Source organism: Argopecten irradians, chromosome 1 (assembly GCF_041381155.1).
Source record: "Argopecten irradians isolate NY chromosome 1, Ai_NY, whole genome shotgun sequence".
Taxonomy (NCBI): Eukaryota; Metazoa; Mollusca; class Bivalvia; order Pectinida; family Pectinidae; genus Argopecten; species Argopecten irradians.
In genome coordinates, this window is record NC_091134.1 from 14,041,739 (window position 1) to 14,185,917 (window position 144,179).

General features: G+C 35.0%; 2 protein-coding genes across 7 annotated transcripts in view; one reads left to right on the forward strand and one right to left on the reverse strand.

The window, feature by feature from the left end:
• Positions 1-524: 524 nt before the first annotated feature.
• Positions 525-120,695, forward strand: LOC138318491 (ephrin type-A receptor 4-A-like). Of its 6 annotated transcripts, none has more exons than XM_069260919.1 (19): positions 525-1,176; positions 41,424-41,506; positions 73,349-74,024; positions 89,520-89,675; positions 91,612-91,792; positions 92,834-93,170; positions 101,293-101,365; positions 102,230-102,250; positions 103,605-103,719; positions 104,504-104,571; positions 108,668-108,703; positions 110,157-110,300; positions 112,566-112,751; positions 113,158-113,219; positions 114,903-115,001; positions 115,287-115,400; positions 115,697-115,891; positions 116,220-116,362; positions 116,855-120,695. In XM_069260919.1, exons 1-19 carry the CDS (start codon positions 1,089-1,091, stop codon positions 117,141-117,143), a joined length of 3,066 nt encoding a protein of 1,021 aa, XP_069117020.1. In that variant the 5' UTR covers positions 525-1,088; the 3' UTR covers positions 117,144-120,695. The 6 variants fall into 6 exon arrangements, with proteins under 6 accessions (XP_069117020.1, XP_069117001.1, XP_069117012.1 ...); XM_069260900.1 differs by lacking the exon at positions 102,230-102,250 and adding an exon at positions 102,953-102,985; XM_069260911.1 differs by lacking the exon at positions 102,230-102,250 and adding an exon at positions 102,953-102,985 and having other exon boundaries at positions 104,504-104,565.
• Positions 120,696-134,410: 13,715 nt separating this feature from the next.
• The window catches only part of LOC138318515 (F-actin-capping protein subunit beta isoforms 1 and 2-like), a 12,840-nt gene continuing 3,071 nt past the window's right edge, over positions 134,411-144,179 (reverse strand). Inside the window, exons 2-7 of the mRNA XM_069260956.1 lie at positions 142,915-143,004; positions 142,204-142,325; positions 139,107-139,220; positions 138,364-138,505; positions 137,720-137,902; positions 134,411-135,662 (exon numbers count right to left, since the gene is read on the reverse strand). Of these exons, the coding sequence (XP_069117057.1) occupies positions 135,498-135,662; positions 137,720-137,902; positions 138,364-138,505; positions 139,107-139,220; positions 142,204-142,325; positions 142,915-143,004 (816 nt within the window). The 3' untranslated portion in view covers positions 134,411-135,497. The remainder of the gene's footprint in view (positions 135,663-137,719; positions 137,903-138,363; positions 138,506-139,106; positions 139,221-142,203; positions 142,326-142,914; positions 143,005-144,179) is intronic.

Genomic DNA, 144,179 nt, shown 5'->3' on the forward strand with positions numbered 1-144,179 from the left:
AAAGTTCTAATTAAATATATACCTTCTTAGAGACGTAATAGCTATAATAAAATTTCTAGATAAAATTTAAAATGCATTTCATTAAAATACACCTATGATAACACAATTGACAAATTTTCTGCTCCGTCTGAGAGTTCAAGGTACATATCGATTGAATGTCCTTTTCAGATATATATTTTAATTAATTTCAAATAACGTGTACACAGCAAATACAGTATTTCTTTTGAACATGGAGGCCTATATCTGGGAGGCAGAATGATATAGATTCGTATTCATCAGATTAATCAATGTCTTTTGTATGTCTTTATCGATTGATAAGTTATGTAAATAGTTTACTTTCCAAGGTAAGTCTGGAAATAAATAATTTCACCTGCAACAATATAGGTAATTATATGTACCTGTTTTTACCTGGACCAGGTAGGCGGTGTATGTCTGTCTTGGTAACTTATCAATATAGCCAGTTCGGGACAAGAGGCAGTTCCCAGACATTCTTCAGGCATGTGTATTGTTTGACTGACGGCCAGTCTCTACGCGAGGTGATGGCAAGCGAGAAAATCAATCTACACCATTGGTATCATACGTCCGCTGGTGTTTGACGCGAGCGGACGGGTTTTAGTGGAGTAGCCAGGAATTTCATGAAAACTATGGATAAAATTGGTATTTTAGGTTGACTGACAGTTCATTTACGAGCCAAGATTGCATTTATCATCTCCAGCATGGATTATATCTACGATTTTTTAAGTGAAAAGTTTTATTTTTGATTCCAGTCTTGTCGTGATACCAACTAACATACCTGTGAATATTTGGAATAAGGGGAGACAACTCGGGGTTTACTATCGCCGATGAAAACTAACGTGTCTTAGAACAGTGGCACGACATTAGCTGTGTGGGATTTATTAAAATATTTTTTAGTTCATATGTAATCAGTGGCTTAATTCTGATGTAGAAACGATAGTTATTCACCGTGAAAATACAGTAGCCTGCTTAATATCAACTGCAGCAGACTTCAAAGTGGAAAAATCTCTTTAATTATTCACTGCTGCTACAACGCATGCGCCGGGAGTTATTGTAACAGAAAGTGAAAAAACATGGCGAAAGGCTGGTGGAGCGGGATATGGGCTCCAATTATACTGTTTTCAAGCTCGTTTACAACTGTCGTAATTTGTGCAAGAGAAGGTAAGAACGTTTGTTTTCATTCTGTTTGAACGACATGTTCATTTTGATAGAAATACGTGGCTGTCGTAGAGTTTTGTGAAGTTATTTTGCCAATGTTGATATCTGAGCGCACCTGCTGTCCTGCTATCTTAGCAAGCTAACTCATTTAGTTACTGTCAACTCGAGGGACGAAAAGTTCACACAGATTGTTTGGAAGGGTTTATAAATCGTAGTTTATAGGTCAAATTAATGGCGGTGACTGTCAGTTTTGTTTTCGTCAGCCTGACTTCAATGTAACACTAAACTTTAGACATTCCCCGTATTAGTAAACTTTCTAATTTCATCTAAGCATACAGATTTGTTGTTCCTATCTCATTTTAATTAATTTTTAGATAGGTTTGATGAAAATGATAACTGATACATATGTATAAAGATTACGTAATAATAACACCACTGTAGTTGTTTAATAACTCATAAAAACTCAGGGTGACCTGTTAAAACTTTCGTCCCAGGTAGAGAAATTGACCCTCTAAGTATCTCTGTTTAATCCCCGTTTTGAGATTTAACGGAGCGAGGTAGCCCCTGAAATGTTTTGACAATGTCTGTCAGGTTTTGCTAGTATTTGTTGATTGGATTTCCACAGATTGGTTATAGTCTGTTTAGAACTCTGCTGTGTGGTTCTATTCGGTTCTTTTATTAATCTTGGTGAAAAGTTGTCGCTTTTCATTGCACCTGTCTATAGGTTAACTATGAAAAATAGATTTCTCAATAAATTTCTTTATCGTTGTGTTTCGATACAATATTTGATCTGAGACATATCAAAATTATTCATTATGAATTTTCCTTTATTGTTAGATCAACACATCTATTAGTTTTGTGTTCATACTTTCTTTATATTCGTTACATTTTCTTTGTAAAAAATATATGAAAATATTTATATACAAATTTTATAGTACTCCAATTTTTTATCTACACTTAAAATTTTTGAGTTACAAGAATTATTAGATAAAAATAAAATAATAACAGCAAAAACTCTTTGAAATTATAAGGACAGTTATGTAATTTATGTAAATGTGGCCATCACAAACATATTATATTATTTATTTGAAATATTGTCTTAATTTTTTTTAAAATATCCACTTTGAATGAGTAAGAAGGTTAGAAAATTATGTTCTATTTATTTATTTCAATGTTTGGTTTTGACCAAATAATTAACTTGTAATTTTAGATTACTGAAATTAGTATAATGTCATGTAATGTAACACCTCTTGTGTAGTGTAATACTTTTTACCTGTACATCCAGGTAATCTAGTCCACTTTCATCTCCGATTGAAAAGATATGTAACATATCCCCAGATATTGCCTTTTCCAATCTCAATTCATCATTTGAAACCAGGTGCATTTTCCTGTTCAACTTAAACTTTTAGTCGTAAACTATGATATTTGTATATAAATGGTAAAAGACCTTGTTACATTTAATGTGGTGACATTTTAAGGGTAAATGGCAAAATTTTATCAGAAATCATTCCATTGTTAAAAAAGTTTATTTTGATTTAATGTTTATTATGTTTAAATAGCATGATTTTTCATAAGCTAACAAAACCGGCCACATGTTCTGAAGTTCGGGTTCTGGAGGAGAAACTTTCTCATTGGAGCGTGGGCTCCTCAAATCAAAGATGATAAATCACGTGTCACCCTCATCTAAAGGGAAAACACAAAATTAATGAGGCAGAGCAGTGTTCTTAAAAATCCATTAAATACCTTTACATAATGACTATCAAAACCACTTAATCTAAGATTTCTAATAAAAGTCAGACTTAAAAAAAATAGTTCAAGCTGAAAAATTCCTTCACTCTCGATCATTTCAGAAGTGGAGGCTAATTTCTTTTGACATTTAAACAGTATGGCAATGTTAAAAAAAATGTGTACAGTTTTAATAAGTTAAGTGATGAAAAATTGAAAAAAAAGGTAAGATGGTTATAACGTTGAAATTTTATGGCTATTTTATATTAATGTCTTGAAGCTATAAAAAGTAAAAACATGGTGCTTATAGACATCCGTGGGGCAAAATCTTGTGAAGTGGACAAAAATATAAAATTATAGTAAGGACCGTGAAGTGGATGAAATATTTAAAAAAAAAAAAAAAAAAAAAATCTTAAATGTAAAAATAAAAGAAATCTTTTTCACAGGGATGAATGTAAAAAAAAAATGACTTACTGAAAAAAGAGGCCATGATTACTATCTTAATTTGAACAAGTATAAATGACAAACATAGCAGGATTTGTTAAAAACAATGTTTGAAGTTGATAGGGGCAGTGTTTATATGTTTGAGATATGGTCTACGATTGGTAACAGTAGTTGTAAATATTCTAAGTGGTACAATATCCGACTGAAGTGCAGAGTCGGGGCTGTATGTAAACATAGGAGATAGATCATAGGAAACTGTTTCCACCAAACTCAAATTCACACCTCCAACAGATGTGGGTGTTTGACCCACAAAACAGAAGTAATTCTCAAAGGAAATAGATAAAAAAAAAAAAAAAAAAAACTCAATGAACTTTATTTAATATGAAGAAAATAGTATTTTCTTGGATTTAGAACTACAAATTTAAACTGAATTGAATGTGATGATATCTGATCCAGAGCAAAAGAAAAAAAAAATTAAAGAATTAGACAATGTCTGAATTGTATTTGGATTCACCAATTTTATTCAAATACAAAGAAATATTCAGAATGCGTTTTCCTCCGAGTTAAACAAACAATGGACATTGTGATGTGCAAGACGTGTAAAAACCACAGACAAACATTGACAAGTATTGACAATTCTGATGTGGATTCGAATATTTGTGTGTTTTTCTTATAAAAAGACTTAAGCACTTGGGAAAACAGGAACCAATTCTCAGCCATGTGCCAAAAGGGATGTCTAACGCTATATCGTGGATAATTATCGTGACCATTGAAAAATAAGGAAGTGCCCTTGAGCCCTTTCTCACTCCGGACTGGATGGATTTGTACAGAAGTGCCTAGAGATTAATGTATGTGTTGGATTGTTATCGTAGACCTCACAATACAGGTCGGCCTAAGGACTCTAATAGGGGATACCACTTGGACATGGAGGGATGGCCTAGTTTATCTGTGTAATTACTAAATGGAACGGTCCTATAAGCCATTAGGCTTCGATTTCCATGGATATATATCTGGATGTTGCTAGGGATAACATCCCCTGCAAGATTATTTTGGAAAGTAAATGTAGAATAACTGAATTTTGAATCATATATATATTACACAGGATATTGTACACAAGTTTCCCAGTGGGAGTTTACTTCAGAAGGCTAATACGTAATGGGCCTGCGATTCAATTTATTTTTTAATCCTAAAGAAAATTAAAAGTCCCATCAAAATTGTGAAATAGATTCACTCCCGAAAGACTTTAGACATGCAGGAGAGAAATAAATCTGAAAAAATCTACAAAAATGGAGACAAAAAATAAATTGCAAAGAAATTGTTTTGATGGAATTTGAATGTATAGTAGTAAACAATGCAAAAAACGGCAGCCATCTTGTCCTTTAAAAAGAATGGACCAAAATTTACTAAATTATGAAATGTTAGTATAGATTTTTAACCTATTTTCATACAATTAACAAATGCTTTTAAAACAGTCTCGTCTGTGTCCTCTCTAAATTTCCTGTTGGAAAGGCCAATTCTTACGCTAGCTGCGATAATGTTATGATTCATTCACTGTAACCAAGGGAATATGTGTATCTGTGGTGCCTAGCACATGTAGACATATCTATGTAAATTGATTGCAAACACTGGGCAGTGATTAGCGGGCTTAATAATTAGCGGTATAGACACAGACGAGGTATGGTTTGTAATTATGGAGATTGGGATGTTAATCTAGCAGTCTGGAAAGGGTGATTGGAGTTTAGCTGTAATTATGTAGCGAGTGGTATTGGTCGTCATGTGAAAAGGGACAAAATTATTTTGTGTGACAAAGAAAAAATTAATAGTAATTGTACTTGTATGCGGTTTTGGGTGACTTCCGATAAACAAAAAAATAATGTTCATAAGCATATATATATGCACAGGGTATACATAGCCATACCAGTAATGGTACTGCACAGCCAGGCTGGAAAAACCCATGTAACTCCTGATAATTGCTCGACTCTGATAGGAATTTGGGGCACATAGGACTGACAATATTTACAGAACTAATATCCTTAGTAGTTTTTGAGATATAAAATTTGTGATATTTACGAAAATAAAGCAGCTGTAATTAGGAGAGATGGAGGATTTACAATGTTTACAAGCTATTTTGTTTATTGGAAGGGCATAGGATTAGTAATGTCAAAACGAACATGAAGCTGTTGATCTGACTTCCGGGATCTAGCTATAAAGTTAGCTTATATTCAGATGGTTTTAAAACACGATCCCCTTACTGTCCAGTGTTTGTTATTAGTGCTAACTACGGCTCCACATTTATAAATGTTGTAATTGGTTTTATGTACAGTTAACTACCGACCAAATCTCCATGATCCTACTTAAATTGGTTAGAAATTATTTTTTTAACATTCTGGATCAAGATTATATGAGAATCTTTATGTGTTATGATAAAAATCATGTTATTTGAGGAAGTTATGATAAAAATCATGTTATTTGAGGAGGATCTTCAAGTGGCCATAGTCTGTGAGTTTTACGAATTTGTTTAATTTATCCAAAAAGATCAAAGCTCAATTTTTCTGAAACAAAAAAACGTTCATGGTTAAGTATTAAAATGAACTCCAGGGTCAAACATGAAGTAGATTTTACAACAATTAACGTTTTTGCAACTTGATTTTCATGAAATTGAAGAAAAAACAAGATGAAATTTTAGTTTGAAGCGAAATAAATATCCCCTGCCCCCCCCCCCCCAAAAAAAAAAGCATCTAGTATTAATTACTTGGAAATATTTCATAAAATTGCACCTGAAATCGTCTCTCTATGGACCCTATAATTACGGTTGTTAATTTTTTCCACTGCAGTAATCATTGTAATTATGGCCGAGTGTAAATTATGCGCCTTCGACGCCATGATTCAATGGAACGTTGCATTCTCGGTTGTCATCGTCATTCCTTTATTTGTGCTCTCCATCTACATCGCAGGTGCCACTATCATGATTACTCAATTACATCATTTCCACTATCGTCGCAATTCGTATATATATCTATCGGTATCCACATAACGTAGTTAATGTAGTGATAGGGAAATATATTATGTTTTAGAAGCATTAACTGTAGAAGTTGTTGTGGATATCGCCTTCTGTTTTTAAGAGAAGAAACCATGGACGTTAGTCAATGGGAGGTAGTCGTAGGAGATATAACGTTTCCTACGACGAGTGCAGTATAGGTTTGATGGCCCCTCGTTGTGACACATAACTTGGCTGGATAAACCATCTGGAGATATGTGAAGGATTCCGATATATTCCTCTCTCGTACTCTTACACTGCGCTGTGGCGTTGCTCTTGATTTGCACGTGCATAAACCACTAGGGAGTTCAGCGTTGTCTTACATAAGCAATTTCACTGCATTCCCTAGACCGTGAAAACATCCCTCTGAAGTTTGTTTTTCTGTTGCCATTACAACGGACCATTTTTACCAGATGTAATATTATCGGAACATAAGTCAAGTATACGCTCTAATAGTCAATTCTGTTATTTACAGGGAGAATTCAGGAAGGAATTTTTCGGTAGACGTGTTCTTTTTTGAAGTACATGTATGATGAATAGCAAATCTGTTTCTAGAATTGAATTATTTGTTGGCCTCGAAAGTAATTTTCTGTTGGATAGCCTGCCTTTATGGTTTTGTGATGGATATATACCAGAATGGTTTATAAATCAGAATGTTGAAGACTTTTAGTGATTGATGGTGGCCATGTTACAGAATTAATAGTATACTACATCGGTAAATAAGTTTGGAGCCAGCTGAGACTCTGTGATAGAGCTAGCAAACAATCGTAATTATTACGTAACAATATTTGTTAGCAGAAGAATAGGTTTATTACATAAATGTACATTTTATGTTTTAAATGATATAAGACAATGAATTTACCAGATGAATTTCATTATTCTGCTTCAAATGAATTTGGCTGTAGTTCCAGCATCATTAATCGCTTGAAATATTTGTCATCATGCAACGGAAACAAATTAAGCAAAATAATTGCTTATGACATATATTTTAATGCAATAAGCATGCACGTAATAAGTGCAAACATATGCTGCTTTTAATCTTTACTTCGGCTAAAAAATGTATTAGATCACAGCTGGCATATATATTATATGTGTTATTTTACCGCCAGCTTACTACTAGCTATCTTAAGGAAAGGTTGAACATTTAAGATCTATTTTTAAAGTGAAAATAAAAAAAAGAAGTTAATGGCCTGAGTATTTCAATTACAGTACTCCCTGACCTCGAAAAGTTTACATTTTTTCTTTGGCCACATGTTTTTAAATGGGCTGTAGTCTTGATGGTTTTAGGTTACGTATTATTCAGTAGTATAACTTACATTGATCTACACTTTAATTATTGATGAAAAAGTGTGTGATTAAAAGTCACTGAAGTTTGTCCTGTGCGTAATGTTTTATGAATCAGCACCAATTTTTAGGTGCTGTTTTAGATAAAAAATGAAAGGGGACATTCTTGTCATTAAATGATATACAAAAGTAGTGAAAAGGCTTGCCTCAAAAATGAAAAGTACCAGTCGGTAGACTGTAACGGTAGCCATATGTAAAGATTTTTTTATGGTTTTTCTTAAAATGAATAGTACTAGCCGTATTTTGGGTAATAATAGTGATTATATTCTCTAACGGACCAGACAATTTGAAGCTATCATACCTTTGTGGGTGCAGAATCGGCCATCCGATACAAATCAACACGAACAAGGGGCGTATTGTACCAGTGGTGCCCCCTAACAGCAATCTTAAACACCAAGTCGTCGGTATCATCGTAGGTCTAGATCGTCAGACCTACCAAAACAACCATTGTCCCAGTTTGCAAGGCAACAACAAGAAATAGATTTCATCTGGTGAAACGGTTTTCAATAGAACAGAAATACAAGTCTATAGAATTTCGTCAATGTAAAATCGTCTTGAGCAATTTCACAGGAAATTTAATCTGGGCGATGTTAATTGAATTACTTTGGGCACTTAAATCAGGATGAAATTACAATCTATTTAGAGTATTGATATGTGTATTGTGGGACTTTGATCACGGAAAATATGTTAACAAACTTCGACCAGATTCGGAATTCAATATTACACATATTTGATGTTTTGATTACAGCATAGATTCCAAATTAAGAAATCTGATATGATTATTTTGCTATTTACTTTGGTGTCTTTATTATAGAAGTATAAGTTCCATATTCCAAATGAAATAAAAACAAGCTTAAATAAATCATTTTAAATCTTAAATCATCTAAAGACTATATTTTAAAGATATTTATTTGATTCAATCAAGACGTTGACTCCATCTGTTCTGTTTTAATTTCCTTAATGTGATTAAAACCACAGAAGTACAGATAATATTGAGCAAAGTTCTTTCAATTTTCATTTTGCAAATTCAGAGGAATAGAGGAATAGAAATTGCTTTATATGTGAAAAAGTTTTTCTATATTTTCTAATAAATTAAGCGTATGGATGTAGCTATGTAAGTTAATAAAAAAATTAAATGTGTTGATTTCAATTTTAATTCGTTAAATAAATTTGTCATTGTCCGATGGGGACAGCTACCACCTTTAGTATCAAAATCTTGTTGGTGTGCTGTAAATTTCCTTTTAAGTGGACAGATGTGTCTTTTGTTGGACCACAGACAACACAAGCATCAAGTGGTCAAATGGTTCTATAGAAAATGCTCGGACTGCCCCCCTCCCATTGTCATGGTCAGTACTACCTGGCATTCCTCGGCTGGAGTAATTAGGATATCTTTATGGTCAGTCCCCCCATTTATTGTAATGGTCACTCAATTCACTGACCAGTGTAGGGCAGGGGTAGCTAATTTCTGGACAAGAGGAAACCGAATTTAAGGTGATGATAGGCCAAGAAGCCATTGTGGCCAGAATGGTCAGTAGTGGTGATAGGAAAACCATTGTGGCCGGACTGGATGGTGATGATAGCAAAGCCATTGTGGCCATGCTGGTCAGTTTGGCCAGATTCATTGTCCGGCCAACTGACCCATATTATCAGGGGAGCTTTCTTGTGAAAATTGCCCATTAAATTGAGATGTTGTGGGTTTGTTTAACAGCTGGGTTGGTCATCACACAGTTACTCTAATGTATTGGTGGTCAAGATTGGATAATTTGTCAACCTTTTATTTATTTACAATGTTTCCTAGTCATTACCATATATCAGGGAATATAATTGTTACATTAAACATTAAGAAAAAATTGATGAAGCCACATTTAGCGAGTAGTTAAAATAACAAGTCAAGTGTAAAAAGTCTGTAAGAAAATAATGATTTCAGATCAGAAGATGTATGCAGTACCTTAATTTTGTTTTATACCAGATCATAGGATTCACGTTGCGTCCTGCATTGAGATTTAAGCATAAAGCTTGTCTCTTTTTTGTTTTCTTCTATTGATTTCATTTTAAATGTAAGCTGTTCAATAAATCAAATATGACGTGGACATTATATTTAACTATGTTTGGAATGCGGCCTTTGTTAGTGTACATAGTAGGATACATGTGTACAAATTTCTGTAATATCAAATATTTAGATACATTTAAATATCAGCTCATCAGTCAGTTACCGAAGAGTTAATCGATAGTGACCGGTGCCTAGAAACTGACCTCTGATGTTGGGTAATCGTATTGACCCGGGGATAAACTTTCTGATGATATGAGATAATTATTGAGAGTGTCGTTATTTACCTGGGGACAAAGGTGGGCTTGATTGACACAATTAAATGAGAGCAGTTTTATTATGGCCCTGTAATGGTAAATCCCAACAGGTTACGTCTCTTGTTAGTAAGTGGTCAAGCATTTAAATTGATCTGTCCAGTAGGGAACTAAAGGAAGCCTTGACCAATAGAACAGTTCTATGGAGCCTTTGTATCATATATTTACCTGTGTACAAAGGTGTGCTTGATTGACACAATTGATAGAAGACAGTTTTATTGTGTTTCTGTATTGGTAAATCCAAAAGCAAATTCTAATACCTCTTGCAAAGACGAGTCTGGTTGACACAATTAAAAGAAAGCAGTTTTATTACGCTTTTGTAATGGTGAATCCAATTAACGGTAAATCCAAATTATCATGTCTTTTTGTGGTTAGCATTCAGTGGTCAAACCTTCACATCACCCTGACCAGTCTGTACTAGCTGGGCCTTTGTATAGAATATTTACCTTTGATATAGAATCTGTTTGAATAGCCACTACTGTTCCTCGGAGAACTCTGGAATAACACCATGATTACAAGGTTGGGAATCGATTGTGACAGAACCAGGTGTACTGTCAGTAGTACCTATAGAAGTGACCACACCGTACAGGTGCAAATTTTACAGGTGTTTATCTAATTCTCGTTATCCATTAAGGTATTATTTCTAATAAGTCTGATCTAAATATATCGGCACAACACACATATTGGTGTGAAACACTCCGACTTCACTCAGAATAATTCTTGTTTGATCATCCTTTTTACCTGCCAAAATCTATTAATCCGTCTTGGAGGAAACGAAACCTTATACAGTTTGTTTAAAGATTTTCTTTCCCCTAGCCTCTCCCATCCCCTGATTTCCACCACCCACTTGAATTCAAAATCAAAATTATTATAGAAGGCTGAAACAGATAATTTAAAATAATACATAAAAGTTTTAGATTTCTCGAATGACAAATTAAACTTGCATATCAATGAGTTATTAGGAAAAACATTTTGTACTCTTAAGTTGAAATTGGAATCGTGTTTATTTCTATTTATACATCTGAATCATTCACAAGCTGTTAATGGTGTGCAATTCAAGTACAGAAAATAAAGAACAGAAGTAAAATACATAAAATTGTATATTAAAGAGAAAGATCTGAGAGACAAAGAGTAAAATGGCGTAGAAAGTTACCAAGCAAGAATACCTCCCAGCGCGAAAAGTCTTTCCAAGTCTTCATTGCTGGAGTGGTGCAGAGGCTCGGCTGTTATCTGATACATAACGTTGTGTTCATCTACGATATTAATAAAATATGTATGTAGGTTTTCTGTTATCAACGGCTATCGCTGGGTAATAAAAACAGAATTTCTTGAAAAGGAAAAATCATCATCATATTTTGACTGATTAAAGCTATCGCCTGTTTTATTATAAGATATAATTATGTTGGGCACGATTCATTATCTCATTAAGATTTCCCCCAAGGAACCATTAATGGGTGACTTAAGATGGCAGCCAGTCTGATTTTGTGTGTACTACTCTTTGATAGTGGTCTTGTACTATAGATATAAGTATGTATATATTATACCTAAAGGCAGAGTTGTCCTTAGAATGGATTATGTTATTAAGATTAGGATTTAAAATGGCGTAATACTTATAGTATTAATGTTATGACTCCAAAAGATTGTGTAATTTGTAGTAGGTATATATGTGTAATGTTTGACATCTAAAGGTTAAAAGGTAAATTTTGATTATTTCGGGATTATTTCATTACAATTAACGTTTTAGAAATGGTGTAATACTAATGGCATTAACTGTACTTGTGTGTGACTCTCGACAGATTACTGTATTATACTGAGGATCAGCGTTTCATTATACACGTAGTTTGTATAACGGATAATCTATTAAAATTTACATAGAATCAGGCGCTAGCAGCTATTTGTGGCAGATATGTAGATATTTGATAAATTATTTACGGTTTCATGGACTACTAGACTTGTGAATATGGAGGGTTTTTCCTGTGTCTCTAAGTACATTTTGTATTTTGTATCTCTGGAGACCTCTGGAGAGTTTATTAATTCTATTTACTGTGTCTTTGATGCATTCAGTCTTTTTTTACAAAGTGTTTGATAGGCATTCAGTCTTCTTTCCGACATGTCTCCTAAGAATTCCATCTTTTTTTCTCTGAAGTCTCTGTACTGTCTATGCAGACGTCATCTTGATTACTGTGATGCTAGTTTTGAAATGTATGAAGTTTCCTTAAATTCTTATATATATGAAGACCTTACAGAAATTAAGGAAACCCCACAGTGTATACCACACCCCTTGATAATACCAATTCTAGGAGTCTGCTGAGGAAAATATCATTGAAACTGGGTCATGGTAATGTGTTCATAGGGTTCACTAGAACTGTACTCTCAATATAAAAATAAATATCATTCCAGGGCCCATATTGTCATTCTCTCATTCATCGGTTGTGTTCTTGTAAATTTTAATTTGTGAATATTTGTGTGTGGCCATCACTGACGGTCCTGGTTTATGAAATACATTAAAGATTTCACAGAGATTTGGAGATATTCAGCCTTACTTTTGCTCAGCCTGTATACATAGACAGCTGACTGGTATAGATCTAGATGTCCCATCGGTGATCACAAATATAGACGTACATGTATGTTTGTAGTGTTATCTAAATTGTCCCCCTGTACAAACAATCTCAATAGCAAGCCTATAATGGGATAAAAGCAGATTAAGGACCAAGGCTGAGGAGAACTTGGCACATACACCAGTTATCTTTGACATGTTGGGAGTAGAACTGCAGCTTAACGAACCTTTAGTGGACAGGGAATAAAATTAGACCGTTCCAGGAATAGCAAAATGTGTTGAAATATTCACTTTTCTTTATCATTGTGTATGATTTGATAACACAATAATGAAACACTGGGGTATATTGACCATTCAAAATTACTAAGTATTGCTAGAAGTTTTGTTCTACTTCCAGATTCACAGCTATGGTCATAAAAATGTAGTTGTTCATTCAGGTTGACCTTGACCTCAGTGACCTTCACCTTAAAGCAGGTGCCTATACAGTGTGTGAATTCGTTGGTGTACACTTGAACACGAACATGTGTCTGCTTGATATATAGAGAGATATTCAATAATTGAACCACATTTCAAAATATTTTCTTTTTTCCCTGAATGATTTGCATGAATTAAGGTTTCACTGTTTCGGTTTGTTATATAAGTTTTTGAGTTAGGTGACTGTACACATGCAGATAGTAAAATTTCTACACTAGCTACACTAGTTCCCGGTTCTGACAAGACCCTGGCCTGGAACCTGTTTTATCACAAACCAGGGTATTATATCTGAGCCCTTGATAGGGGTCACCTCGACTGAAAACCTAGCCCAGATAATTACCTCCCTTACGTAGCACAAATGGTATCTGCAGGTTGTTGGTGGAAGATAATAACAAACATTAGCTGGTATTGTGACTGTAGCCACATGGCTTCTACACAAAAAACATAAGGAAGTGGGATTAGATAGCTATTAGGCATTGAAAGTTGTCCAAATCCTTGTTTGTCTCAAACGCCTTAATGAAATTATATGTTACTGATAATACTGGGTGTAGAAGCATTGGACTTTCTCCATCCAGGCATAGGAAAATTTTGAGAAAACTGAGAAAAATGAAAAAAAAAAAAAAAAAAGATTTCAAATTTTTCAGAACCTTATTAAAGTTGTTAAAAAAGATTTAGAGCAATTAAATAGATTTGAGAAAGATATTTCTTGACTAAGTTTATATCTGTTTTCCTATTTGGTTAAATTGGCACTGCGCTAGATGCATGGCGTCAGTTTTGTGTTGTCTGGGTAAAAGTTAACATGGAAAATTCTGTTTTCTACTTCTGCTACACATATAAAAAAACCAACTGCCAACATTCAAACCAGGTTTGTTGTTTTATGGTGATAGATAAACCATCAATATTTTTAATCTGGACTCGGCTATTTATGGTAACACAGATACCTTAAAGTTTAAAATATTTCCTGTAAACATCAGAATTATGCGTCGAGCACTGCAACACTGACATCACATAATAATCCACTGGATTTCGTTGTTTGGAATAGCAAGAATAGCGATTTTCAGAAGCTTCCAGTATTTCAGTTGTCATACAAGTCTTCTAAACAGCTTCCTTTCCATCATAAACATGAGATAATACAAAAAAAAAGCAATTGATCTTTATGAGATGTCTCTGAATTCATCTACCTATTGCTATCAGAGAATAAGCTTACGCATGCTAACAAGTCCGTAATTATAGACCGGTTGCAGTGATGCAAAAAATATTTTCTGTAAAGATTTTTTTGAAAATATTACCAAAATTACATAAAAATTGACATCGTTTAGGATAAGTTTCATCAAAACTGTTTGCTGCAGGGAACTTTTAAGTGTCGTAAAAAACGGTTAACAGTGTCTGGGAGAACATGCTGCTATCAATATCATTAGGTAAGGGCGTGTGTTGTAACGGCTATACCAATGTCACATCGTGCCTAATGAGTTACATATTTTTCAAGGTCTTCAATCTATATTGATTTCATCCAGATTATGGCCTTAAATAAACATTCATTTCAATCCCTCCAAACTACTATTCTCACAGAGTAATATTGAACGGTATTTTCACAGTCAAAGATCAAAGCTTGGGAAGGAAGAATCCCGATGATTTTGATCCCTTTGGCAGAGGGATTTCCATTTCTTTATGTTACTTCTGCGCTAGGTAGGAACTCGTCAATATTGAGAGAAGGTGTTTGATGTCCGTAATCCAGTTTGCAGGCAACTCAGCTGTATTCAAAAGGGAAAAGTTGAGCAGGTCATTCAAGCGTGGCTTGACGTACATGCTTGGCTGCAACTGAGCGAGGCAGGCTAATCTTATACCGAAGTGGTCGAAGCATATCTGATGGCTTCATGAAGGATTTTTTCTGCTTTGAATGCGACACCTGTATCGCTGTTGGAAATGTCTTAATATTGCAGCGTTTACATTGAAATCCAGTCAGGCGCGAACAAATGAATTATTATGGCTCCTAAAAAATCGTAAGGTGATAACATCTAACGTAGATTTAATGTTCACTATGCATGTTTTAATGTTGAAAACGGAGATTTTAACTCTTGGTATAAACACATTTTGCAACTTCTTGTTGAATAGAAAATTGAGATTTCAAATCTAGAGTAAAATCCTCGTAACAGCCTTTAATATGTCTGTCACATTCTAAGCATCAAAACCTGATGCAATATATAGTATTATATAGGTATAATGTATGAATTTACGACCATTCTGTATAATTGCACTTCTGTCTCCTTAAAACGCATCCTATTCACATTTCGGCAATAATAATTACAATGCTGCAAAGTTAATTGTCATTTGCTTTTAACAGGGAGTCAGTTTGCCCCAGAATCAGAGATTTTACTCCAATTTTGGGTAGATTGTATCAACTTACGGTTGTTAATATCTTGACCTTAGCACTTAACAAGAATACATTATCTGTGAAATATGTCTGCAGTGCACATATTCTTCCAAAAAACATCAGCTGTTTGATTTTATTACTGCGAAATATTCCCCGATAAGACAAACATTCATAGCAATTTACATTTTATACGTATGTCTGGTGTTATTTTTGGAGTCACAACATTACACTAGTACTAATTTTATTGCCCAAGAACCATCACATTTCTTTATATGTGAATTTTATTTTGACAGCTTTCAACTAGGAGAATTAAGTTTCAACATACTCAACCATGCATGTATAAATTTTTGTAGATTTAAAAATATTGAAGAGATACTTTGGGACAGATAAAATTCAATCTTGTTGATATTATACAAATGTATTTTATAATATAAATGAATTTAGACCTTTCTTTACTGTCATATTTGCAAACCATTTCATTTTAGGAAAAAACAGGAGCATTTTAAAAGGAATAATTTGATAAATATTTTAATAATTTTAAACACTCCAATTGTTAAAAGAGTTTCGTAAAAAATCAGTAAATAAAGCATGAATCCAGAGGTGTTTTCCTAATTTTCTTCTATTATGATTATTAAAAGGAAACGATCATTAAAACACTTCACAGTTAGGTAGTTAAGTTTGACAATAATTCATCCACTGAAGGGGTTTAATTTGTGAAGATCATCAAAAGATAGCGGTGAAAATATCTTAATTACGAGTTTATCAACACTTTATCAAGGACATATTGAAGCAGGCTTTTAGTTCAGGATATATTGTTCAACATTAAATGTTACCTCACTTCAGAATTTATGTAGAAAGATCTGGAATCTTGACATTTTCCATAAATACAAACAAAAATTGTGAGAGGTGTTTTAATTTTTTTCCTGTATTTAATGTTTTCTGTGTTTTATTGTGATTTGATATATCCCTATTTTATGACTGGTTGGTGTGGTTTTTCCAGGTGTGGGTTTTAGATAAAATTCAGGTGAACGCCTATAAAATGCATCATGCAGAATCCATCGATTAAATGAGACAGGCTAATGGTAATGTTAAGACTTGATCATCAACATCAATGTCTGATATATCATCTACATTAAAGCTGTCTCGATCTGAACTGTATGGACAAGCTATTTCATTTTAAATTTTTTTGTTTTCATTCTAGACATGTTATTTGCAAGGGACTGATCATCGAAAGTATGATAATTTCTTCACAGTATACTATTTTATATATAGACCTAAAAGGTTATGTCATACGCACATGACATTCTTAGATTAGAAATAATGTCCTCTATCGATTGATAGTCTAGAATAAATGTTGGATTAGCAAAAATCAGCAACATTTCTGGTCAAACAGATGGCTAATGGTAGCGAATAAATCTGACAGATATATGCATTAATTACCACACAGGTTCTTTAATCTCCATTTTATAGTGAAAATTTCTTATTATGGAATGAACAATTCTGGAATATTTTAAAAGAAGTATAAATAGATATATATACATTTAATAACGGAATTTGATAGCAACTACAAAAATACTATTCACATTTAAAAAGTTCTTGTGAAACATTCTGATTGACTTTTATTACATTTCATTTGGTAGTAATTGGTCATGTAAACCTCTAAAAGCATTATTATATAAAATGTATGGATTTACAATAGACTGGTTTGATCAGCTTCAGTAGATAAATGGTGATATTTAGGATGTATGTCATCTCGGGAATGGTACACACATCGTCGGTAATGGGTGTAAATACAACGCCCAGGTGTGCGAGACAGGTTAAAACTGTACATTTATACCTCTCTACCTGTTAATGACAACACAGCTACAAATTTTACCGACCTGTTGAGAAAAAAATAAAGATAAGATCTCTCATAATTAAAGTGTTCAGAAATGTCAGGCTTTTTACGATTTCATGGATTTAACTTGAAAGCTTACGTAATTAGTTAATTACTAGCGGAATTAAAGATATGTAAATAACTTAAGGTGTGTGTGTACCTGAGATTTACCTGTAGATTGTAAGTTGTGATTTTTTGTAGTGTACTACAACTGTGCTTTGTGAACTGAATTTGTTTTCTTTTTCCTTTGGAATGTCAAAGGTAATCGGAAGAAAGTTATTTTCATAATAGAAAATATTTGATGTTGATGAGGTAATCTTGTTAAAAGTGGTGTTATATATAATTTTAGTTAATAAGTCTACATGTGAAGTAGATTGAAACATATTATTTTCCATTTTATGCTTAATTTTTTGAAGTAATAATAATATGTACTTCAAGCAATGATAATCATGAAGGCAAACTGGTACAATTGGCTGCTAAAGGCACCAAGAGGAAGTGATATATCTTAAGGATTCTCATCATTATCGGCTCCCATATCACATGACAAACCTGGCATGCCCCAGGGGGAGAGTGAATCAGATAGTCTATAACAACATCCTATATATATACATGTGTCAGAACAGGACTAGAAATCTTCACTATAATGTTTAAACATGCAGGTGTATAAAATTTGTGATTGTAGATTCAAAATTCAAGAACTTATTTTCTCATACATATAGAGAAGAAATATTTTGAATTAAGTTGATCTTTGCCTATATACTAGTCATAAAAAATACATTTTGGTTATAATAAGGGTACCTTTTAAAATCATGAAGGAACCTTGATGTCTTCAAAACTGTTTTAGAAAATAACACAGTATTAAGTCTCATATCAGTTGCCATAGGATACTGAATATTTTTCCTCAGTTTACATGCCCAGTGATAATTAAGTAATAAGGTAAACAGATAGAGTGATCTGAAGGAGGGGGACCTGTCAGCTTGACATTTATAGATCTTACCTGTAGCAAAGACAGTATAGGATCAAGATAAAATAATGGTTGCTAGGATACGGAGTGGTTTCCCCAGCATGGTGTCACACACACTTACCTGTGTACAGGTATGAAGCCAGGTGTTAATTTGTGTTAATTAACAGGTGAGATCAGATTGACATTTTTACTGATCTAAGAGATTGAAGTTGGCCATTGTTTGAGGGTGTCTCTAAGGCATTTTATCAAATTTGACTGTAAACACTGAAGGCTGATATGGATCTGTTCTATCAGTAGTATATATACCAGGTGATTCTGTCAACAAAGCCCCGTCACCTGTTATATACCCCATAATCTCTTTGATCATTAAAAATTTATCATATCTCATAAATGTATTAACTGGTTTTAACACAAGCCTACTGACATTTATCTCCGAAAATTTGATCTAAATATATTTAATATTTGATAAGAATACATATACTTACATTAAACTCTTTATAGTTATCAATCTATTACTGTTATAATTTTATAATTATTATGTATAGAAAGTTTGATAAAGTTCATATACGTTATATTCTAAAGGAAAAAAAAGTACTTTGATAATTATCTTTAAAAAGCTGTTGCACATAGTACATTCTAACGATGACATGCAGAATCAGATATTAAGAATTCATACAATTATGGACTGAAATTTGAGATGATCTAAGGAATGGTGTACCTATATAATAGTGCAGTTATGTTCCAATATATCGTGACACAGGCACTAGCTGGTAGAGCTAATCAAACTTTCTTCTACACTTATAATTATCTGGACCAAGTCTTGGCAGATTAAAATCCAAAACTATTTTCATAATAAATGAACCGTAAAGGAATAATGCCATTAAATACTGACAGTATAAAGGTATATTTTTGAATTAAGTCAATGATATGTACATTTTTAAGTTATTTTTAGTCCTTCGAAAGATCATTTAAAGTTTGATAAAAATGAACCTAATTTTAGTCCGTCTTAAACATGTGTGACACCTCCATGCACCTTTCATAAATTAAAAAACAATGCAAAAGATAATATGTATCCCATTATTTTAACTGAATATTTATTTTTCATTAAATTCTGTTGTAGAAAGTTTGTTCAGATAAACTGTAACCCGAGGCAGGTGTGTCTGATTTGATGATTGCTTCTGTGCTTGACCACACAGTGACTATCAGTAACTATGTATCTGTATCTGGGTCATGAGGAACACCTGTGTATCATATCACCTGTGAATTGTAGTGGTCAGTACATGTGTTACCTGAGGTATAGACATATAGACAATGGTCATCAGTCTTCACTTGTATATTGGAGAATGGTCATCAGTACCTGTCTACCTTATTAGCTGGGGAGAGGCTGAGGGGGTGGGAGTGATGGGAGAAGCCAGGGAGGGGTTGTAAACACTATGGTCATCATTATACTACCTAGGTCATCAGTATCTATTTATCTGATATACAGGTAATGGTCATCTGTACTTGTTTATTACCTATTGAATGGTCACCTTATATAGTACCTGTATTAGCAGAGATGGAGGGGAGGGGGTGTAAACCATGGTCAGTGCTACTACCTGTATATTATATAATTACCTGTACTGGACATCATCATACCTGGTCATGGAGACATACTACACAGTGGTCAGTGGGGACTGATAACGAGGTTTAGCCTGGCTCAGATAACCTGGTCTATATAGCACAGTGATTACCTGTGTTTACCTGAATATACCTGGTGCCCTCTCACCTGGCCGACAGTCAGGTGAGATATATATGACCTTTATAGGAGATAAATAATCCCTGGAGTGGTAGCAATACACTGTCCTGGTATGATGGACGAACCTGCCCAAGTTTAGGCTTAAAGTCTGTGTGAAATATACTGATTTTATATACACAATGGTGTTGGATAAAGGCTGCTATAATCTCAGAATTTATAAACAGACTGAATATCTCCAACAACCCTTATATATCATTACTATTACATATAATGTTAACTACTAGTACAGTTCCCTCATTTCTTAGTACCAAATTGTCTACCCCCAAGTTTGAATATTAAAGTGTGTAAGCATAAAATTTTCGACCACAAAATGTTTGTGTTTTATATAAAGAATTTATAAAGATATATTTCAGACTCACAGACTTAAATCTAGTTAGTGCTCTTTATATTAAAATTGTTATAGAACTTAATTTCTTCGATTGCAGACATATAAATGGTTATTAAATGAGCTTTGAGGGGTGATATTTAAACCAGGAGTTATATTTGAGGAAATGTTAGAAATCTGGGACATTTGATAAATTACTAGTAAGAACAGTGACATTTAATGACAAATCGAGTGACGAGAATGTCACGATTTTTCTGTATTAGAAAATTACTTACCTTAGGTTTGTACAGGTAATGTAAAATCATCAGGGGAATGAAAAAAAGGACAGAATAACGTATAGAAAGTAACGAGTACAGAATTTATGAACTGTGTAGACATCTGTACCGTTATTTAGGAGATGTTGTTTTCATTTGAAGGCAAATTATCATAAATGGAAATAATAAAAGCATTAGAGGTTAAATATCTATTAATTTGGTCAAGGTCATTTCAAGGTCATTTACTCGATTGGGAGTCATGGGATTAATTCATATGATTAAATTGTCTTATAGTAATGAAAACATAAATTCTTTAACTGGCCACATATTCCTTGCTTAATTAATTTGTAAACAATTATAAATTATTTTTTTTATTTCAATACAAAATTGTTTATTAAAAAATATTCAGTTGGTATGTTGGAATTCTATTGTATTTTCTCTCTCTCAGGTTTTTCTTTACATTCCAAAACACATCCCAAAAATCATGAAATTCCTTATTTGCATACGACATGTGACACCTCTGGTCAGACAAGTGTTATATGCGATATTTATAACACTTCATCTGCATAAATATTTGTGAGGGAATTAATGTTGTAGACAGCCTGTCAGAAACAATTTATCATTAAAATTAATTATAATGCTTGCAGTCACCTCCTCTGTATACAGTTGTACAAGTAGATTTACTGTAATTGTCTGTGGACCAAAGCATTTTTCTCCAAATTACACCAAAATGATTTAACCAGACCTCAAAATAAAAGTGTGTTGACCTGAACGAACAAACAAAGTGATGACCAGAATAATGAAATGCAATTTGCAAGATTATCTAATGTTTCATACACACTTTGTTCCTATTGTTTAGAAAGTACCAAGATGAGCCTTGATTCCAAATTCTACTTAATATTCTTCTTTTTCAAATTTTTCAATATTATTTCTATTTAAAATTGATGATGTTTTTATTCGGTTTTGTGTTTAGCCAAGACTATAATTCAGAAAGTCTACCCTTTGATAAAAAATCAAAGTATTAATAGTTTGAATTGTTCGCATTTCAGTGGGACAGTTATATCTGTAAATACTTAGAAATGGTTTTGCGTGTTAATATATGGTGGATTGCACCTTATATTTTTATTATGGAGAGTGAGTGAAGGTTGTTTCCCTATTTATGTGCTAATAACACCGGCCCTAGTACATCCCCCTGATTGAAACCTGGTACAATGTTGGAGCGACATCAAATATTTATTCAGGCATCGCTATTGGAGGTATAACCAAGCATGTTTCACACCAAGTAAAACCTAGATTTATTGTTGGGTCCTCGTTGAAAACTCTTATTGTGTCGACAAACAAAGGCCAAGCAAGATGAAACAAACATAAACTATGTTTAAAATCGTAACTTGATCCTCTTTGTATGATGCATACTTCATTGTCTGTAATCAATATGTAATTAACCCTGGCCTAGTTGTAATGAAATCAGAAATAAATCTGTACTTTAGTTATAACTTTGTCATTAATTTGTCCTTGTTTTATATTCCAATTTTGGATGTTGAAGTTTTGAACCAACAACACAAGGCAAACTTATACAGGATCTTGTAGTTAATTTCAAATTTAATGATGATGTATTCATGGGGAAACGAACCTCAAAAAACCCACCTTGTATGTTTTATTGGGCTATGAAGTATGTGCACGAGGGTGTTGTGTGATTAATTGTGTCGTTCATACTGTTGTAAATGCCGTAAGTTGCCAATCACTTGCAAGGCCCGGATGTTTCACCAGATATGGCACTTTTTCAACATTAACCTTTTGGTAGAGATCAAGTGAGCCCGTATTATTGTCAGAATTGAAAGATTATGGAAAAAAATACTTAATAGAAATACCTAGTTTTTTTTTGGCAAATATTCTTTCAGTTACATTAATGTCATTTCTGTTTTCTTTCTTCTGCAGTAATTTTTCTCTTTTTTTTGTTTTTGTAAACATTTCCTGTGTAATATCCATATTTTATATCAGGTTAATTGGAGGAAAAACAGAGGAAAATTTCAAAAAAAAAAAAAAAAAAAAAGGAAAAGAGGGGGAGGCAATTTTCATACCCTCATAATCCATAGAAGGATGGATTGACTAAAAACTTTTTTTTTTTACTCAAAATTATTTTATGATTACGGTGTATTTGAATTATTTCAAAGTGTGATTAAGAATACAGTGTTCTTTCATGATGCATAATTTTTTTCTCAACATGAAGAAATTTCTGCTACACTAAATTGATGTGTGAAATTGCACGGAACTGTTTTATCTCTGTTGTAATCTATCCAGGTTTTCATATTCTTTGACAACTCCAACATGTATTTTTTACTCGATACATGATAGCCCACCATATGGTCTGTGTATTAATTTCTGGTCAACTGGGGTGGTCATACAATTTGTGTGGATGTGGACGAAATGAGTTTTACCTGAAAGCTCCAGAACATTTGTTACAGGTAATTAATTAATCATTGTTATTTGAGCTCATAGTGGACAGGGTAAATTGAGGTTATATATCAATATTTAAAAGGTGCTTTATCTGTCAAGTTAATTTCCCGTGACCCTTCAGTCCGGGAGAATTCCCACAAGGGAAGTAAATATCCACCATTTTTGCTGTCTTGAATTTATGAAAATATGGTTTAGAGAGATTAAGAGATTTAGAGTGGATGGACCCAGGTTTGTCTAAAGAATTACAAAATTACAAAATGAAATTAAACTTACGGTAATGATCTTAGTCTCTTGGGTTGGTTTTGCTTAAATTTAAATGAAGGGGAGATAATCATGTATTGCCCAAAACTATAGAGCGGTTGTATTGCATATAGCTAAACAGTGCTACATAGATATTTCAAAAACAAATGTAGAATTTAACTTCATGTGTGGAATTTAAAATGACTGGAAATACATTGCAATATAATGAATGAATATGAAAAATGGACGTAATTAACTTAATTTGTGGATAATAAAAATTAATGAAAAAAATACATTGGCAACATTATAGATGAATGAAAATATTTGATATTTACGGTAATTTAGAGAGTGACCCCATTGTGTATGTTGCTACCCTAATGCAACCTCGTTGCACCGACCTTCCATACAATGAATATTAATCACTTGTTGCCTGACATGTTTCGAGGGAAAATTCATTCCTTTTTATCAGCTGTCAAGTCGGCCAATTTTCAATTTTGTTCGCAGGTCCAACACAGAATTATTTTCGATGTTGTAAGAGGTTGGGGAGAAAATTAAATCATTCCATACTGACAGTGTCAAGTTTGAAGTGCCTCTCTTTTTTGCCAATATTTTTTATCATGGGGATATGAGGGATATTTTGCTTTATTCTACAATGAAGTCTTGATACCAAGGGATGATGTTCGTCTATAGCTAGGCTTGTGGAAAATAGCTCAGCCACTCAACATCACCTGGAAATGTTCTCAATGCTGTTGCTATACTGAAGATCCCAAGATTTCGAAACAAACAATGGATAAGACCTTAATTCTATCTTTCCACAGCAAACACTTTACACTACTAGGTAGGATGGTAGAATAATCCAGATTTCTTTATTCGCTATTCTCTTCCAATTGATACAATTTGTTTTTATTAGGGACATTTAGAAAGTGAACTTTTTTTACAAGGGATATTCAGTAAAATTGCAAAAAGTAGACAAAGAAGAATTTTTTTTGCAAGGATGTACGATAATTCAATTTTGATCCTATTAAACTCTACGAAACAGGAAATTGATTTTTTTGCCATGATTTTGAACATGGCAAGTACAACAAAATAGAGTGATATGACGTTTTATTTGACTCTTCAACTAGGGAATATTCAACTTGGCCATTTATTTCTGCCAAAAATTGATTTTGTTCTGATGAAATGTTCGTGATTATGCATTATCAGCATGTATTGACAATATTTCATTTTTTATCCCATTTTTTCTCGCATTCTATTTCTATGTGATAAAGAATGAAATATCTTGATCTTAATGTTAAGAGATTTTCCAACGATCTAGGAGTTAGATTTGTGGGTAGAGTTTTGAGTTAAACAATGGATAGAAATTTGATAAATACTGTAGCATTCTTTAACTAAAATGAGTCATTTAGCCGGCCATGTCTTCTTTCACAATATCAAATTTGACATAATCTTCCATCTTTGTGTTAAAACCAACTCTGACACTACATTTTATACAACATAGAAATTGACAATCTGATATAAAAAGATATAAGGGGTTTCATCTGCAAGCTCGGAAATAAACTGCACTGAATACACTCCACAGAGATATTCTGATGATTGCAATTGGAAAACATTTACGAGCTGTATTTTCTGTCTCTATAATAGAAGCTAGAATACTGTTTCTCCAATCTTGACTGCATCAACGCATTTGCTTATTTGCAAATATGTCCTGCCATATCAATTGCCCAAATTTGAGAAGCACTTGTGTTTTATAAGTGAAATTGAGGTCATCAGGTTTGAAAAAAAAATTAAAATCAGCTGCAAGTGCCGGATGTCTATTCCAATATTTTTTTGAAACAGAGATAAAATTCTTTGTTTATTGCTGGGTATTAGGGATGACTTGCGTGGAGAGTATTTGAGAATACTGATACTATCAAGGAGAAACTATACAGTTTTCTGGCTATAAACTTATATCTCTATATGTCAACTCCAATTTGATTCACACATTTTCGGAAGGGAAGATAAAAATGTTGTAAAGGAAAGGTTTTTTTTATGGTTGTATTCCAAGCTAATTATTTTGGTTTACTGTATTCCCAGGGTCGTTATCTGAAGGTGTTGTAGAGAAATCCGCGGTAGTAAATTATGGAAAGTTGTAAAAAGTCATAAGGGATATGTTAACGATAGCTTCTTTGGCTCGATGTTGATTTTACTGGTTTCTGTTAGGAATCAACCCTATAAGGACTAGACAGATATTGTGATGGATTTCGATCATGTATATTCTAACTTCTCCACAAGGAATCAACGATTGAGAATTTCCAAGCTCTGGAACCGCGTGATGAAAATGTTGTAGACGAGTGGAAATGTGAATTGCAAGTAGCCATTGTAGTGGATTTATATCCAGTGACAAAGTAGCGATATTTATCAATATATCACAACCATCCCACGAGGGATTTGAACATGGCCTGATGCCTATAGCTTCAAAACATTTAACACAATTAACTTTATTATTAGAACGCAGGTGCATTAGACAGAAATATGGACTATTAACTATAGTACTATCAACTGCAGTTGTTTGTAGATGTGCACATGGCTGTATAAGGTTGATGGTGATTACTTGTGGCAGCTGACTGTATGTAGGTTGGTAGTTTGTCTCCAGGAACTTTGGATGGAAATCTTCTCCATTAAAACCTGGTACATCCTTGACTGACTATAGCATTCAATATGACATAAAACACAAACAATGTTACACAACCAATAAATATTTCAAGTTGCATTTGAAATCAATTTACCATCATATTGCCTTGTATGAAATGGTATAGCAGACCTTGTGGAGAAGAACTCTGAGCTATAATGGAGCAGGCCGTGTAGTGCTTGGGAAAGGGTATCATAGCTATAAGAGTATGATTAATTTTTAACACATTTTATTGAAAACAAAGACAAGATGAATTGACAATAAATGATGTAATAAAGAAATATTTCTTCATCATCAAAACTGTTTTCATTAAGAACATTAGAAAAAAGGAAAGGGAATATTTTCAAATGGCGTTAATGAACAGTGCAGTTGAATGTGATCAGTAGCAAAACGCTGTCGAGACCGAAATGTTAGGGTGCAAGACTGACGAACCTTTATCAGCTACTAGTACAATCAACATACAAAGGGGGCAGAAAGGCTGACTCTAAATCCTCACCTATATGATACAACTTCTAAAAAACATGAGGATGTCAAAAGCACAACAAACATTGCTCGTTTATCTTTCCAACACTTTGCCTCTGATAGTGCATCTCTAGGTCACAGAGGAGCTTGGAATGTTGTGTAGCTAATCCGTAACATGAGTGATAGCGTATCCATCCAAACATGTATTTCTCAAGTCTGGTCAACTTTGTCAAACGCTAAGAAGACCGATGTATATTTAAAAAAAAATGTATACTTAGCAAATCAAATATTATTCTCTGGTTAACGAGATTCAGGTGCTGTGGTGAATCAAGATCTGCAATGTGTTTGACAGTGATGGAACCGTTTAAACAAATTTTTGGTTACAAATGGTTTTGTTGATTACGATTTAAGTTAACGAGACGGAGGAGAGGAAAACCCTGAGGCTTTGTGTTTCATTAACGACAGGAATCTTGTGAAAATTGATGTGCACGAGCAAGTCCCCATAGATGATCAGCACTTCATCAGGAATTTAGGAGGATCTGGAAATAGAACTGCTCCTGTTTTGTCTTGTTATAGACAGTGCTTACATATATCTGCCAATTAATCGCCGATTGTCGTATATCCAATGTATAATCCTGTTGCGTAATTCAGTGTATACAAATCTGTATTGTCAGCAGGTCTTTTGTCTTGACTGCAGCCGATGCACTTTTGTACTTGAGAATTCAAAACAGCAAATAAATAGACAGTAATTTGTAGATAAGATAAATTAGATAATGGGTATCACATTTTGGGATGTTTGAAGTAAAATTGAGAAGTATTAATATTAAGACAGGATAACATATTAATAGAATTAGGTGTGGTCGTGTAAACATACTGATCTAAATTAAAACATAATAATGATCTTGATCTAAAGTTTCAGAATAATTCAGATATCAGAAAATGAAAATCAGCATGAAAGAATGCTCTCTTAATTCAACAAAGTGTTTCATCTTCATGACCGTATTTTATAGATGTTAAATAGAAACAACTACCAAACTTAGCAATAGGCAGAATCATGTAGATGTTTATTTATTTCCTAGAAATTATCTTGTTCTGAAGAGAAATTGCCATTATTGCATCTGCTTAGATAATTGATCTAGAACTAATGATCGTATAAATGTATGCGTTGTAGGGTTAATATTGTCGATCTTTGGAGCATTTTATCACTCACCTGCATTGTGCCGAGGCAGAAAATGTTTGTCTCAGCAACTCAGAAATCACATTTATCAAACATGCCAGCGAATCTATTTTAAGTGGAAGGTTTAATTGATAATAATGGCATGTCGATAGTATCTCCGGTGTGGCTACCGTTGACTGTACCGTGGCACCACACACTAGCATCATTCTTATGTGTGGATATATTAATGCATGTTACATGGATGTTCAGGATTTTTTGATTGATTATTAACGATAAATGGTCTTTACGAGAATACAGGTTGTTTTGCCGTAGGGTTGTATGTTGCACAGAAAGTCGGTGGGTGGTTAATGACGTTTGGTTTAACATCTTTGTGTGCGAAAAACCTTCGGATTCAGATTAGAACAGGATAAACTTGAGTTTTTATGAGAAATAATTTTAAAATGTAAGAAAAAAATCGGCAGTAAATGTCTAGAAGTTAATCGAGCTGCCTCTGTTTCTGTGATAAGCTATTATCATGTATGAAATGTTGTAGATTCTATTAGATACTGTTCAACAAAAAATATGTAGACCCCACACAAGATAATTGATGAAGTCAACAGAGCGCTGGCGCAGATAATGGCTGGTAGGACAGCATGCTGGGTGTACAGTAGTAGTTGTCTGAGGGAGCCATCATTGTATCATTATTGTACCATCGGTCATTGGCTACAGCAGTGGGGAAGGGTTATTGCTTACAAAAAAAAAAAAAAAATAAGGTTCCTTTGGAGAAGTTGGCATGGGTGTATTTTGTATTCATTTAAAAAAAAAAAATTTGCAACATTTTAAACATATTTAGTATGATATATATATATAACAGCAAACATGAGGTTAATTTTAATCCTGGTCACCTTGACCTCTAGGCCTTCAGTTTGATCAGTATATTCGTACTTTAATCCTTGAAGAAAACCTTTAATATGTTTGTAGTTCCTACAAGCTGTTTTATACCTTGTTAGGCCCTGCCTGAAAATTACTATTGATTTGTTATTACTATGATACACCTAATTCATCACAATTATGTCTCCTACGACGACCATGTTTTTAATCTGGAAGTCAAGGTCATAGCCACATTTCCCTGTCCTAGTTCAAGGTCACCGATTTATCTCTGCCTGCAGACTTCACTTTATAATGTTGTTTTTCATTTTTCATATCTAAGCAGCAAAACGTTAAAAAATAATAATTAAAATGAACATATTTATTGAAATTTCACCAAAACCTGTCATTTTGTCTGTACTTATGTATTTCTGATTTTACTTGCTGTTCTTCATGATATCGAACGAGTGACTCACATGGATATTATTGTTTGATAAAAGTTTGAATCATACCAAGTTTTGGTATGGAAATTGCTTTTATGTTCTTCCCCTGTTTTGTGCTGTTACCCTATCTCTGCGGAGACGTTTTGTCACTTTTACTATCAATTATTTCAAAAAATTTGAATTTGACTTCTTGTAAACATTCTGTATGATAATTGCCATGAATGTTTTTGTTGCGATGTGAGGTTTTTGGGCTCTTGAGCCCAGCAAGGTGTCGTCATATTCAATAAATTTATCTACATAATTTGCCCCGTGCTATTGGAAATCTCACAAATAATGCATCCGTATTTGTGAGCACTTTGATATAAAACGTCATTAACTTTATAGGCAACTCGGCTTCCCTTATGTATAATTTCCCGACCAAACAAAACCTTCAAATCTGACGTTTTGAGTACAATGTCTCCGATTATTCCCTTGCCCCCTAGGAATTAATCACATGACTTTTTATACAACGCACTACACATGCAGCTAACAGATCCCACCACCAGAAGTTACAAACTCGTAAAATCTTGTTTTTATCGTTCATGGAGAATGACTTATTCAGCCACATAAGATTTTCAAATTAATAGAAGTCGTAGTGAGCAGTTGGAGGTGAAAGTTGTCGGAGATGAATGGCTGTTGTTCGGTCAACTGTAAGAAACTGATCATGTGGAACTAAACTCATGAATAAATGTGGAAGAGCCGTGTCACTGTAACTTGGTTGTAAATACTTGTAATCTGTGAAATCCTGATGGCCTTCTCGTCCCTGGCATTGACAACAACCACTGACAATGGCTCTTCACAGATTTTCGATGTTTGTTCCACCCGATGTGTAACAAGGGTCTCGTCTTGTTTGACGTGAGCGTATGTCCTATCACGTCAGTCAGCACGCCTAACCTCATTAGCCTCTTGACCAAGTCAGGCGTGAGCGATGTGATACAAGAATTGAAAATTTCTATAATTGAGGAGTAAAAGTTTCATTCACAAGTCAAACTTTTCTCCGCCTGGTATTCTTCTGTGAATTCTGCTTCATTAAGATGCCAGAATGAGACGTTTTATGTCACCGAATATGTATTGATAGAATGTTGCAATAGTTGATTGAGGTGGCTGGGAGTGGAGTGTAAATGATGTGCGTTCAAAGAAACAGATGTTGTGGTCATATATTCACTTCAATAACTTTATTTCACCAGTGTAGTTGTACAATTTATCGGATTTACATTACATGCAAAACGTTCATACGTACAATGTAACATCATGATCAGTAAATATTGAAGTGTTTACAGTTACAATGGAACGAGCAATTATTTCTCGTTAAATTGCATAGATTTATGTAAAAATCTGAATTGTTTAGATAATCAAAACATCTAAAATTTTGTGTGGCATCATTTAATGAATAATTTGATAAAACAATTTGTACAACTTATAATACTGACAAGTTTCTTAAATGGCAGACCATTAGTTTCAGAGCAGTTTTGAAATTTGTACTTTTATTCTTTCTTATTGGTTCTGCATGTATGAAGTTGATAATTTCTATGAATCATTAGCAACAAGAGGAAAGTACAAATTTGATTGGTTGATGAAGAGTGACGAGTTGTTCTGATTGGTTGATTAGATTTGACAATGCATCCTAATTATGATACAGGGAGGTATTAAGGCACAGAGCACTTTACTTTCCATATAATAGTAAAATATTGGCGATAACATACAAATGTTCCAAGTATAATGAAACAATTTCCACTTCCTTCATAAATTGATTGAATTCAGCGTATATATTTATATAATATGGTAAAGGTCCTCGTAAAGTTTTCAGGTTTAAGTGATTCAGGATTAAATCGCCTCTACAGTGCAATTTGCTCACGATGATTTTACTTCTAATGGTGAACGTAATATTGGTAAAGGTTGCTTTCATTTCTGAAGAGGGAGCGAAATTAGAGTAAAGTACAAATCAGCCTCATTCATGTACAGCCATGCCAATATTGCAGATATAAAAATGTCAAACTTTAAAAAATAATTAAAGCTATGAAGAACAATTGAAATTTGCATTGAATTTGGAGGGAAATGTTTGCAGTTGATTATCAAAAGATTCTTCTTTATATTGCCTATATGACTACAGCTATTGCTAGGTTTTGTGTTTGTTAACCAGTGTGTTCTTGGCATTTTAAGTGCAACAGTTATATAAAATGTTGAATTTTATTAGATGTTTTGTAATTTACGATAAGGCAATTGGAATCGACAGGTAATCTACCTGAACTGGTTTGACTGAGCTTCAGTTGAGATTCCGCTCGATTTGGGTGTTGTATATTACGAGTGTTGACGGGTTCAGATGTGAAGCACTGCGCGGGCGAGAAAATAGGAGTTCATAAAATATATTGGTGTTTTTGTCGACGCTGAAGTGACATTGGAGTCCATATCACAAGAGGCATACAAGCAGTTTACAACATTTATAAATCTTGGGTATGGTCCCTGGAAAGTGTTGGGGCCGCATAGCATGGTGTGATTCTGTAGAATAGCAGTCCGGGATCAAAACGATATCGTAAATCGTTTGGAAGAAATATTATCACTCCTGACAATAGCTTTTTGAAGAGTTCATTCATAGACAGACGATTATTGAGCCGGTTTGAAACAAAATATCAATAAATTACTCTGTTGAAAACTGTGAAAAAGTCTTTGGAGTCAGGAAGTCAGAATTAAAATGCAATAGAGTCCTACACCGGTCTTAATATTTAAACAGGTCGATCGCAAGTTAATGGAGCTCTAGAGGATCTGCACTGTCATAATGTGTTTTGATTATTTTATTGTTTTATCAGTATTGTTCTCTGGAGGAAAAAATATCAACTCATAATGCTCTTTCTCGCATAAATCTTAGAATGTTGTAACAAAATATATTCTATATCAATTTCTAAATTCAGTAGATCACCCTAATTCAAAGCTAACCTTATCAAATTAGCTGTATATATGTATGTATTGTTTAGAACGGAACCTCATAGATTCGATACACGGAAGACGTTAGCTTTCTCACAGAAAATTAAAAAGATTCTGAGGAAATAGTTATACATTCATTTTAATTCATTGTATATGTATTTACAAATACACCTAGAAAATAGTAGAATTCATTTCTGATAAAAATTTGTATTCATTAAATATAAGTGAATGGTATATCTTAAGAATTCTGATGTGATAGAAGTTTTCCATTGTCTAAGGAAATTGCTGTCTGTGTTTTAAGTGGAGAAAAAAAGGTAATGATAATGAGTTGACCAATATATAATACTGACAGAATGACTGACGTTTGGTTTACTAAGCCTCGAAATAAAACCAAAATAGGGAAATTGTATGCCAATAGAACCAGATGTAGGGAAATAGTGTGTCCATGTTTGTAAATAAAAGCATTTGCTCCAGTACCTCTGAGTGGTCTAGTGAGGGAAATGCATTGACAGTTTTAGTGGTAACAATAAAGCCATGCTGCATTGCAGTTACAGTTGTCGCTGGTTACCTTACTGTCCTCATGTGGCCTCATCACCACGGCGATGTGAGGAATCGTGGCATCACAAACATTGTTGTTGATTTCAATGCTAGCAGTGCCACCTTTATTTGACAGTGGCCAAATTGACCGCTGAGTACATAAATATTTGTTAGCGACTACACCAAGTTGCACTAACCTGATGTGAACCCATATGGTTCCGCGGCTGTCGGGGCTTAGTATGGAGAAATTAATTGTATCACAAGAGAGCAAACCTTTCAATTTCCTCAGAGACGGAAACGCCGTCCCAATATTAACTTATCTTATTGATTGAAGAAGAGCTGCTCAATCTTGCCCATCTAAAGCAAGCTTCCCTCTGACCGGGATCGCTATACAATATGTGTCATCTCAAATCTTGATATAATTTTCTCTAGTGTTCAGTAGTAATGGTATTGCCTTGATGAAATGATGGTCCTCAATAAAAAAATTCTTGTGCATGATCAATTCTTAATATTGCATTCAACATGGCGTTCCGGTGATGGCACCTCCCTGACCAGCAAATATGGCCGAGGGTCAGTACTCCATGAGGATGAATACAAATGATCACTATTTCTGTTATGCTAGAGGCTTCCTTCTGCAACATGAGATGTTTTTATCTCAAACTAGTAAAACATTTTGTGGAACAACAGTGCCTTTGTCTTATTAGTTTATCATCCAAATATTAATTCTCTGTCTTGAAGAAATGAGCAATATTTTTTATCAGATTAGCTAAATAAATTTCTTCTCAAATCTTTATTATAATACTTTAGTAGTAATTTACATAAGGCTTTGGAAATGTTTCCTTTTCATATCTGTGGACATTGTGGATTAACGATTCCAAGGGAAGTGATTTATCTCAAGCAGCAAGAGCAACAATCTCGCCTTGTTGCCGAGTAACATGTAATGTGACGAGTGATTGGCTAAGATTTTGATACCGCTGTTGTGATAGGATTGTGACAACTTCATTAAAAACATATGTCATCATGTGTCGAGAGTGGGTTTGTCGTCCCCCAACGCGGGATTGACATGCTTATATTGAGACTACGGAAACTTACATTTCAGCAGCGATAGTGTCTGTGGATAAATTGGCATTTTGTAGTTAGTTACGATAACTTGTCACTGTAGCAACTGTTGTTAATTTCCTAGTTGTCACTTTAAAAAAAAAACGAAGAAATTTATTGCCTTGATAACAATAATGTCCATGCTCCATTGTTTGTTCAAGTCTTTTGTTCGTTGCCTGTTATATAATGTAAATCATAACACAAACATGTAAAATAAATAAAGAAGTAAATTTGATATATCAACTCAAGAAAAGTTTACAAAAATATATTGAACTGTTTAATATACAACTGAAGTTTTTCATCAAAATATCTCTGCTGAATTCTAATACTGAATTATCTCCCCCTAGTTTAACTTCGGATCAGATATATCCAACAAACAAAAATCATGGATCCAAATATTTTTGACAATTTTGTAATCTGGAGACTGTAAGTAGTTTATATGTTTGTAAGTACAGAACACAAATGTTGATTAATTACTTGTTCTGCATTTTGACATTGTTTTAATGTTTTTCTTCTTTAACAATTGTAACCTCTTTGAGGCTTTGGATGCTTACACAAAGAACACAGTACAAACATGCTAGATACAACAATATAAAAGACTCCTTTGATGATTGAACACAAACACTACTGATGTGCTGGTCTTGAGTTAGATGAGAAAAGCAGGTCTATGATTTACAATGCTCTAGACACTGGCCCACATTATGTCAGAGTTGGGAACAGATTGTTTGCCCAGGGAAACTTAAAGTTTCCGTGATTATTTACTCATTATTGTTTTACAATAGTGACATAACCAAAGCCTGCATGGTGTTTACTCCATTGAGTAAACACTGCTGCTACTTCACAGAGTTCTAGGAGCTGTAAATATCTCTCTCTGTCAGACCACTTCTACTGCTAGCCAGGCACAAGGACTTTTTATTTCCCTTGGTTGTCAGGCTAAACTCCAACTGTTGCCTTGTTACATGTTTTAGACATCAAACTGCCACAAAAGTGCAGCTATAAACCAATGGTACTGTACAGTAGGTCAGAGCTCTGATTGAGGAAGTATATAGCGAAGTGTGATATAAGTATAGAAACAGTACAATATCAGCATTAAAATAGTACAAATAGCAGTAAAGAAACAATAAAATTTCAGTATAGAAACAGTACAATATCAGTATAAAAACGGTACAATTATAGTAAAGAAACAGTACAATATCAGTATAAAAACGGTACAATTATAGTAAAGAAACAGTACAATATCAGTATAGAAATAGTACAAAATCATTAAAGAAACGGTATCAGCATCAGTAGAGTTTCAGTAATGGAGATTGTTTAGAAACAGCATGGTATCAGTATAGGATCAGAATTGAATTGGTGCAAACATTTCAGTCAGAAAAATGTAAGTTTGAAATGCTAAAGTTAAAATTATCTTTATGGAATTATAATGATGCTGGAACACCAGATAATATTCAGGCATGTTTATCTGGGTACTGACAGTCGAATGATGGAGAAGGCATTTTGTGGTCTGCTCTGATAGGTGAGAACCGGCAGAAACATTTCATCAATCAACAGTTGCTGTAAAAATGGTTGAAACAATAAGTTGGTTAAGCGGAAGTTGATCGCTGTCAACAGCCTTCTCATGTTAAATAGACAGATCATAAAAAAGGTCCAGAATGAGCTGAGGTCGAAAAGTAGAGCATGAAAAAATTAGAAAGAGCTGAGGTCACTAAAGGAACAGATCACAAAAACCCAACAAATGGTTTCAGAGAGAGAAGCATAAAACGATCTGAAGTGGAAGCAATTGTTCGCAGAACGTCTTTTTGGAAACTAAGCCTGTTGACTAGATATGTATATTTAGACACATGCAGGTGTGATGATTGCAAACATTAGGCTTTAGGAAGGTTTGCCTGGAAAAGCTGTACCACAAACTACACCACAACAGTCCAATATCATTAGAAAGGCTGCAGCACCATCACCAAGACCAAATGTACAGAGAATGGACAAAACTTAATACATCATTACTTCTTGCAGGAAAAAAGTTAACAAATGGCCATGCAAAATAGCGTTGTCAGATTTTCTGTAGTCGAGGAGTCAAAGACGCTTTCTCCTGTTATATGATTGGTTTAGACTTGTCAAATTCTACACACTGACTTTTCCGAGTTTTTCTGACAGACTACCATGGTTATCTGCAAACCTAGAGGTTTCGTTACCGAGATTGTATCTCCGAAACGATTTGTCTCTTGTGTGGGGTGCGGTATACTTCAGCTGAGGCTTATAACTAGGTGATCAAGCCACAGCGTTGTGGACTTTGGGTGTTTCTAAAATAATCATACGGAGAATGGTTTAAATTGGTGTTAATTAGTTACCACTGCCGGTGATGAAGTCTTCTGTTCCTGTCCTGTCCGCGTGGCAAGGATTCGCAATTATAATACCATTTTCCCTAAAGGTACAGCACACTGGGAAGTTTTCAGGGTCGCTTTTCTTTTTTACAATTAAATCTGAATTTAGCTATGACAAGAAGGATCAGCTAGCTGCTAGATTTTGGGGATGGTATTGTCCTTTTTTGGTTCAGATTTTTGATAGGTTTGCATTTTCACAGTTAAATTTTAAGGGATTAATGACAAGAAGATTATTAATATGTTTCTGAAGTCCAGATATCATTTTTAAATTGGTTCTGTATAAATACATTACTTCTTTGGTAATGGAGTTAAAAATCTCTCTCAGAATGACTTTACTTATTCCCAAAATGGTCCAAATTAAATTTTGATTAAACCCGTAAATTCTAATTAAAAGCACACTAACAGTATAAATAGTTTGCACTGGAGATTTATTACTTTGGTATGATAAACCAGTGTTGAACATACCCTGTATTGGCCTAATTTCGACTAAAATAGATTAATCATGCGAGATTGCAGAGGTTGACATAATTAGGAATTATTGATGGAATCGGTGTGATTTATGCATCTATTTACAACATAATTAGCACACGACATTATAACCTTGTGATTAGGCTAATCATGGGAATAGCAGTGTAATGAAAATGATAATTTATTGGTGCCACAATATAACAGAGTGTTTTGATGATGTTGGTGAAATAGCTCGGTGCCAATTTTGTTGTAGCCTTGCCAGAAGAACGTGTGCCGTACAGATCTTTCAGTAACAAATATCAAGTGCTATCATGTTGGTTTAAATTTGCATGAGTACTGGTATAGTGGCAGCACATAAAAAAAAACTCAGCAAAAATGAGGCCTCTATGAAATTCTGTGGGAAATATTACATGAAGAGGATGTATTAAAGATAAGATATTTGAACAAATGGAGCATGGATATATAAGATGGCTACAATCCATAAAAAATATACAAACAAGTTTCCATACCCACCTGGTACCCCAATGACCTATGACCTATGACCTATGGTACCTATTGTATCTTCAGTACCCAATGTAGAAATCTATGCCCTGCTGTAAAAGCTAAAAACAAACTATATTCATATTGTATTTCAAAATTCTTACCCTTCTTCTTTTGTCTTACTTCGGATTATTGTATTTTGTATTTGACATTTCTCCCCTTTCTATGATTATATTTTACATAGTTACTGATGACAGTCGTTGATAACGAGATTCCATGGTCGTCTGTATCTATGTTTCAGGAAACATGATGTTATAGGTGAAATTGAGTTAATTATGCACATCAGCTGTCTGTTACAATGTTCTGCAATGCAGGTTGTGTTTCACTTTTGGGCTTTAATTGACATTATTCAGGCAAACTTGTTAATTTGACAACATGCCTGAGGGCAGTAATTAACAGTGCAGTAATCTAAAATATGTGTAATGAATTACCTGCACTGGTGATATTTATAGCGATAATATTTGGGGAGGCGGGGATCAAAATATAGCTGTTGATAAAAATTATTGGTTAATACATTCAAAATTGCTATTAATCTTGTAAATCTTATGTATTGGATCAAATACTACTACCGGTAATTAAAATTTTCATGAAATGTTTAGAATTGTTTTCCTTTTGTAAGTGTTATTTTAAAGGCATTTGAAAAAAAAATTGTATTTGAAAAAAAAAAATAAAAAAAAAAAAAAAATTGGATATATATAGGCGGATTAAAATTTTGTAATTATTAACTGTGAATTTCTACATAAAGGTGACAGGATGTTGATTATAAATTTACATGATAGATTGATAGTAGATAATGAACGTTTATATATATATCGACAGATCTATCAACTGTGACTAAGTGTGCACACGTAGGAAATAGGAGTATATCTATATAGCTACTACACATTACTGTGGTATAGGTAATGATAGGCCTAAAACCCATCTTTTATTTTAAACATTCATTGAATTGTGACGTTTATACATAGCGGAGAGAATAACATTACTAGAGTGTTGTGGAACTGCTTTGTTATAAAGGTTGACTCAGGCCTCAGGTATGTCTTAAGTTGACAGGTAGGATACAGGTGAAACTCGTTAATATCGGACGAAGGCCTAGACAACTTCATCATACCTGACCAGCCCTCTCCTCTGACAGACGCTTCAAACGTTTAATGTGACATTATAATTCCAAAAAGATTTTTAATATCCTTTAAAGCCGCCCTGGTGATCATAGTGAAGGAGAGGTTGCCCCTGACAACAGTCATCTATACCTGACACAAACATTTAAAGGATCAGACTTTCTCCACAAACATTTTTACTCGACTGTCTAAATGATTTTTAATACCCTATTTTAGTCTCGATGGGTAGGAGTGAGGTAAGAGGGTGGAGAGCAAGTTACTGTGTGTAAACATTGTAACAATTAGTTTAATGTCCTATTAACAGCCAGGGTCATTTAAGGACATGCCAGGTTTGTTGGTGGAGGAAAGCCGGAGTACCCGGAGAAAAACCACCGACCAGCGGCCAGTTCCTGGCAACTGCCCCACATGGGATTCAAACTCGCGACCCAGAGGTGGAGGGCAAGTCAAAGTAAAATGTCGGTACATCTTAACCACTCGGGTGGAGAGCAAGTTACTGTGAGTAAACATTGTAACAAAAACCACAGCCACCTATATATTATAAAGGTCATTCCTAAAAAAAAGTCTTGGTTATTATTTTTGTACATAAATAAAAATGAAACATTTAATTTTAATAATTCTAAGAATGTTTGTAGTGGATGATATTTCATTAATTTTCGTTGTTCAATATGAGAGCAAAAATTTCAAGGTCTTCACCAAGGTCATGAATTGGTGAAATTGTAAGGTCGAATGTCAAGGTAAAAATCCTTTACTGAAATATATCCTGATAAAGCCATAATTTATACCACGGTGGTAAAGAAAATGTTGGCAGATTCTTCAATGTCATGATTTGTTCAAATTTACCGTCACTTGTTCAAATTTACCGTCACAAAGTTAAAGGTTTTTATCTGTTCATTAAATACTTAGTGGAATGTCACTTTTAAAAGAAAATAATAACAGAAAGACATTGACTATCTGAATAGAAAATAACAAAATTTTTTGTCCCAGCCTTGCTGTACACACATCGTTTGGGATGTCAAACTTGCTCTCTTAAAGATTTTAAGTAGTGACCCTCAAATTTGAAGAGGGCTATTTCCGAGTCCCCATCAGTACTAATAGCTTCTTGTTATTGGGTACTTGTGTAAGAGGGGACTTGGTAATGTAATGTTCAATGGCATTATAGAAGCTACAAATGTTTCTTTAGACAGGGGAAATAACTCCAGTTTTGATTTGATTGTTTATATAAAAAATACATAATTGGTCAAATCTAGAGGTTCCAAATAGTCTATTTCAGTTGCATGTGGAGACATCCAGTTTTAATTTTGTAAAATATAGATGATTATAAGTGGATATATGGGTCTAAAGATCATGTAGCTTAGCATGAATTTTGTGACAGATTATCAATATTTAGAATTGTAAGTTTCTGGTGGGAATTCTCGATAGTTATGTAAGAGATGGGACAATATCTAAATGTCATTATAGCGGTGTTTAGTTATTGTCGAATTAAAGATGTGTTTTGGGGACAGATTCTTCCAGAAATTATGTCGGAGATGTTGAGACAGGAATGCTGTCACCAGTCGTGACCAGATGTGGACTGGCGACACTGCCTCTTTACTCCGCCACCCAGTAATTCTCCCCTACCCCATCATTTACTGTAAACAGATCCCCAATATATACAGTGATTGAGCAGTTAGGTACGGTGCACGATACCTTAGCTAGGGATCGACCAATCAGGTGAGGTCTTACAGACTCGTAGACCAATCATAGGGTCCAACAGTGTCTAGCCCTGATTTTGATGACCCAGATGTTTTGGCGTTTGAGTGTTTTATGAGAATGATAACATGTCATTAGTAAGGCAGAGTCTTCTAGTGATAACAATGGTTTGGTTTGCTAGCCTTTAGTATGGTATACTCTTTAGTCAATGACAAAGGAATGGCTTGCCTGCCATTAGCATGGAATAGTCTAAATTTGTAACAATAGCTTGGTGGTTTGAGAATTAATCCCTATAAGTCTGCTGGTCCGTCTCTAAGTCTGTTAGTCTGTCTCCTCTCTAGGGGATATTGTGTAATCAGAATCTATTAAATACAGCTGATGGAAGAAGATGACCATTTGTTAGAAAATTTTAAAAAGATTTATTTCTTTACATGATACCATACAGTCGATACATTTTTCAGTTTAACATCTAAAAGGTTTAAATAATATCTATTATGAATTATTAAGAACAGTTTCAATGACATTGAAAATTTATTGATTCTTATTCATTATAGAAGTATTTAGGAAGTCACCAACATAAATTTTAAATACTCTCTGTACCAAAAACATTTCATGGTGCAGAATGTTTTATTTCAATTTCAAAGACACAAATTCAGTTTAAAGATTTTGTAGAAAAAATTTCGGAATGATAGATGTTGCGTATTAGCCATGGCCTTGTTGGTGTGTCATGATGGATGGTAGGGATAGGTCAAAGGTCGTCCGTTTTATAAGTCCGACAATCTTATCTCGACAACACTCCGACGACATTACCTCATATTTCATCAAATGAATGGGATGTCCTTTTTATACAAGAAATGGTTGTGAATGTATTTTGTTAGGCGTCCTAAGGTATGGTGTCAGGAGCTAAACGCTGTTAAGATGATAAATTGAATAATGTAACTTTCCAACAAATCCTGTGAAATACGTTAATAAAACTGTTATACCATTCTTAAATATTTGCATCGAAATTGGAGTATATCTACCAGAAAATAGCGTAAAGCTAATATTGTGCTTTATACGACCTTACCTAATAATTACTTATAAAACACACATTAAAAATTTAAATTGAATTTTCCCATCTAAAGAAACCAATTCGACCTTGGGTACCGTCGTCCCTAGTCGCCTTTAAAAGTCAGACAGATATCGCGAATTATTGTTGTAAATCTAATATCTGTTCATTGTGTACATGTTGATTTACACAAGTTGTGTTAAAATTAGAAGTAAATTCTTAATGTGTGTATTCAGTAATTTCTGGTAATTTGGGTTACAAAAACTATATTTGCATTATGCTGTAAGTTATTAATTTTCAAGAAATTCCATATGATTTTATTGCAAATTTGATGTTGAAAATTAAAAAAAAAATCTTACATTTAATTAATATAGAATTTGAAATATTGAAATATATGCTGCTACTGTGAAATCAATATAAAGAATAAGATTTTGGAAAAAGAGGAAGAGATTTGGAAAAAGAGGAAGAGAAAAAATGTAAAACTTTAAGATTTGTACAATATGGAAATGGTATGCTAATCATTGTTTTGCTCAATTGGATGTGTATAGAAAGATTTGAAAGATTTTGGAATTTGTTTATATTTTCTGTTTTTATCTTTTCAGTGGTTTTATTGGACACAACAAAAATCAGTCCTCTAGAATGGACTACATACAAAGGGGGATCACCAGACAACTCAAATAACGGGGTAAGTCAACTTTACAAGGTTTTCTTTGTACGCTGTTGTCATTTTAATCCTTAAGACAATAGCAAAAAAGAAGAAAAAATAGATGTCACTGAATTTGGATTTCAAACTGTTAAAAGGGACACTTTACAAACATAAAACATTGCAATAGAGAAAACTAAGAAAAGTCAATGAAAAACATTAATCTTTGAATCTGTTAGCATTGTCGAATGACCAAAAATTAAGGAAGAAATATTTGAAACAAATTGCTCCAAATCTATTTTGCATCTGTGTGATGGGTTTCGGTTACCAGTCGGAGCGTGGATCAAATGTGTTTTGTAAAACATGGGAACTATTTGATTAATGTGTCGTCTGGTCAAGCTGTTTCCTGGGAATTGGCGTTGATAACAGAAGATGGCCTAATTTGCTTTGTTTGGGGTGGTGTGGATGATTTGTCGCCCGTGGATGACAAAATACCCTTACATTTTACAAGGTTGGGTGATACAGCCAGGGAAATAGGGTGTCACAGGGCTATGTATATGATATTGCAATTCTTTGGAAATGTTCATTTTGGGATTAGGCATTTGTGTAATAAATATATGGTAGATGATATGATGAATTAGATAGATTCATACATTTGTGTAATCCTGTCAGTGTGTATTTGCTAAATATAGAGAACTGCGACCAAGTCGTGTGAATATATATAGAGCGATCAGATGGTAAATTTGCTTGGGGATATCGTCCAGTAGGCCCTCCGTGACAACGCGGTATCAACGTTGTGTAATTGATGACGGCGACAGCACCTTACGTCCTTGGAGACTGACACTCAAGGACACGGATCACAAAAAAAATCTTCAACCGAAAAAAATTTCTCAAGTTTAATTTGTGTTGTCCAGTGGATATGAGACAAGAATAGATTAACATGTCTGGTTGTTAGTGTAGAGGATGCTCTGTACCTTAACGTTTATAGTCAAGGAGAATATGGTAAAGTCTGTATGGGGTTATTGGGAATATGGTAATTTATCAAATCATGCAAATAAGCTTTTGACTTACTCGACCTGAAGGGAATAAGGTTATCTTCTGTACTACATGGTCATCTGGGAATATGGTAAATCTTTGTTCTTTAAAGATGTATTGGGAATAACAATGCTATGTTACATTATATTTTGCGAACATTTATCATTTTATGATGCTTTGAGAAGAAGGTAACTAAACTTGATGTATTTGAAGTAGGGTATTTTCGTTCAGACCTTTGGGAGTAACTCTCTCTTATCTTTACATGTACTGCTGTGGGGTTATGGGATAGAAGCAATTTTATTCAAAAATATTTACTGCATTAAAGTATAACAGAAATATTGGCTTGGAAGAGATATTGTTTTATAATAAATCGAACGAAAATATCTCAGAAGTATTTTTTAAGTATCTAGCAGGTGCTTTGTTTGTATTGAATGTAAGAAGGCTCAAAATCATCATGTATTGAATAATTTCTATGTTCTAAAATTTAGAGAGAATCTTTTCTGGGTTGGTATTAAGGAGATTAGGAATCCATCTAAACTGTTGGTGCTATCTACTAGAACCCTGATCAATATTACCACAAGAATTATGATCTTGTCAGAAGACTGTTTTTGTGGCTGGGTTATTAAACACTATGAAAACACAAAAATGCTGACCATAATCTCATTTCAAGATTGCTGTGACCACCATTGCCATCGTTTCCGTGGTGATGTGGACAACACACCAATCACAGAACACGGCCTGTCGTCGGGGAGTTTATACTTTGGGGGGTCATTTTGCTCGATGAGTTTTGATTTGAAACACGATGTTGTGACATTGATTTTGGTATTTATACACTCGAGCAGCACTAGAACTTGTCTTTCATACTTCAATTGTGAAGAAAACGTTTGCAGGATGGAGTGCGGACTTATTCCCATGATAATTAATCCTCCACCAACAAATTTAATCTTAATAATCAAACATTTTAAAACCCCTGTAAAAACCGTCTTTCCAGCGCGTTTCATTCCTGCAATGCCTTCTAAGGATTCTTTGTCAATACTGTGTTTGGATTCAGTATTATTTAAAGCAGTACCTGCCACTTCAGCGCGGCATACTGCAGAAATATTTATACAGACTTTTAAATTTTGAATCTGCACATTTAAAAAAAGTAATCCCAAAATCACAAGCATACAGGAAAAATTTGTTGAGTACCATTAGACCTAGACTGTGTGTTCCTGTTTCTTTCTTGTCCTAGGAAAATTAGAAGATAATTGGTCTCGAGTATGGCATAACTTTGAGTGATTTTAGATTTTTTGGGCCTTGAGTAATTTCCACACCTTCAGTTCATTCTGTGATCTGTGTTTTTGGGGAGTAACGCCTCGGTGTAAAGAACTTGATGATGTTGACTTAGTAAAAGAGGCGGAGTCAACTATTTTTACCCAACAGAACCAAACGCTACCATCGCTATACAAACCATACCAATTATTTCCGAGCTTTAAAACGCAAAATTGATTTTCTAACAAAGCACATGTCAATAAGCAATGAAATGATTTTTCATTATTCAGTTTCAGAGTTTACATATTGACAATGAAAATTTTTTCCATTGCATAAAAGTTTATATGTTGAAATTTTATGAGTATTTTTCTGTTTGCTTAAAATTTTATTAACATCAAAATTCTGTGAAAATACATCTATTTGCGAATGAAAATTTAAATACATTGCTTTTGTAATTAATACATAATTAAAGACTTTTCATAGGAGGTGACAATTGGAATAGAATAGTTAGCTAATAATCATGAGATTTTTTTCAAGTCTTCACGATTGCTCTCGCTCTCTTTTATGCTAGTTTGCATCATAACTGCCAAAATCATGTGAAATAATTTATGTGAGAAAATGATGTCTTGAGTTCAAGTGGATGAAAGCGTTTCTTACACTGACATGTATGGAAAGCACGAAAATATCTGACATTGTATTTTGGCTTGAAGTACTATTGGCACCTTAATGAAGTGTTGGGGTTGGCATCTGTCAGGGTTACATAAAATTGTTAAATGTTTAAAACTAGGCAAGATGTTGTAGAAAAAATAGAGCTTTTTGTCATGTAATGTAACTATTTTGTATGGATTTTAACACCCTGATGTTAAACACTGAAAAAAATATTACGTCATTGAACTTCCTAATTAATCAGTATTTAAAAAGAACAATGTGCATAATTTAATATTTATACGTATTCATATCTACATTTGTATGGATGAACTAAAAAAAAACATTAAAATTGTATAAAAATATGTGAAAGTTTGTGGTTTGAAACATTTTTGCTCCATTTTAGAATCCTCTGGGTGGAGTTGTTGATTTAATTTTGTTTTATATGATGAAGCAGAAATTTAGATTTTGCTGTCATAAAATAACCTAAGTATGACTCCATGAATTTTATGAAAAAAGTGTAAATCAACCTTTCACATTTTCATGAATAGATCCCTGATGTTTTGATGACTATGCAGGGAAGTTTCCATCTGCACAAGTATCCATAATGAAACGACAGTTTGTAGGTTCAGTGACAAAGTTTTTATTTCCACAAATCTCCACCACAGTGAACATTACACACATAAAAAACCTAGTGGGATGTATTGGGGACCATTTAAGTCATTATAGGTGAAAAGCTATAAAAACCAGTGGTCCCATGGCCAGACCTTACACAGGAGCTGTGACAATAAAGGTGGGCTAGCTTAGGTACTAACCCAGTACAACATCATTATAATGTCTGTGATACAATAGTCGGAGGCTAGACTGTAGATAGGTTAATTATAGGTTACCCACAACACCCGTTTATCCAGCTTCGTCACACAATACCCTTTACCAACTTGGGACGGTTTCGGGGACAGACCGAGGTCGTCGGTGGGCTGGCCGTGTCGATTTCCGAATACTATGTTATGCCCATACTGACCACGATAACCTGCCGATTTATCATCCTTAACCTTAGCGGAGATTGTACAACAATACTGCGGATCTTTTCTAAGTTTAGCACAGATTACTACACAATAAGAAATCCATTTTCAGAGTGGAATTGAGAGATTGTTCTACAATGAAGTATGGCTTTTTGATTACATGCGGAGATATTTTTCAGCTTTATGGTGAAAATTGAAACTGAAATTGATGAGACATATTTTGATACGCTTGACAAAGGCCCCTGTCATCGGAGATATAGACTGAGTATATTTAAATCCGTCCACAGTGTGCCGTCTAAGTAGAAAGCCCAACACAGGTAGTGGTGGGGCATTGTACATTGAGTTGACGGGTGTTTGCTCAGGTCTCAGGCATTGTGTGCGACACCCGTACCCTGAATTGTCACCTAATGGAAAGAAAATATCTCCTCTTTACGCTGTAATGCTAAGAAAATAAAAATGTACTTGAGAATAAAATGGGGTGCCCCCTCCTAGAGGTAATTGGGGCCCCATGTCAATAATTGTAAGAATGTTCCGTACCTGTATGAATGTATGGAATATATATATATATATATACACACACACAGGGGGAGCTGTTATTAATTTAGTGTCATTGGAAGGGGACCAGTTATTTTATAGAAAAATCTGTTTACATTACATTACCAATGTTCCAAACATTATTTCATTTCACTATATATCTTATAATAACAAACACAGATGGAGACAGTATTAAAACCACATGTCAATCATCACGATCCGTGTTTAGTAGCGCGGCCAAGGATATATAGAACGACAGGAAGATGAATCTATGATAACCCAGAGAAAAACTCCTTTATATATTCTATTCCATGATCGTATGAAACACAATATTTTGAAACCCCCCTTCCCATCCCTTAATCCTCCCTACCTTATCTTTCTCATTTCCATTATAGTAATATCTATATTATTTCAACCAAAAAATATCATTTCATCATCTTAAGAATTTGACATCATCCATACAAGATAATTACATGTCATTCAAAATAATTTTTCAAAAAGAAATTTCAAAATTTATACAACATTTTATTGTGACCTTTTGTTGATGGATCGAGTATATAGCCCTAAACGGTCCTCAGTACCATACTACTGTACCTGTTCACATCCAGCAATGTGCCAGATATATAATGGCCTCTATACCAACTTCCCATGTAATGTGGTGTTATATCTTGTTTCAATTTAAAACTATTTCAATTGCATTCAACATGAGATCCTCTGCCACCACTAAAGACCAAGCAGTTTGCCGAGCCATTTGTCGCTCGTCGTTGAATGTTCTGAAAACAGGAACAGAGCTTGGCATTTAATTGTCACGATGGAAAATTTAACTAATTGATCTTGTATCCTTGTTGCTATCAGAAGTGATGGACTCCGATCCAAATATTGGCAGATAGAATTGTAAAAAGTTCAACCAAGCCCCAGTATGGTAATTGATCACTTTTCTCCTAATGCAAGCAACAGGTCCTAAATCATTTAACTTTACAGCTACCAAGACATGTTTTTAAAGGAAAAAAAACCAAAATGAAGACGAATAAAAGGCAAAAGGGCATGTAGAAGTAAAAAAGAAGATACTGTATTTGCTTTGTATGTTTATTCCTGTTAACAGCTATGGTAATTAAAGGATGTGGTAGGTTTTGGGGATAGAGTAAAGCCAGAGTCCTTGGAGAAAAACCATTGACATAAGCAAGTACCTGATAACTACATCATGAACTTTTGACCCTAGAGCAGTGAGTGGTTGTTGGAAGTAGAGTTTTAGAATGTCGGCCACCTTAACTTTAATGTAAGGTTTATATGAAACAACTATTAATTCGACATTATTACGTTGCCTAGTTTGAAATGGCTCTCAAATGATAAATTTGTTTTCTTAGGCTTAGAAAATCATGGCTGCATGAGATCCATTTTTCAATATCAGTGAAAAGACGTTTGTATAACTCTAATATTGCTAATTTGTAAGAGAGATCGGCCCCACTATACCCCATAGACTTCGGTAAATGACAGCAACCAACCATTTTGTGAGCCAATTTGTAAGCTATTCCTTAGTGTAAGGTCGACTGTGAACTTCACAGTACAAATATTGACACACCGAGGAGTTGTACTGTAAGGCAGGCCAATAACACATAGCAACAAAAAATGGAGCTATGATGTTTCCCTGAAGACTGGGATCGTTTGTGCTACACAATAAAATGGTGGTTTGGTCCTTTGGAAATTCTGAGGACCTTGGGAAATTGTTTAGACCGTTTAATATCGCAGTCTAGTCTATCCGAGGGGCCGCAAACGGTTTTATTCCTTGCGACTATCTGTAAGTGACATATCAAACACTTGACACACAGTATAAATACCAAAAGGAGCAGGACCTCTTCTGTTTCATTTCCCTTGATAGTTATTAGGAAATAGTCTTTTATGGCCTGGTTCGTGTTGCCTGGATTTACTCATATATTAGTCAAAAATAAAGAAAAACCATTTCGTCCCACATGATTTCAAGAGTTCTGGAACATTGTGATGAAATTCTATGCTTCATTATGATAAGTTATTTACTAAAAACACTTTTCAAAGATCTGTCAAATTGTTTACCCCTAAAGCAAAAATTAACTCATCTAATTAAAGATTACACACAGTTCATCCTTATAAACAACAAAGGTAATATGAGATAATTTGGACTATATCAAAACTATTGTCTTTTATAACTTCCATTGATAATTTTCTGTGACCAAATGTATTACTCAAGACGGATGTATCATATTCATACCTGAATGGTCAATTTGACCAATGACCAGTCCAGCTGTGCTTATTCTGACAACCACTGATCACCAAATCAACTAATCCCAGATTTAATTTCAAGCCAGTTTTCATGGTGACTTTAGTCACAGCACAGATGTTAGTAATCCTGCTCTATTCATTCTGCCAGTCATTAGTTACACTGGTGATTCTGTGTACATTTACATTGATAAACAGTTCCCTGATTTTAAGGATTAATCAAAACAATCCCCGAGTTATTGGTGAACATTGAGATTGGATTCAGGAAATGGAGGCCAAGTTTAATGATATTTGATAAATCAGGTATAAAAAAACCTTTTATCAAAGATTGACATGAGGCCAAGATGGTTTATGTGTCTGTTGCTAGGAAACAATAAAAAAACACAAGTAGTGGGCGGCCTTTTGTCCATTGTGTGGTCCGGTCATAAGAAGACACGTGTGATACATATTTCACGCCCGAAGGGGTCAGTATAAAGATGCAAACGTCACTTAAAGCTGCGACATTGCTACGGTCAGTTTCTGATTCACCGCTACTTCGGAATAAATCCGTGGATAAACGTAGGTCCATTCACGCAGAACCTTTGTACGGCGGTAACGGACCCGCGGGGAACCATAACACAGAACTGTTTGTCAGACTAACAGCTCACAATAATTTGATGTCAGTGGAGAAAAAAGTATTTGAGTAATTGATTTTAGATATACAAGAAAATATAAGTGAAATACAGCAGAAAAATTCTTTTCATGCCCTATCGTGGGGGTCAAGCCATAAATAAGATTTACACTAAATTTCGGGCTTTGTTCGGAAAAACCTTGCGGCAATGTATACATTTTATTTCCCCTTTCAGTTTCTTTGTGTTCAATTTATTCCCCATGAAACATTTAAACATTGATCGGCTCTGTTATCCCAGAGCGGCGTGAAATGCTATTTGACAGTTGTCTTTATTCTATTCTGTAAATTTTAAACATTGAAAATTGATTTTGCTATCATTTTTTCCTGCTTTGACATCTCGTAACTTAAACATTTGAAAATATTCTATTTAACTCTGTACACACAAAATAGATTTACACAATTGAATTGGTAGAAAAAGCTACACTGGAGGGGAAAATTGTTTCAAACTTACAAATGTTTACATGATCAATTTGAATTTTAGAAATAATATCCTTTGAATTTAAAGACAAGTTTTGTGTGAATTCTTTTTGCCTGCCGAAACTGAATTACTATACAAGCACCTGTTTCTATGACGAGTTAATTATATATATAAAGGGTTCAATATATTTGCTCAAACAAATTCATTTGAATCAAACAAGCTGGTTTCACATCTTTAAAATTTGATATGTACATACTATGAAGAATGTTAAAAGCATGTCACACATTTCATTTAAAACCTTGAATCATTAGCGGTCAACCGGTTGAGCGAATATTTGTGGTCATCAGTGTTATGAACAGGTTTCAGGTTCCCATATACTAGCCCCCAAGAAACAAACGCACAGATGATGATATCTGTCAGCGCCACAATGGTGTTAGCCTCCAGAAAATGGAAAATAAACACCAGTGTGTTGGTGTACCAAATATTGTACCCGTCTGTGCTACTGTGTAGCTCTCTCTCCCGCACTTAAATTCCTTTGGCTGCTATCACGCTGTTTATTTTGGTAATGTTTCAAACAAATTTGAATGAGATGATTATCCATAATAAAAACGCTGAGGGGAATAGTGATTTAAACATTTCTGGATTTTTTAGAAGGTTTTTACTCGTAATTTTGGTGAAATTGCTATATTTTGAAACTCTTTGATATTGCTCTTTGATATTGTTTGCATGATATTATTGAAATAGTGAACTTTAGAAAGTATTTGAGAAAATGATGCCTTGTAAAAAAACCAGTTATGCAATATATTTTAATATCACGTTTATTTTTAAACAAAACAAAATATAACAAAGAAGCACAAACATCGTGACAAAAAACTTAATTTGTTCAGAGTTTAAACGTCAATATAGCGATGGAATTACTATATCAACAATGTTATTCTACTTCTTCAGATCCTGCAGTAATCTTTTGAATTGAGTATTGATACAATTAATCATTCCCTTAATTAAAATTTCATTAGGAACATTTTCAGTTTTTTGAGAAAATGGCAAGTTGTTTTGTGGAAGATAAATAATTAAAGCATGGTAATGAAGAAATCGGGGCTCAACTTTGGACAGATTCACACCCAACCAGCGCCCTGGGGTTGGTGACAATCCATGAACAAGAAGGCTTTGGTCTGGTCGTGTGGCATTCTCTTCCCTCTGGTCGAGACCGGTCTGGAAACCCACCAGATGTCTTTGACAGCTCAACGCATTGTTCTTTTCAATACCACTGGTAAATCTTCTACTGTTTTGATAAATCTATAAAATGTTCCTTTTGAAATAAAAACAATTGTGTAAAGTTTTCTTGGTATTTCCATCAATATTCTGTGAGATAATTTTGTTTTTGTCGTCTCATATTTGTTCAATTTCAGTGAATCATTGTTCTAGAATTTCAAAATTGATATTTACCTTTCTGCTCCGTCGCATTAATGTCTTGAGAAATATAGCTACAGGAGTTCCTAGCCCTCGGAAGGACACTTGGGAGTCTAATATTTTTTTCCGAACACTGGTGAATTCAGTCGAGAACATGGCTAGGTATCTGTATTAATTAAATTTCTGACCTGGCTGTTGGCGTTGCATCCCGCACGATGACAGGATATTAACATGGGGTCACATCTCTGTACCATCTAATCAAAGGTCTGCAGGAATTTGTATAAAAAAGGAGCAAATTAAACGCTCATTGATAATTTAGAACTACTGGTGTATTAGGGTATAGGGGCGCGATGACATTGATCTCTTTCACACTTAACATCTCAATGTCACAGACATTGTTTCACGCTCGCTGTAGGGATGGAATTTCAATTTGTTCAAGAAAAAATGTTTAAAAAATCAATTGACAAGGCATGACATTGAGAAAGAAAACTGCATAATCATTCAGTGAACTAATGAAAATACCGCACATTATACACAGATATTGACAAAATGATGCAAATCTAGTTCAAAATGAATGTATACTTAATTAAATGTTCATTTTCAGTAATTTTCTAAAAAGTAGAAGTAAAAAAAGATTGTTATTAATTTATATTGTATTGAATTTTGATTTGGGGCTGTTAATTGATGCTGAATGGGGTTACGTAGCTCATTCAATACCCATATTTAGGGCAGTTAAGGATGGTGGTTTTTCTCAGGGTACTCCATGCTGTAACCTAGTTGACATGTCCTTATATGACCTTGGTTATCTAAGGATGCCAAACAATGCAAACCAAATGATTTTACTCTGTGGGTACCGCTATTGGTGTTATTCTATTTGAAACACTAAAATACAAACTATATTTATTTAGGCAAAATGGCTATTGATACAGTTACAACTTGTTGGTAGGGTGAGAGAGAGAGCCGGTGGGATTTAACACTTGTGGGGCTACAGAGATGTACGATGATACTGGGTATAGTGATAATGCTAAAGGCTTCTGTACTTTATTTGTCCCCAACGTATATCTGTTACCACCAATCTACAATTGGCATTTATTGAACCAGTGTATAGGAAGTTAGTTTTCATATCGAGTTACCACACAGCAAACCCTGTTCAGTTGATCTAATATTGGGCAATAGGTTACGGAGAGTTCTCAATCTCATAAAGGGAGATAATTCAATTGTTTTATCTATGTTTTATTTTATTTCTGTTTGTATTAAAAAGGCTTCTGTTCAGTTGATAGTTTCTTCATAAGGACTTCAAATTAACCTTAAAAGAATTTTTTAAAAACATCTTACAATAAGTATCATTTTATAGCGTATTTTTTATTTTCCATCACCATGATAGCCACATTGGACAGCACAGAATGAATAATAAATGAAATCAGTTGTAGATAGGATTCACATGACATTAACAAATGAATCGTTAGTATTATGATTCATTGATCTTTGACAAGATAAATCTGATGTAAATTATAAGAGCCAATCGGTCATTCTGTTGTTCTGATGATGCAACTAATGATATTCAGAATTTGGTCCAGCCACCGGGTTAATAAGACATTATCTATTGGTCACTTTGTCCTTGTTGCCATGGACATAAGTGTTTGACCCCATCACTTCTGGGTCCTTGTTCAGGAAACTGAAGTGTGTCTATAAATAGCCAGCTGATCAAACATGGCTGCCATTAAATGTATTTACCTCGGTATTGAGTGTCGGATCTGTGTAACGATCCACGCACAGTATCAGGTGTGAATTATGTGGGACAATACCATATCATTATACATTTTAAATGCTCAAATCAAATTCCGAGATATATTTGGTGTGAACATTGTTATTCAACCTTTTCGGCTAGACTTGAAATTTCCAAAGAGGTTCAATTTTCTTAAGCATATTTGTGGTTGTTTTCAATCCGAAAATACTAAGGATTTAAAAATGTGAATAGAAACATTTCAAATACTTGATTGTTCGTTTCAATCATAAACCACGACCAGATTTGAGTTCAATTGACCAATCAGTGCGATGAACACCGTTAAGTTTTTGTGTCGGACTGGTCCCTGAGGGGCGGCGGGGTTTTGTTGACAGTATGGATAAAGACCACGCACCAATATTGTTTTGTGGGGTAATGCAATGTATACATTGGAGACTTAGGCTGGACCTATGGCTTCTAGCACAGGTGATCTATTGTGAGGCCACCGACTACTAGGACTTTGGTTCTACTGGAAGCCATTTGCTTTTGTCTGCTTTTGATTGTTTTTGAGCTTATGTACCCATGCTGTTGGCATTCGATGATTCATTTATTTGGGTGAGGTCAACATTTTAGCCATCAAATGGCCATGTGTTAGAAATATTAGCAACCAAAGGAGTTTGGTAAATATGTCTTTTTCTCTTTTGAGTGTCAAATGAAAATAAATTATTGTGAACTTTTCAACTCGTCTTTCGTTCCTACAAGCGATTTTGTTGTCTATGACATTTGTGTCTGGTATTTTTGTTGGAAGCAGGATTAATGTCATTTGACATTGTATTTGTTTCATAATTCTTGTGAAATGAATGAAGGATGCATACAACATTATTCACCCCTTCCTCCTGCTTCAGTTTGGTTGTCAATAGTTTACTTCTGGCTGAATTCCTTTTGAGGCAGGCGATAAATTAATATCAAGAACAAGGCTTACTCTATTGGTCATGAAATGATGATTTATAAAATCAGTCAGTTTTCCTGAGTTTATTTGATAAGCCATGCATACTTTTGGAATCACAAGATTTTCACAAAGTTCTTTTGAGGTGAGTGCTCTTACACCTTTCACAGTGTTGACATTGCTGGCAGATCACCATCTCGCCTTCTTCACTGTCTACATAACTTGGCAGCTATGGACGATAAATACCTCCGATAGATAAAACTGATTTTTGACCGATCTGTCAATTCGAGAGAATGGTTAATTAATAACTTTGACGAGCGTAAGCCTGAACAGTCAGCACCCACCCAGGAATAAGCCCAGTTTTATTTCTTATCTGTCCTCATATGACCCGGGCTGTTGCATTGCCCTCTAACAACAGAAACAATGGCAATGTTGGTCTTTTATGATCATGCTATCATAAAGCACCAAGTTTCATGTCATTGTAAGTGTATTTGTCTATTGTCAGAAATTTAATGAATGAACATGTCATGTGTTGCTTAGACTGCCAAATGGTTGGAGGTTGATTCTAAGTCATCACTAAAATATCTGGCCAGTAATTTTGAAAATTGGAACAAAAACCCAGTTTGATGAAGACTAATTCTTGTTGCAAAGTCTTCCATTACAATAGCCATAGTATTTGATCTCTGAATTTCCTTTTTTCCAAATCTTTGATGGCCCAAATAACTGGTCATGTACCAATATAATTTGTTGCCCTAATATTAAAACAGGGACTGCTTATCACCGATTATGGTCCAATATTGGACCTAATGAGTAATGTGGATGGACTATTACATACAATTACTTCAGCTAATTTGTAATTGAACCACTGCCTGACGGTTAAATCATCCAAAATATCAAATACCAGTTATATTGGAATTTTATGTCCTTGTGGAGAAAGTATTCAAAGAATTTTTTTTATGTAGATCAGGAAGGAACCATGGCCATAAAAAACATGGAGTAATTACAGATATGTAACAGGAGGACAGCTGATCTAATTATAGAAACATTAATGTATGAGCCAAGGTCATACCTTGGTTTTATGGTCAGCAGCAGAGGTCAGAGGTCAAAAGGATCTAGTGGGAGGGATAGGAGATGGTGTTCCCAGTAGCACCGTCAGTGTCGTCTGCCTTGTTATTGACGAGAGATCGATGACTGTTCCGGGTTTTACATCTCCGTGGGGACTGGACTGCTGATCACCTTAGTAACTGACCAATACAAAATGGCGTGACAAGGTCAAGCAAGGTCAGGCAATTTCCTTCCTGGGATTTATGGTCAGCATGCATTGATCGTCATTAGGGAACAGTTTTATGGAGTTGTCCTCTTCCTGTTTAATTTCGTAGTACGAATTAGCATATGAATTACCTCGCGGTTGACGAGGCGGTGATCAGCGGCATGTTTATGTTCACAGTACACGTAAAACTGTCGCAATCGCTTGTCGCATCGCTAATTTTGTCTAGGAGATACATTCCTGCAAAACTAAGCAAGTAAATTTTCTGTATTGAACTTCCTGTAGCAGTTATCTTATATGCAATAATTGGTGCTTCGATAAAAAGTGGAGCAACACTGACTGAAAAAAAGACCTGTTAGGTTTGGAAGCTTGATAAAATTAGCAGTTACAATGAAATGTCTTTTTATACAATAATTGATGCTTGTGGAAAAAAAATAGAGCGTTTGTGAAGTTAAGAAGATTGCTGTTAGTATTGGGGTGTCACTCCAATAAAATAAGCAGTAATGCCTTGGTTAATAGCGGAATAGTATTGATTGGGGATATGTAGATCGCATATAGCTCTTAAGTCTCTAGGATCTACAGAACAGCAGTATAGCTACATTACAATGTATAATCATTTTGTCATTGTGCGAAACTAAAAGGCAAAACCTTCCTGGTCATGTTTAGGAGAGCAAATTTTCATAGGCTAAGCACGTTAGTATTGCTATTTCTCCCTAACTGAAATTGAAAAAGATTCACGAAAATATGTTATTCATCTTTGCAGCACAGTTTCAATAACAGGCACATCGGGCCTTTTATATGGATACTGGCGCTGAACGACGGTTTTTCATGGAATTGGATCAGTTCAGAGAAATCACATTTTTTGTTGCCACAAATGTAACAACTGCAACACATATCTAGTACACACATAACTGACTTGGTGCTACAGTAGTGATAATTTAGTGAATAGAACAAACAGGTAAAAACATCAAGCTGAGGGTAAAATCACGTGACAGAAACACAATCTCACTATCATTGAAATGTCGGACAGGAAACAGATTAATTGTAATTTGGTAGGACCAAGTTTATACATTGGAAAGTTAAATTGTGACCTGTGGTTTCGGCTTTCATACCAATATTTCTTTTCATCTATAGAAATTCGGGAGATCCGAAAAATCATCAAAGACCAAGTGTGACACACAAACCGCACTTGTGTACAGGGAAATTAAATTATAGAATGACTGAGCGGTTAAAGAGGACTCAAAAGATTAAATAAAGGACAGGAAAATCATTTTATAAAGAAACCGATATTTTTAACTATCATGGTTTTTTGTGTATACACATGACTAAGTGAAATTAACAACTCGACCCCCAACTGTCCTCAAGCAACTTAGCTCTTTGTTGGACGGGGATTCATTTAAAGAAAAAAAACTTTCGTTAACAATTGGAAAACAAATTATTTAACTTTTGCTGAGGGGTCCTTATGATTTAAATGCACGTGGTCAGGCTGCAGGTGTTGTCGGTAACGTCAATTGATCTGAGACTATTGCTCTTCTCGATAATAGTTAAAATTTCAATCTTATGAGACTCAACATTTTGAAATCAAATATAATGGACAAAGCCTATATATATAAATTGAGCTTTCTATTAGGTGAATAAAAGCTTAATCAAATGTTTCTCAGTTGTTAAAAGTTGGTGTCTAGCAATATTTCTTTGATTTTATGATTAGGTAGAGTTCTTCAATACATCACCAAAATTTTGATACATCCCTTGTTTTCCAAATTTGTTTGGAATGTGTAGGGCCACTGTAGTAGACTGTCAGATAGAGCCTGTGGAGTAACAGTCTCCACAAACGATGACTGGCTAAGGTTTCTCTCCCCTTGGAGACTCGCACTCCATACATGAATGTTCATTTCTTAGTCTAAGTCAGTTGAGAATCTGACATTTACGAGGCTATTTTATGACTTTTTTGTGCACAAAAGTCGATTTTGGGATTTTAGGATCAGGTTTATAGTGTAAGATGGTTAATGTTTTCCTTGCCACAATACTGTTTCAGAATCGAGTCTTCAGGTTTTGTCTTTCTTATTTCATCTGACTTAGTGATATTGACAAATGTGTGTTTCGCATGTAGCACAATTGTAATCTGTGTATAGGCTTTATCAGGCGGGATTCTCTGAGGGCCGATCCATCTAGCCATACACTATATGTAGAACGGTAATCACCAAGTTTCGGGGCGGAAACACTCAACCCTGATCAATTACCTCCCTTTGTAAAAACTTTGTACATTCTGAGATAAATAAATTAATCTTGTACTTAAGAATGCATATAGCTTTCTTCGGGTATATCTTGACCCTGATGAATTACTCCCTTTGTAAAAGCTTAGCATCAGTCTTAGAACTTAAGTATGTATGTGACATTCCACTCAGTATATCTTAACCATGATGAATTCCCCCTTTTGTAAATTATCTTAGAATTTCGGGTTTTCATTTCTCTTTCTGTCTTTTTTTCCCTAGTACATATGTAAATTTATCAAGGTTTCCTACCCATTCTTCTCGCTGCTTTTAACTTCCGTATCAACTCCCAATTCGTAGAAGATGAAACCACCAATTCAAAAGTTATGTAAATTTTTTGTCGAGGCAAACATGATGATGTCACTTTATTAGGGAGCACCCAGTAGCCTTTTGTTATCAGTCTGACCTCAAGGAACATCCTTTTCTAATCAAAAAGGAATTACAATTACAAGATTAAAGGTGAAATATATCAGCGACTTTTGACCTGTGTGGAATTTGTGTCCTTATGTGATGACATACACGATCTGCGCCCTCTCACCGCAGCAAGACACTGTCATCAGTGGGACGGTATTAAGTTTCATCATGTTTTGGTGCGGTGACGACGGGTGGCCGTGATCGGGTAGTCTGGACATTCCACAGCGGGAGTTAGCCAGGTAAACAGGTAGTACCTACACTCACCTGGGCCTTACCTGGACTTACCTGGGTTTATCACAATAGACCAATGAAGGATGATAAATGTGACAGGTGTTATCGGAGATTATCGAAGCACACATAGCAATTGTATCGACATACTGGATACCCTTACTGGGTCCCTTGGTACCCAGGAAGGCATGAGGGCAAGATGATCAGTCCAAGGTCAGAGGTCATCCATTGATGTTGATGAGCTGTAGATTATATCTCACCACCCCTGTTGGGCCTGTTTACTTGTCCCCGGAGCCACATGCGGGGCCTGTGTACCTATCCTGCAGCCAGTGCTGTCTATACACAAACATGTATCAATACACCCAGTACATACAAATATTTACATAACTTAAGACAATTTTCTGAATATTTTTTTTTTCAAAGCTGACTTAAATCCTAAAGAATTAATGGCCACTTATCACATTGTTTGTGTAAACATGTGTAATCTTTAAGATGGTTTCATAAAGTAATGAATAAGTTTAAGGTGTGGCAAAAGGAAGGAAAGAGGAAACTGTAGAAAAAAATATTACCTTGCTTAGATAATTTTCTTGAAGTTAAATTCCAAACATCTAATGGACATAAACCAATTGGTCAAGTAAACATTTGTAATCTTTAAGATGGTAAAGATCTTTTAAGGTAATTAAACTAGCATGCTGAATCTGTGATAAATAGAAAGAAAGGAAGAAAATAAAGAAGTCATATAATGGTTGTTGATTGTTCGGAATGTAGGAAGGAAAGAATACATTCACCAGATACAGGAGTAGGAGATCATGGTGTGATGCAACAGGTGAATCTGGGAGTTGATAAAAACATCAGAAGTTGTATAATGGATGTTAGCTGTTACATGGTGGTATCAGCCTTAATCATTATGGCCATTTAGTTTGTAGAGAAACCAAGCTTTATTGCTACATTTCTTGGCTGATGCAAATAGGCAACTAAATGACAAAAAAAGGTTTAAATGTCAAATGTTTTAGATTTTCTAATTTCACTTCTTTAGGGTGAGTTCTACGAGAGAAAGTTGATGACTCAATGTTTCTGATTCTAAAGGATCTACGTAGTTAAATTCTTCACTGATTTTTTTTTTTTTACAAAAACCCATGACTGTGCTCCATCTTACATCAATACATTTAAGTAACGAATATATTATCTTTCATGTAATAAAAATCCTACAAATTCTTTTAAACAATATCCTTTATAAAAATATTATCATTTATATCCTAGGAGTGGGTTTTCTCCCTTTGACTGAGTTGTCTCCCTTTAGCACAAAAAAAAATTCCTATAATTACAGATTATTTATTGTACCTAAATTTATTATTGGAAGTTATGAAATTTAAAGTGACAAAAAGGAAAGGTACATGTAATTTCTGATATTACTCCTTTGAGGGTATCGATTTCTCAACAGGTTATCAACTTGTGTAAAAACTCATGCCAAAGTACGCATTTTGCAGGAATTGCCTAATCTGTGGGTTAACTCAGAGGAAACCACGTTAAAATCTGGATATTTCAAGGATTGTTGTTGCTGCCCTAATTGTGAAACTAAAACATTTAATATTTCCCCGCAGGCTTTTCCTCTAATGCCACTACTCCTGTGGAATCTGACGCGAGATTTTCTCCAATTCTGTACGGAATATTTTGTCGACTGTTAACAACATTAGATGAATTCCAAGCCATTAGGAGTTAGGCAATATTGGAAGCAGCAATAATTGTTGGCTTACTGTGCTAATTCTCATATTGATTGAATTTAAACGAAACTGCTTTAAAATATTTGAATCTAAATCTCTTTTGAAATTTTTTGAAACATTTCCAGGTTTGACGATTTTTATGTAGATATTTTTTTTAATCAGTGAAGAAGAGGGAGCCACTTCAATGAATTACAGAGGTTTCAGGTTCTGTTCAATACTTCCTTCTGTATCTGCTCTCTATGGGAAGAACTTTTTCTCAAACCCAAGGACAAATATAAACTAATAAACATAATTGTTTCTGAATCAACAGATGTATAACATGTGTAATATGCAGGCGTAATACTGGAGTAATAAAAAGAATATAAATGTTCACAAAGGGCTCATTAGATTTGTTTGCATGTATATAACAGGCCTGCATGGCCCAGCCTATTGCAAGGTTTTGTCTGGCTGTTGTTGCGTAGACAGAATTGAGTGAGTTTTAAGACTTAAATCTAACTGTGTATCTATTTTAGTCTGATGGATATGTTTATATAGAGTATCGACATGTTTACAATGCTGTCCAATATCTCAGTATAAGGAGCGAACTACATATACCATATCATCCTGTTTACATTGCTGTTTAATCCTTCAGTGTAAACAGCGAAATTTTGATCAAAAAAAAAATTCCTTAAAATCTTTGATTTTGATTTCTAATTTTCAAACTCCAGTATAAAGTATTCTGTATTTATCTATCATATTCATTAAAAATAAAGAAATACTCTGCCAGATTAAATAAAAATACAATATAGCTGTTGGGGTAGAATGTATTACGTTCATTGATAAGGATGGTTAAGATTTGATTTACAGACAGATTATTCTAATGGGACTGAGTGAATGCTTTCAGAAGCCATGTTTCCACAAATTAGAATTTTAAGGGTCTATGGGATCAATTTTGGAATTTTATGTGGGTGATTGCCCGGGTAATCTACATACAAGTTATATATACACTTCAACAAGTGGTTTGAAATGGGAGGGGGAAAGTTTGGTAACTCTTTGTCTTAAAACGTTTGTAATATAGCCTTATATCAGGTACAATGTACTTGAAGTAAGAGTTTACATAGCAATGCAGTCTGTGTAATTCTGTTGTTTCAGTGCAAAAGGTTTGTAATATAGATAAGTAAATCACTTTTTCTTCTCAGCTGGTTGGTTATCATCCCAAAGGAGGGGTGCAAGCTTACAACACTTGCTAATAAAAATGTTCATTATAAGGTTTATGTTTAAGGTGTAAGGAGGGGTGAGGCATGTAAATTTTAATGGAACAAATCCTCATTATAGATGTAATATTTAGGAAGGGGAGGAAGGGTTGTGGGAAGTGGAGGTTCCTGCTACAGACTAATGTTCTATAGTATATATATATATAGGAGGGGGAGGGCTGTTAAATGATGGGAGGGGGAGGGCTGTTACAGGATGAGAGGGGGGAGGGAGGTGGCTGTTACAGGATGAGAGGGGGGAGGGAGGGGGCTGTTACCTCAGACATTATGTAATGGGTGCAGTGATAGTCTGCAATGATTTTGTCTACACCTGGATGAACTCCCTCGATTCTGATTAAAACTACTAGGAACTGTTCAGTTTCACTTTCCCCTAATTTCAATCTGAAGATTGCATAAAAGAAAATGGCTGGTTTAATATTAATGCTATCCTTAATGCTGATATACTTATGGCTGGTGTAATGAAATAAAGATTTCTTTTTGGGTGGCAAAAGAAACCATTTCAGAAGGAAGGTCATAAAATTAGAGAACTCTAGTAACGTTACACACTTATTATGATGTATATACTGACTGAGATCTAATATTTTTTAAATAATAATTCCTCCCCACCATGTATAAGATGATAATAACCCCTCCCCAGCACTTTGTGTTGAAAGGTATTCCAAACAAGTTACTTAAAACAAATCTAAGTCTTATATATCATTATTAATTAGCATCTTTAGATTTAAGTAGGAAAATGTAATGTATCTATACATAGAGTTGTAGTTATGACTGCAGTCCCTGGTGTTACATTTACAAGGTCTGTTATATGATGCTGTATCATTTGTTTAATGGGATGGGTTGATGGGAAAGGGAAAGTGGAATAGGAGGGATGTATAATACAGGAGTTGATGGAGTTAGTGTTAAATAAAAAGCATATGGACAATGAGGAGGGTATATATAGTGAGAATGCCACCCAGTCTTACAAACTTACTCAAGTTTCTGTAGCCATGGGCCTAATTTTATGCTAAAAATGTTTTATGATTTCATGTTTCGTAAGTGTTAAAAACATTTTATCAGATTTATCAGCGATTTGAGAGATTAACATGTTGCCAAGTTTTGGAGGAATTTAAAAAAAAAAAAATCACTCTTATACAGTCTCACTCTTCATGAACAGATGATTCGGTGCTATCATAGCCGATGGAAGATAGCAAGCATGGTATACATACTACAGTTTGTGTAAATATTACAGCAGCATTATGAAAAATTAGTTTGCAATGAAAAATGTCTATGTAAGAATCCTGAGAGCAAGAGGTTACATCTGTCTAGTTCTTCATTGATTACGATTTTAGGCCCCTGTAGATTGGATTTGAGCTGGACTGGTGAACGACTTTTTTTTTTTTTTTAGAATTTTCTGGTCATTTACAATGACCCATCCATCATAAGGCCTTGCCCTGACACGCACAATTATCTTCTTATCTGTGATCGTGTTTTACTGCATTCGGCCAGAATGGCAAGAAATTGGCTAGAATCAATCGAGTAATATTTGTATTATAGTATAAATCTTTGTCCTATCATAGACCCCTTGACAAGGCGAATTCCTTGTCGTATTATTGAGCTCTTGTCACAGCAAATTTCAAAGCAAACCGACTTTCACTGCCTATAACGGGATTGAGACCTTCGGATGGAATCGATAGCCAGCTACTTGTATCTATAAGGAGTCCCGGTAGTGTTTGTATGCATTGCCTGGACCCTACAGGAAACAAGCTTTTATATGATTATGATGCACAAATATTGTTATATTTAGGGATTATTGGTAACGTGTAAAGGGAATGAGATAGCAGGTGGAATTAACTCCATTACTGGAGATATAGGGCGTAACATAGAGGATATGGTTAATTTGTGGAGTAGGAACTTTCAAATAAAAACATTCCAGTGATAAATGTTCATCCTTGGAGCATGCAAGTACTATAAAAAATTTGGTATTCCTCAGTATCTTATTCTGATTAAAAGGTACACATTGAATATATATCCCAGTATTAATTAACAAAACAAAACATAATTTACAAAACAAAACAAAACATAATTTAAACCTTTAGTATTTTCGTGCAAGATTTTAGAAATATTTTCAAAATTTAAAGCCTTCCATTATAAATAACTCTAGATAGATTCAGAAGTTAACGTCGTATTATAAATATTTCCTTTATAAAATTTCACAGTCATCACAGTATGATGTATGGAATACATGATGGTGGATTTGATAGCCATAGTAGATTTTCCCACATTTTATTTAATGATGGCAGTTAATGTTATAGGGTTCCTTACAGCCTTGCTGAACTTGTAACTTGTAATGTTAGATGCCTGCCGAGCTATGCATGAGCTATACAGGTATCAACACATTAACAGAATCTCGGTTGTCTGGAATCTCAGTCAAAATATTCTTCATACGTCAGCAAATCAAGGATTTTTTTTATATTTTTTTTCAAAATTAGGATGCCGAAAGTGAAAGAAGTCATTAGAATTTAGTAAACAAGAGAGGGAGAAAATATAGTGCTGAGAATTGAGGGCTTAAACCCAGACCCCTAACCAATCCTAACGCTGGAAAAGGACTCAACTAGCTTATAAGAAAGCTACCCCAGAGTCTTATTTACTATTTCATATGATGGAAGGGACTTTTATGTCTATAAAAATATTTCTACTCTTGTGTTCTGCATGCCTAGTTTGGATCTGTCATTTTGATAAATCCGTTCTCTGTTCAGTAGACAGGTAAGTTTATTTAGAAGTCACTAACTGAATTATTTCACAGGTCACAGCACCTGGATACTTGATGAATGATGATGGAATCAACATTTGTTACCGACACACAAAGTTATATAGTCATAACTTTATGTACCATTACTAAGTAAGGGGCCCTTGTAGAGGGGCAATTAAACTGGCCACCAGACCCTAAGTTATTGATAGATTTTCTCAGCAGAATTCTAACACTAGATTTAGATTATCTTCCCCTAGTTTGAAACTTTGAATCAGACATATCACAGATACAAAAATTATCAATCCAAATTTTGGGTTTACATCATATGTAATATAATCGTGCAAGCGATGAGTATTTTCATTTGGTTAAAAATTTATAGTATCATGTCATAACATGAAGAATGACTTTATTGTTTATAAAGTCAGTTTTGATTGGTTGATGCAATATCATAATGATTTCAAGGGGAAAAAAAAGAGTTCCTCAAAAGTTTGTAGACAAAAATGAAACTTGAATGCTCTTTTGAAGTTGTGTTTAGATACCTGCAGATATTAAGGTAGTAATTTGGATTTTATGCAAGACTGAATTTCATAGCTTTCTCCATTATAGATGGAGTATAGAAATTCTAGTGGACCAGACCTTGAAAGCGTATCTGCCATTCTAAAAACTATTTAACAACATCAGTTAGAAATGACCCACACACATTTATCTTAAATTGAGCTCTTTAACTTTAGAGGATGTTAATATGAAAGCCTTTTCCATGCGGTGAAGCTGATTAAAGCGTATTTTCTAAAGATGACCTTGGGATTATAAGGATTAGTATCACAAATTTTTGCATATCAATTATGTTTTAATGAGTCTGACTCACATAGTTATTAACGAGTCTGCTGATTTACAATTTTAAAAGATTAAAACCTTAAAAATGGTCTTTAAGAAGGAAATTCTACTGCATTGAGTAGATTAATACCAAAATTACATGTTATGGAAGCAATGGGTAAAGAGGAAAAAATCAAAACATTAATTTTGAAGATAAAAAAATTGGGGAAAGAAAGATGTATGTTGTCTGCTTTTGTTCATCTGAAATGATGAGGTTTTTTTTTGACAGAGTTGAGTTATAAATCATAGAATTTTCTTGTCCCTTTCAGCTCATGTAGTGAAATATCACAGTTTTTTTCTATTAAAGGTGTCAAGATATTTCAAAATGCAGACATGATAAAGACATTTGAGAAATACTTGTGGTAACAGATTTAATTTTTGTCATTAATGTGGCTCATTATCCTGTAAACAGACGATTTTGGTAATTAATGTGGTCAGTAACGAAATAAGCGCATTAGGAACTTTTTAGCAACAGGGGAGGTAATTCCAAGTCTTACTTCTCTTGTGGAGATAAATTTACATGTCAGAGTCGGCTAGACGTCCTAAATCAATGTCAGTTAGCCATTTAAGATTTAAAAGCATGTGACGGGTTATTTAAGAAGTTTAATTATCCTCATTTTCAAAAGTTTGATATTCTTTTTATCACAGACAAATTACTGAAACCTTGTCAATGTATCATAGCAAATGTTTCATAGATTTGGCAAGACTCTTTGTTTGCAGTTTCTCTGTCAATATACTGATTGATATTCTAAGCATTTACACAATTCTATACATCACAATCTACTGTTATCATTAATGCTGCACAGAGTTTGCTATGATATCAAACCAACTATGACTTGAAATCTCACATGTTGGTAACAAGTGCTGGTGAATGGAAGTTTCCATATTTCTACCTAATGGACGGCACAGCATGCACATTTCTAGACTTATCAGAACTATGGAACATTGACCAGGTTTCAAATTGATGGAAAATGTGGTCTGTTTGTCTCCGGTAGGATAGATTGTTACAGACCTGGTGGTCTTCTCCTGTCAGAGATCACTGATCATGTCTGCTGCTACTAAATGCCAGAAGGCACAAAAAAAAGATGTATGCCAAAATATAATTTCCCATCATCAACTCTATGTTAGAGACTCATGGCTAGGATGCCAGAGAAGCACAGGATGTATTATAGGCTGGGAGCAGTTATAGTTTTAGGATATGTGTCACCAGACACATCAGCACCAATTCTGTAGTGCTGTATTATCTTCATCAGCCCTGGTGGTGATTGTAGGGCCCAGGGGGAGATAACCTAGCCTAGTTATGCTATAAAGCTGTCCGATGTGACACCATGTTGGATCAGTTTGGCTCTGTCACAGTAGATCGGAGCTATGATCACACGTCAATCTCCCTATAGCTCGGTCCTATGCTACCGTTGCTGTACGTGTCTGGGGTTAATCAATTAAAAAAGACATTGTCATCAACTGGCTGACCCGTTAAACATTATTTTAAAATGAAATTGATACAGGAGATAAAAGAGACTGGAGATACTTGTATCTTTAAAAATTGAATGTGCAGAAAATAAATATAGTCTTTCCTTCTTTTTACAGACCCACAGGGAAATGACTTTCAGCTATCTTCCCTTACCATCTGAAACCCTTTGTATCAGCTAATATTAGCCCTTCAAGACCCCCAGTATTAGTTGATATCATTAGATTTCTTGCCTCCCCCTTCTGGACCCTCCTAGGTGATAGAAATGATGTATAGACCTATTGTTTTACTGTATTGTGTACAGTGATGGATCTCATTGTCTATGTCAGTTCAGTTATAGTGTCTTCAGTTTCCTTCTTAATTACTTACAGGGGCAGCGTCATAGCTCTGTCATGATAATTAGTATCCTCAGTTATATCGGTGTTGTCCTTAAAGCTCCGCAGTTGTGTTGTTTGTATTTCGTTAATTTTTGTATCAATTTATATCAGTTAATTGGCAAATATTTTAGTGAACATGTAGAGAGTGTCAGATGTATTACATTTAATAGCTGTTTATGTAACTTGTGTTTCAATTTTAATATCAATTAATTGGCAAATGCTGAGACAAATTAGCTCAACTTTTCTGAAATTGAATACCATAATATGTGAAGTTTCCTCCCCAGGAAATTCATTAACCTACTCCTACACAGGAAATATTGGAACAGTCCTGTTTTTACCCTACATTCGCCAAATGGAACATTCCTGATCAATACCAAAAGATTTGTTTTAAGTATTTTAGTGTTATCTATGGGTGCTTGTTTAGAATGGCAAATAAAACCAACCATTCCTGTGACCTGTTTTTCCAAACACTGCCATAAAAGTATATGTGTTTAAAGTGTCTTTATAAGAACTGTAGTTGATGTTGAATTGCCCCTATAAGGATCATTGTCAAGTTTAAAACCAAACGATGGAGTGTTAAACTTGTAGCGGTATCATAAAACTTGTAGTTGATTATGAAACTCTTTTCTCTGGAGACCCACAAAGCAAATTTGTTCTAGTCTTTGATATTTAAAAGATCTCTTTATAACGACTGTAAAAATAAGCAGTTGTACGGTGAAGGATTGCTTTCTGTAAAGTTGACATGTTTTAGGTCTTATGATGAATATTGGTAAATTTACAAGTGAAAACCAACAGTGTAAATAAATTTCTCTGTGGGAAAACTAAGGGGGAAAACAAAGGCCAGTGTCTTAAAGTACAGGTTTGAGGAAAAGAGCTGTTTTCTTGAAAGTCAACAGCTTCATGATAAAAGTACATTTGAGTTAGTTGAATAAAACCCTTAACTTTTATAGTTTGTTTAAATGTGTGAAGTTCCACTGCCATTTTCATGGGCTCTCTGTAGAAGTTTCTTGTTTTAATGTGACACGTAAATGTCTCAGTAACAGTACACACACACACAGGTTACACAGGGCCTGAGTTTATAGCGGATCTGACAGAGAAGGGTTGGAGACAAAGTAGAAAGTGTTTCTATCTCTTGTACAGAGCAGACGACAGCATGGCTCTCACAATGTATTTAACTCCCTACTTCAGTTTTATCTTTGTCAACCTTTTGATGGTGATGAAAACAGTTGTCCAAGATTTGCATTACCGTATTTATCACCAAATACAACCTTTATTGTTTCCCATTCTCCGTAGCAGACGTCACCGCTGCAATATGGCTGTTTATCCTATAATTTCTACTTCAGTTTAATCTTTGGCAACATTTTGATGGTGACAAAAACAGTTGTCCAGGAATTATTAACATTATATTTAACATGAAACAGAACATACATCATCATAAACATGTAAGCATAATTATTTCATTATCAAAACTGTTGTTCAATAAAAAACATGCATAGCATAAAAACCAAACAAACAGCAGACATTGTAGTTAAATAAATAAGGTGTCGTCCATATATTTTTGTCCATCACTTATGGGTTACACTGAGTGTAGGTTTATGGTTTTCATCAGGTACTCTGGTTTTCTTTCACTTCTATAGCTTTACACATAATTAAAATACCAAGAATGATAATACAAGATACAGAACATAATTTGACTAAAAATAACCCTCACCAACACAAAGACATTCATTTCTAGATTAAAAAAAGGCTAACAAGGGGCAATAGTCTGATATTTATGGTAATTGGTCGACTAATTATTTACATAAGTAAAATAGGAAGACAGTACATGACAGTGACAGACATCTCAGGATACTTAAACATCACAAAGGAATGTAATTCTACTGGCGATACACATCTCCAGACTGTCTTTCATGGGTCGAATTGATCCTCTGCTATTACTAAATGATTTATGGCACATTAATTTGCTCGGCTCAAGTCGTTATTATTAAACCCATATTTTTTTTACAGACTTCGAGTATATGTCTGCTTGATTTGGTTACTAAAAATATCAATATATATATATATATATATATACATATACAGGCAGACTTATCAACATATATAGTTTAGTGTTGCTCAGATATTGACGAAAATTTTGCCCGCAATCCAACTCCAGAAATGGTGTGATATATCTTTTAATAAAAGCTTATCAAAGTCAATATTAGGCCTCTGAAATTGGAAGGCAAAACATTTCAATATATTGAAAGTGCTTTCCTATGTAAAGGATTTTGATGAGATTTTTGTCGGTTATACAGTAAGTAGGGATCGTAGACAGTGTTAATGTAACATCTTACCTCAGCTAGCATTTTAGTCTGGCTCATTCGACCTTGAAAATATGCAGTTATGTCTCGTTCATTCAAGGTCAAGGTCATGGTAATCTGATACTGGGAAATTTCAAAATGCTCATAAATTTACCAAAAATTTCAGAAAAGAAAAAATTATGATGAAGTAGTGTTACAGTAAGCAGACTTTACCGTTTAAGATAGACTTGACCTTGAGCATGTAAAAAGCTGGTAGATTTTAGTAGGATAATCATTGAAATGCTAAGGTTAATGGTTTTAGCAGGTGGAATTTGTCGGTTAAAATTGGAACTGAAAATCGGTGGTGAAAAGTTGTAAATCATTTTGAAACTGTTATATATAGCAGTTTCTAAGTGGAATTTTTCAACAGCTTCAATGTTTCAGCAAAAAGACAGTGGGACTACCAACCAGACAAGGATGAGTTGAGATGTTGATTTTGATTTGTTTGACGTTTAAGATCTACATCTTATAGTAATAATGGTCCTTTAGCAAAATGTCAGGTTTTTAGTGATGACTGAAAAATGTGAGTTGGAACCCACAAATCTGAGGAAAACAGCCATTCAACGCTTATCAAACATGTCTGAAACAACTAAAAACCTGCTTTAATTGAAAGGGAGATAACTGTGTCAAAATGGATGCATCTGACTTTTAATGCATTTAGTAATCAATCTTGATTTGGAGAATATCCATGAAGTTTCACCATCACAATTGTTTAACTGCAAGTAAAGGGAGACAAATATGTCGAGATAATAGTTGGTGTTGAGGGTTATAGGTTTGTTAAAATGAGCTGTCAACTGGCAATTGGGAACCAAGATGTAATTCCAACGCTATAAGATGCCATCCGCAGCAAGTCTCCATGAATCTTGTCACCAGCAGGAACTAGGCCTGGCTCATTTCATCGCATGTGAATGTACGTTGTTAACCCTAACTTAACCCAATGAGATGTTTCCGTATGGGAAAAACTGGGCGCAATCTATCCAACACTTACGCTTCTGATTAGCTACTACACAGGGCTAATTGTGTCGTGTAGGTCCAAGGGGCTCGCCATGGGTCGTCGTAGAGCTATTGTTTTCGCTGTATGTCATATATAGAAACAGGTATGACCTTTTGACCTCACCAGGACATCACCTAATTGATCAATTAAAGGCCCACTTCCAGTAATCTCCAAGGAAAAGATTTTTCTCCAACTGTATTGGTTGTGCATATCGGATGTTATTGTTTATGGAGCAGTAAGAATGAAAAAGTTCTCTAAATGTTATGTCCTTGGAAAATAAGTCTTCATGTATCCATATATGTTTTTTGAATGAATTGTTAAAATAATTATAACAAGTATAGTGTTGTTCGAATTATTAATTATCTCTGTGATGTTTGCTGTTATTATAAAACATATTATTTCATGGATAGTTGTTTGAGGTTAACTAAAATGAATGATAATATCCATAAGATTTTATATGCTGTTTAATTTTGAGCCAGATGATGTTAAAACTGCCTTAAAACAATACTAAGATAATGCATGTATGAGGTGTAGAAGATCAAGGAATACATACTTTTTGTGTGACATGTTCGAGATGGACTGAAGCATGTTTGAGATGGACCGAAGTCGAAACAAGTCCAATCATTAGACATCTCTCAGAGTATAAAAACCGTGTGCCATCCAATCTCATCTGCGACCAGGAGCAATATGTTAGGAAAACGGGCCAGTGTTTCCTCCGAGGTGTGAATTCTATGCTATTGGAACTAGGCCTGTTGCATATATGGTATTGATTTCTGTCAAACCAAGGCACACCTGGGTAGAATTTACGATCTGATCTCTCCGATTACTAGGGTTAACTCCGCTTCACATGAAATGTACATGCATGCGTCATATGTGATTAAACGACCTTCAGACCAGCTCCCTCATTTAGAATTTCCTTCCTCCTGTCAGGGATAGCATGATCCAGAAAATCCAATTTTTTGATTTTTTGACACACTGATAAAAAATTGGACATGACCAAATTTTTATCTATAAATGAAATGGTCATTTGTTTGCCGGTGTTTTCATTAGTTTAACTTCACAAATACTAAAGCTCCTTCAAAATGCATTTTTCATAGAAATGTTTAAGTGTATGTAATTAGAAATGAAGTGATAAGATCAGTGTGGATGTCGGAATCCTTGGGCCTTGTCCAGGATTGGAGCTGTTTCGTTGCTAAATTAATCTACATCAATTCTGATGACAATTTCATTCTGAAAATGCTGGTTTGAGAACATTTGCCTACAAATATTTTCTTGTATGTATGCTAAGGCAGACATTTTGTCATAAATTACATCTCCAAGAAGATTTTAATTAAAGTTGTTAAAATGTTGCAAGACACACAGAAATGTACGGCTGAATGTCTAGTATGTGTATTTATATACCTTCACAGAAGGTTTTGTGTTGGCCCTGCATTCTAATTAAAGTTTTTCTTCAGCGTGAACGAGATCAGGTAAAAATCTGGTGGTGTTGTCACAGATGATGTATCGGCTGGAGAAACATCAAAGAGTTGGGAGACAAAGTGTCAAGTGTTTATCAATAAATGTTTAATTCTTGTTTTTCATCCACTGTTGACATACTTAAACAGTTTAACAGTTTAGTAGTGGAAATGTGTACTTAAATACACGGACAATGTTTACCAATTAAACAACCGATACATCTTTATACATCTTTATTGATATTTTCCCACTCTTTGTTCTTTAGTTTAAAAACTGGGGGAAAAAAGAAGAAGAAAATATGAAAAAAAATTATTTGAATTTAGACTTAAGATTAATGTTCAATATATTTCGAACAAAATTATGAAAAAGTGAAATTGGAAAGATGAGTCATATTTGTTATTTGAAGCTGAAGAATTTAGATAAGATTTTAATAGTTGATGTTCAAAAGTTCAAATGCTAAATCGTAATTACCATGTTTATATAGTACAAGTGTATGTCAACCACTTCTAACCTGGAATTGTGCTGACATAGTGATCACATAACTAAATCTGAATTGATCCTGGACCATATTGGTCCTAGTTACACGACAATGACCGTAGATACTCGAACCAATGTTACCAGTAACCCAGTCATTATATACACTGCGAGATATCTGTTCCAACAGGATGTACGATTAATGGGTATGTCCATAGACGCTGCGCTTCTGTCTCTCGTACTACGACGGCTCTATCAGAAAATTTAATAAAAGCTCTTTTTCTTGTATTGCACTCATCTGGAAAAGCCGTCTAATTTTCTTTTGTCTTAGGGCTATTATTATCTAAAGTCTCTGGAATCATTGAACCTGGATCGTTCCGATCCCTGGATCCGGTGGATTCTCCGGTACAAATAAATCTCGACTGTTCTCTCTGTGGTCGGGAGGCTAATTTGATTTATTATTACATCATATAATTAGTGATAAGACTTGGATTCGTTGGCCGAGTGGCTAAGATGTCAGACATTTTACCAGAATAGGTCTTCAGCTCTGGGTGATGAGTATAGTCAAGAATAAAGTAATGGTCATATGTTCGTGTTATTTCTTCCAGTATTCAATATTTTCATTCCGTGGTAAAACTTGAGCATTTTTGAATGACCAAAGCTATTATTCGGACATGAACCACACTAAACCAAGCATAACTCTATACCAGAGTTATAGAATGACTTTGAATGTATCAATAGTCCAAGGTCATCATGGGGATTCCGGTTTCCTGTCCTCATGTGACCTTCTGTATTGGAAGGACATTAAACCCTTAACAGACAAATAATGTCATTGTTCACATAGAGCAGTCAAATTTCACAGATACAGTTTCCTGTTCAGGTGATAAATGGCTGTACTTTAACTGTAGTTGCCTTATATGGGTAATTGTATATTCATATACGGTAAGCAGAATTTCTGTTAACCTACATGTTACAGTGGTAATTTTATTATTGGGCTTTTCATGTATTAAGTATTAAATATTGATTGTACCAATTGTCTTGTTCACCCCTGAAAACACACATGAACTTGCCTAATTCAAACGCTGGACCAGTTCATTATTACATTTCAGGTGTGAATAGGTTTAAGTTTAACTTTCCATATACTTTTTACAGCAATTATTGTTGGTGTTCCAATATATCAAGTTTATAGAGATAAGTGTTGTTTAGCAACATAATTAAATGGAATACTTTACAGTGAAAGAATTCTAAAAAGGGGAGATAACTGATATATGTTATCTGATTTATTGGAGTACATTTGGTTCAAAAAATGAATCCATTACCATCGCCTCTGGAAACTTAAGAATTATTAGGATAAATCAGGTATTGAATGGCATCACCTGGAGATACTAGATAGATTGAGGGAGAAAAAACAAGTGTTTTGATTAAGTTGCTGGCTGGCTTTAATTCTGTAAGTTGACAAGGTGTCTCGTCTCTAGGGTTTCCAGTGTAAGTTGTACTTGTAAGTTCTTGTAGAAGTTCTCATTTACGAGTTGTACTGCTTTGTCATTAATGATGCTGCACTCGGGACCACTTCTGGCAGACATGCACTCCTGATGTAACGCAGTACACCTCGCTCTGTAGGGGGTACGCCAAAACATTGTTTGTGTCGTTTATATCGGCAAGTTCAAATTATATGTCATTATATGCCTTGGTTATACAATAAAAACAAAACACTTATTGCTTTTCATGATGTAGTAGTGATAATTTATTAATGGGCTTTGTTCTGATAATTCAAATTTTTGACAATGATGTCCATGTTGTGTTTACTTAACTTTTCAATGAAGTTTGATATTTTCAATGCTACCATTGTATGCTGGTAACTGATAAATGGATTGTATACATATGATTCTCTGAACTTTAAATAGAACAGAATTCGGTAAAATAAACATATTGTTAACATAAGGTATTAATTAACATTTGTTTGAGGGAATTTTCAAAATAAGTGGTTATACCATTGTCACTTAAATAGCATATTACTCTAAGAGGATTAATTAATTAATCAAAACTGTGAAAGTGTGTTTCAAAAATCTAATCAATGGTTATGATTACTATTTAATTTGAATGTGTTTTTGTGTATTTTCAGTGGCGGGAAGGCAGCTACACAGCGGAGAATGGAAACCCTGTGCGTGTGTACGCCTCGTGCTCCGTCAGTAGTCAGGGAGTGGACAATTGGCTGAGGACCCCCTTCATTCCCCGGGGCGAGGCCAACAGTTTACATATAGAAATGACATTTTCCATGAGGCGTTGTGTGAAACATACTGACCCGGGTAGCCTTCAACAGTGCAAGGAAACCTATAACCTTTATTATTACGAGGCTGACTCGGACATCGCTAATGAAATGATGCCAATGTGGGATGATGTTTCCTACCAAAATATAGACAAGATTGCAGCAGATCATCTGTACGATGATAATTCTAATTTAAAAATAAATAAAGAGGACCGAGAAGTGCCGTTAAATCGAGGTCTCGGTGGTGTTTATTTCGCATTCCAGGATACAGGAGCATGTGTAACGCTTATTTCCATCAAAATTTATTACGTCATGTGTCCAAATGTGACCTTGAACTTTGCATTCTTTATGGAGACACCAACAGGTGACAGTCCACAGGCACTGGAAGAGCGGAAAGGCGTGTGTGTGGCGAATGCTGCTGAAGAGTCGCTTCCTACGTACTTGTGTCGTAGCGACGGGACATGGTTTTACGCAAAAGGAAGTTGCCAATGTCTGCCCGGCTATGAAGGTCACAACAGTCTTGAGTGCATAGGTAAGTCAGTTCACCTCTGTTTTAATAGATACGTCACTGCTGCCTTAAAGAAAGATAGGAGCATAAAGCCATCATGTTGTACTTACCTGGCTTACAGGTCTGGCGATTAGCAAACAGTCAATGTTTTCTCATCATTGCAAGATCAATTAACTCATTCACCCCTGAAGCACATTTGAACTCTGCTGATTCAAAGGCTGGAATAGTTCATTATGAACATTCAGGGGTGAATTTGTTAACATTCTTTGAGATTGAGAATGTGATTAACCTAAGGAGATGGTTATATCCTTTGAGAAAGCTTTGGTAAATCTTTATTTAAGTTTTACTATGCGATCTGTACTTGTATCGCTGACATATCGGAGCTTAAACTTCAGACAACATCATGTTGATTTCAACTTTATTGCAGGAAATTCCAGTGATAAAAAAGTCAAAAGTTTTTTGGCAAATAGCAATTAAATTTATTTAACTTGAGGCTAACGCCCAACATTTGTCTTCAATACACGACAACAAAGAATCAGAGATGTAAACAAGAAGTGGATTGATTGAAAACATTGTGGACTACCCCATACTGGTCCCTACTCAGGAACCCAAACATCAGTCAATTAGTCTGTGACAGGACTCAGAGGGGTAGCTTATAGGCTGGGTAAAGAGTTCTGCAGGGACTGGATTATCTCCCCTTGCTTTGGAACTGATGAATGGAATAAAGATAATACATATACCCTGAACGAAAGTTGAATTACAAAATATTTGGTCAATAAATTTGACATTCTAGCATCTGGTGTCATACTAGATGTATCCATAATAAGAGCCATAATATTTCGTGAAATTTCTGATAATTAGATCGATCCATACACCCCTAAGACAATTCTTGAAAAAAAATTATGCCATGGTCAGAATAACATAACAAGACCTGGGGCATCACTCCTCATTGTGACAACTGTGCTCCACATCAGTTGAAGCAGCACATATTTTATGAGTGTAATCTAACATCATATATATGATGTATGTCTCCCTGCCAAAACCTCCTGTGGCTTACAAACAGTCTGCCAAAGTCTACTTTTGATGTTAAAAGATTTATTTGAAATCTCTGTTCCTGTTGCCTGATTTGAGAGAAAACTTGATATGAGAATTGGAGGATAGAATTTCATAGCCTACTTCACTAAACCCTGCTCGGCAGTGCTGGAATTAAAGTGTTTTTTAACGCTCAACTTGGTGAATTGGATAAATTATCAGCAATATAATTTTCTTTAATTAATTACATTTGAATTCCATAATTACATTTACCACTGTTATCAGGCCACCTGTCTGGATTTATTAATGGTAGTTAAACAGCACATTCAGTATTTAACTTGATCATTTACAAATTCGCTTTAAATTGATTATAAAAGCCTTAAGGATGTGTTGATTGACAAAATATGGTATCATTGGAATATAGCTGTCATCATTTAGAAGAAAAAATGGTTTAATTGTGCAAATGCACTTCAAGGAATGTGGCATAGTGCTGATATATTGATAATAATAAATTATTTCACAGTGTCCTTGACCTTGGTTTGATTTTATTAGCCTTGACATTACTCTGGACTAGTAAGTGGGTAATGTTTTCCCAGACATAATTTTCAAATTGAAAAATATTTTGGACCCTGTTTAGATAATCTTAAGTAATATGGCTTATACTTCTGCCATATTACCAGGAATGATTAAATTCCCAGGCGGACGCGGCTAATGTTTGTCTTCATAACATCAAAGTTAATCTGTAGCCTGGAATGTAGCCCTTCATTTGTAATGGTATTACATAAAGATAACGACCACATCACTGGATTTTTCAAGATTAGTCTTTTTCTTTGGTACATTCTACAAGTCTTTAGAAAAAAATCCCATGAAAATTTAGTATGCCATATTAAAACTTCTCTCAGAATTTGGTAACAATCCATTAGAACTTGTAAAATTAAAATTTGAAATGTCTTCGGGTCAAATTTCACATAAGAGTATTGTGTAATATTTCAGCAAGGTCAAGAACGGGTTAAGGTTAAGTCTAATATGTCTGAAGTTTTGAATATAATGTGTGATATTTAATGGTCATGTGTTTGAAGGTCAGCTATAATATTTCGAACTGAAGGTGAAGATAATATGTCAAGTCCGAACATTGGATAATGCTAACTGGATACAAGCAGATAACTTCCTGTTTATGGGTGTTATTGAGAAAAGGAATTTGTGGTTGTTCGTAGTACTCTGGGGTTATGTAGAAATCTCAGAATTCTTTGTATAAGTAGGTTTAAACAGATCTGCAGTGGCTAAATGGTTAATGTGACTGACATTCTACTTCTAGTCGCTTACTTCTTAAAAATGAGTGCGAGGAAATTACCAGAACACTGTTCATTGGTTTATGTTTTTTCTCTGGAACTCTGGCTTAGTGTTAATGTCATTGGTTAAATGCATTAGTTATTGGTGAGAGATGAGACAGACTTTCATGGGTTAGCTGCCTTTTATTGGAATTTTTTATTGGTGGACATGTCATTGGTTAATGTCCTGACCAGACACTGTCCACTATCTATCCACTCAGTGGCTGATGCTGTTAGCTAGCCGCCCTGTCCATCTACAGGATAATCTCGAGTCTTCACGCAGTTATATTTACACTCTAAATGCAAACACATAAAAACTAAATGTATATGGATATGGGATTTGTCCCGTTGACCAAGCAAATAACAGTGTGTGACTCGATTCTGACAGGCTGCTGGATAATTGGTTGGGGAGTCGTTCAACACTGACCATAAAATGATAAAAAATGTCCTCATAAATAAAACGATCCTGCACCGAAATGCAAACGAACCTCGATAAAAAGGATGAGTTTTTTTTCAACTCGGTTATGGATGAATCAGAAAAGGCTGCCAGTTAAAAATAAACACGAAGACTAGGTGAAGGGTCCATCGTGTTCTTCTCTGGCATTCTTATTTTTATGGCTCTTCGTATCGATCATCCTGGGAAAACTCAATGTTGAACAACCTGTTCGAGTTAAAACGGTTCTCTGGACAATTGTCAGACCGAAGGCTATAAATGTCCAGTTTATTAATCCAGGCAAAAGATATCTCCATTTTTTAAATTAATCTGAACTGTTTTCTTAGGGAAGTAAAACTGGGGGGCTTATTTACGAGAGTGAGTGTTATGTCACGGCGACTATTAGATTGTCCAACGTTAAGGTTAGTCATCGAGACAGTGTAAATCAGTGTTTATCGCTGGCACTAGGTGGCGCTGTCCACGATTGTTATTAGACAGTTTAGTTTGATGGTGCTCTATGTCCCCTATCGTCTGATCACTTCTATAAACTAGTGTTAATTGATTAAACTTTTTATACCCGTTTTACGACTAGTTCCACTTAACACGGATGGCTTTCATTTGGCCGTGTTAAATTTGGTAGTCGTGTTAATTTCGGTAGATTACCATTGGACTGATTGAGTTCTACCCCTGCATTGGCACTGCTACATTGAATATAAAGTTGATTAAATTTGTAAAAGGCGCTGTAGCCTACATCAGCTGGCACAGCTGCGACGATTGTATCAATAACTAAAGGTACTAAAAACGGTGACGATGACAATTCTGTGGCCGTGTGACAATCGGGGAGGGCTTCATAAAAGGGAGATAACCCTGTAGACAGACTTATGAGAGCTGACAGGCAATTTTGAAACATTGTAAAACGGTCAACAACAATGTGTGATGGTAGTCTCAATGACGGACTGCCAGCTGTGTCAAATAAACTGCCAAAACTTGTGTCGTTAAAATAACACCCTCTAATAGTTGCCTGAATGAGCCTGGAGACCTATGACCTTGAGTGACCAATGGCTACCTGTAAGGTGTTGAAGTAAATAACAAATAGCAGGGAACTCTACCTGAGGTGTTTTCCTGGGAGCGGATGCTTTACTGGATCAGAAATTGGAATGAAGCATAAGTTCTACTACCATCATCACAACAGATGCTGGAAGTTTAGGAAACAACAACGAAACTGGAGGCCAAATATTGAAACTCAACAAGCTCAAAGCAACAAAGTTTTGGCAGAATATAAACAAAGAATAATTTTTTGAAAGTTCATGAAAAAATGAGAGCATATGCTTCAAAAGAGTAGTCATCTTTATTTTTGTCAATGATATAAACCAACTAATTAATGTACCACTCAGTGGCGTCATGATCATCTGACAGCTGAAAAGATGACAAATTTAAAAGCTTTGACAGAAACATGAAAACAATCTGCTAGACTACAGGTAATGCATGGAGTGGTCATCATCGATGTATGGTTCAAATTAAGACACTTAAGAATGACCTTGATGACCTTTGATGACCTTTGGCCGTCTGCTCTTACTGTGATCTTCCCTGGTTAAACCATTAATGATGGAATTTGATTGACTGTATATGAATGACATACCTATCATTACAGGGAATTCATTCCATCATTGTCTGAATTAGAAACACAGACAGACTCCCACAGATCTTCTTCAAATTCATCTCTTCCACATGTCTAGGAATACCTACCACGTGTGTGTCTCAGGGCACACAAAGGAGGAAGCAGGGAAGGATAAACAGAAATGTACGTTGTGGGAGGTGTGGGTGTTAGTACAGAAAACACGACTTTGTATAGTCCAGAGATCATCCAAACTGTTGTACAAAAGTCAGAAAACAGTCGTTTTGACCATCGGAGTAAGCTCTGTTTAGGAGGTTTATTTTAGTGAAGAGATCTAAATAAAAGCAAGGATCATAGACAGGAAATAGATTTATAAGATTGAAAAAATATTCTTAAATCTTATCCAAAGGAAATTCAGCTTGGATTTTACAAACATTTTTGTCACTCAGAAGAAACATCTGATTGTATGGTAGATATAGCCTTTTGTAAAGGACGGTTGTAACTGGATTAGTGTCACCAAAATGTTTAAAGATTTTAGAAAACTCGGTATAATGAAATAATAGCGTAGCAGTTGTGATGTTTCTGTCAGATAGAAATCACATTTTTTTTATGGAAAGGGAAATGAGAAGGTTGATATCATCTGTTGTATTTATTTTCTGATCATCGTATCAGATAAAATGTTTTTTGAAAAAATAAAGACGTGGAATATGAACAGGGAGTAACAGCTACTGTTTCCTGCTGTGTCTGACATCCTGATTATATCATCTCTGTGTAAACAAGAAAGGTCGAACTAAACATGGCACTTATAGACCTATAAATGCCATAGACCTGGCCTCTATCATTGATATCCCAGATAGAAATTCGAGGACTGCTAATTATTGTTTAAAACATACTACTCCAAATGCATTCTGTAACTGTATCTTTGGCAAAGTCCAACTTTAAAACAAAATTGATTTTGAACCAAGTTAACGCAATGATGACTTAACCTAATTGCAGTAATTGCATTTGAGTTAATTAAATTAACATGCAAAAAATTGGCTGGTGCAAATCATATTATAGTGCAAAATTTCAAGTATGAAAACTGCTAAATTAAAAGTGCAACTAAGAAGCAAGAAGGATATTCAGAAAAATGTGACTAAAAACTTACTATAGTTGCTTTCCTTTAATTTGTTCTATATTACAAAATTGTACAAGGGTATAATAACTACCAGCAATGAAAAATTTTTGAAATTCATCCAAACCACAATGTCTTGAATTCCTATGAATTTTCATAAATGACCGGTGCTTAGCTTCATCATAAAGCAGTGGGATTTCATAATATCAAAACAAACCCTGAAACACAATGATGGGGGAACTGATGAATGTTATGATTCTAAACACTAGAGGGAGACCAGCAACACTTTTTTACTCCAACTGAAACAAATATCTCCTGTTAGGCGGTAAAATAATATTTTGATTTCGAGTGTGTTGTACCCTGATTCACGAGAACTGGTGGTGATGTATATTTGTCCGATTGTTTTGCCAGTGACTCATGAAGCCTGGTTAAAAATCACCGCATAAGAAATGGCCTGTAGGTCCAACAGTTGATAAATAGCCTAAGTGCCAGCCCGTTCTGTAATCAAAACTTTATTATTCGCCACTAAAAGGACATATGCCTCGAATTTCTGTAAGGAAAAAAACCCTGAAGTGCTCGAAATGGTGCCTACTAGCTAGGGTAAAAGGCTTTCAAGGAATATTCCTCGAATTTCCAGCAAAAAAACATGGAAGAGTTTTAGAGCATTGCTACCCTCAGCTATGAAAGGGTAAATGCGTCAAGTTTCCTTTGCAATGAAAAACAGCTTTGGATAAGGACCAATTTGTTCTTGGAGGGGAAAAAGGGGAAAAACAAAAAAAAATTCTAAAAGAAAAGAGAACTTCTGCATGTTTTTAATTTTATTCCAATCCAAATAAAAAAAGATTTGAGAAAGATCTGGAAATCATGCCTCAAATTTCACATTGCCAAACATGTTTTAAATCTTTTAACGGTCATATGTGACAGCCTTGGAACTCTTTTTCATGGTCATGTACGAGAAAGCATTGCCTAAAACACATTGGAAGTTTGAAATTGTCACTTGATCACATTCTGAAATCTTGTTGTGATTGTTGCACCCGATACATTTTCAAAATTCATTCGAGGCCATGTGATAGAGGTAAATGTATCTGTTACAATCAGAGAGTCAGTGAGGTTGATAGAGTTTGTTTATTGTGTAAGTTTATAAAATAGAATGAAAACCTGAAATATTTGGTTGAACTATAAAAAACCTATTTGACTTTGAAGGACAATTGCTCTTGCAAACATTAATCATTTCCATTTATAACGAGAAAACATGCATCACTCTTGGTTAGGCTAAAAAGCTACAAGGTCTCGGAAGCAATACTCTCTTTTTCATGATGTATAGAGAAGGATTTGTGCAAAAATGGAAATAATGAAACACTTTTTTTGCCTCAAATTTGTCAAATGTTATCGGGATCCTGTAGTGTGCAGGCTTGTGATTCCTGGTGAGAGTTTTTTTAAGGTAATTAATTTCTCATTTCTCATTTTCACGGATTGAGAACGTACAGTTTTTAACAATCTAATTCTTCTTCCTGATAAAATGCTCATCGTAGTCTCTCAAGAGGGAAAAAAAAACTTTCTTTGCATCGATTTTGATAACAAGGCAGTTTTGGTAGTGGAGAACAGTTTCACCCTAACCTCTATTCACTGAGGATCAGGGAAATATAATTATCTCACCATTCTTATCTGTAAGTTTTATCATCAAGCGGTGTTACTATTGAGATACGGTAACATATTCTTTGGTATCATGTAGTTGATCAAAAGATCCATTTACATGGAATATTTTAAAACCATTCATTTGTTCAGTAATTATGTCATCTTCAGAATTTTTCAAAAATGTTTATTTTTAAGAGAACTGTTCAATTAGGCAAATATTCAAGTTTGTAAGTTCGTTTCAATATATTAATTCAACTCTCAGCAGCGTTGGATTGAAATAGCATGAAACACCATTGTGAATGATTAAACAGTTCATGGAGAATAAAATAGAAATCTCAGCGGTGTTCAAGGACAGAAGAGTTTGGCAATATCACGAAAGCTCAAGGTTAGCTTAGAACTCGCAGAAATATGCAGACCATTTCATTGGCTTTCTATACGCCCCATTTATGTCGCCATTTATGTTTTTTGACTGGTGATCTTTTCCCAAGACTCACTGGGGTAAGTTTTATAGGTACTATCTATAAAATGATTTTGAAATAATCAAATTATATGAACAGGAAGACTCTGTCATAATGATTGTATTCTTGTCTTTCCAATTTCCCAAATAAGGCCAACGAGCTACAATTTATGCGACATCCAGCTATGAGGCAGATATTACGACGACAAATGCTCATCATTCGGTAAACCCAGACCTAAGCCATACATTGACAACCTAGTACTCATCATTTGCATGTAGATGAGCCTTTTCGAGCTGAAAAGTACAGCAAATTAAAACATTTCCACTAGCGCTATGTGAAGCGACCTGAAATCCCTTTAATGTTATCATGTGTAGGGTATATTAGGCGATGGCTGCAATCGCAGCCACGCTGGGCTATATAGAGTTATCAGGCAAACTCAAAGATGGTATGGCCTCTCTCTCACCAAGCTTCAGATCGCCTCTACGAAACAGTATCGCAGCAATGACTTGTAATACATGAATCCTGTCATGATAATACTCAATAGAGATGGTAGAAATTAACACTCACAATCTACAGAGAAGAAAAAAAAACAATGGACCAGTCTCCGATGGCAAGAATTCACGTCATCAGCGAATGGGTGAAATTTATACTCGGCAGTCACAGCATAAGGTGCGATATTATAACATTGTATTAACATTGTGAAGATTATTCAACACACATCAGTATTGATTTTGAACGTTGTCTTGTATTTATCAGTTTTAGTTTAGAGAGTGGCACTTCTGATTTAGTCAGAGATACTTACATTAAAGAAAATGCCTTTCTAGAGAATTACAGAACTTTCACATAAAGTACCAAGACAAGAATTATTTAAAGTCTGGCATTGAGACAGCAAGAGCAAAAAGAGAAACTGAATGAGTATCGTAACAGGAAAAAGTAAGATATATCAACATTTCTCAGCTAACTTAATTTAAGCTCAAGATACAAATACATTTAATAAGAAAAAAAATAAAGTTCAATTATCTAGGGGCTTAAGAATTGAAATAATTAAAAAAGGCAAAAAATGTTTGACAGCAAAAAATGATAGTCTGAAGTAAATTTGAGTTTATCACAATTACACATGAGAATTTCAAACCAAATTAATACATTTGAATTTTTGAAAGCAATAAATAGAACATTTAAAAGAATTTGATGTAATTAATTAGAATTTGAATATATAGAACAATACGCTAGAGATATTGAGGAAGATAATGAACACTTAAGTTGATAAGAATGAAGGTATTGGGTAACTGAAGATATTAACGCAAAATTTCGGAATCTCTTGGGTTCATTGATAAGTCAACAATGCTGGAGGATTTCTCCTTCTCATTTCCAAAAATTTATAGGAAGTGGTTGCTAGATAGATAATAGAGTTAAAAGGGCCTGGGGAAGAAGACAGAAAAAGGGAAGAAAATATTAAAAAAAGATCAAGCTATCCAGCATTGCAATACAGACAATTGGTGCCTATGTGAGCCTATACAGAAATGTAGTTCTAGTTAGTATAGTTAGATTGATATCACGTCTATAGAAACAGTTGTGTGACTAGTGTCCTGTCTCTAATCTCCCTGGGGAGAACCACATTTGTCAAGTTTCATTTGGACCATCTTCTCTTTGTGGTGTTGTTGATTTCTAACCAGTCACCAGAAATGACTTGGTAATTATTTCTTGACCAGTCAGGGGTCAGACAATTGAAGGTGTTGATAGCTTTATTGTGCTGTCCAGTTAGATGACCGCTGTCCAGTGTGGCAGCAGAGGAAGTAAGGGGAGACTACTCTGTAAATTCCTTGTTATCTCTGATGAGTGATATTAGCGTGGTCTAATTCTGTTATCAGAGCAGACTTCTGCTAGTTGTATATAGATATCTTCGCTATAATACTATTTGGGTTTGTTGTTTAGATTGAATCATTTGGAAGACTGTATTACATTGTATAATATGCTCTATTAATAGAGAGCACTTTTACATCAGTCCAGATTTGACACCTTCTATGCTAACAATGCTAGCTTACCAAACCTATATCTTACAAATCAAATTATTTTGGTCCAAGTTTAAAGGTCATTACCTTGACCTCATGAATATGATGGATAACTGTTTAAAATTGATTAATATTTCACCGAACTTTTCATGACTTTTGTAGCCATGTAACAAAGAATACAAAATTCTACCTCTGTTTTGAAAATAAGTGATAGAGAAAGCAACCAAAAAGAATCTAACCAGTCATTAAAAAAAGTTTGTGTTGCCCGTATGAATTATGATTAATGAGTATGTTAGCTTTTGTGCGTATGTCCCCTATAATATCTGCTGTATCACCTCCTGACGAAGCCCTGTTACTTACCCCTCTACCTTTGTCATGGTGATCTGTTAATTAAGAGGAGAAATGTCATCCCAAGTATACCAGAAAATGTCCGTAATCATTTTGAAAAATCTCAAATTTCTTCAGGCATAACCAGGAAGCCATGTTTTGTGAAAGAAACTCTCCGATTTCTATATTACGGAGAAGGACCTTGTGGTGAGGCTGTCTTCTAGTTGGTTAATTGGTTTATTTATATTCAGTCGAAGAGGCGTTAAATTGAGCAGCATTTAATGATAAATCAAATATGAAATATGGGTCTAGATTTCAGATCTTGTAAAATGGTCATTTTAATATATTAGAGGTCATGTATCTAGATTCTAATCATTGGGAAATATGAAATGAGAATTAATGAGAAAGTTAGAAAAATTGTCATATCACGCATCTGTCATCAGTAGAAGGATTGGAGCGTTTTACTTGATGGGTCAGAATGTTGTTCTTTGTTACTTGGTATTTTGGTCTGTTGGTGAATCGGCCACAGTTTTGTGAGGTTGCTGCCTAAAGTTGTGGTCAGTCGACTTGGCCATTCAACCCTCTCATAATTGGAAAAAAATTAGACTGAAACTCCATTAATCCCTATGAGATTGTGGTTGAGAAATTGAAGCAAAATGAGGGAGAAATGCAAGCATAATAGGGCAGACTTTATACCTTGTGGTCAAACTAATGTGGAAATCAAAATGGGAGAGACAAGCTGGTATAATAGGGGTAGCCTTGCTACCTGGGCATGCTCATGCAGGTGAAAAATCAGCAGCTGACTAATGAGAATTTGATTTGAGAATTTATGATACTGACCATCACACTGGGCACTGACCAGGAGATTAATGAAGGGTTTAACTGCCCATTTCCTTGTGGACGTTTTGTCATCAAAGTTTCACTATTCAATTAGACTGACCGACTGTGAATATGCATATCCATTACAGACGTTGAATTTGGTTGTGATCAGCAAATGGAGCTCAAATATTTAAAGTTCTTTGGTGTGACATCTGCTGCTGTAGTGCAGCGGATCTTTTTCATTGAGACTCTTGTAGATTAGTGTCACTGTGGTGATAGATTACTGCAACAGAAGTTAGGTAATCTCATTCACATAAACGTTTCTTCTCTGAAGTCTTATTCGCATAAACATTTTGTTCTTTGAGTTAATTTCTAAGGTTTCAGACATTCAATGGTAAAAATAACTCGAAAAGTGTGAGCCTTCTTACATCTGTCATATGGTCAGCTTCTTTTAGGCTCTTATGCGATTAAAAGTCTGTCATCGATAAAAGGTGAAACAGAAGCTTGGTAATCTTATTCTCATCAACTCTTGTGTCTGATATTTGTGTTTAACACTGGTCAAAACACCTATCCTCTCCTTTGATAGTTATTAGACCATTCCAAACTCCTTCAGTTGGATTAATCCAAAATTCCATATAGGGGTATGAATTGATGTGTCCGACAATTCACAATCGGATAAATAAGTCCATCAATCGGAGTTCCAGGGGGATAAAGCCTATTAAAACGGATTACTACATGTTCTCTTCCATAGAGGATATTTATTTCTCTGTCCATCCCGATTTAAATGACATCGGCGTGGAACATTAATGCCGTTGGCGTTGTTACCAACCTGATAGACCTGTATAAAATAATACTGTTTTATGAGAGTCTAGGGGCATGGGACTGGTGATGGACAGGCCATGCTTCTCCGTGTAGGACCTGTTACCGTGGTAACGGTAATGCGGCGGAAGGATTGTGGGAAGGGTTCCACTCTAATGGAGGATTCAAAACATGTTTGTGGTCAGAGTGGCAGCCACAGAAATGATATTGATGTAACTCATTAGAGTTTGATTTGATTGTTGAAACATTACAATACTTTTTAGTAAATGAGTACAAATAGGTGTACTGAATTAAAACACACTCCCTTAAGCTGACTTAAGTTTACTGCCATAGTTATCACATGAAGTTGGCTCTAAATTCTTGCATAATCATTTAGATGTCATATTTGTAATAATAGAAACAACCATTGGGTAAGATTTGTGTCCAATATTCTACTTTGACTTCCAGAGACTTATATCCTCATTCCTATTATTTCATTAAAGGGTATTGGTAACTGAAGATATATCAAACCTTCTGATAGGTAAAGACAATTTACATGTTATCACTTGAATATTGAGTGCCTGAGCATCAATTCTTGGCCTCCACTATCACTCCAAACCTTTCATAGCAGCAAAACTTTGAGCTGATATGGCCAGTAGTCGATAGCATGTCAAAGAGTGCATAAGAGATAGCATTTGTCTGAAGACTTACAGAAGACATCTACTTACCCCAACCAAAGATTGGGGGCTTTTCTCCGACTTGTTAATGGGAAACTGCATGATTGATAAATTAAAAACGGTGTTTGGAAATCATCTTTCGGTGTGCCGTTCTTTAGAAAGCTGCAGGGGACAGTCATTATGTTTTGGATGCGTATTATGGTGTGTGTTGGTGATGTGTTGGCGTTATGATGTGGTCAGAAAGTGATGGCTTTGTGGAGTCAGACGCGGGTCAGCCACGTCAGAAATGATGGGTAGAGCTAGCAGAGGATAATCTGCCTTTTAAGGCTTTCATTGTGTACGTCCATGTTCGCAATCATGAATAGCAAATATCCCGTACTGTGTAACTGTCAGTCACAGAACCCGTCTTTGTTTTTCTTCTGTCTTTCACTCAAATCTTCACTTTTTAATGAACTCAGTGGTTCTGTATAGTTTGGTTTTCAACACATGATAATGTTTAAGCTGATAATCAGAAGCACTTAGGTGATACAGTTTTATCTGGAATATTGAAGCAATTGTATCTTGACATATGATTTACATATAACTGAGACGGTGTATATGTATTCCACCCCTCACTTGGCTTCTGTCCACTGGTGTTATCTTCTATTAAGGAATCAAAAGAGATTTATAAAGAGACATTTTAGTATATCTGGTGTACAATTTATGTGATATGTTGACAGTTTTGGGGAATATTCTTGCCTAAACAGGTTACAGTTGAAGCAAAAATCAATTTATTTTTGTCTCCATTGCTGCCTGGGATGAAACAGTACGCTGAAAGCTGTAGTCTGAGCTGTTTTGACCAATTAAGTTGATAGGTAAAATTATATGCTGCACAGTGTCCTGGTGATGGAAATAACAGCCTTTTAAACATCTCCATTGATATGTAAACATATACCTATAGTGCGTATCATCTAAAACGAACAAAATAAGTGTTTTTACGTCGTCCGTGGTGAATAGATGTGTAAATTGATACCTTTTTGTGCAAAAGTTGGGAAAGACAGAAATAAGTGCTCCTTGAAGAATTTCAGTTGATACATTTAGTTTGTGAAGCCTTGAATGGTCTGGTATAATGTGGTGCAGAAGTTAAGAGCGAAACGAGATCTTGACAGGGTCTATTAAGGGGGATCCTGGTTTCTAATAAATTCAATAGCACCTGATGCATTTATATAACCCTGCTGTTGCCATTACCACATAATAGCTTTATCTGTCAGACAGCCTGTTAGAGTTACCCGCCCTTCAGTTCTGTGGGGGGAAAAGATAGTTGGTGTAATTCAATTTGTGGTGTGTCTGATCTGTGCGTTGTTTGTCATCCTAAATTGACCTGTCCTGAAGGTAATGAATATTCATTCTGTCGAAGAGAAACCAACCAATGAGATTAACTTTGAGGAATATTAGCCTCTCTTCAAGTTTGATATTAGTAAGAAATATTTTGATATGATTTCTCAAAGAATCCCATAAAAACTTAATTGGATTCCTCAGAGTTACTTTCCTTGGATAGAGTAAGTTCCCTTGGATGGAATTATTTCCCTCAGAAATGTTGAGTATCCTTAGATCAAGAGTTAATTTCCTTGAATAGAGTTAGTTCCCTTTGATTGAGTTAGTTCCCTTAGATGTTGTTGTTGACAATCGAAACACTTCTGTAGGTTTTCACAATCTTCACAAGAATTTACGGATAAGAGACAGACACACTTAAGGATTGCTTTTCCTCTAAATAAAAGATAATCTTACTGTCAATTTTACAAGTTATGAAGCATTTCAGCTGCTGCAGTATTATCCATTAAACTGAGGGAAAGATAGAAAACATTGATTGTCAATATTAATAAGTGTCTGTTATAACTTGTCAGCCATTTAATGTTGCTGCCTCCTGATAAAATGAAGCGTTAAAAGCATTCAACTTCAGTACTACATTACCCAGTAGTTGTATCTCTATCGCGGATAATGCCGTTCTCTCTTTAATTCGTAGATTAATTATTGGCAACAAGTATTCCAAAGCCGTTATGATTTATATTTGTAACTGAATAAAGATTATGATTTATATTTGTAACTGAATAAAGATTAATGCAGACGACAGACAGGAAGTTGTCTATCTTTTGTTGTGTGAGAAGCACGTCAAATCGGTGATCATTAAGTATTTTTTATTATTGGCCATACAAATAACAAGAATTTTGTTACACAAACAGTTCAGAACAAATTCTAGTCAGGTTTTTTCATGTACACTGAATATCAACATTGTTATTTCTGTCTTTTCTTCCCTCTATCGTTGCTATAGCATGGCAGGGGACTTGTTCAGGGTTGTTATCGTTTCATAGAGGTTACGATAGATCATCCGGAATTGTCTACAATAATACAAAATGACATTTTCCAATGCGGAAATTTCAAACAAGAATATAGAATTGAATTCCCCAATCAAATTACTGTTGATAGTGTTTTATCAGATCGCAATGAGAATCTGGTGAAGCAGTGGTACATATTCTTCCGACAGAAAATCTATATTCTTTGTTTCAGACTCCTGTTAAACTAATCGTACTTTTCTATGAAAACTATTTTGACAGAATCGGCTCTACTTTTTTCATTTTTTTTCCAGTCCATTGATTAAGAGTTACTCCCAAATCTCACTGAAATCAATAGATATGCCTTTTCTTATATAATTCCCGAAATTCAATTTTGCTTTTGGAAATTGAAGCCTGTTTTATTTTGCACCGCAGCGTTGGGATTCAGTAGATACAGTGTGGCAATTCATCACTTTAATTTCTGTCTGACGGGCCAGTCTCTCTGTGATACAAGTTCTGACATATCTATGAATTTCAGTTGCTACTATAAACTATCAAATTACCCAGTATTGAAACAATTGGAGAACCAAAGGGGAAAACAAAGCATAGATACCAATGCCAAGACCTACCAGGTAATAAAGGCATTGCTTTAATAAGTTGAGAAAATAAAGGTGACCACATTAAGACATTGTACAAAATGTCCACAAAGCAAACCGCAGTACAAACAAGATAATGAAACTATATACCGTGATATGCATATGTCTACTCTGCATTTATTGAAGATTTGAATTTAATGCAACTGAACTTTAGGATGTTAGGAGTTTAGGATGAATAAAGGGACATTGGGTGCATAGTTGGTTGAACATGGTAACAAAATATTACAATCGACTTTAGTTGTAGATGATTTTGTGTATTTCTTTGCAATTTTGAAACTTTGTTTTCATGTAACAATTTGTGTGTTACAGAATGTCGTGCAGGGTTCTATAAGTGGGAGCTGGGGAACCATGCCTGTAGTAGCTGTCCAGCCCATAGCTTCACCACCGCCCCAAAGTCTGTAGAGTGTACGTGTGACGAAGACTTCTACCGCAGTGAGACAGATCCCAAGAGCATGCCTTGTACACGTAAGTGCACCAAAACATTTTACACAAAGCTATTACGATTTAGTGTGTGAGCCAACATTTTGTTTTGTGACTTTGCCCTGTGCGATGAAATATTAAAAGTATATTAGGAGCTTGAGAGATTTGTAAGGATGTGATAAACAGAATAGGAAAACAAACTTAAACACAATTAAAACTCAAATGCATATGACTTTGTCAAAAGAAATTTATTTCAAAACTTGAATGAATTTGTCTCTGGGTCACATAAAACTGTGGATAGAATAAAAATCGACAGTGAAATGTGTTAACAGTGAAAGTTAATATAACATACATGCATACATGTCATTTGTAAAGGTCAAGGGCAACAATTGGATCACATTGATATATACAGGCAGAACATTATTGTCACCGAACATCTGTATACGTTTTAGTTAAAACATTGATGTGACCGAATAACACACCCTGCGGTAAGTGCAGTGTTGTGGTATATATGTAACATTTGATTACCTAAACCCCCTGCGACATTGTACATCCATTAAATCGTCCGGTTTCTAGCTTAATTCGCTGCATTCCATCGTACCATCGGATGGTATTACAAATTCATTGCAGGATTATTTGTGTTTAGTTTGGGAAGAATCTCTTTTGTGTAGATGATTCTGAATGAATCGACTGTCATGGAATTTGTTAGCTTAATGGCTTGTCTTTATGGAAGGCCAATGACAAAATATCGTTGATTTGGTAATATTGATATGTATGGCTGAACATGTATAATTCATGGTGACAATATCTGATATCAGAAGTCAGCATCAATCAATTTTAGGTTATGTAAGATTACTCCATGCAATTAGCATTTAATCCTTAGTGACTTTCAATTTTTATTCAACTTCAAAGAGAGGCTTTTATAGAAATGGTTAAAAAAAACCTATAAGATTTCCCCACCTCATATCGTTCATTACCTTGCAAGGAAAATTTGTGATAGGAAGGCTAAGAAAATTGGTATCTTGGAGAAATAGGTTCCTTCTCTCTATAAGGACAATCCCAGAGGCAAGTCTTTTCCTGTATGTGCAATTTAGAACTGGATCAGTTGATGATCATGAAACAGCTATAAGGAATATTCTAAAAAGTCACAAAACTGTTACATGTACTTTTCACTGTTTGTCACCTTAACCTTCAGTTAAAAATGAAGAAAAAAAAATTGGTTTAAATTCTTTGGCAAGAACTTAATATGGAGTTGGAGATGAATTGAGTGATAATATACCAAAACGTTTATGATAAGTAAAAAGATGATAAGAAAACGATTATGTGGGAGTCTCTGATGAGGCTTTCCGTGGATTCTATATGATATTTGACCTGCTTTCTTCCCATATCACATTACAGTTTAATTGGTTTGGGGACAGTTTGATGAATGAGGTAATTTTGTAAAAGGGAGCTGGCCATTTATCTGATCCATCAAAATTTGGACGTTTTACCAGACACAAATACAAGATAGCAGGTGCTTGTGTGTTAAATGTCGTCTGGGCTGGCAGTTATATGTTGTCAATATGGTAGTAGTAGGTCTGTAATTATTGGTCACAACAATAATGAAAAGTTTACCGGTATCTAGTATAAAATGAAATATGTGAAAGTGTAAATGTGTGTAAAGATGCATGAATTCATGTAACAGGATGTTTAACTGTTATAACACCTGTGTTAAAGTACACATGATCTCTGACCTCATAGCTCAATGACCTTTGACCTCATAGGGAAAATGGTGTCTTGTGATTATTCTATAGAATGAAGAATGACAGGAAGAAATTTGTGAATATGAAAAAATAAATAAAAACTTTAAACTTGATGTACTAAAGATTGATTTATTCTCCTTTGACTTGCTACTAATTTAGGACATGCCATCGTCTTATTGTAAGGAATTAATTAATGAAAGCAAGAGAATTACACATGTCTATACTTTTTTTTATTACAGAACCGCCTTCAGCTCCACAAAATGTGGCCGTGCGACAATATACCCACAATTCCATCACAGTCACATGGAGTCCTCCGATGTACGACGGTGGGCGCAAAGACGTCATGTACCGCGTCGACTGTCAGCAGTGTGATAGCAGTGTGACCTTCACCCCTGACAAACCCACATTTAACTCTACAAGGTAACTGCTTTATTTTGTTTTGATATCATTGTAAAGGTTAGCTTACAAGGTCATCCCTCTGTCAAGGTTTTTTTCCTATATTTTGTATTGAAGTCAATTTCATCTCAAGGTCATTTTTCTGTCAAGGTCATTTTACCCTGTCAAAACCATGACTAAAAAGTGACGTTTCAATGAAGTCATCAAAACTATTTTTACAAAAGATTCTTCTATCTCTACATTGAATGTTACCATGTTACTTGTAAGAAATATTACGCTGAGTCGTCATAAACCATGAATTATGTTTGTATGACCTTGACCTGCTTGGCAATTAAGCCTCACTGGTATGGATATGTTGGCTTAGAGACTCTTTGTCGTCATTTGACACATTCGTACAGAGACGTTAAAAAGTCTCCAAATTTTCGATTCCGTGATGGAGAAGCTGTAGTACGTGGAGCCTGCATTCCCAGTAACAAATGATATCATAGACACAGCTTCATTGTCGATGCAAAAACTCTGCAGACTGTCTTGTCAATGTCGTTGTGTGTATAACTATTTGTATTTGTGACAAGATCAATTAGGGTTATAGCATTGAAGATGGAGAGAGTCTGTAGGTGGAGGTTGTGTATGGAGGTCGGATCCAAGATATGGAAAGGGCCCCTATGATGAAACAATAGATTGATATAATGGTAGTCGCTATGATACTGTATAGAAGAAAATGGTTTTCTTGTTGAAAATTATCATCCTTAAACAAGAAGATATATGTATAAAATTTGTTGTACACGTTTTCATATTGTTCTTTTAAGTGTTAATTACAATATATCAAGCTGCAAAATAATTTGAAAAAAAATTAAATGAGGAAAGAATATACACAGAATATTTTTCCCACTGTACAATCATCCAATAAACCATGGTTCTTATGCTGTCTTAATTCCGATGATTTTCTATACCCAACAAATGATTAATTTAATTTGATATTCATCAATAATTCAAAGATTTTTGTAACTGCATGTTTCTCGAATGAAATAATCACCATATAAATTTTAACCATTGTGTTGGTTTCAGTGTGATTCTGTCAGGTCTACAATCAAGCACCACATACACCATTCGGATTTACTCAGAAAATGGTGTCACACAAGCTAGTAAAAAACCTGCCCAGTTTGGCGAGGATTCGTCAACCACACTCAGCAGTCGTCCTACAATCGTCAACGTCCACGTTGTATCTGTCGGCGATTCTTATGTGACCATTTCGTGGGAGAAAGCGACGGAGTTGAAGGATACTATACAGGATTACCAAGTGAAGTGGTACCGGCGCTGGAAGGGTGAGGAGAAGACCAACTCCACTAACGTACAAAACTACACATTCCGTAATCTACACCGGGATACAGAGTACAGCTTCCAGGTAAGACAGTTTCTAGCTGGTTCAGCTTGTGTTATTTCATTGACATATAAGGACATCATAAGGTTATGTGATAGAGGACAACTGAAAGTTTCTAGACAAAAAAATCCATCAATTTACAGTCTGTACCAGACCAAGTCTTGAAGTGCTCAATGCCTCTAAATCACGGCCCAGGTATGGGAGAGAATGTTGCAACCACTCCATTCATTGCTTATAGGAACTTTTCAATATCAACGAAGATATTGTTGCTATGGAACTACAAATTTCAATATATAACAAAAGCATGGTTACGTCAGAGAAACATCTTGACATTGGATATTTCAAACCGTTTTGTCCCATAGAAATAAACATCTAAACATAAATCCTATGTTTCTATGTCCACAATAGTTAAATAACATTCCAACAGGCTAAACCTAAAAATTCAGACTCTACCAACAGTTTGTTTTTACACAATTAGATAGTATCAGACCAATGTGATTATCCATTGAACAAGTTTATTGTGATTTATTGATTCAGTGCGAAAAATTTGATTGCCAAAAACAATTATATGAAGAGTAGTTTTGCAATCAACATCTTTCTAAAATACATTTTCTAACGGTTGTGTATTTGAATGGCTTTGTTTGGCTTCCCTAAAGCCTATTTGTTTGTGAGGGTATTATATTGAAGTTGATTACGCATCAGTTTAGATTTGAGATATTTCCAACAGATACTGATAGATTAGAACTGCATGAAACTAAATACCGTGGAAAATGGATGCTGTCTAGAGTGGTTGATGAATCTGTTTGTTTTTGTAGAAACATTTAAACAATTTTTTTTGCATACTGCCTCATAATCTAATATCTCTGAGCTGTTATGAAAGCTGGCAGAGAAGGAAAATCCCGAGACAAATCATAGTTAACTTAATTAGAATGTGATAGAACTCTCCGTGCATATTTATATATCCCTAAACATTTCTAATATTGAATTTAAAAAAAGGGGTTTTATGAAGAAGAAAAAAATCTCACTGATTGCTGTTGTATGTATGATATATGTGTTCTAATGAATCATTATGATGGAGCATCATTTCAAAAAGATCTTGTCAGGAGCTATTTCGTATTCTCGTTCATCTCTAAAAACCTGAAATAACTTACGTACACTTTGTGCAGAAGCCTTTTAAATAAGATTTTAATGTAAATGTAATGCAGTTATCTCCCTTGTTGCTACCTTAATGTAAATTTAATTGAGGGAGCTCTCTCATTAGAAATCTAAGCCCAGTGAAGTGGCTGCAAATAGAGCAATTTCCTATTGACAAAATTGAGATCTCTACACCATCTCATATATATTAATGTCTTTTTCTGCCCTGCATTTCCTTCACTGAAATAAAGATTTCTACATCTATCGTTCATATAAAGCTTAGACATACACAAGTATTTCCTCACTTTACAATTATAAGCTTGTATATGATATATACAATTATCTTCCCTAATCAAGACAATTGAGATACATATTGAATTCTTATGTTTTGGATATGAAATGATAACCAGTTCATTGGTGATAACTTGAAGAGTACTCTCCCTTTGATATGGAGTTATCTTTCTTAGTGTGAAGGTTGAAGTACCCTTTTAATTAAAGACAACACTCTCTAAACCTTCACCTTAACTCTTTACTTCCCTTTGGCCTCATTCTGACGCCCAAAAGCTTCTTTCTTTTCCCTTGAAATTATGATAGAACAATTATTGAAGATGATATAAAACTATTCTAGCTACCTTATTATAAGTTTATTTTATAGATTTTCATTTCAAATTTATTAAATTCACCTTGAGTTTATCATGTTAAAATATGCCCTATAAGCAAACAGTTGACTCGTTTACAGGGCTGCTATAATATACAATAATTACCATTGTTGTTTGGCTTTAATGACTTGGATTATTGATATGCTATGTAACGCTACAATACAACTACATTACTGACCTTAGATATGATCGTACCCTGTACAAGGATGTAGTATCGATTGTCCTCCAAGTTACAAATTTCAAACAAAGATTAAATAATTACTGGGTTAAGCCATCCATCATCTGAATAACAGAAGGTAGGGAAGGGAATTGAGAGCTGGCTGCTATCTGTGTGTGTGTGAGGGAATTATGGGGAGGTCTTCTGATGGCCTAGGCTTCGGGGATACTATCTGTAAAGGATCATAACTCATATATGAAAAATGGCCATCTTCTCAGAGAAGTCGCAGACCTATCATATTTCATCTTTCTGAACTTCCACCCTCAATTTATGTTTTGTAACGAGTTTCACCAAGTGACATTCATGTGTAGTTCCTGGCTATGTTAACTGGAACCTACATGTGGAATATTTGTTTTGGTAGACCAGCTTTACCAATGTTGTTTTATATTTCATTTTTCTAAAGTTCTGCTCTTAGCTTTTGTAACAAGTTGCTTAAATGCCAAGTGACATACAGTTTAGAATATTTGTTCGGTAGACCAGTTTAAGCCATGTTGGTGCTGAGGGATATGCTGTATAAAAAAGAGATGTGTGATCTATGTTGTTTGGTAGCAATGTGTTTCAGAATTAGACTAGAATTATCCCCATGTTGTGACAAGAGTCCTATTGATTCGGTACTCATGGCTGCCATTTTAGTGTTTTTGATTGGTCATAAAGCGTAGTTGGTGCAGTAGGGTTTGAAATATTTCACCGATGTAGAAGAGACATATATCATGCTATTGTATCGATCTCCTCATACTTGCTGTTTGGCTTGTTAACTTAGACTTTAAAGCAAGGCAAATCTAATTAAATTCTTAAGATGTCTTAACAAATTGTTGAGATCTTTTTTGTCGTTTTGCCGCTTCCTCAAGAACATCTCGTTTTAATTTGTCTTGCCTAACAATGTTGAATTAAGACATAAGATTCAAACGTTTCTTTGAATCAGTAATGTCGGCTAACTAGCCTATCATACGGAAAACCATTCTAACATGTATAAGGTTGAGATGTACTGGGCACATAATTACAGATCACAGGTCTTTTTGCACAGGGTTCATGTCGCCTGTCAGGTTGTAGTTGGCAACGGTATAAGGATAAATCTCTGGACATTTATCATAGTGGTGATCCGAATAAAAGAAGATTTGTTTGTGGGGGTAGATGGTAGTTCTGTTAGAAATAGCATCGTCACTTGTTTTTATGTGCAACTCATTTGAACTCTATGGATAAGTCACATATATGCTGTTTTCAAATTACATGAGCATTAAATCTAGTAATGATTGGACTAACACTAAAAGCAGAGTTCGGAGGGACAGCTTAATTTTTCAAAGAAATTGATCCCTTTTTTTTAAAGACAAATCATGCTGATATGTCTTTTTTTTTTTTAGGAATGTTTGATGGTTTTACATACGCATTGTGACTGGACGCTAAATCAAGCAGCCAGGGGAAATTTGATATTATAATGAAGCATATGGTTTTCCCTGAATTGGATAATAATACGGTTCACAAGACTGACTTTTTGTTGGTTCATGGCAAAACGACGGCTAGACATGAAAACGAGGACAAAAGAAGAAGGCGTGTTATTGGTAGTTATTTATAGCATCACCGAGCCGACACAGAGCTTGCACATTTTGTTTTTACGATTTTCCACACATTATTTACAGCGATTAGACGATAAAACCAATAGATTTTTTGTTTACAATCATTGAAGAATTTTCTAGACGCACAAAGAAATGGAGGTTTAAATTCACAGTTGTCGGAGAGATCGGAAATATTGTTAACCGACAGGAATAAATAAAGGTATTTTGTTAAGAGAATCACTCAGATTCTTTCGAGGTGTCGAGTTTCAAATGTTTTTTGGGCTGATAAGGTTTAGATTTTACCGTTGGCTACCCCAGAAAGGATTGTATGGGAGCAGGTCCCCAATATCTGATTGTGTTTAGTTAATTATTTCTAGCAGGAAACATAATATGTACATTGGGTCAATTCATGCGCTAACCTTACACGAAAATTGATTTTCCCACATATTATCTCTAAAAAATGACACCTCTTTGTTAGCCCTTCTTAGCATTGTGGGTGTTCAGTATGTGTTGTTGGAGAGAAACCTTAAAATGCACCTTCAGAAATCTTGCTAACAATCTGCACCCACGGTTGTTCCTAATTGAATTCTGCACATGCTAGAAGTCTTTGTTGTTCACTTAACTACCAGTGATTCTGAAAATTTTGGAAAAGATAACATCATGTTAAAATCTATCGATTTGATTGAGAAAAAAAAAATACTTTTCAAAAACACCTTACCTTATATTAATTGCATTGCTTTTATAAGCTTCCGGTAATATCTGATAATCAAGATCAGGAAAAATGAACAACTATTTGATTACTCTGTAAATAAATGTGAAGATTTTATAAATGTTTTCATTGACAGAAAAGTATAAAAATCTAATGTGTCGATGCCATATATCTCATCACAAATGATTTGAATCTTCAAATAATACAGGTGCACTTTGACTAGATCGTTCTTTCCTCTCTCGTCTCTTAACTCGATCAAAACCTCCCCAGGAAGTTAACGATACGGATGTGGCCTGTTTGGAATAGTTTAAAATCATGTTTTTTGTAGGGCTTGGTTTAAAATTTTGTTTGGTAGCCAAATAAATTTGGGGTTAGACAGCGCAGTTTGATAACCTGGGTTGCCGATTTGCATGTTCGTAGGTATGCTTGCTGACAAGAAAAACGTGTGCTCTCTCAAACTCCAGCATGCACTGCTGTGTTAACATGCAGTAGTGAAGGGAAATTTCCGTGTTTGAATTCCGCTACTTAATCCAGGGCCTACAATCTCTATCATTACATTAGAATTTATCTGTATGTTCAGGAAGCAAATTAAAAGGGGAAATGGAGTTGTATTAGTGTTAGTATACATAACAGATATTTGGTCTATATAAACATGTGGAATCGTGTGTAAAGTAAGGAAAAGGCTTAGTTTATTGTCTGTGTAACAGAACAGTTCAGTGAAACTCAGACACAAAATGTTTGAAAAGAGGGGGGGGGCTGTCCTGATTAATTGGAGTAGAAAGAATTTGGTTTGTTTCCAATAAATTAGAAAAAATATCTGGAAAATACATTTCGTGTTGAAGCGCCTTGATTTGGATGATGATTCACAAGTTGATTTTACCTATTGAGTTTGACCTTTGGGTCTTGTTCTTACCTTGCAGTTCTAGGTAAAGTTTCCCATTTCTGAAATTTTCGTTGAGTTTTAGTACATATTACATTGACCTTCATTTCCTAAGTAACTGGGAATTGCCGTATGTTGTCCTTGTGTGACTTGACCTTGATGATGGACCATTAATTTCCATCAGGACATCTACTCTGCTTCCTGAGCTGTCAGCTCAGATCCTCTCAAATGCTTGGTGGACAATTAGGATAAATAAATATTGATTGGAAAGTTTTCTTTGTCAAGGTCAAATCAAAATTCTCTGCAAGAAGACTGGTCTGTCAAGTCTGGGTCCTTCAGGATTGGCATCAAAAAGATTCTCATTGGGAAAAAAACAACAATAAATGGGTCAAGTAGAGCTCTATCAATCTAGAGGGATTGCCCTGTCAGGATCCCAAAATTGTCTCAATAGTTTTCAGATTTAGGGATGTTTTTGGTTTTTGCTATGACAGAATTTGATGTTTCTGCAAATTCATTGAATATTTCTATAACAAATGTTGTCTACTTAACTACCATTGTAACTTAAAACTTCAGAATGAGAAAATATTAAAAAAAATGTGCATTCTTATAGAACTAATGGGGATATGACACGACGGTTGGTCAGATATATATTGACCAATATAATCCTGATTGATCCCAGCATAGATCTCATATCTAGAATCACTGACCGCCATAGAAGTTTATTGTGAAGAGCTGAGCAAGCAATATATTGACTTTTGATCAGGGTCATCAAGTCAAAGTAGTTGTATCCGTTCTTGTTTTCCTGTTTTGGTTAACTAATGAAGACTTTAAATGTTTATAATGGATGAACACAGATAGTATAATTCGGTGGAATAATATGCATTAAATACTCATTATACCACCAAAGTGTTGAGAGGTAAATGAGTTTTCTTGTTTCGACACCAGTCGTCAGCCCTTGATGGAGCTCTCCTGGGTCTAATGGGACAAAGGATGAAGCGGTGAGGTGTGGGACAATCCGATTCAGCATTAACATGAACAAGTGGCATTAAAAATAAACTAACTTCAATAATCATTTGGGGAAATATCTCTGATCTTGTTTATTCGGGGCAAATTGATTGGTAGTTCTGGTAGCTATGAATCAAAATGTAAATTGATTTAAGAAATTAATTTTTCATGTGATTTTTGATGCAATTTTTGTTACATTTTATGTTTTTAATCCAGCAAATCTAACAAATTAATGTTCATTTCTACAAGGTATGTTGATGAAACAGAGAATTAATCGTTACTGTTATGGCGAGATCAGTTTGGATACCCGAGGTCTGCGTTATTTTAATGTCTTTATGATAATGAAACTAATGTAAGCAAGAATAGCCATCCTTCCATTAAAACCTGAACATTGATCAAGAGGATGAATTAAAACAGCTCCTGGACCATTTACGACCCACGCTCACTGTCGTCCAGATTATATTCTAGCTTTGCAAATCAAAGGCATATTTCAATAATGTATAAAAAAAATCTCAGTTAATAGAAAAAAAAAATCATTATCCCATAGTAGAGGTTGTGCCGTTTCTACGGTAATGTGAATATAACCAATCAACTATAAAAATGTCCAACCTGCCGTGAAACGATCTGCACATCAAAGGCAACTCATCAGTGCTGCCTGGTGGTTTATGAAGCGGTCCTGATGCTGGCACTAATCTCACTAGGCTCCGGTATACCTGTAATATGGGAAGTGTTACATAGGGGTCTAGGTGGTAACACCTGTAGCTGACCACATGTCATGTGTCGTTAATGGAATATCTTACATCATACCAACCTCCAGGTAGACCCTCACAGGCTCACAAGTTAGTACTGGATTATCTCCCCCTGAGGATTACCTCGACCAAAGGGACAAAAAAAATCACAACACTTAACTTGCCTCATGGCTATGGTTTTGTAACTTTAGGCAGTGAAAATCTGTATTGAAATAATGTTTAATTTGTAAATAAGAAAATTCAATTTAGTGTTCTTTTAAATTAAAAGATCTATTATAGTAATATTGCTCAAGCCTGGATCTTATAAACCATCAGGTTTTGAAAAGTATATCTAAATAATACATCAATTATGATTTGTTAAAAAAATGTTGATTTTGATTTGACATTTCCCCTTCAGGTTTTAAAATCTTCATCTATTTGAGAAAATATCTTTATTTGTGTTTTGGAGTAGATAGCTGACTCACCCATACATATACACAACAACTCCCACGGCAAACATTGCTGTAAATTCAATTGTTTCGAAGCTGGTTTCAATAACTTGGTGACATAGATGTGTCAGAGTTTTACCGCGGGGACGGGGCAGTGTATACAAAGAGACAGTGAGATGGAAATCGGTAGTAGGTAATGATAATCAGATGTGATGGCAAATACAACAGGGTTCAAAAAGACAGAAGATAAGAGATGGATCGGAGTGGTAATGATAATCAGATGTGATGGCAAATACAACAGGGTTCAATAGAACAGCAAAGCAACATGATAGACGTCCCAATAACAAAGACACGAGTCACGGAAAATAAAAACGTAAAAACAAACCGGCGCTTGTCCAACTCATGTCATCTTAGATAAAACACCTAGATGAAATCTGGGTCCCCAGGGACACCCAATGATTATGGGGTCTCATCTCATCATCATTCTCATCGTAAATTGAGTAATACGTATAGAAGGATGGCAAGTCGGTGTTGGATGGGGTTGGTCTTTAGTACTACTGTACTGTGGAGTTCATTTATCTCTATAAAGTCATTATTTTTGTTCCAAAAATACAATTTGCTGTCATACAAAATATATTATGTCAACAGAATCAATATAATAAAATTGAGGAACTGGTGATATATCAAGAAACCTATAAATTCATATTAGAGCTTTAAGTTTGTTTATTTATTTTTCAGTCAGCAATATGTAGAATTATCTCCCCTTGATGTAAATGTTTCTTGCCATTTGAAATACATATATTTTATTTGCACAGGTACGAGGCTATTCTACAGTGAAAGGATGGGGAGATTTCAGTCAACCTCTCCATGTTATGACAGGATATGCAGGTAAATATGGATTTGTTTTAGAAATTATTTGCAAATTTTGATGAAATGGGAGAAACAATTTGGTACTGTTTGTTTGGATCAGTCACATGATCCATATTTTGAAGAATATGTAGACATAAACTCAAAAAGCTTGAATGGCGACAGAGGACCATAACTGTTTTGGCCCTCTGGTATCTACATGTCACATGATAGAAATATTATCTTAATTTCCGTACATCTCTGTTACCTGATGAACAATTCGGGAGAGAACCCCGAACACCAGAAGGTGTTGAATACAATTAACACCAGATAAATTGGATGCGCCCAAATATGGAATAGAGATGATTAGCTTGGCAGAGTGTAGGAATTTCAGTCGATTATCTGCAAGTCCCTCAGGTGGAGTAAAGTTTGGGCTATCTGTACGTGTATGTACAGGGCTCCCAGGGGAGATAACTAACCCCAGGTAGCAGTCATGTGACCCTGAGGCCGGTTATCCGTACCCTACGTTTCCTTTTATCCTATTTTACAATCACGTGTGCTTGTCTCCTCTCCGCCTTATTTAGGTCTTTACTGCTTTAGATATTCTTGTTTATGACATTCGTGTCCATTAATTATGTATGAATAGGTATTGCCGGCCTCTACCAATCAATAGAGCCATTTTACAAAAATATTAACAACTTGGATTGCAATCATGAATGGTGGCAAGCATGTTTCAGTTTTCATCCTCGGGGAGGGCCTATGTCTATGTGATACAATATACAGAAGAAATGATGTTAGTTTTTCTGTCGCAATTTATCGTATAAATCACACTTTATGACCATTGATTTTGTGGAGCTGTGGAAGTTATTACAGGGATAAAAAAAACAGGAAACTATATGTTTACAGATGGTGTGACTTACTACAGAGGTAATAAAGATACAAAGTTTGAGACTTTTTGTTGAAAACAATTGCAGTGATCTGAACAGAAAATATACAGGATTTGCTAGTCTATCACCATCTTAAGCAGATATTGACGAGTGATTCACAGAATTGTCATTTTTAACTGCTGTCATTGCATCTGCTACTAGTGACCCCTGACCCGACCTGCTTCTGGTGACCTATGACCCCATCTTGGGACTTGTGACCCATCTCCACAATTTGCCAACCAAATCATCCAATCGTACCCATTGTCACCTCTCCAGGTTCAGAGCAAGAATGCCCAACTCCTAATGCTATAATAATAAGTAGTCGATCCTTTACGAAAATTATACCATGTTAGAGTCCATCATGTTTTCTTGTGGTGATCGTTGAAAATTTTCTTGCTTGAAATGTCTTTGAATTTTTACCTTTAACTAAAGAAAAAGTAATGATATTGTCTATTGCAGTGACCAGCATGGAATTATGTCATTTCCTTCAAAACAAAATGTTCAAATTTGACCAAAAACAAGAGCTGAAAAAGTTTGAAAACAAGTTTCGTCTGTTATCTTTACATTATTGTTAAAATTCAAGGACTCCACACATTCACTTCATTTTTGTGTTTTGTTTTGTTCGTTTGTTGTTGTTTCTCCAAGTTTCCATGCATCCTCACAACGTTTGTTAAAAACACTTCCAAATTATTTTTTATTGAAGGTCATTTTAATGGAACCACTCCACAACCGGGAGGTAAATCAGATAGCGACCTTTGTTTCCTAACACTCCTAGTCATTGCTTTCTATCTCCTTCTATTGCCTGTGAGGGTTTCTAGTTCTCCTGTGTGGGGTAAACTGGTTGTGAAATGTTATACAATTGTAGATAACCATACTGGTATACTTTAGGCCTATATGATCTGTGTGTCATATTGCAAAGCTTATAGCTTGACAGTTCTAGCTCACATTGATGTATCACCGCGGCTTTCGCTAAAAATCTTTTGTTAATTGAGTTATTAAAGCAAAAAAATTTTCTTCCGTTTATTTCCACAAATGCTTTGTATTTATGCCGCATTTTATGACGACAACTTTGAAATTATTTCAGATGAAAAAATTTGAATTGCAGTTTGCGAATGTTTATTATTTTACATTTTAATTTGCAATTATTGTTGATTTCGTTGTTTTTGGTGACGGTTGATATCTGTGTTTACACTAGGGATATGGTGTATATTATTGACTTTGATACCCAAATCTTGGTTTGTCTTGTTGATGGTGGTATGGATACAATTGTGAGATTTGAGAGGGAGGGGAGATAACTCCTGTTAGTGTTTTAAAATCATCAAACATTGTAACATTTTCTTTCTCCTCTTTTTCAGACGAAACCAAGTTGGATGCACCTCTTCCTTCCATCGGAATCATCATCGGCTCCATTGTTGCTGTTTTCCTTTGTATGGCTATTGCAGCAATAATGATATACCTGCTGGTTAAAAGGTAAACACCATAGAATGCCAAAATTATTTCAGGATTTAAAAAAAAAACCTTCTTTTTCTGATTTTTGGATTTTTTTGTGAGCAGCTAGGCCAATCAAGGTGATAGGTAGAGAGCCATAATGCTGTTCTCCAATTTCTACGATAACTTAATTAGAGTGGTTGTCGTGACAACAGCAGACAAAAGAACCAATGGGAGTATTCATTATTGATTGGTTCTTTTACAAAAGTTCATAATTGATCTCCGAGATGTTAACCGAGGTGGAAAATCTTGGAGTCTGGTCAATTCTCTGACTTTTTTGTTCAGAAAAATGTAATATGTTGAGTGGCGGAGGGGGAGGAAGTCTGTTGACTGCTTGATTTGATTGGACTTCGAGTCTGTAGCGGTGAAGACCTGAGAATGGTGTCGTCATAGACATATGTTAATGTGTTCTGTCTAAATCAAAGTTCCAGTCCAAAGTTGTTGTTTTTTTAATTTCATACAATTTAAATTAATTTTGTTTTGGGTAATTAATAGAAGTCATGTCTGAAAATATTTAAATTATTCTAATTTAAAGACAGACATATTTAATTCCATTCAATGATTAAGATAATCAAGTTGATAATGTAGAACCTGATTTAATGGGAGCATAACGTGAAGTAATATTTTGTAAATAATGTTTCAGGAATGAAAGCTTATGTAACTTCTTTGGGGTTATTTAATAAATATGTTTAGCTTGATATTATACATTAACTGGTTATGTGAATTTTGAGTGCTACTTGATGAAATGTTCATTTTTGTTTTGTAGAAATCAGAACCAGTGCAACGAGACGAAGGGTGGCGAATGTGATACGTTACATTATAGCCATGGTGAGGGTAGGCATTATCTCAGCACGTTACTTATCTACTAACTACCACCTACTGTAGTATACAGGTCCCCAGGGGAGGGGCACATCCAGAGATGAACAGGACCCAAGTTAACTGGGGAGGGTCTCAAATCTAGGGAGAAGGGATTATAGGTTTTCTGGTGAGGGGCAGCACTGAAGGGAATGGGGACAAGGGAAAGGGATACAGAAGTGGCAGATCTTGGGAAGAAGGAGGGGGGGCAAATTGTCTAAGGAAGGGTAGTGGCTACTGAAGGAAACTTACAAAGGGGGGCTCCAAGGAAAATCAGTATTACATACTAGAAATTATCAAACAATGGTCAATAAAGTAGTGTTGGACCGATTCTCGATTTTAATCGATGATCGATCGATTATGATTTTTCCAAAGACTATCGATTATGAAAGGTAATAATCGATTATTAAAATGGGAGATAACTCATGCTTATCTTATACTGTTCTGAACCTTTATTATGTTATATATCAGTGCAAAACCACATATCAAAATATTTTAAACATCATAGATACTCAAGAATTTGAATTAAAAAAAAAAAAACTTCTTCATACTGTTGGTTCAGTGGATATCTTTCTAAAATTCTTCAGAAAAACTAAAAGGTGAAATATATAAATATAGGAGAGCTTTCTATAAATAGTATCCGATTATAAAATCGATAATTAGTAAATTGTCCTAAACCGATGATCGATTACCATTTTACAACCGATTCCCAACACTAGTGTATAGAAATCTGCTTAGAAAATGTGTAAATGAAAGATTTTCATTATTTGTTAACAGGGACCTGATATACTACTATGGTGGACTTTGCTAGTTTTAGACTCTCTTGTCCACAGTAAACTGAATTTACTATGCCTGAACCTGATATAACATCTTGTCATTGGACTTTTCTTTCATAGTCTGTATCATGAATGACAAATTTTAATGTTTGAGGCATGTGTAGGTAGTTGAGAAGCTGGATGCTGCATTGATGTTTTAACTAAAACCTTTAGTTTTGTATTTTTAGACAGGAATGAATTTATCTTTTTATCATTATGAAAGTTTGAATAAGGATTTCTTTAATAATAACATTATTTGATGTCTGGGATTTTTGTCATATTTTTTCAGTTCCAAATAATTCATTTTTTCAGTCATTCGTTATTTTCTGATTTTATAACACTTTTTTTTTTAAATCATGTATTAATTATAAGTATTTAAATAGCTTTCCATTTATGAGTTAATATTTCAAGACAGAAATGGCTTTTTGATGTGGCATCAGTTGGAGAATTACACTATAATATTATATCAACAAAGAAACATCAACAAAGAAACATGTTGAGATAAAAAAAAAATTTAAATTTTAATTATTATTTTAAAAAAATTATCAGAAGAATAATGACATCTATGGATTGATACAGATCATTCCGTTATTTGTCTTTTAAAGCTGTAAAAGAAAATATAAAGAAGAACCAGAAAGAAAAAACAAAAGTTTGCTTTCAGTGATGATAGATGACCTTGACCTCTAATCTTAATTATCATTGAAGCACATCAAACATAGACTTACAATATTGATAAAATCAGTCCCCTTAGAGAAGGGTACTAAACTAAAACAAACAAGTTTAAAACTTTGTGGTTGTAGCAGAGAAAGGAAATGTCCATAAAATGTCTTTGTAATAAAAATGTTGACATTTTGAGTAAAATGTCAAACGAATATCTTTCTATCACTTCTACTCTATCTTTCTTCGATCTGTATTAACACGACTAAATCTGCACTTTCATCATCTTTTCATGTTTCTCATCTATACTAGACTTCTGATATGGATGTTACTGTGTTAAAGTAAAAAAGAAAAAAAAAACAGTGATAATCTTATTAGGAACTTTTCATTTTTCGCAAGAAATTTTATAGTTAATTTTGAAAAACTTTAATATTGGAGTAAACTGGTTATGAGACGCTGAATTCAAATAATGGATTTGCTTATTTGAAAATGTAAAATCGGCATAATTATCATAATTTCTGAAATTCAAAAGCTTAAATTTAATGGTAATTGTAAAATTCTAGAGATTGATGTTCATTTTAATATTGGTGTAAAAATATTTGAATTTATATTTAGAACTCAGTATCGTCCTTCAGCAGTCTTCGTACACTGCATGCTGTCATACCTCGCATGCCCAGTCTGCACGACAAGCCTGCATGTTCTTGATGCCAATTAATTTAAGGATATCATGTTTACGTTCGTTTTGCATGTTTAGGGAGTGTTTGATTGTGTTATGGTCATTTTCATTACCAAAGCCTCGCCGGTTTCATTATCAAATTACGTTTTACTTGCTCCTGGTACAATGTCATTCCAAAACATTTTTTATTATAGTAATCTTTTTTTTTATCAATTAGGTTTGGTCTGAATGTGTTTTGAATTTGGTACCAATTTTGTACTTAACAATTTTACCCATTATTTATATTTCTTGTAGCGCAAGATTAATTACTGCGGTGAAAAAAATTGTATGGAAATTAATCTGGCAATTGAACTCATTATTATTCTAACAAAGAGAAAGAGTTGAAAGAGGAAAAAAGTGGGGATGTCAAGTTATAGATATTGTCTATTTAACTTTATTAATAATGCTGGACATTTTTAATTGTATTAATGATTTAAACATGACATGATGGTTTATGTGCCGAAACTGATATTTTGCATGTGATTTTGAGGTGGTTACTAAGAGTATAATGATACTTCTTTTTTGCAAAACAACTACTGTACGAATAATTACACAAAACATGAGCTTGTAGACTCATTTGATTGGTTGCATGCTATTTGCTAATTTTTGTGGGGCACATGTCACAATGACCTTTGACCTTGACTGGCTTTGACCTTTGAACACCGAGGTTCGTGCAGATTGATGGACGTAATAAGGTTCTATTCAATATTATACCTTAATGGTTTATGTCGGCAGTAATTGGCCAGAATTGGCTTGCTTGCTCGGGATATTTCACTGCTGAAGTATAGATTTTCCAAGTCACGGTAAGATTATTGGTGTTTTCAATTTACGTTCGGCTATATCACTAGTGTCTACATTGTTCAATCCATGCTTCAGTGCATCTGTAGTGATCATTTTCAATTTACAACCTATTTGTTCTCTCAATCGTTCTAGTCAGGCATACAGGAATGGTTTCTCTCGTAAAGCTTACCTCAGAATTCAGTTGGTCTTCAATGTTTACCTACTGGGATTTTGAAGGTAAACACATGCAGTAGATAATTTAATTAGTAGTGTCTGTGTTGTTTGTGAAATCAGAGAAACTTCCTTATAATACAAAGTGTAGACTACATTTAACAAATTGTTCCGCTAATTGAATCAATCATTAGACAAACATATATGATATATATATATAGCACATCTTTGTGGTAACTGTATTATCTACAAAAATATTTTTGTGCGTCAGAATCTATTTGGAAGGTAAATCATGTGAAAATTGCAATAGGAGCTTATATTAAACGGATATATTATTAGTTGGCTAAAATACTAAGGTTGTTCTGGAAATAACTCATTCTTGTTGATAGTGTTTTTTATTTCTTTTAAGATTACTGATAGTACACTATAATAATAAATTCTTGGTACTGATTTTGCTTACACAAAAAACATTTGACAAGGACTACCCAAATGGACTGGATGACTTTGACGCTGAAGCCCAGTGTGCACTTGAAACACACCCATATATATGAACCTGTATATTGTATCAAGGCAAGAGGTTTCAATACTACATGTTTATTTGAGTGAAAAAATTCAAAATGATCAGAATTTTATCTGGTGTTTATGTCAAAATTCAAGAGAAACTTGAAAGAAAATAAAGCCAATGAAAAATTAAAAAAAAAAAGATAGATAATCTGTTCATGTAGTGAGTAATGGACACCTTATTGTTTGGGAGCAAACAATGGGGAAAAAATTACTTCACTCCTGTATTTGAAACCTCTTGTACTGTCCCACAGAGCTAAGGGTTTTAAACACGCTACCCTTGATTTTCCTGGGAAATGCTGCGACCATGCTTTAGGAATGCTACAGTGCGTGTGTGCTACCTTCACTTAAACTTTGGCCTTTTTCTCTCCTCTAGTTGTGCATTGTCCCCCATTGGAGCCACACATGGGATGTAAGTAAATTATAAGCACCAGAGTTTCCCCGAGACTTCTCTTTTCGTAATTCTGGCTGATGTTCAGCCGAACACACTTTTCATTGGGTCATCTCTCACCCGAGTACGCCCTAAAGCTTATTCTGATTTTGTGCAAATTCTCAACAAAGTAGGCCCTCTGCTTTTCTAAATATGGTAGGCTGCTTATTAGACGAGACTGCCAAAAGCTTTCACGAACACATCATTGCTTTTCATCTGAATTGCACACCATCATCACTGCTTATACCTGAAATGCCTTGTCAAACTAAACAATAACTTGTTATGAATTTTAACAAAGTATTCGAGAATGATGTGTGTTCTGAAAACTTTTGGCACTTATTTCTCTAATGAGGTGTGAACATTATCATAATCTATGAATCCATACGCATATCTATTATCTTAACTATCAATAATCACACAAATGTAGATTAGTGCACAGATTATTTTTAATAAATATGTTATATTAACCATTATATAACTCCAACTTTAAATTCCTAACAACTATTAACTTGTTTTTTATTTGTCGATATTAATCTAGATGCTAGTTTAACTCCTATATAAGGACTTCATGTGTACCTGACACTGTATTAACCATCTGAAGTTAAGAATCATTTAGTAACAAGAGTTATGATGCATCAAGGCTAGTTTATATTTGGTATAGATTAGTGAAACACCTTGGTCATATTTAAATATAGCTTTATAATCAACTAACCTGTAATATCCATTTCAAATTTCAAAAAAAAAAATCTGGAGGAGTTCAATTTTAACTTAAGTTACTACAAATTTTAGGAATAATAATGTTCTTTACCCTGATGCTAATCACTATTTATCATAACTTATATAAAAACCATCTTTAATTAAGCCTGTTTTTTTTTTTTATTTCGTCTAATTCAACTGTTATGTCTTCTGCTAACCCATGTTTTGTCAATGTTATAACAGTTGTCTACTCTCTGAAGACTTTAAAATAATCCCTAGTGTTATAGAATAGTTTTAGAGTAGTTAAACATTATTTAAAACCATGTCAAATTCATACATCAGTATGTGATTTAACAATAGTGTAAGTTTGTTTTTTAGATTAGAATTAGTCTTAACAATTACATCTTGTAACCTTTCATTGTAGTGATTCAGAAAATTGGATAATACTGTTTGACTGAAATTTGATTGGTCATCTATTTTGTGAGATATCATTTAATTGGCTATTCATTTTGTAAGGAGACCAGTCATATTGTGCCAAGCACAAATTCCTCATCTTGCAGTATTCAGCTTCATCAACATGTGAAACAAAACAAAAAATGGATGAAAATTGTAAATTGGTGAAAATTCTTTCGGAAAATATTTTTGATTTGATCAGAAGTCCATGGCAATTGATGTTGTTGCTCATGTGATCGGTTACCATAGCGATAGACCGCTATTTATGGTTGTCCTTCCTCTTTAGCGACTGTGCCCCTGTTTCCTCCACCTGGATCTTATAAGACGTATGTCGACCCTCACACTTACGAAGACCCTAACCAAGCTGTCCGGGAATTCACACGGGAAATTGATGCTTCACATATCACCATCGAGTCTGTTATAGGGGGAGGTAAGTCATTAAGCTTTCAAGGGAGATAAATCTATGTTAAAGGGGAGATAACTCTTCAAATTTATATTTAAAAGAAGACACCCATTAAGATTAAGAGTACATTAGTTAATTACTGTTCTAAGGGAGACAACTCTTTGAATATTGAGATGTATCATCTGAACATGGATTGATTAGCTCACCTGGTCCGAAGGACCAAGGTGAGCTTATGCCATACCGTGGCGTCCGGCGTCCGTCGTCCGTCGTCCGTCGTCCGTCGTCCGTCGTCCGTCGTCGTCCGTCCGTCCGTCCGTCCGTCAACAATCGACTTCTTCTCCATAACCGCTGGTCGGATTTCAACAAAATTTGACTGGTAGCATCCTTATGGGCTACTAACTGAAAATTGTACAAATGATGGGGCTGACCCCTCAGGGGCCTGAGGGGCTGGGCCAAAAGGGGTCAATTTGGCTATTTCCATATAAACGACTTCTTCTCTGAAACCAAGCATGGGATAGCACCCATAATGCAATGGTAGCATCCTTATAGGGTGGGGATTCAAAATTGTACAAATGATGGGGCTGACCCCCCGGGGGCCTGAGGGGCGGGGTCAAATGGGGTCAATTTGGCTATTTCCATATAAACGACTTCTTCTCTGAAACTAAGCATGAGATAGCACTCATAATGCAATGGTAGCATCTTTATAGGGTGGGGATTCAAAATTGTACAAATGATGTGGCTGACCCCCGGGGGGCCTGAGGGGCGGGGTCAAAAGGGGTCAATTTGGCTATTTTCATATAAACGACTTCTTCTCTGAAACCAAGCATGGTATAGCACCCATAATGCAATGGTAGCATCCTTATAGGGTGGGGATTCAAAATTGTACAAATGATGGGGCTGACCCCCCGGGGGCCTGAGGGGCGGGGTCAAATGGGGTCAATTTGGCTATTTCCATATAAACGACTTCTTCTCTGAAACTAAGCATGAGATAGCACTCATAATGCAATGGTAGTATCTTTATAGGGTGGGGATTCAAAATTGTACAAATGATGTGGCTGACCCCCGGGGGGCCTGAGGGGCGGGGTCAAAAGGGGTCAATTTGGCTATTTCCATATAAACGACTTCTTCTCTGAAACCAAGCATGGGATAGCACCCATAATGCAATGGTAGCATCCTTACAGGGTGGGGATTCAAAATTGTACAAATGATGGGGCTGACCCCCCGGGGGCCTGAGGGGCGGGGTCAAAAGGGGCCAATTTGGCTATTTCCATATAAACGACTTCTTCTCTGAAACTAAGCATGGTATAGCACCCATAATGCAATGGTAGCATCTTTATAGGGTGGGGATTCAAAATTGTGCAAATGATGGGGCTGACCCCCAGGGGGCCTGAGGGGCGGGGTCAAAAGTGGCCAATTTGGCTATTTCCATATAAACGACTTCTTCTCTGAAACTAAGCACGGTATAGCACCCATAATACAATGGTAGTATCCTTACAGGGTGGGGATTCAAAATTGTGCAAATGATAGGGCTGACCCCCCGGGGGCCTGAGGGGCGGGGTCAAAAGTGGTCAATTTCCATATAAATGACTTTTTCTCGCTCATAATGCAATGGTTACATCCTTATAGGGTTTGGATTCAAAATTTTGCAAATGATGGGGCTGACTCCCTGGGGGCCTGAAGGGTGGGGTCAAAAGGGGTCAATTTAGCTATTTCCATATAAACGACTTCTTCTCTGCAACTAAGAATGGAAGAGCACTTATAATGCAATGGTAGCATCCTTATAGGGTTGGGATTTGAAATTGTACAAATGATAGGGCTGACCCCCGGGGCCTTAGACGGCAATAGATGCGAGGTCAAAAGGTCAATTAGGCTACTATTTTCATATAAATTACTTTGTCTCTGAACCTATGTATTGGATAGCATATTTGTATGGTATCAATAGCATCATTGTATGGTTGTGATTCAAAATTAAACTTTGGGAGTCAATTTTGCTTATTTTTCTAATTGTCAGAGTCTTGTGATAATTACTAACAAAAAACCAGGTGAGCGATACAGGCCCTCTGGGCCTCTTGTTTGATTTAAGATGGATGACAGCTTGTGTATAAGAACAAATATAGTATGATGTACATGGGATAATTGTCTGTGATTGTAATTGTTTTGCTCTAATATCAAGTGATCAAATTTGTGATCACAACCTGATATCAAAGTTCTTTGAAGTTCAGTTCTGTATAAGCTTTGATGTAAGAGCCATATTTTGCTTTCGTTTTTTGACACATTTCGATCGGTTTCTAGGTGAATTTGGAGACGTTTGTAAAGGGAAACTGCGAAAACCTTCCCATCCTGAAATGACTGTGGCAATAAAAACACTAAAACCAGGAGCTACTGATAAAAACCGCCTAGACTTCCTGACAGAAGCGAGCATCATGGGACAGTTTGATGATCCAAACGTTATATTCCTGGAAGGAGTCGTCACTAAAAGTAAGATATATTTATTGATGCTGATACGGTTGCTGAAATGACAGTTGTATTGTAATTTGGTGCCAGAGATCTGCATACAAGACATTTATGTCAGCTTCTTAACAATCATCACATGTCTGTTAAAAATTATCAAATCTTTTCTGTATTACTCCTGATAATTAAAAAACATAAGTATCAGTTTCGTGAAATCATATTTCCTATAGAGATCAGTGTTTAATACGTTATGTGGTGCATATTGCAAACAGGATTCTGTCCTTGAATTATTTTTGCTGTTGATAGGACTCATTCACCCCTGAAGACATATTTAGACTCTTCCAAACCAAAGACTAGACCAGTCCATTATCAAATTTAAGGGGTGAATGAGTTAAACGCGTACAAATCTTGATGTTGAACTTGTTTTTTCCAGGTCATCCTATCATGATTGTAACAGAGTATATGGCCAATGGATCATTAGATACGTACCTCAGGGTAAGTTGGAATGTTTCACTCCTTAACTTAGGTTTTAGTTTCATCTATATGCCATCCAATATTCTCCATGCTTTCCAGTCGATTTTCATCAAATAGTCAATCATAATAGCACATATATAGCAATTAATTGTATGAACGAATTTATAGTAGAAATGGCAGTTAACAAAGACTGCTTTATTGTTTAAGTATTATACCATTAAAGTATTGAAAGCTTACTACTGAATTGTTCTTACAAAACCCATATTAAATTTATAGCATCATCCATTCGTTACTCTAGGTAGCCAGCAGCTTCTATGAAACATTTATTTAAAATGATCCACCAACATACAAACCAACATCTTTGAAAATCACAGCATCAAAACTGGTCCAGCAACATCAACAAACATGATTTTAATGAAATGATTGCTTTCTGATGTGAATTAAAAGTCCTTCTGATTTATGAGTTTTAATTTTGTTCTATTAAATGGTTAACCATTTTGAAAGTTGCCTCCAGGAGGCCAAAAATTAAATGCTCTGCCCGTCAAATGGTTCCATAAATCTGCCGTTTAACATTTGGGTCGAAATATCCGCGACTTAAGCGATCTGTTGTGGATCGGTTGTCACAGATTTAGGAACAACTTGTAAATCATCACAGTTTACTTTTGCTGATCATGGAGGGCAGGAAGAAATGAAATTTGATGATTAATTATTTGAAGTGAGGGCTATCGAGTCTGTAATTACGTCCTAGCCATTCCTAGGTCTACAGATCAGTGAACATGACATAAATCCTCGGACAATCACATCGCCCCATTACACTGCGACAGAGAACACCACACGAGTCGTGATCCGTGCCTATTACAGATCGACAGTGTGATAATCTAATGTGTTCAAAATCCCATTCCCTTCGATGACTAAGGGCTGATTTGCATTAAGTATCACATTTTTCGTAAGATTTATTTTTTGCCCTGACCTCATGTGAATAGAAATTAATTCCGACTTCTTCCCCGAAATATGTAATCTGGTCAGTAACGCGGGGATTATGTGGTAGGGACACACTACGATGATATGTATATATATATTGATGTTAAGAGTACAATAATACCTTTGGACTACAGCGTGGTTCATCTCGCTCATGAATGTCGTCAATGTCTGTTTCAATACATTGGTGATATACAAGAGGTAGATTGCTTCCACATTTATATGAGAAATGTGTCTGATTTCACAGACAAAATTCGGATATAAAAGTATATGTATAAAATAAAGACAGATATTGGAATGCGAGGTATCGCTTGTATATATGTATATAAATGAAGCTCTGCACTATAGAGACCCAATCCAAGCAATTATTGAAATGTAAATCAAAGCTTAGAAACGAAAAAACAAATATTGCTTCAGCGTATTGAAATTGATATCATGCCAAGAATTCAACAACATGAAACCAGTAATGCTTTATAGCATTGGAAACGGGATCCATAAAATTTAATAGTTTTAGATAAGTAAAAACATGGAAGAGGAAAACAATTGGAAAGAAATTATGGTGTAACAGTATGATAAAAAACCTTTTCCAAGCCATAGGCTGGAAACTCCAATTTCTTCCAAAAATAAAACTACTTCAAAGCCAACAAGCTTCATTTGTACAAATTCTAACTTATTCACCAGTTGTTTGATAGTAGATAAAGATGAAGTATTTTTTTGTTTTTACAGAATAACGACGGCAAATTCACAATAATACAGCTAGTAGGAATGATGAGAGGTATAGCGGCCGGCATGAGATATCTATCAGAGATGGGTTATGTACACAGAGTAAGTTATTCTAACATTTATAGCTCCTAATAATGAATCAAAAATATGTTATATTGATGTTATTTTCAGTAACATAAATATTTTGATATCTGTCTTGTCACTCTCGTCTTAAATTCTCTAGGACCATGACAATACTTTGAGGTATACTGAGAAACCTATGAGTATGTGAAGAAATCTTTTAATCTGTCGGACTTCAACTTTAGATATATTGAACTTTACTATTTACTTATTCAAAAATTCATTAAAAAGAAAAATACTATAATCAAACAATGTTTTGTATTTCAGGACTTAGCAGCCAGGAATATTTTAGTCAATGAAAACTTGGTATGTAAAGTGGCTGATTTTGGACTGTCTCGTGAGGTAGACATTGATACAACCGACGGTGCTTACACAACAAAGGTATTTGTAGTTCATTTCTTATCAAAATATCTCTGTTTAGAGCACTATCCCATTCTTTCCACCTATGAAAAGTCATCTCTTTTTTTTTTCAACTTTTGAAGAGGGACGATATTCCGTCTTTAGGAAAGTTATGAACCTGTACAACTTTCACAAAAAAAAAAAAAAAAAAATTTCTCTACAGTTCATTAAATGGTTAAATTTCTTTTGATAATGATTATAAGAGGATAATGAATGAAAGAGGCGAATATTTTCGATTATTCCGATTTTGACATGATTTTCACATCTGATCTGTTTAGGGAGGAAAGATACCTGTAAGGTGGACAGCACCGGAGGCTATAGCATTCCGAAAATTTACCACGGCCTCCGACATCTGGAGTTACGGGGTTGTCATGTGGGAGATTATTTCGTACGGGGAACGGCCATATTGGAACTGGTCTAACCAGGATGTAATACGAGCTGTTGAGAAAGGCTATCGCCTACCTCCCCCCATGGTAAGTAGAAAGAAGGCATATCACTTCTAGTCTCTTACCATCTTTTTTGTTTTGAAAAAAAAATGTTTGATTAAGATGAAGTTTCTCCTAATTCTGAAACCAATATCTGCAAGATAGGTCTTAAGGCTGATAATGGATGCTTTAGCAACTTGTAATCTCATTGGCACTAAAAAGTCCCTAGGGATATTTTTGTGCCTTTACTAATGATACCAATGTACCTACATGTGTCCTTGGTTACATGAAGATACAGCTAATTATGTTGCCTTGGTTACGATAATGATGTATTTACTTTTGTTGCCATGGTTACAATGTGTTTTTGTCACGCCAGGATTGTCCGGAAGCCATCCACCAACTCATGCTTGACTGCTGGCAGAAGGATAGAGGTAACCGTCCAAAGTTTGTACAGATCGTCAAGTCTCTAGACAAGTTCATCAGAGCACCCGAACTACTACGCAAAATCGCAAAACCAAGGTAGGTGACATTGCTAAATACAAGTTACACTTCTAATACAGAATCCATTAACGAATCAAGAACTTACCTCTTACTTGATGTAAATCCAAATTATGATTGAAATGTAGTTTCATTATTACTATTTTCATTATGCTATAAGCTTAAATATAAATTAACGATTTACATTATCATATATGAGTGATAAAGAAAGAAAGGGATCATATTTGACCTATTTTAAAGTATGTAAAAGGATATTGAAGACATGCCAGTTTTTGCACAAACTGACATAAAATAAAATGTGATATTTGCAAAATTTCTGGTGCAAAAATATAATTACCACTGAAATATGTCAACAATGCATAAAAATTGTACACAAGTTTTATGAAACACTTTTCATAAGAAGAATTGAGCTCTATAGACCTAATATTCTACAATGCATATGCCTGCCAAGTCCTTCGACTAGACATCTCTGTGCCTAATTAACTAACCAATATATATATATATATGTTGTAGACCTGAGCACCTGATGGACGCTGGATTCTGCGTACAGGAAGTGCCACAGTACACAAACGTCGAGAGTTGGCTGATCTCAATCAAAATGGAGAAATACATAGACAATTTCCTTCAGGCGGGATATCGTACCATGGAACAGGTGGCGACGATAACGCCTAAAGACCTGGAGGTCACGTTACAGATAACGCTTATAGGTCACCAGAAAAAGATCATGAACTCAGTACAAACATTACGTGTACAAATGTATGGACTACAGTTTCCACAAATGTCAGACGGATTTCTCGTATAGCATCAGCTGATCACAACAACTGTAGTGTGTCCGTGTGTATGTGTGAAATCTACGTGCTATTGACATCACCATGTTTGTGCCCATCGCATCAAATCGAAACCTACATTGTTGACATAGAAACGTAAATTTCAATTCTGAGAAAATGTTAAACTAACCATTGATTGGTTGAAATTTTGTTATGTACACCAGTGGTAGAGATGTAATGACTTACGGACTAATTCTACCAGGTACAAACAAAAACTTTCAATGTCATGTGATGCAGACGTTTTACTTTCGTGGTGCGAACACTTATTCATGACAACACAAAGGTGACAGGTCAGAAGTGTCAATGTCAAGGTCATATTCCAAAACCATGTGTGTTGATGTGTCTCTAAAGGATGTCTGTATATGTCTGCTTCATTTTGTATATTCATCAGGCTTCGCTGTGATTGGTTGACTGAATAGAGATTACTATGGTTACAAATAATTTAGGCCAATCGGATTGATTTGGTCTGCTGTGGCGGTTGTTTGTGAGGAAGCTCCACGTGATGTTGTAACACTGTAGACTATACAGCTATCTGTGTGGCGTGGAGTGACAAGTATCAGAATTCACTTATTTTGAAAGAAAAAGAGGCATATTATTTTGTAATGTTTGTCCAAATATGCAACATTTCCTTGACAAATTGGGAGTTGTGTGTGTGAGTTAACTGACAGTGACTACGGTTTGGAAGATTTTATTATAATTATCTGGACAGTTTTGCCATGGTTAACATGGAGCCAGTGAAACTGGCATATATCACATGACTGTCACATGACATTCAAAAATATCACATGCCTGTCACATGATGTGTGGCCTCACAAAATTTTAATTTGTGAACAGTATTTATGTGTTCTTGTAGGTGAGTGGTTTTCCATGTAGAATGTACTCTGGGTAGATTTTAACAGATCATTTGTTTATTTTTCAGATTTAGGTTCAAATACATATATGTCTTTGACAAATAACTCATGACTCGTAACATTCAGATATTGATTTTCCAATTACCAAAAAGACTGATGAAGGATACATAGGTATGTTGAAAATCTACCCATTGTAGATGAAAACTTACTATTGTGTATATAATTTTGACATATTTATTGTGATATTCCAAGCGTTTTGTATACAATTACTGTCATGTTACCTCATTGTATTGTAGACAAAGGAGGAAATCTTCATTATTACCGATAAAGATTCAGTTTTTCACAGATAGATAATCTTTTGTGATTTCGTTTGTAGATTAGCCAAGGGGTTGATCTGTTGTAGTTTCATAATTTTACATTATGCTGATTATCTTTTGAACTGGCCAACAGCACTAGCCAATATCCTCTGTTGTGGCGCCTACAATTATGGGAAATAATAGCAATTTTTGTTGTGTTCATTTTAGTTGTTGATGTTGCTTTAGATATTTTCTGTTTGTTTTTAAATTAGCATTAGAAGTACAGACTTTATGTGAAAGAAGTTGAAGTAAATCAGATGTAGAATAGCATTGAGAATTGGATCCCTATCGCTAAGCTGACTCTGTTTGTTTTTAGGCTTTTATCTTCATTATCATCACATGGCTACAGCACAATAGAGGTGCTCTTACATTCTGGTTTGAATTTTGGTGATCATTTCGTTTTAGAGATAAGACATGCCCAAGTGTAAAATGTGGAATCATCTATACATATATCTGATTTCCTGGAAAATTCCTGACCAAATATTTCATTCAGCTCAAAACCATTGTATTGATGTTTGAAGATGTTTTGTATTTTTACAGCAAATGTTTTAAGTTAAATAATTTTAAAATATATATTATTAATGCATTCAAATGAAAATCCCACCATTGATTTATTCTGTTGGATACATATTCCATGCCCCCAAGATTTCAAGGTCATTTTTGCTGAGGTCAGTTGTGTCTCAAGGTCAATTCAGAGGTCACAGTGTAGCTTTCACATGCCTTATTTTCGCCACGGAAAATTACGATTAAGCATGTTCTTGATGTTTACATGTTGGAAGGAATACAAAATTATAAAAAGTAAACCACAAATAAGGAGAATAGTTGATGACATCTTTTACTTTATCTTTTTCAAATTATGTTGTCAAAAATATGGCTGCTTCCCTTCATTATAAAATTGGTTTGTGAATTTAGTACTGTTCAGTTTTATGAAAATCGGAAACTATCTGTCAGAAATTACTGATTGGTACCTGGTGACCTTTGAACCATTATCTGATAACTTTTGAACTCTGAACTCTCATCAGTCTCTCTGATAACCTGTCAATACTGTCCCACAAGTGTAGATTTGTTTTTGTAAGATATGTAAATATGTGTTTCAAAACAGCCTGTATATAAATATATACGCAAAAGATTTGGTGTGGAAATCATGAGTCACTTGTGGTCGACAAAATGCTTTGTGTGAATGGCATCATGTTTTGTTTTAGAGACGTCATGTACATTTGAAAACACTTTCTGTGACGTACATCATGTACATTAGAATGTGTAATTGTCTGTGTACACTTGCTGGTACGTGTGTATGTTCCGTACATTAGATGTACACTCATTTCTGACCTAATTTTTACCTTAGGAGAAACACTATTTTGCGTTTTTACTTTAATGTGCTCCGGATGAAAATGATCATTTAAAAAATTCAAAAAATTGAGTTTTTACTCTTTTCTGTTTGTATCAAGTGCATTTTGTTTTACACTGTTGTTATCTGTTACTGTATCTGAGACTTTAAAGTCAAAATTGTGTTTGTTGAAGATTTTTCTTACTCTTTTTTTTTGGTATTTGACAACAGTGTATCACTGATGATTTTACTCCATATATCTCCCCTTGTTTGAATTACCTCCCTTTGTTTACCTCTGTTCTTTATTTTTCCCTTTTTAAACTGTTTCTCTCCACAAACTTTTATAGTCCCATGTTCTTACTTCAAATGTTTCAAGTTTAAAAAAGTATCGCTTTAAAGCGATTTCTCATATTTTAGTGCTTGTTTTTAAGGACTCATAGATTTGATCATCTGTCAATCAAATTTACAGTAAAAAACATCATTTTCCATCTAAAAGGAGGTCAAATATATTAATAGATAATTATTCAAAATGTTTGGTGTAAATATGGTAATAAGCTGAGTGAATGGGTGTTGTATGGGATATTAGTTTGAACTGGCATATGGTGGTTTGAAAGTTCAGAAATATCTGTGGAAGTTGTAAGAGTACTGATTGGCTGTGGTTGTGAGATTGCTGATTGGCTGTGGTTGTGAGATTGCTGATTGGCTGTGGTTGTGAGATTGCTGATTGGCTGTGGTTGTGCGATTGCTGATTGGCTGTGGTTGTGTGATTGCTGATTGGCTACGAGTTTAGCTATAGTCGTATAGTTGAGGTTGTGTGGTAGATCTGCAGGTATATAAAATGGAAGCCTGCAGCGTCTGTAGATGCCAGTTTGTGTTGTATTAAGAGATGCATGTGTAACCAATACTATTCCATATTGATGACAGTAAACATTGATAAATTTGTTGACCACATTTATATCACCTTTAATAAAGATAAATTGAACCATTTACAAATTTGTGTTGTGTTCATTTTCATGTCATGAGATTTTGTAAGTCTCGGTGAATTCTATTTAGTGACAAGAGGTTCACTATATAATTGTATTAAGTTACCGACGAGTAAAAACCTGCACATATTGCAAAATGATGGTGCTTTTGAATACAAAATTATGCTACAATGTATTTGCAATTGGAAGAGCGGCTGGATGTCACAATGACTAAACGATAACAGTAATGTGCATGGAAGCCTATCAAAATGTAAATGTATTTTAACATAACAAGAACGTTCAACGTTGAGTTACTGTACATTATTTACTTTACTGTTAAAAGAACCAACCAAATGTCAGGAACTATGTTCGTTCTTAATTAAATCACATAGAGAGGCATAATCACGGCTACATGTAGCTATAACATCATCAATTTCTACTTGGACCAAGTCACCATTGAAAACGTTACTTTCACAAGCTGTCATTGGGACCCTTTAGATAGCTTCGTATTTTGTCATGAGCTGGGTTATTGCCGTTTTCATTTACACCGTTTGACTGGCTGGACTTAATTGGTTGTATATGAATGAATCAATGACGGATCTGGTGTTTATGTGATGTTTTAGACGAGCATTGACAAGCCCTTGTAGGCCTATATAGTCCGGTGGCTTTTGTAATTCCGTTGACTTTTCCTGATAAAGTTTGACAACATATATCAAAATTTTCAGTAGGCAACCCTCTTTAAAAAAAAATGGTGTCAATTTTTTTTACCATTTGGAGTGGTCAAGGTCAAGGGTTAAAGTTCAAGTGGCTTATAAGCTGGAAAACTGCAAAAACTGACGGGAGTGAGATTATATTTTGACATTTAGGGCGCATAACTTGATTTTTCTTATTCAATACTTTTATATGACATGTTTAATTTATTCACTACAGACTTTTATGTTAGTTAGTAATGGGAAATTTTTGAAAAAGAGAATTCTTTGATTTTTGTTTTTCATTTTCCCAATTAATGTCAAAGGGTTTGGGTCGGTGAAGACCAACACAGGCACAACTGTAGTGCAGAGATACACATAAAATTGGTTCAAGGCCAAAATCAACGCTAAACATTCTTTCTCAACTGTAGAATAATTGGATGGTCAATTTGTTCAGAACCTTCTTGCATCAAAACAGCACCAACACCTACATCGCTGGCGTCAACAAACAGTTTAAATTGTTTATTAAAATCTGGAGCAGTCAGAACTGTTGAGTTTGATAGCATGGCTTTCAATTTCTCAAAGGCAGACTTACATTCGTCTGACGAGACAAATTTGACATTTTTCTTTAACAAAGCAGTAAGTGGAGCTGCTATAACGGAGAAATTTTGACAACATTTTCTGTAGTATCCAGCCATACCAAGAAATCTCATCAGCTCTGTCTTGCCTCCAGGAGCTGGAAAATCTATAATTGATTCTACTTTGGCCTGAACAGGTTTAACCTGCTCATGTACTACAACATGGCCTAAAAATTCAACAGTTGCATGACAAAATTCACATTTTTGTAAGTTTACAGTCAATTTCATGGTAGTGAGTATCTCGAAGAATTCGCGAATCCCGCGTAGATGGTCTTCCCACGTGTCGTGGTAGTTGATGACGTCATCAATGTATCCATCGCAGCCTTCCAGGTCTGATATCACGCTGTTAAGAAGACGTTGAAATGTTGCCGGGGCATTCTTCATACCAAACGGCATAACTTTGTACTGGTACAAACCTTGCGAGGTTACAAATGCCGACACTTCTTTAGCTCTTTCTGTTAATGGCACCTGCCAATAACCTTTCAACAGGTCAAACTTGCTAACATACTTGGCTTTGCCAACTTTGTCAATACACGAGTCAATCCTTGGAATTGGATAAGAGTCTGTTTTACTGACAGAGTTTACTTTTCTGAAGTCAGTATAGAACCGGTATGTCTTGTCTGGCTTTGGCACCAGAACACATGGAGAGCTCCATTCACTTTTGCTTGGTTCAATAATATCATTGTCCATCATGTATTGAATTTCTTTCTTTAAGTGTTCTTCTTTCAAAGGATTGACACGGTAAGGATGTTGCTTGACAGGTGGCGCATCGCCTACATCCACGTCGTGATAGATAGCATTTGTTTTGCCTGGTGTATCCGGAAACAAATGTTTATACTCAAGTATCAGATCTTTCGTTTCGTTCCTTTTCCGATAGATGACATAGTTTCCAAGTTCGCGAGCACATCTGAGTTCCGTAACTTAACACCACAGTCTAAATATCAGCTGTACTCTCACTTTGTGATGGTACAGAGGCCAACATAGTAATAGGTTGAGAGGTCTTGCTCTCTTCTCTATCTACATATTTCTTAAGCATATTTACATGACATAATTGAGTTTTCTTACGCCTCCCTGGAGTTTGTACAATGTAGTTAACAGCATCGACCTTTTTCTCAACAACATAAGGTCCAAAATATCTAGCTTGCAAAGGCTGACCCGGTATTGCTTGTAGAGCCAAAATTTTGTCACCTGGATCAAAACTTCTTGCACGGGCATCTTTATCATACCATGTTTTCATTTTGGTTTGAGTAACGGCCAATTTTTCTTTTGCCAATTCACATGCCCTTGTCAACCTTTGCTTAAAGTTAGACACATACTCTTCTTCGTCCAAAATTTTGTCTTTCAAAATTTTCAAAGGAACGCGTACAGTGTGTCCAAACACAAGTTCAAAGGGACTGAAACCAAGAGATTCTTATACAGATTCTATAACGCCAAACAACAACATGTGTATACCTTCGTCCCAATCTCTTTTGTTTTCAAAACAATAAGATCTCATCATATTTTTCAATGTCTGATGAAAACGTTCTAAAGCACCCTGAGACTCTGGATGGTAAGCACTAGACTTACACTGCTTGATCTGGAGCTGGTACATGACTTGTTGAAAAATACCAGACATAAAATTCAAACCTTGGTCCGATTGGACAGCTTTTGGTAGTCCAACCAGTGTAAAGAATTTAACCAAAGCCTTGACGATATTAGTAGCCTTAATATATCTGACTGGAATGGCTTCAGGAAAGCGTTTTGAAGCACACATAATAGTTAAAAGATAATCATTCCCAGACTTAGTTTTGGGTAGAGGACCTACACAGTCTATAATGACTCTAAATGGTTCCTCAAATGCTGGAATGGGATGCAAAGGTGCAACAGGGATTTTCTGATTAGGTTTCCCTACCACCTGACAAGTATGACAAGACCTACAAAAATCAGCCACATCCCGTTTCAACTTGGGCCAAAAGAAGTCATCTAAGATCCTGTTATAAGTCTTGGTCACACCTAAGTGACCTGCCGTAGGTGCATCATGAGACAAACTCAGAATATCTTGCCTATACCTAGGTGGAACAACTATTTAATTGACAACCTTCCAGTCCTCTTCGGGAGACACATCAGGGGGGCGCCACTTGCGCATCACACACCTGACCTACGGAAGTATCAAACTGGGACTTTCTCAGCCTCTTCCTCACTCAAAGCCCGATTACACAATAAGGAGATTTCAGAATCTTTTTCCTGATCTACAATAAGCTCCTCTCTAAACAAAGATGATTTTCCCATCATGTCAGACAAAGAAGTATCCTTGTTAGGATCAACTCTATCACTATCAAAGTCTACAGGATTGCTCAAAAGATCACACTTGGCCCCGACATCCTCTATATCATGAGCCAAGAAAGTGTCACCTAACCCTGGACTAAAATGATCCTCAACTACTGCAACATCAGAGACCTTCTTACTCATTGAACGAGTTACAGCACAAGAAGAGAAAATACCAGGAAATTCCAGTTGAATAGTCTCAGCACCACCTGTTTTATCAGGGACACTGGACACTAAGGGGTCTACCCTAACTTTCTCTCCAGCCAGGTAATTGTCTAAAATGAGCGACACGCCCTCTATGGGAAGTTCCGGTCTAACACCAATGGTGACAGGCCCAGTAACCAAGTCTGACTTTAAACAAACACAGACACATTAACAAAACCTAACTTTACACCTTGAAGCAAAACACTACTACCATATGAGGTCTCAGACAAAGGCACTACGCCATCTAATATCAAAGAATGAGAATCCCCATGCAGTATCTCGCAAAATCTTCACAGGTTTCAAGTTGGTAATATCACTAGTAAGTGAAACAAATCCTTCAGAAATGAAGGGAGAGTACTTCTCCAAGACACTATCAGATTCTGAGCTCTTAATCTCAACAGACACTTTATAATCTTCCATAATATCACTAAGTTTCTGACTAGGCTTTGACATAGCTAACACAGAAGGAACTGACTGTTTACGCCTTTGCTCCTTACGCTGGAGAGAATAACATTCAGACATTACATGCCCTACTTTCTTGCAGTAATTACAAACAGGACCAGAAGGAGACCCCACACCTGCCCTATCATCTGTTTTAGAATCGGACTTAAGTTTATCCCCTAATTTAGGTTTATCGTTAAAAGAGCCACTAAAGATTGGGTTTCCTAGGCTGACCAAATTTACTAGCACCTGTGGTACTGTTTTTATCTCGAGAACTGCTTTTAACAAATGAGCATTTTGTGGGTGAGAGCGTAATCATCAGCCATTGTAGCTGCTTCACTAAGTGTATCAACTTTTCTCTCATCTAAATGAGTTTTTATGTTTGTGTGGACACAACGTTTAAACTCCTCTATCAAAAATAGTTGCCTCAATTTACCGAAATCCTCATCACTTTCTTTAGAATCACACCACTTATTAGATAATTGTTCTTTTTCTCTGGCAAATTCTACATGAGTTTGTTCATCTCTCTTTCTCGAGTTAACTTTTTATTTATTACCAAAATTTCTGGCGTTAAGCCTCAGGAACTAAGTCATAAGCTTTCAAAATAGCTTTATTGACTACTTGGTAATTTGAAATGTCATCTACAGACAAAGAAGAATAAATGACTCTAGCTTTACCAATCAAGACACTCTGAAGAAGCATTGTAACCTTATCTCCAGACCATTTCATACTGTCAGCTATTTTCTCAAAATGCAGAAAAAATACTTGTCAACTTTTTTCTCTTGAAAAGGAGGAACAAATCTTATGTTTCTACTAACATCAAAACCTCTGTAAGATAGCTCTAATTCTTTAATTCTAAGTTCTGTTTCAGCTTTAATTTTCTGCTTCTCTAGCTCTAACATCTTATCTCTCTCAATCTCTTTTCTTCTTAACTCTCTTTCTTTGTCTATTTCTTTTTCTCTTAACTCCTTTTCTATTTCTCTTTCTTTCATTTCTTTCTCTATTTGTTTCATTTTCATTTTTCATGTTCAAGTTCCATTTGTCTAATATGGATTTCTGAAGTGACTGTTTCCTCTATACTATCTAATACACTAGAGTCAAATTTGCCATTGTCAACAAAATGTCTTATAATTACATTTCTTATTTCAGCTTTCCTAGTAGTCATGTTTATCTAGCTGTTGGTTTCAAATGTAAACTTAAAGTTTGTTCACAAATTTTGAGAATTTCTTAATTTCTTAATTGTGAAAGTTAGATTTCACAAATTAAATATCGATCCCGGACGAGTCCCCAATTTCTGTTACAAGAAAGAATAAAAGAAATGAGAAACCAGCAGCTAAATTCAAAAACACAATTTATTTGTATATACAATATTATACAGAGATGGTTTACAATATCTAAAGTACTTGGTGGTGGTACAAGAGCCATACGATAATTTAAAGTGTTACTTATCTGTATGTGAAAGTCCTGGTATAATCCTTAATCCTTCAAGGTTCCTAATTAAAAATATTCACAACTCCACGAGGAAAATGAATGTCCACAGATAATTTGTAAAGTTCCAGGCAATATGAATAAATCCACATAATGCGTTTTAACACTCCAAAGATAAAGTCACAATAGCTCTCTCAATAGAATCTAATATGGCGCTGTGCAATTCTTAATATGTCTAATTACAGGTCTCATTACAGTTCTGATTAGCCTTGGGCAGCTGGAGTATATATAGCTAAACCCTTATTCAAGAATATTTGAGAACCTTCTACTTCTAGAAATATCTAACTAAAACAGTAAACAAATAAACACACAGAACCTTCTGGAAATAGATTATTCTAAATCCCTACTTATAATCAACATGTTTACAAACATGTATGTTTACACATGATGATATTCTAGGAAGTTATATAACCTAAATTAATCATATGAACTTTATAGGATGTATTGATGATATAGCTGTAGGGGTTATCTCCCTTATCTAATAACTACATGTATTAAGTCTCAAACATAACAATAAGCACATCATTTAAACTGCTATCGCCCTAATTATATACCTCTCTCCCACGCAAATGGTAACCACGTGAGGTGGCCGTTTTTGGAGGTTATATGTTTCAATTTTCAGAAACCTCAGTGAAGACAGGAAGAGCAACATTGTAAGCATGCTTGAGTGTGGACTCGTGGACAACCTCCATGAAAGGTAAACTAGAGTCGCGAAAAACTATCAATTGCATTTATGTAAGTATATCCAGTATACGTACTAAGTTAAATTGCAAAGAACTGTTCTAAATAATGAATTTGTATCAATTTGTGTGACTATACGCCGTGCGAAAACTCGACAGTGTTTGTCGCATAGCCCATTGTTGCACTGTCGCATGGTATATTGTCGCACGGTCGCATGGCATATTATCGCACTGTAGCATGACCCATGGAAAGACCCAATATCATGACTGTTTCCTGCAGAAATAAGATTAAAGGATCTCTTAAATATATTTGTCAACGACGGTTCACTGCAGTCACTGGAGATCAATATCATGTAAATCATTAATGACTGTACGGCATATTTTACAGATTCCCTTGTTTTTTTAATGGCATATTTAACAGATTCTCTTGGTTTTTTAATGGCATATTTTACAGATTCCCTTGTTGTTTTGTATGGCATATCTTACATATTCCCTTGTTGTTTTGTCTGGCATATTTTACATATTCCCTTGTTCTTTTGCATGGCATATTTAACAGATTTCTGTTGTTGTTTTGTATGGCATATTTGTCGTAAAAAGCAACGTACGTATTTGCCATTTTGACTATACATGTAGTTACAAACGACGTCCACTTGCGGTCACGTGCGAAACTTCAAATGGGTTGATTTCTCTCACCTTCCAATGTTATGTGTTAAAGTTAAATCAATTAAAGCAGTATATTAATTTTTAATTCAAACTGGTACAAATTAATATTACATACTTGAACACATACTATCAATGTTTCCTAGATCTGTCAAATTGACGGAAATATGTAGCCGAGCACTAGTTCGTGTCAACTCATCAATCCAAAACGGTACGTGTTTACTCATACTTTTACAAAACCAAAGGATTAACAATGAACATGATGTTTTCTGCCAGAAAGATTAGATGTGCAATTGAATGTAGACTATAAGAAGGGCCCTGTCTAAACACATAAGAAGGGCCCTGTCTAAACACAGAAAAAGTTCGAAAAGTATATGTTCGTGTATACTACCATTTCTACTACGAGCAAAATTGCTTCGACTCAAAACTTTGGTCCGAATGGTGCAGAAAAGTACAGAGAGTTGCAACACAACCCATGTATCAGTTTGTCTAGAATTCTGTATGGCATATGCTCGACACTATAAAATGCCGATACAAAGAGTATTTTAGTGACTTGCCTTGTTTTCTGCCAAAACGGCCGGGGCCGCCATTTTAATTCGTTTAACACACCAACTACAGACCACGGAATTCCCAACCGTGGATACCAAGTGCTGGACAACAAGGCACAAGGGAGGAGATATAAATATTTTAATGCTGCCTAGCAACACTGCTAGAAGGTCCCAAGCCCTTGAAAAAGCAGAGGGGAAATATTTGTATTCGCTGGAAAAAAATAAACACTGCGATAAATCATGTAGTGTTGATAGCAATTCCTATGGTGAAGTGGTTATCACACTTGTCACTATGTGGCAGGAGATCCGGGTTCGATTCCCGGTGGGAATTTCAGCACAATTTGTTTGTTACAGCTTTTCGGTCAGATTTTAATACCTCAAAACTTCCAAACAACGTTGACACTTGCTTACTCTTTACTTACTGTATCTTTTCATCATTTGAACTTGACGCTCTGGATATACGGTGTATTTTTCCCACCTGAAACACTTTTCACAGTAAACAAAGAAAAATAAAAAATAAAAATAAAAACATATTTCACTCTGATCATGACTTTCTCACTTATAATATTTAGTATTTCTTGAATGTCTTGGCTTCAGTCAACAGTATCTTTTTTTCCTACGATGTATTTTGTTTCATTTTTTTATTTGCTGAATTTATTGTACTTTCATTTGAAAATCTTCAGTGTTTCTAGATTTCAAATATGCATTTGGTGTTTTGATGTCCCACCAAAGAATTCCTTTCCGGGGTAGTCATTAAGCTTGCCATAAAACTATTCTAATCTCGAAGTTCGAACGAGCCATACTGTACATCTATGACGGTATAAGGGAGGCAACTCTAGAAAAGAACCTTGCAAAACTCCTTGGACGTGTGCTTGGAAATTAAATGACGCTTTAGAAGTACGTTACAGAAAATTGATAATTTGACATGACATTTTACAGAATATAGCTTCTTTTACATTAAAATATTCGTCCAACCTATGTGAATCGTGAAGCAAAACTGAACCAATTGACTATCTGACCAAAGCACATGTAGATGTTATGAAGTTGTTTTAAAGGAAATTCAAGGATGAGGTGTTTACACAGTTCATTAACCATTAACACCCTTATCAACACAATTAAAGACCATTATACAATTAAAAAAATATATCTTATAAATGATAAAGATGAAAAAGTAAAACCTAAAATTGAAAATGAATGGAAGAAAACGGGAAAAAATAATAATCAAGTTATGATAGCACTTTGTCACACAGTTATTTTCTTAAGCCTATTTAAATCCATATTTATCATCATCATTCTTTTGCCAATCCCCCACTTCCCGGCACAAAGCCGATTTTTTTTTTTTTTTTTTTTTTGACATTTTTTATACGTTATTCCAATGATCATATTGTTCCTCCGTCTCCATCCTACCTAGACCTTTCCAACTTTTCTTCATATTTTTGTTCTTTCTTCCTAACTATGTTGCTATTTTTTCTTCTAACCCTGTCTTTGGTTCCTTTCCTTAAAGATGCTAACCGCCGACAGAGCATAAACGATATTTTCCATTTGAACAATAACTACATGTTATATTGTATTTAAGGATTAACTTGAATAGATTTTTTATGTTATGGAGATATAACACAAAAATCTGAGTGTACTCTAAATAAACCGCGAAGCGGTTTATGATGAGAGTACACTCAGATTTTTGTGTTATATCTCCATAACATTAAAAAATCTATTCAAATTAATCCTTATAATTCAATTTACTAAAGATAATCTCTTCAAAATTTAAAATTCATTTTGGGACTCTTTTGTCTATGAAATTATTACGCCGTCATCTCAGCCAATCAGAAGCGACGTTACAAACGGCGACGCCATTTTTTCCTTTATGGGCTGATAAAGTAAATTTTTAAGCCAATGGAAATGCTCGTAACAAGCAACATTGAATTATTGTATATATATGTCTAATTAACACAAAAAAATTATATAAAATAATTCATTTTGCCTTTGGTGCATGCGCAATCAGTACTTCCTTCCATACAGGATATAGTGCCACAGATTTTATTCGGGATGCAATTAATTATTTTTTCTTTAATATTTTCAAATTGAAGTAAAATTAGAAGCTCAAACTTTTCAATAGTGTTTATGGTGTAAAGTAAGTAACTTTTGCAACTGAAGAAAAATACTAAATCGTCAGCCTCTGTTTTTGATAGTGAAAAAATATCATTTGTCAGCGGTGGAGCATCTTTAATATTCAGTGCAATATATTTTTTTTCTCATCTTCTAACTTACACGCAAAAAATCATTTTTAGTAATTATTGTATGTGTGTGGATATATGCATGTGTTAAATATAAAAGTTTTTTTTTATAGAATGTGTGTATGTGTATTGAGTATATTTGTATATTGTACTGAATGAAAATCCCGAAAAAAAAGATGATTATAAAAAGAAAATTGTTTTAAAAAGTGTTTTCGAAAATCGGTAATTTTAACTCGTTACATGTATGCTGACAAGTGATTTTCGAGGCACATATCAGCAAATGTTGTACTGCTAATATAACTAAGTTGAATACCTATAAATCAATGGTTTAGGGCTATTTAATATTATTTTTTCATAACCATGGTAACTATCACTGGAGTGTGTGATGTGTCACGTCATATGCATCAATTTATATGTGACAACAATTAGGTTTGAACGGATTTACTCGAAAAGCAAGTTTTATGAATAACTAGTCATTTTACAAAAAATATCGTCGGTGACCCACGGTTGATAGCGTGATGTAGTGCAATCGCCCGTGGGTCACCAACGATGTATAAAAACCTGTTACATAGTTTTCATGGTATCATGCCAATCAAAATTTCGAGAAAAAAAGGAAAATCAGTCTTCATGCACATCTACAAGTAGTTATCAACATTGTTCGAAATATCGTTGAAATTGCCCTGTACTTCAGCAGTTGTTTGGATAATGATTTTCTTAAGAAAACGTGTACATTTATGATGACCAGCTAGTTTACGTTGGCAAAAGAAAAACTACATGGTATCAAATATTGGGTTCATTGAAATTGACCCAGAGGTTAAGAATTTTTCTATAGACAGACAGCTACGTACAGCTAGAACAATAAATACTAGTCTACTGCATTGTTTCGGCTAAATGAAAGTGTGTGCTGGGTTAAGATCATTTAAGATCAGAATCAGTTACAGTTTGGACCCACGTATACTGTAGAAGGAAAGTTTTACTATTTGTTCTATATAAAATACTACAACGTCTAAAAATGGTCTATATGCACTCTGGTGGGTCTAAATTGATATAAGTATCCCTTGCACAAATTTTTGGCCTCTTGGTCATCTTCAGGTACATAGAAACACAAGAAAAACTAGGTGAAATCCATCTTGAACGTTTTGATATTTGATCAAAACGTTCAAGATGGATTTCACTTAGCTTTTCTTGTGTTTCTATGTATCTGAAGATGGCCAAGAGGCCGAAAATTTGTGCAAGGGATATTTATACTATTTAATGTTTATATATATTCTCCCTCTGGAGAACTAGTATTTAAAAGTTTAAATTGATATAAGTTGTTTCAAATCCCTGTGTATCTTATAGCTCACAACCACTTCACCAGAAATGACATCATGACCTTAGCCTAAAGCTACTAATGACGTTTCTTGTTATATAGTCAACCCTGATTTGGATCACGATTGGATAAATCACAGGTACCTGGCTCGTTTTTGAAACAAAAGGCCCAGTGAGCCTGTATCGCTCACCTGGTTATTGTAATGCCAAGTAATGTTCTGATTACAGGATCATTGATATATCTCTAATTTCCCTATTGGAACCCATTCTTTCTGTTCTAGGGGGGTCAGAGCCAAAATTGATACAAACTATGTTCGGTTACATTCCATGCAGAACTCTATGACTAGTAGCGATTTAAAGGCTTTATCTTTATTTCCCCTATTGCACCCCACCCCTCCTGCCCCCGGGGGATCAGAGCCAAAATTTATACAAACTCTGTTCCCCTTCACCAAAGGATGTTTCTGGCTAAATTTGGTTACATTCCATGAAGAATTAATGACTAGTAGTGATTTAAAGGATTTACCTCTATTTCCCCTATTGGGCGCCGCCCCTCCTGAACCCGAGGGGTCAGAGCCAAAATATATACAAACTCTGTTCCCCTTCTCCCAAGGATATTTCTTGCCAAATTTGGTCATATTCCATACAGAACTCAATGACTAGTAACGGTCTAAAAGAAATGTTGAAGGACAGATGATGCGCCGCGACATAAGCTCACCAGCCCTTCGGACCAGGTGAGCTAAAATCGACATCATAATACATAATATACGTATCACAATAATAGTAATTACATGATGTGATTTTTTTTTTAAACGAGCCAGTTACTTCTGGATAAATGGAAGAGAATATTTTCTGGCTGCATTCAGACTGAATGTCTACAATAGATAGGGACTTCCTTTTATCATTTTCATTTTTTACTAATATGACAATTTTGACCTTTAATATAAAACGCGATTATCAACGTCATTTATTCGAACACACTTCAAAGTCGGTGGCCAAGTGGTTTAGATGTCCAGACATATTTCCAAAAGCCCTCCACATCTAAGATGCGAGTTTGAATCCCATGTGGGGCATTTGCCATATACTAACCGTTGGTCAGTGGTTTTTCTCTGGGTACTCAAATTTTCCTCCACCAACAAACCTGGCATGTCCTTAAATGACCCTGGCTGTTAAAAGGAAGCTATTAGCGTCATACTAAACTAATAATGAACCTACCCGCATGAGGGGTAACTCTGTAATGTGCAAAGATGGAATAACTTCTTACCAGATAAAACAACACAACAAAATTTGTATTACATCAGCATTTTTTAATAATAAAATGTGACCTTGACCTTTAAGAATCATGATCACATATGCCCTTAAAGGCAATAGACTTGGTACAGAGTGACCAAGCATCAAAATGATTAAGACAATTCAAAGCTGGGACGACATTCTGTCGCCCATAATATAATAGTTATATATATACACAGATATATGCCCTCAAAAGTTAACATGGAGAGCTATTGATAGCTATTGTTATATCAATGATTTCTTTCAAAAGTTGATCAAATTAAATTTAAATTAATCTCAAAATTATAGTAATGAGCTGTACTTAACTGTGAACTTGGAATTTATTTCTGATAGATATGTATATTGTTAGATAAAGAAAACAGAACAGATGTTAGTATACAAAACCCTATCATATTGATATTGATATCTCACTAATTACTTTTGTTAATCATAGCATCTTAGAGGTGTCTAGGGAAGATTTTGTCAAACACCTGCTCAGGGATATACATCTGAGAAATAAGAGTTTGACATTGAGACAATTCCTTCTACAAAACAATAGCACTACCTTTATCATAAGAATGACATTGATGAATTTTCTTGCATTTTTAAAACTCAAAATCTCGCAACGAAATAATGATAATCTCAGTTCTTTGTAATTTTAAAAACCGCTTCTAATATCCTGTATCAACTCATTTTGAAGAACAAAAGCTACATTTTAATTTATGTTAAAAACTTTCAAACTCCCACAAGCATTCTTGATTTGGCCTAGAAAGGGAATCCCTAGCCTTTGATTTTTAATCTAGTGTTAAATTATAATAACAAATAAATACTTCAACAAAAATCCTACTAAGTAACAGTGCTTATAGTGTATATATATATACAAGTTCATACTGGATAATGAGGGGCGCTATAGAATTTATATCTGCATTCTGGTGTTATCTACATATATTGCCAAATCTGTCAGTTTAGTCATTTGCTAAGTGTATGATGTGAGTCACCATCTAAAACCACTATGATACAGTAGTTAACTGTGTCAGTTACCATGGTAGCAAAGTGATGCTAGAACCAGCAGCAGAAAGTAGTCACTAAATATAATCACTATAAGTTACCATGGTAATCAGGTGATTTTAGTAGTACCAGTAACCATGGCAACTAAGTATTACCAGTAACAGTTACCATGGTAACTAATTAACATCAGAATCAATTACCATGGTAATTGGTTGTTTAGTGATAAGTTTTAAACTTATGGAAATAAAAGAACTGCTACAAGATTCATAGTAACCAAGTGATACTTGTATCAGTATCCATGGTAACTGTTACTAGGGTAACTTAAGAAATAAAGTGTCTGTTTCCATGGTAACTGATGGTTTATATGGCAACTTCAGTATGAGCAGCATAGGTACCTGAGTAACCTAAATATTATAGTATAATAGCATTTATGTTATCTGTTACCATAGCAACATGTTACCATAGCAACAAAGCTATGTAAGCATGAAGAGTATATTTACATTGATGGCAGTGAACTGTAAACAGGATTTCCTGGATTAACTCTAATTTCATAAGCATCTTAATCTTATATTCCTGTCTACTACATAATTATGCGTGTTAACGCTTTCAAGTACTGGCTGAATTATCAAAGTTCAGAGGTCACCTGAGAGACAATTTGGATCTCTATGATATACATCTGATGGTGCATGATTGTCTAAAAGGTTCTAAACATACACATAATTTCATAAGCAGAGTAATCCATTACACATGTTAAAACTCTCAACAAAGTGGCCTACAGTATAACACAAAAAGTCTTTTTACAAGCCAGCAAATTAATGCTACGTCCAGTAAATTAAATATCTTGTTTCAGTTTATACAATTACTGTAAATTAATTCAATTTGTAATAAAATTATAACTTGTAACAGAATAAAGAGGAATACATGTGCATAATTTCGTTATTCTGGAATATTGTACAGCATGCCGATTCACAAAATTTGTTCTTTCATACATGCAATCAATAATTAAGAAATCTCCCGAGATGGGAACTAGCTTTTTGTTAAGCTTCTTGTAAGGGAACTTTCAATTGGCCAAGAAATGGCTACTGGTTAGCTTCCTGTAAAAGAACTAGTGATTGGCTAGACCTCTGTAACAGAACCTCCCAATGGCTAGTTCCCTGGCTATAGACTGTTAGTAATTGTAGATGATGTGCTGTTTCGATGCTTGTTCGAGCCTGACAAGCTGATTTCCCTGATCCAGCTCCCCCATGATTCTATCACACACCAGAATTTGTCACCAGCACATTTATGTTGCGTTTCTTTTATATAAGGAAGTGACATATGACCCCTATCACTGAGAATGACCTATGACCTGGAGGTCGTAGCTCACTGAGACTGGATGCGGTTTTGGAGAAATCCTTTAAGTTCCTTTCTAAGGTCATCTTGTTTCTTGTCGTTGATCAGGTCTACAGACCGTAGTCCATTCACAATGTCTCTGGTCTTACCAAAGTATATCTCATTTAACGTATTCCTAATTTTGTTCTCCATTTCCTGAAAAAGAAAAGTTTATGCAAAGTATGTTGAATTAACATCACAAGACTTATCAAACGTATTTTCATTTACAGTAAACATAAACAATTAACCCTTAGACTGCTACACGCGACTATATACGCGTTGGTTTAAATGGCCCTCAGTGCTACACGCGTAAAAAGACGTTTTTTGACTCCGAGTTTTCAACCGGCGGTCCGATCGTCAAATCTCCCTCCTGTTGCTAAAATTATGACTGAAAATGAAAGTAGAATGCTTCCGATTGGTTCTAGTGTAATTACATTCGATAATCTCGGGATTATACCGTAAAAATAACCACAGGTGTGGAGGAATTCGAATGGTATACTGACTCGTCAAAATGGCCGCTCCGATAGATCGAAGTGATGAAGAACGTGTACAACAGTTCTTTGCTAGCGATGTGTCAGAAGTTGAAAGTAAATTTGAAGGGTCAGATACTTTAGATTGGGATCCAATAGAAGGCAAAATTATTTTAATTTCTCCTTTAAATAAGTGTGTGCCCGATGCCAACACAGAACATGAGGCAGCCCCCCACGCGGCCGGCTGCCGTGTTGACAGACGACAAGATTGACTTTCACAGGCGAGTTGAACTTGAAATTAATGCACAACATGAATAAATGTAAACTAGTTGCTTTTAAAAGCATTTTTGGATGATTACAATATAGAAAATATAGTTGTTCACACAAATTTGTTTATATTATCTACACGAAGTTTACCGTCAATGACCGGCATGTTGAAAGAAAACATGAACGAAAAATGACACTGGGATTACGTTTTATGAGATGCAGGTGTTTCTTTTACGTTGATAACGGCTATGGGTTTTATCCAGATTAAGTGATTTACACCACTGTTGGTCAAGTCATGATGCATTTGAAAAACAATTTTTCAGAAATTGTTTAGGATCGTTTTCTAGTTATATTGTCTAATTAACTTTCACCTGACTGAAAATGACTTACCTGGACTCACCTGAGCTATAACAATACTTTTAAGGGTAACTTGGTCTAAGATAGAGATAATATGTGGTGCATAATGCAAATGCATACACTATGTGATGATAGACCAGAAATTAAACAGGAAACTAGCTTCTTTCTTTCATGAACAATTATCAAGATTTTGTTTGTGAATATTAATTAGTTTTAGAAGTTTTTACCTGGATTTTTTCAAAGACTTAATAACCAAATGAAGTCATATGCTTCTTAATACTAAGGTTACTCTATTAAATTGGTTTTATTTCATAATTTTAATTGAGTTTTCTTGTTATTATTTGATACAACCTAATATTTTTACCTTTAGTCACCTGTATTGTTACCTGTATGCTTAACGAGAAGTATATTTGCGGAATAAACAACATCAATATAAACTACAGGCAATAACAAACAATTTTCATATAACTTTTATTCACATAATGCAAATAGTTTTCAAGATATAATCATTTATAATTAAGTTATCATTTCCCTGGATTTTACAAAATTAATGCAGCACTGAGAGCCATTACTATACAAACCATTGCAGCAGCCTAAGGGTTAAGGATTTGGAAATATAAAGGACATCAAAAATGGGTAAACAACCAGAAATTAATTAACATTACACTGATTGATCAGTAAGCTTTATAAAGCTGAATCCTGTTGGTATCCAGGGCCCATACATTAAATTTAAGGAATCTCTTAACTTAAAATTCTCCATAGGAAAGCATTACAGATTTTAAGTATTTTAAGGATCCTTAACTAAAGATTTTTCCTTGACTTCTGTAATGCTTTCCTATGGAAAATTTATGGAATTCCTTAAGGTTAAGGAATTTTCATGAACCTGGACCCAGGTATAAAGGAAACTTAGAATGGCTGATTTTTCCTAAGATACAACAGGGAATGTCAAAAAATGATTCTTGAAAGATGCTGTTTTTTATAATTATTATTTTCAATTGCCTGTTCTTATATTACAATGTCAGCTTTAAGTTATATACATTAATGTATGAACAGAAAGAAGAACACAGCAAGACAAAATGATTTACAGAAAGTAGCTATAGAGAAGGAGTGACACCCTACCTCCACCATCCTGCCAATGTTGTATATGTGAGGCGTGTTTTCACCAACAGTACAATCTTGCTCTATCTGACGTGTAAGACTGCCGCCCAAGTTCATCACTCCAGAGCTTTCCTTGGAGGTCTGAAGCCACAACATGGCTGTAGATGTGAGTTTGTACTGAGCACTGCGACCACTTGACCTCTCCTGTAACATAAATCAAATTTCTGGGTTTAGAACCTTTTTTATCACATAAACTTAATATATTCCTCCTAAAATACATTGATAGATACCTAAAGGGCTTAGAGTAATCATGTATGGCAATGAATTTCAAAATGTGACTGTGAAAAGTGTTGGATGTAAATATGAGATTTCCAATCCCTAAAACAATCATATTTCTCCTCATATCACCATTTACTGCCCTCTAATCCAACTCCATTGAGTACAGATCTAGATGTGGAACTAACTCTATATATACTCTATATAAGTTATCTCCCCTTGCAATTAGGTATTGATTGTGACGTCATGTGTTTGTGATTGTCACGTCTTAGAAGTTTGTGTGAAGAAAATGATGCAAGTTTTATTCACAAAATAATGACATTATAATTGTTATCTCCCTCCAAAGGAGATAAATCTAGAAGATGCAAACACAGAATTCTGAACCCTACCTGGACTTCTATAACATGGAGAGAGTCCCAGCAGCCTTTGATGTTTCTAGACCCATCACCAGCCTTTTTAATGAGTATAGCACCAGCAAAACCATGGTCGAGGTCCCATAGATAAACAGAGGATACACCACCCTCAAAGTACCTGATGGAATAAAGATGTCACACAATCATTAAAAGATTTTACTACCAAGTAGATAAAATGTAATTTTTTCTAGTACTACAATTCCCTAATGAAATGTATGTAGAACCTAAAATGGAAGATAAAACGCCTGGGATCAGATGAGTCATGACACCGGCTTTTTTTTATGTGAGGGGTATAAAAGATGTAACGTCATTTCAATACATCTTATATGTAACCAGAGAACAATAAAGACAAAGAAAAACATCTCATGTGACCGATAACTAGATTCATCTACTATGCTTACTTACTATTTCTATGTACCATGATAAACTTGGTGAGAGGGTTTTAAAACGTAAGTACTGTTATTTTCATTATATTTGATTTCATCTAAAAAGTTATCTACAGTATAGCAGGTCAGTTTAAAGGGCATTATATTTTTAATTTTGAAAATTTTGATTTTCAAATTGTGAATTGTTGAGACATGTTTGAATCATATATAACCAGAAAGACAGGTCATGAAAAATTTAAACCAATAAAATCTTAATTTCAAGTTCAGAAAATTTTAACCTACATGAAAAACATAATATATGGTATTTTGAATAAAACATCTGTAAAGTCCTACATTTCTCTGTATTGGTCGAATGCGTTGTTGGCATCAATTTCTAACTTCCTTAATTTGTCTGACGGCATGGTTCCATCTTCCAGGGGAGGGTCGTAGGAGTTGCTCCAGGGTGACCTAAAATAACAACAGAACAAATGGTGTGATAAACTGATGAATCCTGCCCCACCTTGAATCAACTCTATGAATACATATGATAAAATGAACTTGCAATTGTCTCCAGTCTGAAACCTGATGCATTAGATACTCATCACCATAGGGACAGTCACCACTTTTCTTTTGTTACTTGTAGAGGTTCAACACAATTATAAAAGTATAGAGCCAATGCTGAGATTCTGTAGATTCTGTTAACCTGTGAAGGTTATATTAAATAGACTGGTTCCTGCCTCAGTAACCTCCCTTGTGTATGATTCACTGAAGACCGGTAGCGAATAACCATCTTACGTAGGAATTCCTGTACTCCAACAATGTTAGAGGTATAGCACGACGAGACACTTTTGGAACATTACGTCGTGTCTAACCTCTAACTTCCGATAGGCCATTTACCCGATGCTGAGGACAACATTTTCAAAGTTTGGATTATGACTATATAATACGTTTAAATCATATTTAAATCGTCATCAATGTCAAATACCTACCTCTTTTTCATAAATCAACAAGTATTTTGACAAAATCAGCCGTAAAATCCATCTAAAACAAATATTTACATCTCCTAACGTAAACTTTCATGACCCAGACAAAACTTCATGATGAAAGCGATCCGGCCGGTAAATAGAAAAAACCAATCGCAAAGTCCCCAAAACTCTTGATTCAGATCTGCCTTTACTTTTACTTGCATTCTGCCCGCTTGAATTCACGTTCCGTTTTTTGTAGTACCCAGCCGCCATATTTAAATCTAGGTCAAAATGTTACGGAAAGGATTCGTCATATCTAATCCGCTAAAATACTATTTTATGAGGCCTAAGTTATGGTTTTCCTAGATAAATGGGATAATTAATACCTTAACTGTAAGTACACATCAATGTTATCACTCTTAGAGCTATACATATTGATATTATTGCACTTTTTCTTCCGTCTTCATCTGACGTCGGAAGCTGCATCAAAGAAATAACCCTTCGGAAATGAGAGTCGACAGTCAGCAAAATAACGTCCGATAAAAAAACGGCTGACCAGTCGACTCTCATGTTATGGGAGTAGGATTCCTGCACCAGAGTATGCATCATTTTTGCGCATGAAATGTCATCATGGAGACAGCTTCTTTCGTTAAGAGAACATAACGTCATTAACATTGTTCCCATAAGCATACTAGGCTCTGTTAGCATGAAATAATTTCAAAACTTTAAACCTAATTTATTTTTGTTTATCTATTGTCCTAATACCACATTTATTCTTTGCATGAAGGCTCGTCGCTTTGTGGGTAACAGGGTTTCCCATGTCTTAAATAAGTAACGACTGCAAAACCAGATACAAGATTTACCAATCAGAAATTCCTAATGGTTACACTCTACCAGTCGCAAGTGAACGGAGCGCAGCCAGGCGGAAAGTACAGAACTAAGGGAAGGGAATAGGGCTGTGGATTGTCTAACATGTGGCGATCCGATCCGATCCACGATTCAGGGTTGACGATTCACAGATCGGACCACGAATCACCAGTTAGATACAAGCAAAAGATTCAATTGAAGTAAAACTGTTTGAATTGATAATAAAACCAATTTTAGCAGTTTTACATTCCTTATCATTAAGCAATAAGAGTTACAGGTGAAGTACAGCAGGATTCAGTCACTGTAACTGTAAAAAAATCAAATCATTTGAATTTTGAAATAACGTCATCTCAAAAATACTACTGCATATCAATAACGGCATGAATAAAAGTCAAACCATCTGTGAACAGGTACACTGTATATAAATTATCATGGTAAGTCATAAATCACCATATCAAAACATTTCATTGTTACTTTTACTTTGGTCAAATACAGAAAAACATTGAAATTAAGAAAAAAAATTTAAAATCTATAAGAGTAGTTACAATTTACTTTGGTTCTAGGCCTATAGTTTTTATTTTTAATCAGGTGATTTATGATTTTGACTCATAATTAGCCTACCTTTGTTTTTGACATGGGGTTCACATCTACAGTACTCAGTTGCCTAATATAATATATTCGTATTTTTAGATATTTCTGACCCGTAATGAAAACGAAATCGATAATAATCTTTTACATCTCTAGTCAATAAATATGTTTTATCATTATTATTTTATGAAGAATTCACAACATTGCATCGAAGTGTGGGTACGAAAATAACATGTTGCTAGCTTTACTTCACGCAGCTCTTGTGTACTTCCGGTCTACTTCAAAGTAAAAACATCGATGATATTCAGACTTTAGTGTACATTCTTTCACATTTTTGAGCTATGACAGCATTAAAGAAGGTATTATTTTTTTGCTTTTGAAAGATCGCGATCCACAAATATCAGGAGTAACGAATATTCGTATCCGATCTTTCTCAATAATTCGTGAATACTCGAGTACTCGGATACTCGTTACAGCCCTAGAAGAGAACCAGTCTAGGATATTTAAAGCAAATAGTCGGGCAAAGGAAACCAGTCTAAATGCATTCTTTGGCCTTCCAAAAGTCCTTGTATACCATAATGATGGTCGAATTCTGCTTATGGTGTCCAGTTTTGACCATTGAAATTATGGGGAAGCCCCGTGTAAATTTAGCACAGTTCTAAATATAAATTTGTATAACTGTTTGAAAACGAGGCTGCGTGGATATGTCAACATATGCGTTAAGAGTGAACTGCACTGATAGCCGGTCGGGAAGATGTATTAGGATTCCTATAATATATATTAATTTCTTCGCATACAGAGCGATTTTGATGGAAGCTTTTATTTTTCTATTTCATAAGAAATTATACTGGATATATTAATACCATTTTTACCGAATTTAGCCTTTGTTTGTCTAACTATTCGCTTTAAGAGAGTTTAAAATCACACAGCAGAATATTGAAAGCTATTAGTATGATTCGATAAACTTACCCACATAGTTAATTATGACAGTGTAAATTTGGATTTGAAACCTCAAGGTGACATTATCTTACCTATAAGAATCGCCATCTCTGTTATAATCACACAAGAGGTAGTCTTTGCCCACAGTTTTGTCCCTAGCTATCTTCAGAGGTTGGTCCACAGAGGAGAGTAAATCTTCACATAGACTTGGTACCTGGTTAAAATAGAGAATTATAGTTATAAGCGTCATTGTTTCCTTCTTACCATAAGTAGGAGTTATGTGCATTAACTCTTACTAGCTTCTATTCTGTCTTTGCATATTACAGAGTTAGCTCCCTTGCGGGTAGGTGTTGATTGTTACGCCATTATTTTGTGAGCGCAATTCACATTGTTTTTCTCCAAAACGTATGCTGTTATGACCGCAAACACGTGACATCACAATCAATACATACCCGCAAGTGCAGACAACTCTTTAATATGCAAATTCGGAATACCAGTACTTTATGTTTTCAGTATGCAAGCAGTATGATCACCATTTTGAGTACTTCATTATTTTGAAGAGATATATAAAGATGACATGATCTCTAGATTTGCATTATTAAGGAATATCAATGAATTTTCAAAGAATATGTAGTAGCTAACACAGGTATGAAAAGGACACTCAATTATGCTTGCATCTGTTGAACACAAAAATGTTGTCGTCTTCATGTGTAAACCTTCTACTAAACCAAATTAATGTAATCTAAATTTCTCTGAGATATGAGTGAAGTTTCAAAACCACAATCCATATGGATCGGACTTACCAAGTCGATGAGATCTGTTAGGTTTTTCTCTATCTGTTGAGGAGGCAGACGCCTCATCAAATCTAAAGCGCAATCTAGCTGTTGTTCTGTCTGTAAAACAAAAAGCAACATAGGAGTTAAAAGAGCTTACAATAAAGTCAAACTGAGTGAATGAGCTTCATTCATCTATGTCCAAATTCAACAAAAAATGCTAGCATAACAGGGTAAGAGCCTAGGTATCCATATCTTTAGAACATAACAGGGTAAGAGCCTAGGTATCCATGTCTTTAGAACATAACAGGGTAAGAGCCTAGGTATCCATGTCTTTAGAACATAACAGGGTAACAGCCTAGGTATCCATGTCTTCAGAACATAACAGGGTAAGAGCCTAGGTATCCATGTCTTTAGAACATAACAGGGTAACAGCCTAGGTAATCATGTCTTTAGAACATAACAGGGTAACAGCCTAGGTATCCATGTCTTTAGAACATAACAGGGTAAGAGCCTAGGTATCCATGTCTTTAGAACATAACAGGGTAACAGCCTAGGTATCCATGTCTTTAGAACATAACAGGGTAAGAGCCTAGGTATCCATGTCTTTAGAACATAACAGGGTAACAGCCTAGGTATCCATGTCTTTAGAACATAACAGGGTAAGAGCCTAGGTATCCATGTCTTTAGAACATAACAGGGTAACAGCCTAGGTATCCATGTCTTTAGAACATAACAGGGTAAGAGCCTAGGTATCCATGTCTTTAGAACATAACAGGGTTAGAGCCTAGGTATCCATGTCTTTAGAACATAACAGGGTAAGAGCCTAGGTATCCATGTCTTTAGAACATAACAGGGTAACAGCCTAGGTATCCATGTCTTCAGAACATAACAGGGTAAGAGCCTAGGTATCCATGTCTTCAGAACATTACAGGGTAAGTCTAGGTATCCATGTCTTGAGAACATAACAGGGTAACAGCCTAGGTATCCGTGTATTGAGAACATAACAGGGTAACAGCCTAGGTATCCATGTCTTTAGAACATAACAGGGTAACAGCCTAGGTATCCATGTCTTTAGAACATAACAGGGTAACAGCCTAGGTATCCATGTCTTTAGAACATAACAGGGTAACAGCCTAGGTATCCATGTCTTTAGAACATAACAGGGTAAAGGTAACAGCCTAGATATCCATGTCTTTAGAACATAACAGGGTAACAGCCTAGGTATCCATGTCTTTAGAACATAACAGGGTAACAGCCTAGGTAATCATGTCTTTAGAACATAACAGGGTAAC

What these genes read in the sequence shown, in the direction of transcription:
- LOC138318491 (XM_069260900.1), top strand. Translation starts at nt 1,089, where the DNA reads ATGGCGAAAGGCTGGTGGAGCGGGATATGGGCTCCAATTATACTGTTT. An exon ending in CGAGTCTGTTATAGGGGGAG is followed by an intron (nt 110,301 to 112,565) that starts GTAAGTCATTAA and finishes ATCGGTTTCTAG; the next exon opens with GTGAATTTGGAGACGTTTGT. An exon ending in GGAAGGAGTCGTCACTAAAA is followed by an intron (nt 112,752 to 113,157) that starts GTAAGATATATT and finishes TGTTTTTTCCAG; the next exon opens with GTCATCCTATCATGATTGTA.